A 132,197-nucleotide genomic window follows, 5' to 3' on the forward strand; every position below is an offset into this window, starting at 1 on the left:
GAGAGAGAGAGAGAGAGAGAGAGAGAGAGAGAGAGAGAGAGAGAGAGCAAAGAACTGAAAATGAAATCTGGGGAATGGCTAAGCAAACTGTGGTGCTTGAATGTGGTTGAATATTTGCTGCATAAGGGTGGGGGTGAATCAATCAATAAATCATAACCGCCCCCTTGAAATAACAAGATTCTTTGCCCAGATGCCTTGTTTAGGTGAGAACACATCTCAGTTAACCAGAGGTGTGAATAGGGTGTGGCATTTCCATTGAAACAATCAAGCAATCAAAACTATTTCCACTAGGTGGGACATTTGGGTCTGTTTGGGTTGGTTGAGGGAACCCAGTCTCACCCAGTGAGTTTTGTACAGAACCAGTGAGCTAGTTCACACTGGGGTATTTTGGGAGCATGTGGGCTTAGCATGGAAACATTCTAGCCGAGTTGAGGAAGAGAAGGTTGGGGAGAGGATGAGCTGAGGCCTCAGTCCCAGTCATCCCTCCTTTACCAGAGGAGGTCCTTGAGCACTTCAGAGGGTCAGAGGATTTGGAAATTCGCACTCAAATCTCCAGAAAAGCAGTAGCTCGAGGGGGCTTCTGCATTGGGAGCTAAGGACGAACTAAAACACTAAAAAAAGGAAACATTATAGGTCTACGAGGCATCCAGCAGAAAAGCTGTGCAGTGCCCAAGGTGAAGGATGTGAGGACCCCCGGGAGAAGGGGAGAGAGGGCGTCCAGGAACCAAGAGCTGTGTTATCCCTCTGCCCCAGGTACCCTCTCGCTTTCCCCCAGCCTCTAGGGATTGGTGGGAGAATGTACCACAGACTATTAGGAGACGTCTTGTATCAGCTGTTCTGCCTAGACCTCCCCGATACCCGGTATCAGGGATTAAAGACAAGCCTTGCCTCGCCCTGCAACAGCAGTTGATTCACGTTCTTAATCCTCCCCAAGTCTGAGAACTCCACAGGCTGGGATATCGGTGGGCTCCTCTGCGAAAGTTCTCTCCAAAGTGAACTTTCAATTCAATTCAAGCAATGCAGGCAGTTAGGAAGCATTTCTTACATGGCAGGCACTGTGCAGGGGGTCTGGGGAAAACAGAGACAAAACCACCATGGTCCCTGCCACGGGGAAACACACAGACGAGCCGGGAAGTCAGCGCAAAGTAAATGTCATTTCCAAAGGAAAAAACAGAAATAACTGAACGAGTTGAGTAGGAGGTGTGGCGGGAAGGAAGGGAAGGATCCTAAGAGGCCAAGGAAGGCAGGGGGCCCACCTGTGCACGTGAGGGACCACTCGAGCAGGGGGAAGCTCCCTGGAGGGCCTGAGGGGCTGGAGGAAAGCATCCAAGAGCTCGGGGCCTCAGGGTGACATGGCCAGGGCCGGGCATTGGGAATGTCCGACTGGCAGTGGTGAGTGTGTGTGTGTGCGGACAGGCTAGAGGAGCGGACTCAGGAGGGCATTGCCAACATTCCAGGGCCCAAGGGAAGGGTGCCCGACCTCAAGTGGTGGAGACAAGGGTGACGGACAATTCTCAGGCATGGATAAAGCCCATCCTAGGTCCCAAGCACAGTGCAAGGGGATGAGGCAGAAATAAAAATGAAACAGACTCCCGCCCTCCAAGAGCTGACATTTGACATGCAAGATGTGTTATGAGCCGGGTGTGGGCATGGGCCCACCGTGCTGGGCACTGGGGATACAAACCCCCGATTTAAAAAGCCCTGCCCTCTGGGAGCTTTCAATCTGTTGGGAGAGACAACAGGCACCCACGTAAGCATTCATGGAATAAGAAGCAATGGGGTTAAAGAAAGGCACCCCCCACCCCAGGAGGAGAGGCTAAACCTACTGAGGGGGAGGACGGAGCCGGCCCTCAGTCAGTCAGTCAACAAGCATTTTATAAAGCCTCCTTTGTGCCTGGCAGTGCATCAAGAGATTGGAATATAATGAAAGTCACGAGGCAGTTACTACGCAAAATCACGGAGCTGGGAAATGGAATTTTGTGTACAAGAGCCTCGAGCTGGATGGTTGAGGGGGAGTCAAGCGAAACCTTTTAGTCCAGAACATAAAATGTGTGTGTGCACACGAACATATATGTCTGCTTGTATACTTTACACTACACCTTTAAAAGCCCTGGCAGAATCGCGGGTGAGAACAAGCCCTCTCCTTGCCAGTCACTGCCCCACAGGCCGCGGCTGGGCACCGAGGGCGTGCCCCGGCCTGTGCCAGGTGTGTGGTAGAGCCTCTTGGAAAGGTGAGGGATGACTTCAGGTGCACAAACAGCCAGACCCGGAGCCCAGCACAATTAAATGCTAACCAGCTCGGCTACCTGGCAACTTCGAGTCTTCGGCTTTGCCTCGACTCGTCCCGACGCCTCTGAGGGAGCTGACGCTCAGCCCAGGAAGGGCTGCAGGCAGGAAGAAGGAAAGGCCGGGCCTGGCTTCTCCAAAGCCTGCGTCATCGGCCCTGGAATCATCTCAGAGCCATCCAAAGGGAGCTAGGCCACAGCCCTTTGGTGAAGGTCGAAGCCTTGCTCGATGCTGTAGACCCCGGCTGTGTTTATTTCCAGGCAAGAGTGGCTAAGGGTCCCCCAAGTGCTTGTGTTGAAAAGGAGGTAGTTGGGTGGCAGGGCGAGACCACCTTTCTCCTCTTCCTGAGGACCACACTTTCCACCGACTTGGGATAGTGCCAGGGAACGAGCCGGCTCTGGGCTGGAAATCCCACCCTGACGGTTACTCCCTGACTGACCTTGACCAAGGCATTTATCCTCCCTGGCCTCAACGTGTTCTTCTGTAAAATGAGGGGATCAAACTAGAAGACCTCTGAGCTCCTTTGCAGCTCCTAGGAGAGTTCCTTCCAAACTTCGAAAATGGCCTCCAGGTGTGCCCAGCACCTTTCCCAAGCTCTGTTTGCTTTCTGGTAATAAGACCTCTCTCTTTTCGCTATTAGATTCCAGTCGTGAAGCATTAATTAGGCTTTGTGTCCTGTTTAAATAAGAGTGGAGAGTGAGGGATCCTTCTGAGCCTGGCATTTTCCAGGCTATCAGCCAAGGGCTGCTTTGGGGAGCCTATAAATCTCTGTGATGGTCCACCCTCAAGAGCTCGGAGGCCCAGGGGCACTGAGGCAGAAAGGAAAATGGGGACAAACCTTGGAGGTGGAGGTGCAGGACTGACTCTGGGACCCTTAAGGGCTGTTGTGGTTGAGGTGATGACAATAAATGGGGGACCCTCCCCCACTGGTCCAGGATCACGGCAGCTGCAAGGGCTGGTGACATTCCCAATCACATCCTTTCCTTGCCCCATTTTGGAGGTGACCCCTGCTCCCACTCAGCCACAGCCTTTGCAAGTAGCCTTGCCTCACTGGCCCTCCCTGGTCATCCACACCTAGCCTTGAGTTGTGAGCCAAAGAAAAGCTGTTGTCAGCAGTGAATCAGGAAGCCTTCCATAAGGCCCACACAGAGTCTGAACACTATCCAGGCCTGGTCATTCCCTATGAAAAATGGAAGGGAATTTTTCTGGTTTGATAAATGGTAACTTAATGAGAATTTAGCAGGCAGCAAGCAGGCAGTCCAAGGGAAGCCTGCTCTCCAGTGCCAGACCCAAACTTGCTTCTGCAAAGCTCCTACTGTTTACTAAGAAGTGCCTAGCTGCCACAGATTAGAACTGCCGCTTCTACCAAGTGGAATGTTTGATGTCAGTGCCAGAGACGTCTTTCTCAAAAACGTGGTGAAATTCAAACCAGGGAACAATGATACTGCTCCCAAAACAACTCAAAGCTGTGTGTCACGACAGGGAGGAGCCCGGACTACAGCCCTTCATGGACGCTCATCTCTGGGCCGTTCACCTTCTCATTGATCTGGGGGAAGAGGGAGAGATCCTGACCCCGCACCTGGACTTCATAAAAGGCCCACCTCTCATTTGTGTTTTTCATTCTCTTTCATTTCCTCGAACAATAAAGGCCAAACGAAGAAGAAAAAGTCTGCATTCTGAAACGGATAAGTAGAGGACTTTCTGCTCCATCCCAGGCAGCCTCATCTCCCCCACTTCCTGCCTCTTATCTGCCTCTGAGCCTCCGGGGAAATCCAGGTCCCCAAGAACAGCCCCTCTGCATCCTATTGGGTGGAGGAGGGGCTCTAGCTATTGCCCCCATACTCCAGGAGACCCACATTCATGGGATCCACTCCTAGGTGTAGTAAGGGAAAAAGGGCTTTAACTCTTTCGCGGGTTTTAAATGAACAAGATCTCTGGTTCAAATCCTGCCTCTACTTATCCCCCCATCCCCAGTGGTGTGACTCCAAGCTCCAAATCCTCTGAAGATTATCACTGTAGGCCAATGTGTTGAAAACACCCCTGATAATTGGCCAAAAATGGCAATCTTGTTTTCCCAAACATGGCGATCATGGAATGGGACTGGCCCATGCTCAGAGTGCCGATGCTGTTTGTCCTGACCCCACTGCCAACCCCAGGTCCCACAGGGTAGGGGAGGGGGTGCTTCGACAGTGCCAGAACTAGGGACACCCTCCAAAGGCTTTTGTGATGAGGCTATTCACTGCTTCTCTTCAGCTGCTCTCTTGGGGAATCTCTGCTCTTGACTCCCTCCGTGACACGTCTGATGAGGGACGATGGTACCATTGGAGAGGCCTTGGGACTTCTCTCCTCTAAGGCTGACTTTTGGCTTCATTGAAGGGCCTCAGGCCTACTTCATCTCCTCATTTATTCTTTGTTTTAGGAGGAAATTAATCTGGAGGCTCTGACCTAACCTTTCAAAGGGCCTCTGGGAGGGAGCCCAGCAGCCCTCCAGTGTCTGAGATTCCAGGACTCTTGAGTCCACGATGGTTTTTTTTTTTTTTAAGTGAGGCAATTGGGGTTAAGTGACTTGCCAAGAGCCACAGCTAGTGAGTGTTACATGTCTGATGTCAGATTTGAACTCAGGTCCTCCTGATCTATCCACTGTGCCACCTAGCTGCCCCTCCATGATGGGTTTTGCAGCCAAACTAACATCAACATCCTGAGGAACAGGGAGTGACCTTTGGGTGGCTGAGACAGTGAATAGAGGCAGTCTTGGATGTGAACTGAGTGGGACCAGGGTAAAGTTCTCAACTTCTCTTCCCAGAGACTGAGGTGGGAAAGGGAAGGCTGTTATCTCTGGGATGTCAGGACAAAATGGTGGTACTCTTCATACTCTATCTTCAAAGTAATTACCTCTTTGCTATTTGGCTGATGGATGGCAAATATTTAAACAGCACCGGGCAGCTGGTCACCAGTGGTTGGCAGGGGGATAGAGGAGAGATCACCACAACTGCTCTAAATACCTCTAGGCAAACACTGAGGACGGGTACAGCCAGCCTTGTCCAGGAGAGGGAGGCCAGGGCACAGCTTGCAGCAGTAGAAAAGCTTGCCTCCCACCTCTCAAACACCACTTAATTGGATGGTTACAACCAAGTTCTCTCCCTTCCTTTCAACCACTTTACAACTACATACCGTCTTCCTTTATCTTTAATTCCAATCTCTTATTATTCCACCAGCTTGTTTTGCTTACCAATCTACCCTTACAAGTCATGTTGCTGACCTTCTCTCACTCACCTTTCCTTGCCCACTACATTCTCTTTTAGAATTTTTCTTCTTGTCCTTACTCTTCAATCCTGCCCCTCATCATGCAACTTTCATGGAAGTAGACTCTGGATCTGGAGATGATTCCCCCTCAAAATGTCAATTGCTTCCAAATTTCTCCAACCCAAACTCAATCTCTAGTCTCTTTCACAAATCCAACCTCCTCCAGACTACCTTCACAATTTCATTCTCCTTCTTCAGCCCAAGCCCTTCTCTTTTCTGCTCCTTCCCCTGCAGAAACTGGAAGTAACATAAAAGCCATGTGGTAGATGTTTTGAGATGACTAGGCCATTTTTGTTTCCCACTGAAACTCTAATGTTGTCAGTTCCAGTTTTCTTCCTAATGCTTACATTTCTGTTATGCTCTCAGAACTTCACACACATTATCCCACAAACAAAAAGTTTTGTTGGTGTACAAGGTATTATCATCCCCATTTAACAGATGAGGAAACTAAGGCTCAGAGAGACTTGTAAATTGTCCACACAGTTAGCATTCCAGGCAGGGTCTGAACCCATGTCTTCTGGATGTCAAACGAATCTTTTCCCCACCATATCATCCCGATTCCCAATAATTCCTTCTTTTACTTTATTAGGCATCATTGGGTCTCAAAAAAAGGACTATGCAAATATTAAAAAATAATAATGAAAAAGTTATCACTTGGGCATCCTCTTATCACACCTGTGCCCTGGATCACTTTTTAAAAAAATTCAGGCCTATATTTTTAAATAGCCAGGCTATATTCCTAGTAGTTTGTACTGATTACTGAAATCCACTTTCCTCTTAGTTCTCTGCTAATCTGGCTCCAATGCTGTTTTCAAGGTCATTTTTCATTGATCTCACTTTTATTTCCTAATATAATGCCAGACAAATGTATCTCCTATCCTAAATCTTCAGTTGTGCTTCAAAGGCCTCCATACATCCTCCCTCCAGTATAGACATGCTCTATTTCTTATTGTTTCACCTTTCAGTTTTTAGAATTTATCAAATGCCCACTGTCCCCTTTGTTACTCAATTATTGCTACTTCTGGATTGTAAACAGAGGGTTTCCCAAAGGACTCAGTTCAGTTTTGAGCTATTAAATCTTAACCTTTGAACACTTGACACTAGTTGTGTGACCCTGGGCAAGTCACTTAACCCCAATTGCCTAAAAAAGGGGGAAAAAAAAAGAAAAAAAATCTTAACCTTTGGGGGACCCTGTACCTTGGAGTTCATTGAACAATTTTGTCTAAGAATTCCATCTCATCTCTTCACTGAGATGGGCATTTCCTAAAATTATTAGATAGTCGGCTCAGAGCTGGGATGCCCTTGGGGGTTGTTCAGTCCAGGAGCGTCAGACTCAGATAGAAGTCAGACATAAGGATCCCTGAAGGCAGCATATTGACTTAGAAAGCCACACAAGCTTATATCCCTCTCTTTTTTAATATATTACAACACTAAAATCAGATGTGAACCACACTTTCATCTGGTTTGGACCAGTCGGGAGTGCTGCGGGCCTCCGGGCCCTCGAGTTTGACTCCTCTGGTCTAGATCCTCCTCCCCCCGCAGCCCCATTTGACATATGAAGCGAGGGAGGCCTAGAAGCCTAAGGTAGGGCTGGGATTCAAACCCAGGGCCTCTTACTCCAAAGCCTGAGCCCTTTTCACTGGGTGATCTGGCTTCCCTTGGAATTCTCTTCTTTCTTCTTAACTCTTCCAGACATGTGTCTCCCTGTGCCAATAGCCTTTTTAGCTCAGAGTATCACTGGTAAGGCAATGTAGTGACCACACATGTTGGTGTTGGCATGGACTGGTGAGAAGGCAAAGGGAAGAAGCTGATAGTACAATTCAAGTCTTCAAGGACGAGGACTTTGCCTTCTTGTCTCAAAATCCCCCAACATCCAGTAGTTTGTCAGGGAGCATTTCTTGAAGTGTTTGCTGTGTGTTGGGATCTGGGCTAAGCACAGGACTGTGTGCCAAGCTCGGTGCCAGCAATGCCAGCCTGGCATACGTGGATGCTTAATAAATGCAGCTGAAGTTTGGTGCCAAAGGAGGGATTATAAAGACATCCTCCCCTCCCCCCACTTCCTCCTTGGCCAAAGTGGAAGGTCCACAGGTGTGGAACACTGCAAAGAATGGCAGTTTAAAAAAATCATTGATCAGTTTTGTTGAAACTGATTTCTTCTTTTAATTTTTTTTTCTTTTGTTATAAGGGATGGCTTTTTAATGAGGGGGAAGGACTCGGGAAATTTTGGCGATAGAAAACAAAGGCCACTAATTAATTTTTTAAATTGCTTGTCCACTGATTGATGATTGAAAAGAAAGAAATCCAAAGTAGGGGTGGAGGTCAGTGAAAATAAAAGCTGAGAATGGAGAGGAGGCTGGGAGGTCTGGGGGAGGGGCAGGTACCAAGGTGCCTCAGATGCCACTCAGCATATATTTTTATTCCAACTTTCTCTGACTCACCAGAATTTGGCACGTTTCAAGTACAGCAAGGTGAATGTTGTATTACAGTACACGTGAACAGATCCCTTCTAGCTGCTGGAATTCCCTGCCCCTCGACACCACATTGTTTTCTCCTTAAGCCAAAGTAAGAAGTACATCTTATTAATCAACAAGGAAGCATTTATTAAGCCAGATGCTGGGCCAGGCGATGGGATTCAAGTACAAAGGGAATGCAATCGTGCCTGCCCCCAAGAAGCTTCCATTACAATGTTAGAATTCTTCATGTTTCTTCTCAAATTCATATAAATTTATTGCATGCCCACGGTCAGTAAGGCACTCTCCGCTCGGTTGCAGAATTGCTAATGATTACTAACGATTTTGTTCTAGGTTCACCAGAATTTTAGATTTCACCAAATGAATTTGCCTAATGATGTCAGAGTCGTGAAAGGTCCCCTTCCCCCTCGCACGAAACAAACTTACAAAGGACACAAGAGGACGTTCAAAACCACAGCCATAAAAATAAAGGGGTTTTATTTGGTTTCTCTGTGCCATTTTGGGGTCCTGGGACAGTTTCACGACCCCCCTTCTGGAGCAGGAGTCTTTCCCGCATCACTTTCCTGAGCTGCCCCACCCGAGCTGAAGCCACCACATTCAGTCATCCTCCGTGCTCTGCCCCCTTAAGGTGTCACTTTCTTGTAGGTGATGTGAAGATGTTGAGTCATTGGCTGGGTGGTGGTTGCCATGGAGACCGTCTGCTCCAGTCTCCCTTCAGCGTTCAGCCGGAACTTGCGCATGATCTGAACGGGAAAGAAAAATCCCATCACTTGGGTGTAAACAGCCTCAGCCTAATTTTTAAACCCTTTGAAGGGTTCATCACCTCTGTCAGAAACAGTCCGATTCTTTCCCTCCTGGCTTCCCTTCCCCATCACCTCAGCGGCCACTCTGAATGGCTGAAGCAGATGTCCCACGGGCTCCAACCTCAAACCCAGCCGCAGCCCTCCATGTCGGGCTGAGAATCTCCCAGCCACACTGAAGAGATAACATGTCTTCTCTTTTCTCAGGAAAATCCATCAGTATTTATTAATAGAAGATCTGGAAGCATGCCCAATGTTAAAAGAAGTTTCTCTTTCTCTCTCTCTCTCTTCTCCCCCCCCCCCGCCCCCCAGCTTCCCGCTTGTAGGACTCCTGAGCATCTACATAAACTCTGAGTCCTCCTAGGGTCTATCAACTATTTACACATTGCTTTGGTAATTCTGAAATATTTTATCCTGAATTTAATGACTGACATCCTCTTTACAATCTAAACCTCATAGTACCAAAACCAGCCAGTCTTTCCCATTTTTTAACTTTCTACAGAGACAGAGAAAGAGAAAAGAGATACAAATTTCTAAAATGTTAAAAGGGGCTACACAGCTATATCCTACCCAGTGGGCCAGTGGGGCGGGGGGGGGGGGGGGGGGGGCGGGGGAGGGTGTTGGCTACAGATCCCCAGGGGACAGACCTCCCCCAGCTGATGCACGGAGCCATGAGGTCAGCTGGCACAGCCTCCAAACATTCAGCCTTGGCCTTTAACTCGATTCAGAGCAGACTTCGTCCAGTCCCTGCACAGCTGGTTCTTGTTACCCAATCACCTTTGCCCTGACTCAGGGAAAGTCGGTGGGAGCAGGACACCCAGCGGGAGCCCCAAAGCCTCCCCACATCTCAATCTTTTGAGAGGGGGTGGGGCTCATCCTTAAAATGCCTGTGATCCCTGTGTGGAACATAGAAGACTTAAGGAATCTTAAAAAGTTTCTGAAATGGGGTCATGGTTTAGGGACCTTCCCTCATCTTGGTTTCTCCAAATCAGAAAGTGAGACAGTGTTAATGATACATTTCTGTGCCTCGTTTTACACATTCAAAGGTTTTCTACTCTTTTGAAAACAAACAGCTGAAAAAATATTTGTCCTTTCCTAACGGCTCTTACAGCGTTTACACGGCTGCCTTAACGGCACTTTGCTTCTTCGTGCTAGTCTTTCACATGATTAGAGCCACAGGCTGGCTGCACACACCACAGTCCCACTGAGGCCTCCTCCTGTCGTGGAGGTGAGCCCCGGCTCTAGAAGGTCCTGCCACACAACTCCAGCCCTGGCAGGTGGGGCCAGACTGGAAAGCCCTCAAGCCCAGGCCCGGTCCCGGGTGGTGCCTGCTGAGGACTGGTTCAGAGCGGGCCATGCCCCAAAGGTGGGATGTCACGGGATGATCTTTCTATAATGACCCTGCTCCCACACCAAGGCCACCACAGAGCTTTTGGAAGGAACTGAGTCCCCAGCCCACACGGAGACTTCTCTGATGCTATTCTTCTGCACGGTGGCCTTACTGGCTGTGTGGCCAATCCTTCACCCTCTGGGCCTTAGTTTCTTCCTCCGTAAAATGTGGGGTGTGGACTAGATGGCCTCTGAGGGCCTCCCCAGCTTTGATCCAATGGTTAATCGATCAGTTGTCCTCTAACAGGAAGCTTTCTGCTTCGTCTTTATTTTTAACGAAAACAGCAACCAGGCTCCAGCCAGGTCCTCTCAGGGGGCCGAGGGGCAGGGACCAAGGCGGTGGGACGGCTCCACCTTTACACTGGGACAGTATTTTCCAAATTCTGCTTTTTCCCCTTCCCTCTCTCAATTTTTTTCTTTAAATTTTTTTTTTTAAAATAACCCATAAAGCAAATCATCCGCAGCAGGGGAGCACATCCCTTGGAGAGCAGAGGCAGCACCCAGATGGCAGGACCAGTGTGCTAATGGGGAGGAACCTCCCCTTGATCAGAGGCCTGGGGGCTCAGTGACACCCCCACCTACCCCCATCACTACCAACAGCCACTCAGGCACTGCCATAGAGCCATGCCCAGTAGCTGGGTGTGCTAACGCCCCCTGGGGGGAGTGGAAGGCATCTAACCCCGCAAGAAAAGAGAGCCAAACCCTCAAAACAAGAGAAAGACAAAACTTTAGATGAACTTAGAAAAATTAAACTCAAAATAACCTGGCAAGATGCTAAAGTTTACGGCCAGACTTGACTCCCTCATACAGGCTGCTATTGGCAGAATACCTACACATCCTACAGAGTCAGGCTGGGTTTTGCACATTTACTTTTTTTCTTGGGGGAAAGGGGAAGGGGGGAGGAATATGGAGACAAAAAAAGAGGGCCTCTGTTCCATTGCCAGGACCACTGAAAACACTCCAACCTGACCCCCCAGCTCAGATGGTGAAGCTCCCTCTGCTGTAACAACTGGACTGCATTTCTCTCCAATGGGTCATTTAAAACCCCCCTGGAGTACACAATCCTTAGAGACAAGATGACCCCCACCCTAGAACAGAGAGCAAAGGGGGGAGAGAGGAGAGGGGAGAAGAGAAGCTTACATATGCTGTCTTTCTACACTGTGGACAGCTAGTATTCCAGAAATCCATGGTCCAACCGCAGTGGGGTTAGAGGGAGGGAGGCCAATGTGACGGGGTCAAGATTCACAGGGAACAAGTGAATGATGCTGATGGGTCTCATACAGCTCCCTCGTGGGTCATTCCCCAACCTCCCAAGACAAGATACAGTTCATAGCCAGCGTTCAGAAGGTCTAAATGAGCAAAGCCCAACAAAGCTGGGGTGTGTATTAGAATGGGTCTGAAGGGTTGCTCAGTGGAAAGGTCCCCATGGCTCTCCTTGGGTAACAGTTTTAGCTTCTTTCTTGGGTAAGGGCAAACACAGCTGGGGAGACAGAGAGGGGGAGCCTTAACTGGCTCCCTAACATAGAGGCAGAGAGGCTCGGCCTCACAGCCCAGGAGACAATTCAGACGTTCCTCTTATTTCACTATCATCCCATACCCGTCAGAAGATGGGTTCATTCCCCCTCGGACTTTCCAGTTCATGCGGCTTTCATTAGATATTCTTCTGGCTAACCGTCCAGGCTCTTCCTCCTCTCCAAAGGAGAATTATCTGGGAGAATTTCAAGTCGAGGCAGACTGTGGCCTTCCACCCCATCACAGAAAATAGGTGCATTTTGACCTTTTGAGGTGTGCCCACTGCCCCGAATCCCCTCGGGTCTTGGCTACTGTTTACAATGGTTGTTGTCCTTTGTTTTCAGAGAGGACCAAAATGACATCATACTAGAGTCAAGTTTCAGTGTATCCCACTAGGGCTGATCGGACCAGTACGAGCTCGGAACGCTCTACCACAGGTGGGGCACAAACAGTCCATGTGAACATTCAGGGTGGATTCTCAAAGTTCCCAAATCTTGCATTTCTCTTGCGCTGTTTCAATTCTGCTTTGCTCATAGAGCACAGCAGCTTCTCTGACGTGGGCACGCCATGCTGTCGGTCCTGTGCCAATGTGTCCCATGTCACACAATCAATTGCAAAGTTCTTTTTTAAGGTGTTATTTTCTTCAGTATCTTTTTGGGTCACCTTAGCAAGCTGTTGACTTGTTTTTCATGATTTTCTTGCATCACTCTCAGGTTCTCCTCTACTTCTCTTACTTGATTCTCAAAATCCTTTTTGAGCTCTTTCATGGCCTAGGACCAATTCATATTTTTCCTGCAGACTTTGGATGTAGGAGCTTTGACTGTGTTGTCTTCTTCTGGTTGTATGTTTTGATCTTTGTTACCAAAGAAAGATTCTATGGTCGGATTCTTTTTGTGCTGCTTGCTCATGATCCCAGCCAATTACTTGAGTTATAAACTCTTTGTTAAAGTAGGAGTCTGCTTCCAGTGTGGAGGATGTATTGTCCCAAGCTTTGGGGGTTTTGTGCAGCTGTTTTCAGAGATAGTTCTGGGACCTGAAAATTTCCAGTTCTTCTAAGGTGTTACGATCAAGGTGTTTACTCCTTTCCTGGCCTGTGCTCTGGTCTATAAGTGACCACAAGAACTCTTTTCCTTGGAACTGTGAGGAGGATTTCCTCTCCACAGCAACTACAAGCTCCACCATGCCAGCACTCCTCGTCGTCCTAGGGCCCCCACCTAGAACTGTGACCCAGATTCAAGCATGGGCAAAGCAAGAGAACCCTGCACCAGCAAAGAGATCCCTGCAATCCCCCTCTGATCGGCCACTCGATTCCCCCTCAGTCTGTGGGCCGGAAGCTCAGGAGGGAGCTGCTGCCCTGGGGTCGAGTTTGGGGAATGGGGCTAGGACCCCACGCTTCTCTTTCACTACAAACACAGACTTTTCCCACTGACCTTCTAAGTTGTCTTTAGTGTTCATGGGTTGAGAAGTCTGGAATCCGCCACAACTGCGATTCAGTCCTGTGAGGGTTGCTCCAGGTTTGCTGTGGCCTACGCGCCCACGCCAAACTGCGTTCCTCCCCCCTGCCCGGTGCGATATACCTTTCTGATCAACCACCCAGGTTGTCTTGGGTTGGAAATTTGTTTCACTCTGTCTTTTTGTGGGTTCTGCTGCTTTAGAATTTGTTTAGAGCCATTTTTTACAGGTATTTGGAGGGGTTTGGGGGAGAGCTCAAGCAAGTCACTGCTTTCCCTCTGCCATCTTGGCTCTGCCCCTCCATTCTCCAATTGCAAAGTTCTTAAGAGAGACCTTGAGAGTGTCCTTGTGTTGCTGCTTCTGATCACCATGTGAACACCTGCCCTGTATAAGTTCTACCTAAAATAGTCTTTTTAGCAAGCATACATTTTCCATTCAAACACCGTGGCCAGCCCATAGGAGCTGTGCTCTCTGAAGCAGAGTTTGAATGCTTGGCAGTTGGGCTCTAGAAAGGACCTCAGCGTCTGGTATCTCATCCTGCCAGGTGATCTTCAGACTCTTCCTAAGACAATCCAAATGGAAGCTATTTAGTTTCCTGGCATGGCGCTGGTAGATGGTCCAGGTTTCACAGGCATACATCAATGAGGTTGGCACAACGGCTCTGTAGACCTTCAGTTTGGCGGTCAGTCTAACACTTCTCTCCTACACTTTCCTTTGGAGCCTCCCAAACATTGAGTTAGCTCTGGCAACGTGTGCGTCAACCTCATTACCAATGTGTACATCTCTGGAAAGTACACTCCCAAGGTGAGTGAACAGTGAAGTGTTCAGGGAAGACTAGTACCTTTCCACCCTTGGTGTCTGCCTGTTCCACCCAACTCTCCCCAGTAGCTCCAAGAAGCTATGGCATGCACAGCAGCCACACCTGGTAAACCCTTTGGGCAGACAGGTTAAACCAGGTCAAGGGTAACCAAGTGTGCATACAAACACTGACCAAGTTAAGTAATCTATAGAACAAATGGGGCAAACACTCAGTTGACCTCAGAGATTCCTTCCTGCTTAGAAAAGTGAGCTGGTGAGGGGCTCCTGGAGGGAGGCGCCTTTCATCACTTAACTCAGAGCATTTGAGACATCCCCAAGAGTGGCCAAACCCATCGGGAGGCCATGAGGCACAGGATCAGCTGATCCCAGCCTGAAAATCAAGAGAGGGACCAGGCAAAGGGGGACAAGGGCAGACAATTCATGGCCTTCCCCTAAATGAGATGAATTCATTCTCCCTTACAAAAATAAGCAAGAGAGCCCTAAAGGGGAAGATGCCCCAGGGCCAGGGAGGTTTTCCATGTGAGTGTCCTCACCACACATTTTCTCTAGGTGTTGGGTTTTGTCTGGGGGAGTGGTCTGGGAAGAGAGGAAGAGGTAAAGCAGTAGCAGGCAGACTTTATTTTAAGGCTGCCCAGAAAGTCGGGACAGCGAAGGCTACAACTTAACAAGCTTGTGTGGAAGTTAGGCTTTTTCCAAAGCATGAGGCACACACAAAGGGAAGGGAGCAAAGAGCACTCCTTGGGGGGTGGGTCATAATCCAACTGGACAAAGAAGAGTCCCAAAGCTCCAGGGCAGCCAGCGTGGTGTGGCGGTGTATGCTGATACACATGGCAGCTGAGAGCAAGAAAAGAAAGGGAGAGAGCCCTGGGAGAGTCCTCCAGCTAGCCATGGAAGAAGCAGCTTGAACATGGCTTTGGGAGACATCTGCTCCTCACCACCACCTGCCCTCATCCTTTTCTTCCTTCACCCATCATCTCAGTTACCTCGAAAAAGCCTCTGCTCCTTCTGCTGCCCCAGGGGTCTTCCCTTCATATGTTCCTAGTCCCTCCCTTTGTATCGATCCATACACGCCTTCCATTTCCTCCCTTCTCCCAGGATGATAGACTGAGTCTTTTTTTAATGACTGTATCTGAGGCTGAACAGCTGCTCTGCACAGTGTGGGGGTGCAAATAAGGGGAGGGAAGGTAAAGAAATCAGCCTGGCAGGGTCTGAGAGGAGCCCGAGAAGAAGCCTAGGGGGCCAGCTGACTGTCAGGTTGGGGCCATCTGGACACCACCCCTTGACGGTGACGCACTGGCTGCATGCACTCTCACGTGCAGATGATATTGAGATATCTGTGAGGGCTTAGCACAGTGCCTGTGCCAAGCCAGAGAAGGAGCCCAGTGAAGGTTAATTCCCTCCACCCCTAGTATAGTGGGAAGAATGTGGGCCTTAATGTCAGAAGGCTTTGGGTTGAATCTTGCCCCAGACACAGACTAGCTAGGTGTCCCTCAACCTCATGATGCCTCAGTTTCCTTCCCTGTTGAAGAGGGATAGCATCGCCTTCCTCCCAGCATTGATGTGAGAAAAATGCACTGTACCCTGAAAACTCTACTGGAAAGTGAGTTACGACTGCGCTCATACCCAGGGCTGGGGAGCGCTGGGAAAATTCATTTCTTTTTCCTACATGGAATCTGGTTGCTCCCAAACCCTCCTCAAAGTCCTAGGGCAGCTTTCTTCTGTCTGCAGGGAGATTCCATGAGCTGGCACATAAGATGTCACAGCACAGCTTGGTACCGTGTAACTAAGCCACTTAGCTGTGATCGAGCCCTGAGGAGTGATGGTGACTAAGCCATCAGGCGTCCAAGAGAGGAAGCCAGTAGTGCACGCACGCCACACCACCTGGAACCAAAGAAGGTGGACGGAGAGGGCAGAGGCTTCTTAACTAGCTCTGCTTCTTGGCTGCAGATGCTTCAGGAAGATTACCCTTCTGGAAGGTTTGTTGGCAAGGTTTACAGGAATCTGTGGGCAAGCCATTCAGCTTACCTGCCAGCCTTCAATGAGGACTGTAATGACAGACACGTTATTGGAGCAGCTAGGTGGCTCAGTGGTTACAGTGCTGGGCTTGGGAGTCATTCTTCAGTCATGCCTGACTCTCCATGACCCCATAGGGGGTTTTCTTGGCAAAGATGCTGGAGGGGTTTGCCATTTCCTTCTCCAGCTCATTTGACAGATGAGGAAACTGAGGCAGACAGGGTGAAGTGACTTGTCTAAAATCACACAGCTAGTAAGTATCTGAGGCCTGATTTGAACTCAGCAAAGATGAGTCTTCCCAACTCCAGGCCCAGTGCTCTATCCACTCTGCCAACTGTGGCCCCTGGAGTCAGGAAGACCCAGAAAGCCTGAGGTGACACCCTGAGGCAGCCCACCAAGACTTGGTAATTAAAATTCAACCCCGGGGAAGCACAGGGACTCACCTCTGTTCTATGAGCCAGCAGGACCGACCTCCCAGCCTGCCTTTCCTGCCATGGATAAATGTCTCCAAAACGTATTTAAACGAAGATAGAGACAGCAACGTGCCCCTCTGGGGGAATCCATGTTCAAAATGTGTTTCCACTGCCTGAAGATGGGTTTGTTCTAAGAGTGCTTCCAACCTGCCACTAAGAGCTTCAAGCCAAGGAGCAAATTTCCATCTGGAAAGTGTGTGTTCTCAGCCTGGCATTTCATCATTCCATCCTCCCACTCACTAAGCCTGGTGCAGTCAGGGAGCTCCCGTCCTGCCCTCAGCACAGCCTAATGACGTCAGTCAGGCTCCTGGGTCAGCACGTCATCACGGAAGGTGTCTCAAAGACAGCTGCTCCAGGTATCTCTGAGCTGGAGCAGCCAGGGGCTGAGACCCGAGAGAAAGAGGAGGTAGCTTCAAAAAGAAAGACTGGGGCGAGGGGAGTAGTCGGGAGACACAAAGCCAGATTCTGATTGACCAGATGGGGCAGAGATGCTGAGTGAAAGACATGCAAGCCAGCTGGTTCCAAGCCATTACAAATGCGATTGCTGAAGCGGCCCTTGGCCCATCTGAAAGGATCCTAAGGGCACAGTGAGTAGCCACGCAGAGGCGAGATACTCCCTGGGAACAGGGGGGTGGGGGCTTCTCCAGAGTCAGGCTAGAATGCTGCCTATTTGAAAACAAACCAAGAGCCATCCTTAGGAATCTGGCTCTGCCAGGAAGCTTTTCTCCTGCACGACACGTGGACAAGGATGGAACAAACACCATGGGGCAGAGTCCACAAGCCCACCTCAACCCTCTGCCCAACACAGCCGACCAACCAAAGAACTCGGGGTCACGTGACTTCAAAAACACACGGACAACAGCTTTTGTCCACTGAGGGCAGAACAGTCACTTTCCCCTACTCGCTCACACGCCTTCGTGAAGATGTCAACCACTGTTCTGTTGTTTGGAGGTGTGCTTCATCAAGGGTCTGGTCTCTGTTTCTGACATGCGCATGGATAGGCAGGCTCAACGAGAGGGGCCCATGACTCTCTCTCAAACCATCCCAGGGAGGGGAACAGGGAAGAAATGAATTCCCCTGCTCCAAGTTTGCCACAAGCACACCTGATGCAAAACTGCTGTGCAGAATAAGGCAAAGGTGGCTTCAGGCAGCCTGTCAGGGAGAGACAGAGAACCCAGCTTCTCACAGCTCCCTCCTCTCTTCCTCTTCTGGGTGGGGGGGGCTGGGAAATCTAACAGTTTTTAATAGCTTCATAGGCCTAATGCTCATCTTAATCTTGTTAACAAACAGCATTCCCTCTAAGAAATCCCTCCCAGCAACAAAGAGAAGGCCTCCAATGATTCTGAGGCCTCCAATGCAACTCTCCCTTTGGCCAACTGTGCTACTGATCCCAACCTAAAGGAAAAAAGGGTGGATGGAACTAAGAGAAGCCAGGAGCCAGTTCCACTAAGGCCTCCCCCTCCAGGCAGCAGAAGCCAAAACAAGAACCAAGGAAACCTGCTAAGGAAAAGAAAAACCAATGGGTCCATCTGGGAGGCACCGATGCTGTGGCCTGGAGAGGGCCTGGCATGGTGGGGCTGATGCAGCCTGGAGGCAGAGGCCTGGAAGGGAGGAAGCCAGGGCTCAGCAATGAGCAGGGAGGGATAAGGGGGCGGCAGCCGCAGCAGCAGGAGGGAGCTTTGGGGTGAGCCTGGGAGCAAAGCAGGACAGGTTCATACCCTGGCAGCCCGCCTCCTGGGCGTGGGGCCCTTACCCCCATGGATAACTGCTCCTCGGGATACTGACCCCACTGCCCGCCAAATACCCAGAACCAAGTGCAAAGGGAAAACGTAAGAAAAAACCAAACCTGCAGGTAACAAATGACCTCAGGAGGCAAAAGGAAAATTTCTTTTGACCTATACATAACGAAATTCTACAATATAAGAAAACCAAAGGACAGAAGTACTGCAGAATTATAAGCTGAAATACCATCAGAAAAGATGTAAGCTGAACCTAAATAAAAGCAAGTGGAAAATCGAATGGATAGCTGTCACATTAAAGCAGCAATTCCTAACTTTTCTGTGTCCCGTCTTCTCAGGCAGTCAGGCTGGTGAGGCCCATGGTCCCCTTAGACAGTATGGCTGGTGAGGCCCATGGCCCTTTTGGGCAGTCAGGCTGGTGAGGTCCACAGACTGGCTGCCTGACCCTGGGGCAAGTCACTTAACTTCTGTTTGCCTCAGTTTCCTCAACTATAAAATGGGGATAATAATAAGATCTACCTCCCAGGGTTGTTGAGGGGATTAAATGAACAAAATTCTCAGAACAATGTTGTTAAATGGACAAAACGCGTAAGATTACAAAAGGAACCTGTTATATTGAGTTTGCAAAATATTAAAAACAATAAGTGCATGGTCCCCAGGTGAAGAGCACCGACATTAAAAGAATTAATGGAAAGTTGTGGCTCAGAAAAAATGAATCGAGAGCAGGAGCTGAAACAACTCACAGACACTGAGAAGCTGGGAGAAGGCTGCGTAAAGACTCCCAGCGAAGCAGCAGAGCCCAGAACCACGGCTGGGGGCCACGACTGGGGGCCACGACTCGGTACATCACAGGGTCCAGCCCCCTCCTTTCAGATAAGAAAGCTGGCCCAGCACCACACAGCACAAGGAGTGCCTGAGGCTGCACTGGAACCCAGGGCTCTCCACCCCCAATGCCTCCTGAAAATCAAACTAGCACAGAATGCAGGGAAGCCCAAGGCAGAAAGACAGCGGCAGGCAAGCAATGTACTTCACCCAGTGGGGCCCCTGGAGGATATTCTACCCGATTCGAAGAGATGAGAGAAATTTCCCCCAAGTGGTCAAGAACAGGCAATCTCTAGGTGAGAAAGGAATCCACAGCACGCCAGTATGGAGAGATCACCCAATGAAATCTGTAAAACACAGACTGACCCAGGCACAGGATGGGCCCGGGTCCCACACAAGGTTCCTTGTGCCTTCACGGTCCACGTTTCTGGGACCCTCAAATGTAAATTCCTGAGGACTGTGTCTCATTTAGTTTTTACCACTCCATGGGTAGATACTACCCACCTAGTGACCCATTTGTAGGATTAAATAACTGACAAAAACACAGAGAAGAAAAACTTCTCTATTCTTTTAAATCAGGCTGATCTGCTAATTTCCAGTTAGTTCAGGCACTACAAAATTTTATACAAAACCTCATTAATATTAAAAGAAATGTACTTTAAAATGTATTTGGGTGGTATAGAAGTTTATTTTACTTTAAAAATAACCAAAAGGTTCCCGTGTGGGAATGAAACCTCCTGTAAGTTTTAAGCTTTATCTAACATATGAGGAATAAGGGGAAAAAATTCCCCATGTCATTGACATAAATGCATTAAGGAGCACACGTTTTAATTAAACCGAATGAAGGCTTTACATAGACAGCTAGGTGGCACCACAGAGCACAGAGTGCTGAACTGGAGGCAGGAAGGCCGAAATTCAAATGTAGCCTCAGATCCTTGCTAGTTGTGTGACCCTGGGCAAGTCACTTAACCGCCTGCTTCAGTCTCCTCTACTGTAAAATGGAGGTAATAACAGCACCCTCCTCCCAGGGTTGTTGTGAAGATCAAAGGAGACTCGTACAGTGCTTAGCACGGTGCACACAAATGCCAGGTGTTATTGTCAGTCTCATCCAAATCTGAGCAAGGGGAACGTGGGCATGACTAGAGCAAGGTCATGTAAGCAGCCTCAAAAGCCAGAGGAAGGACTCTCAATGAAACCTATTCTGCCTTTGAATTCTGTCTCCAGGTGGTTCAAAAACAAGATTCGGTCTACACTACAAGGGTTTCAGAGAATAGGATGACCGATCATTTAGCACCTTCGAGACTGTGGGCTCTGAAAACGTCAGGTGAGGCAAGAACACCGACTGAGTTAAACACAAGAAGATGAAATCGTACAGTTAACTGAAAAGTTTAAGAATAAAATTAAAAGGGATTGGTCTAGAATAAAATAACAGTGATAAACGTAACGCCCGTACTCAAGTTCAATAGTTAACCTCAGTAACACAAGATTGGGGCATGATTAGGTGAGAGAGCACGAGCGCGAGCGAGCAAACACACTCAACGTGAGCCAGCAACACAACATGGTAGCCCAAGCAGGGGATGACCATGGCGGGCCGCGTCAGGAGAGTCGAAGGGTCAGGACTGGGAGGCAACAGCAAGCCTGGCCCATCCCCTGGGCTTCTGCCTCCCCGAGTGCCGTCGAGGCTCACGGCAGCTGGTGGCAGGCAGCAGGGAGCTCTGGGGACGCTCACGAGCCGGGCAGTGCCGAGATGCCCACGTTAAATCTTACATGGATTTAAAAAAACCAACTCCATGTGAAATCCATTTGCATACCCATTTCCTTGTTGCTTCTGTGCACACGGACATGTTCACATCTGCTGTTTGTCAAATTCATAAACATTAAAGAATTTTTAAAAAGACAGATTTGTCAGTGAACCGGTGAGCCTGCTGCTGGGCACCGCCCACCAGCTGGCCAGGGCCACAGAGCAAAGACAAAGAAAGGCCCCAGGGCAGCTCGGTGGCGCAGTGGATAGAGCACTGGCCCTGGAGTCAGGAGGACCTGAGTTCAAATCTGGCCTCAGACACTTAACACTTAGTAGCTGTGTGACCCTGGGTAAGTCACTTAACCCCAACTGCCTCAAAAAAAACCCCAAAAACCCAAAACCAAAGAAAGGCCCCAGGTGACGCAAAGTACTGGAGGTAAAAAACAAGCTAGATCCTAAGGACATGTCCCTGCCTAGGAAAATGACTGCTCATCACTGTGCATCAACAGCAGTGAACACGCAGGATGTGTCTGAACAGATGCTGAGCGAAAGAGAACCAGCACAAAGAGGCCACGGGCCGTGAGGCCAGTGGGCGCCTCCTCCTCTGGGGAAAGCAGGGGCCACACTGGCCTCCATCCTTCAGTGGGTCAGCTTTCCTTCACTGCTTTTGCTGTGCTGCCAAGCAGGGTCCCCAATGAGATGGGGAACAAAAGCCTACCCCCAAAATCAAAAATGGCCTCTGATTTACCAGGCCACTTTGGCTTTAAGTTCTTTGAAGAAAGTGCCCTGGAGAGGAAGAAGAAAGAGGATGAGGGGGAGTGGGGGCGGGGCTCAACACAGGATCTCTGCAGACCGGGAAAGAGGCAGGAGCTATTCAGGGAGCCCAGCCAGGTGTGGGCGACAGCCCCGGGGGCGCAGCCTCTCATAAAGCAACTGGGAAAACAGAAGTGGCACCCTCTCTCTGGACCTCAGGAACAGGATGAAGGGCTGGGTAGAGGCAGACAGACAGACAGACCTGACGCCCAATGCCTCAGGGAAGGACATCTTTTAGGGGGCGGGCAGGCGGACAAGTGAGCAGCCTGACCTGTCTCTCTTCTGGCCAGAGGGCAGGAAGGGACAAGCAATATCTTTTCTGGGTTACTAGAGACTGTCTATAGACCAACAGGCAAATCCACCTTGGTTCTCCACAAGTAAGACAAGGTAAAACAACAGTTCAGGGGCAGTGAATGACAAAGGGACCGTGTCATCAGTGGGACTCCCATTTCTGGAGTCAAGGGCAGGTTGTTAGGTACCAGGTGGGCTGGCTGAGCTAGCAAGGGGGAAGGCGGAATTGGGAATAGAAGTAGAACCAGGAAAGTACTTGGGTGTGGGGGGACCAAGTATAACCAGGGGCTTAGAACTCTCTGCCCAGGATGGGGCCATGTCCCTAGGCCCACAGGAAGGCTGAGGAGGGTGCAGGGTTGAAGGGAGTGGGGCCAGGTACGAGGGTGTCAGAGGCCTGTGGGCGTGGGCATGGAGCACATCAGCTGGGACAGTCCCACGCAGAGGAAGGAAACCTGGTGGAGCCAGGTCTGGGAAACAGTGTAATAGAGGTGGTAACCAAACCACTCACAAAGAGAAGAGAAAAGAATGTCCAGGGCGAGGCCTCTGGGGGCTGCCGAAGACGGGTGATGAGGAGTGGCTAGGGAGGAGGAAAGCCAAGGGAGACGGGTGCCGGGGCAGTAGAGAGAAGAAGAGAAGCAGGAAGGGGGAAAAAGCCATAGAGCAAGACTGGGGAGGAGAGTGATGAAGTCCATCCCACAGCTGGGAGCTCCTGGTCACTGCCATTTTGGTCCAGCGGTAGGACTGAACGGAGGACTGAGAAGGGGCTGCTGGTGAAAAAGAGAGACAGTCAATGGAAAAGTTCTTTCCAGGAAGTTGATAGCAATGAGACAGTATGGTCCTTGTGTGTTTGCAGGTAGCAGAGAAGGACCCAAAAGATGAGAGAATGAGGATGCCAGAAATCAAAAGCATGACCCATGGGGAGACAGAAGGCCTCGGGAGCAGGGTTCACCTTGGCAGGGAGAAGGACCACCACATTCCCCTGGAGGGAAGCCCAGGGAGGTTGGAGACGAGGCCACGGCAGCGCATATTGGGCATGTCACTTTTTCCTAGACACACCATTCATTTCATCTTTTAGAGCCTCAGTTTCCCATTAATAAAATGGAGATGCGAACATTTATCCACCTACATATGGTGAAATCAAAGGAGAGGACAAGAGACATCCTTTCTAACCACAAAGAAGCCAACCACGGGAGCTGTCTGGGCTGAGATCTTGGCTGCTTCTGTGTGACTGTCTGTGGAGACCCCTTGGGAACCTTCTAGGAGCCAAGCATGTAGCCTCAATAAGGAGGACGCCAGGCGTGCTCGGAAGGGCTCAAAGGAACGGAGAGGATGACCACTGACCGACTGAAAGGAAAAGGAAAGCCATTCGTGGCCAGTGGGTCGGGCAGCACAAACATGAAGCCCGGCTTAGGACTAAGGGGACAGCTGCTGAATCTTGGAGAGCTTCCGCAAAGACGCACCTCCTGGACACTGGTTCTTGTGCCAGGCACTGTGCTGAGAGCTGGGGATACACGGGCCAAAAGACAAAAACAAACCGGCCTCTGCCCTCAAGTCCCGCAAAGTTCAACCGGAGTCTGGAGGGCAGGGACGGCCAAGCGAGCTCTGCTGACCCGGCTCTACGACACTCCCTGGCTTTGTTGGGGGACTCCCACAGAGGAGAGCCTCATCCCAGAAGCAGCTGTGCCTCCCCACGGCTCCTCCTCAAAGAGCCCAGGAGAGAAGAATGCCCTTGTATGGGCTCAGTCACTGGGGCCTGCCCTGCCAGACACCCACAGAAATGCTCAGCTCAGCTGAGTCACAGGGAACAACGCCAGGCCCAGAACTCCCCTGCTGGGAATATCCCTCTTCTCACAGGGAGGTGGAGCTGTGTATTCTTTCTGCCACTTTGAGAATTCAGAATGATAACGCCCAAGTGGGTCCCGCAGGAGAGATCCCAGGGGGATCGCCCCCCATCTCTGCAGAGGTGGGGGACTCCGGCCAGAGGCGACATGCTGCTTAGCTTGGCTGACCTGCTGCTAGGAAGGATAGCTCATTCTAAGAAAGAAAGGGGAGGGATGCACAGGCCGATGCAGATGAAACACAAACAAAAAGCCATCAATAAAGATGCACTGTAGCAACCAAGATTAGAAGGAAAGCAGAAAATCGGGAAAGTCTCTCTGATAAGGGCCTCATTTCTAAAATACCTAGAGAATTAAGTCAAATTTACAAGAATGCAAGTCATTCCCCAACTGATAAACGGTCAAACGATACAAACAGGCAGTTCTCAGATAAAGAAATTTAAGCCATCTATAGTCATATGAAAAAATGCTCTAAATCACTATTGATTAGAGAAATGCAAATCAAAACAACTCTGAGTACCACATCACACCTGTCAGATTGGCCAACGTGACAAAACAGGAAAATGATAAATGCTGGAGAAGGTGTGGGAAAACTGGAACACTAATGCATTGTTGGTGGAGTTGTCAAATGATCCAACCATTTTGGAGAGCGATTTGTAACTATGCCCAAAGGGCTATCAAAATGTGCATACCCTTTGACCCAGCAATAGCACTTCTAGGGCTATATCCCAAGGAGATCATACAAACAGGAAAAGGAGCCACATATACAAAAATATTTATAGCAGCTCTTTGTGTGGTGGCAAAGAATTGGAAATTGAGAGGATGTCCATCTGCTGGGGAATGGCTGAACAAGTTGTGGTATATGATGTAATGGAATACTATTGTGCTATAAGAAATGACGAGCCGGCAGACTTCAGAAAAACCTGGAAAGACTTGCATGGTCTGATGCTGAGTGAAGTGAGCAGAACCAGGAGAAGGTTGTTCCCAGTAACAGCCACGTTGTGTGATGACTAATATTGATAAACTTGACCCTTCCGGCAATGCAAGGATCTAAGACATCTCCAAAAGTCTCATGATGGAAAATGCTCTCCACATCCAGAGAAAGAACTGTGGAGTTTGAATGCCGATCAAAGCACACCATTTGCTGTTTTTTTTCTTCTGTTTTGTTTTGTTTCCTCTTTCTGGTGGTTCCTCCTGTTGGTTCTAATTTTTCCTCATAACATGACTAATGTGAAAATATGTTTAATAGGAGTGTGTCTGTATAGCCTATATCAGATTGTGTGCTGTCTTGGGGAGGGAGGGGGAGAAAGATTTAAAACTCAAAAGCTTATGGAAGTGATTGTTGATAAATCAAAATAAACTAATAAAAAAAAACATGCATCGTAAAAGCACCGAAGCAAAGATGAAGGGGGACTCAGCAGAGTCTAAAGAGGACGCCTAACTCTCCCCTCTGAGCTTTGTAGGCACTTTCTTAAAAATCAAACCAGCGTCAGATTTCCAAAGTCAGCATCTTGTTTGCCGACGTCTCCATAAACTGCACTGATACGAGCAGGTCGCTGACTCGCACTCAGCCACGGCCTGGCTTTCGGAAGGCCTTCTGCACTCCCAGCACGGTGGAGAACTCCAGGCCTCCACGGCCTCCATCGTCCCCCGGAGCCTCTTGGGCGCACGCCGGTGACCCTGACTTCTGGACCATCTGCACCTGTTGCCTAAGCCGACAGGCCTCGAGGCCCGGCCCAGCAGCGATTCTATGCCGGCTGCCCCGTCTGGACCGGCTGCACCCTGAGTCGCTGGACAGAGAAGCTACGCTAATGACATCACTGCTCCTTGAAATGTGGAAGTCGTAAAGATGGCACCTGTTCCCCGGGGAATCAGGTGCACAACGAATTCTGCCCAGATGTCATTGGTCTGGTTTGTGAGAAAGTGACTAATGCTTACGAGGAGTTTCAAGGAGGATGACAGCTCTGGGGCAGGCTCTGAGCCGAGTGCTTACAAACACACCCTCCTGTGACCCAAGGCGGTGTCGTGGCGGGCATCTCCAGAGGGGTGCATCCCCAAAGGGGCAGACGGGCTCTCACCTGCTCCACGCGGGGCTCTGCAGCAAAGGAGATCCGGGCGATTGAGTGAGACGCTATACACAGCTCCTGCCCATTCACTTCGCCCTCCTCCACTTCGACAATACCTAAAAGAACAAGTTCCATCCTTTAGCAGGGGTGGTCCCCAAAGCCTGGCACTGGGGGCTCCTGGTGCAGCTGCTTTGCCTCGACTGTGGGGAATCCAAGCTGGGCCCTTGCCCGGCTTGCACCTGTGCACTGAATGTTGAGCTGAAACCGCCCATTTCCCTGAAATTTGTGCCTTAAGTCACCCAGAGTCCTGGTGAATTCTGATTCTATCACTCCACACCCAGGCCCTCACGGCTGGTCACAGGGGGTGCAGACGCTGCCAAGCTCCGTTACCCTGGACGAGTCACTTCACCTGCTCCTCCACTTCCTGGGCAGTTACTGAGCAGGGTGGGCTGGACAGCCTCCCCATTAGTGTCCCAGGGGCTACACCTCTCCCTTCAGTCCCACCTGGGGGCACTGGGCTAGGCAGGAACGTAAGAAGGTTCTAGACTCTGTCCAATTTGCTCTAGGATGGCACAGCGCTGAGTCAGGGCTCTACCCTCCTAAGTCTAAACTCCTGCCCTACCTCCAGGTGATGGATACACAGAAACATGGTCAAGTGGGTTCATGACTGACGTGGTTGGGAGGAGCGTCTCAGGGCCACCAAAAAGATAATCAAACCTGCCCCAGAAAGGAGCCTTCTCTCACTAGCAGACCTCGAAAGTGGTGACAGAGGCGTGACCCACTGCCCCTTTCCCTCCCTCGGGGCCCCGGAGCTGCGGCTGGCAGCCACGGACACCCAAAATCCCAGCAGGGAGCCAAACGCTCCTGTAGGCTGACCCCACCCCTCCCCCACATGCTGGAGGAGGGGGAGGGAGTCACCAAAAGCAGTCTCCCTGACCTTTCTTCTTCAAACATGGAGGTCACCCTGACCTCCATCTTCCCTTCCTCTTCTCCCTTCTCCAACAGCAGCCAAGACGGTGCTTGGGACCCTCTCCCTAATAGCCTTGCACGGAGCCCAGCATGGCAGCAGCCTGGCCCTCCTGGCACACTTCTACTCCGCCCTGAGCAGGAATGACCTGGGATCCTAAGGACCTGAGCCGAGGCTAGTACCTGTGTTTTGGGCGCTGACAAAGGCCACCTTGTTGGAATCAGGCTTGAGACGGATGAATCCACACTCTCTGTGCATTGGCTTCTTAGTGTCTGGATGGAAGGCATTGAACCTAGGCAGGGAAATCAGGAATCATCAAACTGTAAGGGCAGCCCGAGAGACTTCTGTGATACCCAAAACACTGCCAGGGGAATACAGACATTTTAAATGTGACAACAATAATAAGCCCATTTCGTTCCCACAGAAGGGGGAGACGTGCGCTCAGCTCAGGAGGAAAACTTTGGTCTCAGAAATTTCAGTTCAGTGATGGAAGTTTGACATTTCTGACATGATTATCTTAACCTTGGCCAAGCTCAGTGCCCCACACCAAGCCTCATGTTCAGGCAGCCCGGATTCCAGCCCATGCTCTGGTGATAGGTTTGAAGAAATGTGAGTGATTTGTGATTGTTCTTTCTCAGGCAAGTAAGCCCCAAGGCCATGAGCGCTGTTCCCTCTCGATATGGCATAGTGCCTGGAGCACAGTAGGCCCTCAATAAATGTTTAGTGACACAGGGCAACACAGCAAAGCTGTGCGATTGACCACACTGCAAGTCACTGCAGCCTTCTGAAGCCCAAATGCCTTTTCGCTAAAAATGGGTAGTCCTGCCTTACCATGAAGGGCGCTGCAAGGACCACGTGGGTGGACCCATGCAGGACTCCGTGAAGGTTTCTAAAGCCACTGACAAGGGTGACAGCAAAGCGCCACGTCCACGCTGGCTGCCACAATCAGCTATGGCCAGCTCGGTAAGACAAGAGACGGAACCACCCCACCCCCTTTGCTCAGGGTGTTCTCTCCATCAGCTCAGGGACAGGAAATGCTTGGAGAACACCACAAGGTTCACGCGGCACCTTCCTCCCAAAGACCTTGTGAGCGAGGCAGGACAAGTTACTACCACCCCCATTTTAAAGACAAGGAAACTGAGACTCCGAGGCCCCCAGGACAAAAATAAGCATTAGTTAAATTCCAGGACTTTGTACTGTCTGCCCAGAGTGACTCTGCCTTTCCCATCATGGTCCAGCTTAACAGAAAACCTATAATTGTAGCTCCCATTGGCTTAAAAAAGAGCAAACCTTATTGAACTCAAAAACAGTAGCTGGGTTGCAGGCCAAAGGAGAGAAAGCCCCCATGTCACTAGAGGAAGGAGAGCAGAAACCACCAGGGACAGACAATTCAATTTCCAAGACCAAAACCAAAATCAAAAGCTGACTTTCTTCCTCCCTTTCCTTTCCCTTCTTTCAATAATCCTTTCCCACCCACTAACTTACCTACTTGGAGGAAACAAAACATTTTCCCTATGCAACTGCTAATTCTTTCCAACCCCAGAAAACTTAATGGGAAGGTAGGTTTCTGAGAGGCCCCGTGGCCTTTCTGCGAGACATTTGCTCCAATCCAAGAATAATCCTGTTTGGTTAAATTAAAACTGCCCAGCATGGTCTCATGCCCTTTCATTTCACTATTCCAGTTCTATTAAATTAAATCTAGGAAGGAATCTAGGGGCAACTTCAAAGAGGGGAAGAATCATCCACTTAATTTGGCCATAAAAAGGACCCGGCCACCAACAAATGGCTAAAAACAGTGGGGACAAAGCCTGTTTAAATTCTGATCACCTTCCATCACTGCAAAGACCAGTGTTTAGTTCAGTGGCACAGAACTTGGTTCCGGCTCCTCTCTGCCACCTGCCAATAGTGTGACATCTGGGGGCACAGCTGTGCTCTCCCCCACAGGAGGATCCATCTTTTGAACCTGAGGCTTCTCCGAGACCACCCCTCAACAGCTTAGGGTCAGCACCAGGAGACGCAGTGGACTGGGGGCTTGTTGCTTTCTATCCCTCCTGGGGGCAGTCAGGCAGGGCTTCTTCCCCACCTTTCCCACTAAGACCAATGTGAAAAAGTGTCACGAAGTCACAAGAATACAGAGTCCCCAAGCAATCCCACATTCATTTTTCCATTTAATGATCCTGGGGCCAGAGACCCCAAAGGTGCCCTTCCACATCAGACATGATGCTGCCCTTGAGAAGGGTTGCTGGCTTTCGGCTCCAGCCTAGACGAAGGCTTTCTGGGCCTGGATGTTTACATGCAGAACCTTCCCAATGGGCGTGAGCAGGACTTTCTGGCTCAGTCTGTAGAGGTATCTTAGCTCTCTTGGGAGCACCGATCTTCCTTTAGCAAACTGAGGGCACTTGGTTTAAAAAAAAAAAAGAAGGGTCCCCGTGGGTCTCACACCTCGAGGTCACCTATAAACTGGCCTCTTATAAGCCACTCTACTGACTCCATCTCATATACCACCGTGTTAAGCCCATGGTCTCCTCTGTTTACTGATTACTTGGAATATCCCATTGCTTCAGCTAAGGTAGGAGGACCATGGGTATGGAACACGGTACATGTTTTTAGACTTTTCAATGCACTGACTGGTTTTGCTAGTTTTTTTCTTCTGTCCTTTTTGTCTTTTCTGTAAAAAAATATCATCTGTTACATGGGATTGCTCTCCAGGAGCAAGGGACAGAGATACTGGGAAAAATTCTGATTATATAAAAAACAAAGCTTTACTTTAAGTAATTCTGCTCAGGTGACCTCTTTTCATGTTCAAATAGTCAATAAGCATTTCTTAAGTTTGGGGCTGGGAACACGACACAGAGGTTGCAGTCTTGGCCCTGAAGGAGCTTCCCTTCTAGCCATGGGCCTCTGGCCTTCGTGAAGGGGGAAGGTTAGAGAACCAACTGGCCACCAGGCCCAGTGAGGCCTCACAGGCCTCGGATCTGAATGGGCCGCCCTGTTGGCCAATCAGCTTGCGTGTGGAGAACTTGGGGTTCAGATGCAGGGAAAGTGAACCACTGGCTCTCTGGGGGAAGAATAGATGCATGACACTCAGTTTAAGCTGCATTAACATTTCCTCCATCACTTTGTTAAGTCAAAACAATCAACAAACAATTGATCAAGCCCTGATTTACAGGCTTGCTGATTTCTGAGGTGCAAATGCTAATACTGAAAATTTAACCATCAGCTCTCTGGAGCTGGAGCGGGGCTCAAGCACACCCCTGCTTAGAGGCCTAATTAAGCTAAATATGCGTATGAAATATTGATTGAAGTAGGCCTTACAGCCCAAGCACAGCTACAGAGTTCTGTGCCTGTCAAAACAGTCAATAATTTTAACCAGAGGAAACTTCTATGCTGGCACTTGAAAGATGGACATGGACCCTTTCTGTGAACATGCAAGCCAGCTGCCTGACTGAGAAGGGCACGAAAGGGGCATTTCTCCCAAATGCCACTGTCCGGTTGGACTGCATTGTTCCCAAAAGGTGGTTTTTTTCATCAGGTCCATTCTTAATGAGACACAATCACGACCAAATTCATGATATGAAAAGACAAACTCTGACTACACCAATTCCAGTGGCTTCCAACTACCTCTAGGATAGAATCTAAACTCCTTTGTTTAGGTTTTAAACCCTACACTAACCTGATCATAACCTAGCTTTCCAGGCTCACTGGACATTACTCTCCCCTCCCACAACTGTGCTGTCTAAACTGGTTTTCTCCCTGTCCCTCACATATGACATTTCACCTCCCATCTCTACGGACCTTTGTTCTAGCCATCCGTCCCTGGAATGTCTTTCCTCCTTATTGTGACTCATAGAACTCCTCTATTCTTTTATAGTTCAGCTTAAGCACCATCTTCAGTATAAAGCCTTCTCTGACTCCCTCAAGCACTACAGCCCTACCTCTCCCAAATGACCATGTATTTAACTACTTTGTATATATCTGTATGCTGTATATGCATGTGACTTGTTGTTTTCTCCACTAAAATGTAAAATCATAAAAAAAGAAAAGACAAACTGAATTTTCAACTTACGAGAAGTTCAGCATTGGCTGGCCTACGTGAGTGATGTGCACCTCCTCCAGGTAATGGAAAGGCTGCAGGGTCGGGTAGATGCCGTCTCCCGGGGGTTCAGAGAGCCAGGTGCCCAGCAACCAGGAGAGAGGCTCAATGCTAGGGTTCATCTTAGGGGGCTCTGAAGACAACAAGGCAGGCAGGGTTAGAATGCGGCCATGTCACCGGCTCAAACCACAGCGTGAGGGACTAGTCCAACCCACTCATTTAATAGGAGGCAATGAAGGTGAAGCCAGGTGGTGGAGGGACTCCAGGCTCCAGGTCAGAAAGCTTGCTCTGGGCTCGAGACCCAGATCACATAAGCACCAGTTCAGCACTCCTGGACATTCATTTGCTTACTAGTTTTCTCTTGTCCGTTAGCATCTGAACACGTGTTGGTTCCCAACTACTTTGTGGTGGTCCACACTACTGAGAAGCTGGGACAGAATGGAACCGCCAGGCCACTAGCCACGGTCAGTTTCCTGGGATCCAGCTCCCACCCATGGTGGGGGTGGGGGGAGAACCCAGCTGACATAGCCCCTTCCTGCCAATAGCTTCTGGAGATGGCTACAGTAAGACCAGTGGGAGCCTTGAAGTCACTGCCAGCCTTGGCCAGAACTGGACGTTATGATGCTTCTGCTGCTAATTGACGGGGATGAAGGACTGACAGAACGGGAGAAGGGGACTGATAACAATAATGCATTTGGTGGGAGAGATTCAGGTCCAGACTCCTGAGGGACTTTCACTGGGGCTGCACAATACGCCTGATGGCGCCTACAAAGTAATAAGCCAAAGCTGTACGCGACGGCATGACTCTCAGAACATCTCCACTGAAAAGAGTGGGAGCCCCATGTACGGAGCTGCCCACCCTGGGAATGGTGACATGAGGAGAGAGAGAGAGAGGTGAGAATTATAGGCGAGGGAGGGGGAAAGGCTACTGTTCTAATGAGTCTAAAAGGTTCCCCAGGGACCTCCCCCATTAGAGTGCCCCCAAAAATCAATTCAGCACATGGAAAACGAATACTCCGATTTCCAGGTAAGCAAATTCAGCTGAAAATCTTGTGAGAAACCTTGCCTGAAAGACATTTAATATTATAAAACACAAGAAAGTTTCTGAATGTGAACAACGAAGTGCAAAGGTATAAATGATGAAAACATATCTCACTTAAAGGGGTGAAACAAACAGAAAATAAATCCATTTAAAAGGCTAGATCTAACAAAAAAAAAAAGACTAGATCTAGCTGGGGAGATGTTTTTTAATCAACTAAACCTAGATAGAATCAGTGAAAAGAAAGAGTCCCTGACACCAGCTGCTGCCAAGGGAATGGATCTCATGAAAGGAGTAATGAGTACACCTTTGATGGTGGGACACCATTTGTTTACCTAAGTTTATTGTGACAAGCACACGTGAGGAAAGTAAATGAATGCCTGGCACCATTTCAGAGCATTGTGAACTTTACAAAGTTTAGGCTGAAAATTAAAAGCGGACTCAGGAAAGGATAGTATCTATCACACAAGAATATATGGAACAGGATACAGTGAAATAGACGATGCCCAGTTAAGAGGAGATGTGAGCTATATACACATCCCACACCAAACAAGCTAACATTCAGAGGAACTCTATGGAGTATTTTTATAATGCTTGTAATTGAGGACACATATATAAGCAGAAATGGTGAGGCCCAAGAAAGCCCACGCATATTAGAGAAACACTAGTCAAGAGAGACAAACACACCAATAATCAGCAAGAATGGCCCAATGGAATGTCTAGACCAGTGCTTCTTAAATTTTAGTTGAGACTCCACATGGGGTTTAAATTTAAGATGTGCTGAAGGGGTCTCAAGTGGAAAAAGTTTAAGAAGCTCTGGTCTAGACCAATATTGGCTGCTCTCCAACCCCTACCCCCAAGAACTCTCAAACTCACAGAAAATCAAAACTGGAGGAAACTTTTCAGGTCACAATTCCTTTTTCCTCCAAATGAGGACCTTCAGGCACTAGGAGGATATTCACCCAAGATCAAGATGGCTGAATTTGAACTGGGATCATCTGACTCTGGGTCATTGCTAATAAGAACCACCAGTCTTTATATAGTGCTTTAAGGTTTACAAAGCACAAGGCTTTTCTCATTTTAGCCTCACAACTCTGAGGTGCTATTGTCTCCATTTTATAGATCAGGAAACTAAGGCAGACAGGATCCTTAGCTATCTCCACTGCGACACCTTTCTACTCTACATCAGCTGCCTCATACTTCAATATTTCAAGCATCTGGGATTTCACCGACATGTGTATACCCTTCACTGATAAAGATTACAACCCCTCTGTGCCTTGATATATGGATTTGAGGGTTCCTGTGGCCATCTGTAGCCAGTTTGATGATGAGGCCTCTCCAAACTCTGCTAGACCAGTCTTTTGACATCTCCAAAGCCTTTCTGAAAGAGCGTCGCCAGGTACTGTCTTTAAGAACTGAGGGGTACGTCCACTTCAGGATGAGGTATTATTAGAGTAAGCCTTTGTTGGAGGGGCTGCTCTCGTAGTGAGGGGAAAATGGTCCTTTTTCTAGCTAACAGGCATCTATGTCTTTTATTGCTTCCCTCTAAAATAGCCAATGAACAAAGAGCAAAGAGGAGTAATTTGAACTGAACTAAGAAAATTCCATAGAAAACACTAACAAAGTTCACCCAAATTCAAGCTGTTGTATTGCCGAAAATTCTCCTTAAAAATAATGCTGCAGAAAAAAAAATAATAATGCTGCAGGAACAGCTAGGTGGCACAGTGGATAGAGCACCGGCCTTGGAGTCAGGAGGACCCGAGTTCAAATCTGGCCTCAGACACTTGACACTTACTAGCTATGTGACCCTGAGCAAGTCACTTAACCCCAACTGCCTCACCAAAAAAAAAAAAAGAATAATAATAATGATAACGCTGCTCATTATCTTTCAGTCTACCCCACAGTCAGGCCGGGATCTAAAGGGCTGTTTGCATATGGCGCTCAGTTAGATCTCTGCCTGATGTAGGTAGAAAAGCTGTACAATTTGTATGTCACCCTCAAATTTTCAAATGGATACCAGCGAACTTATAGGGCTTGAATTTCTGGGCAAGTGTTTCATTAATGGAAGAGAAAAAGCAATTATTAAGTGCTTACTATGTACTCAATGCTGAGGATGCCAACAGATAACCAAGAGAGCCCCTGCTCTGCAGGGGCCAGCTCTAAATGGGGGCTCAGGGTCAGGTTCAGTCTTTGGATGATGGAAAGGCCAGGGAGTTCTCAGGCAGATGGCAAGTACCCCTGCCCCAGTCTTAGGGAGTGACGGCAGGAGAGAGGAGCATTTTTTCTTCAAATTCTGACACACAGTGAGAGTTTTCAGGCTATCTGCTACTATAAAAACATAGGAGAGGAAAAGGAACATGAAAGAATTGGTGCATGGGAGAAGTCTTTGTGGGAGTCTGCCCCAGGGCAGTCAGCTGCTGCTGATTCAGAAGAAATGAGTAAGAACCAGGCAGAACCAGATTGGGTGAGACACCGGCAGGGGCAACCCCGCGAGGAAGCCCACGCATTCCTGCCCCATGCAGAAGGCAGAACTCCGGACCCAGGAGTCTGGCAGGAGCCAAAGAGCAGGCAGGCTGGGAACGGGTGGCTATTACTTTTGTAAGGCTTCTGCTGCCCTTCTCAAGGGCTTCCTGATGAGGCTCCACAGTTTAGGGATCACTGGGTTGGGAGGGAAGAGAACCACAGCATTTCTTTAAGGGGGGTGGTCCCATTTGATTTCTTTCCAAACCTTCTACTCTTTGACATAAACAAATTAAAAAGTTACCAAAATGTTAATGTGGAAAACAGTCCCTCAGTGACCCTGGCAAATGGCTCTGCCCCTGGGGCCTTTCCAACTCTCCAGCCAGGATGCTGTGGTCCCAACACACACACAAACACACACACAAACACACACATACGCCTCTTCTCGGCTAGGAGACAGCTACAATGAGTTCAATGCCAAATGTCATGGAAAATCAGCCGCCTGGACCATGCTTGCCCCCTAGTGGACATGCGACGCAACAGTCAGACTGGTGCACGGGGCTCAGCCTCTCAGATCTTGTTTCTCACCCAGGGCATTTACAATGTACACGAAGAAATGACTGACTGTACCTCCGGGCACTGTTACCTGGTGAAATTGGTCCCTTCTTTCGAGGCCCAGCTCAGGTACCACCAGATCTTCCCTTAGCTCTCCCTGATTCCCCAAACTTCTCTCCTTCTTGAAACTCTCATGAAGAAGGCGCTCTGACAGTCACTTTTCATATTATTAAATCATCTGTGTTGGAGTTCCCTGGCTCAGGTTAAAGGGCTATGGGGGCCTTTCTGGGCCAGCCCTCCTGAAGGCTGGGACAGGTTCACTTGCCCGGGGCCCTCAGGAAATGTGGGGCAGAGCCCAGATGGGAGCCGCCTCCAGGCACCACCTCTGGACCCTGGACTGCCTGAAGGCCCAGTGATCTCAGGCATTTTCCCAAGCAGGCTCCCCCCTGCTTGTCTTCTGTGATGGGGGAGAGCACCTGCTCCCCCAACCCAACACAAAATCAACTCCCTGAGGGCAGGGGCAGGCTTGTTTCACCTCAGCATTGCTTAGCAATAAAACATTTTGCCAAATTGAATGTTCACCCCCAACCACCAACCACGTGAAAACTTTTGCGAAAATACATAAACTGTGAGGAGCGAGGTTTTGTCGAAGCTAAGCTCTTTCCAAGATGGACTCCAACGAAACTCTGGCCCCATCCGTCATGGCCTCCTGCGCATCCCGGCTCAGCCCAGGGATTGGCCAGAGGACTGTCCTTGGGGCCTTGGCCCAAACTGGTAGTGTGAGCCGGGAAGAGCCGGCCCCTCGGGGCTGCAGGGAGAGAAGGTGCCAACCTGCACAGGGGAAGCCCCTACACCAGTGTGGGTCCCTGCTGGCCGCTTTACCGACGGACAACCACAAATTAACATGATCTATGTTGGATTTTTATTGATTTTGTTCAAGCTTTCCCAATTATGTTTTCATCTGCCCTAGCTTCCTTGTGTTTTGTGGGCGTGCTACCCAAGTCGGACACCAGTGCCCTACAGTCAGGGTCCCAAGACCCTGCCCCTGTTCTGACTGCCAGTCTGAGGGCCTCCTCCTTCAGATCCTAGAGTCAAAAGGAAGTAGCAGCAGGCTGCGGCTTGGCCGGCAGACAGACACACGCCAGGGGAGGGAGCTGGGGCTTCCTGCTGGCACCCCCACTTCCACCCACACTCTGTGACCTATATTCGGCTCTCTTGGGCCATCTCCCCTCTCTTCTCCTCCAGGTGTCCCCGATGGTCGCTGTAACCAGATTTTGTTTATAAAACCATTGTGGGGGGATGACAAGCTGATCCCAATTCTCTCTGGGCCCTGAGCACTCTCAGGGAGACCCTGCTTGCCATACCTGATTAGTCCCGTTTTAACAGCATCAAGAGAGTGTATTTGTTCGATAAACTCCAGAGGTCCCCCACTTCCTCCTTGAGCCTGGCCATTTATCTCTTCCACAAGAACAGTATTTGATTCTTTGTCAAAAGCTTTGATATACTCTAGGGAAACCACACCTCCAGACAGGCAGCTCAGTGGCATGGTGCATAGAGCACTGGGCCTGAAGTCAGGAAGACTCATCTGCCTGAATTCAAATCCAGCCTCAGACACTTCCTAGCTGTGTGACCCTGGGCAAGTCACTTCACCCAATGTGCCTGAGTTTCCTCATCTGTAAAATGAGCTGGAGAAGGAAATGGCAAACCACTCCAGTATCTTTGCCAAGACAACCCCAAATGGGGTCACAAAGAGTCGAACACAACTGAATGACAACTGAACAGCGAAGCGCCTCCAGACAGCTAGAAGGCACAATGGACAGGGTGTTGGACCTCAAGACAGGAGGACTGAATTCAAATCCTGTCTCAGACACTTAGCTTTAGGAGTGACCCTGTGTGCCTCTGGGCACATTGGCTCTCCTCTGCCTCTTTGGGTTTCTTCAGCTGCCAGATGAGGAGAATAGGAGTAGCTCCCTCCCAGAGCTCTTCTGAGAATCAAATGAATCTCTGCTAACATGTAGGCGTCCCCTGGTCTAGCAATCCTTCCTCCAGAGTCCAAAGGGGTTAGTCTGGCACGACCTACTCTTGAGGAGGCCTCCCTGGCTCTGACTGCAATATTCCACCTTTCCCTGTGGAGCAAGAGCACTGGGCCAGGAGCGGAAGCCCACTTAGTCCTCACGAGAATCCACGAGCTTCCACTGGGAGACGAGATCCCCATGTTCCTTCCAGGCTTGGGCCCCGCTCCCGTTCTCCATTGCCTTTCAAAGATCAGTCGCAGTGACCCTACACACAGTCAGACCTACTAGGTCCTATGGTTGTCTGGACCCATTATCGAGGCTATCTTGGTGCTAACTACTGCCCTATTTATCTTGTGGAGAAAACGAACAGCCCGTATGACTGCAGGAAAACTTCTGACCCCTGCTTAGCTGAATGGTCTTTAGGTCCCTCTGGCTCTACATTCATAATCCTATGATCCTGAGGCTCCAATCACCCAGAGCCATAGGCCCAAGGGCATCCTAGGCCTGTCACTGACTCCAGTGTAGCTCTGGTATCGGCCCTCATGGTGGTACTGCCTCCCACACAGGCCTAACTGCAGATCTGAGGCCCTTCCAGCTCCCAACCGACGACCCTTTAATCCTTCTCACTCCCAGAGGGTCCGAGAGAAGAGCAGCCAGGGGCCCTAGGGAGACCGGTTAAAGCAAATGAGAATGAGCTAGGAGAAGGACCAGTTAGAGGAGAATACGGCAGCCGTGTTCTGCTCTGGGGGGGGTTTCATGCAAAGACGATGCAGACTCTGGGGCTGCTGGGCCCTAGGGAGCAGAACAAGGGGCTAGGGTAGAGGCTACAAAAAGTCCAACTGAGACTTAACCCAAGGACAAAAATCTCTGCTCAAACCCAGGAAGAGCGAAGCGGGTCACCCTCCTAGGAAGCCTTCAAGCCAGGATGGTTGACTGTCTAGGCAGGCGCCTCTGTCATCCCTCCCAGTCTGGGGTTCTGTCAAGTGATGTCCTTCACAGAAGGACTGGAGTCAGGTGAGTCCTGGATTCAAATCCTGGCCTTTAATTGCTAGTTGTGTGACCCCAGGTAGGTCCCTTACTGTCTCTGAGCCTATTAATGGAACCCCTAAAGTATTTACATCTCCCAAGGCTATGGGGAGGCTCATGAGAGGTGACAAGAAAGCATTTTGTAAACCTCCAAAGTGCCAGATAAGCGACTGTCAACTTATGTTCATTATCATTAACTATGATTATTAACTTAGATCAGTTTTAAATGATTTGGGGTTTTCTGGGCTCACATCAATGTTTCTTCTGAGGTCAACATGATAAGGACTGTGTTCACTGAAAATGGAATCTCAGATCCCAAAGTCCTCCCCGCTAGAAGATTTGTTCTCCATGACTGAACACTACCAACTGTTCATGAGAAAAACACAGAAAATCAGTTCAGCGTGTCTGCCTGTAAACTTGGGCCTGTCACTTACCAGCAGAGCCAGGGTCACGAAGATCAAACAGTTTATATAATAAACGCCATTTGTTTGAAGGGATTCAATGAAATAATAGAAATTTGACATGGAATATCAGGAAAGATTAGTAAAGAGAAGACCATGAACATTAAGTGACTAGAATGCACACGAGAAGAAGGGAGCTGGAAACCTAAATCCTGGTTCTGAAACCCATCCTTAGGAATAGTTCTATAGCTCTGTCTGTAACTTGAAATTAAATGTGAAATGACTAAGATGGGGTTAAGATTATCTACAAACTCGATCAAGCTGAGCTTCCAAAAATCAATTCAAACCCAACTTTTTGAAGATTTAATATTTCTATTTTAGACGTTGCCTGTCCCAGCAGCCTTTGATCTCAGGGATCAATCTGGCACGTGGACATCTATCACATTACTACAACAAAGTAAGTAAGTGGGAGGAAGAAGAACTTTCTGTGGTTGTGAAAAATATTTTACGTATGTACGTGTGTATATTCATATATATGTATATACACACATTATATTTATCTCTAAAATATTATCTATGTGTGAATGTGTGTATGTTCATATACATATATGTATATAAACGCACATATATGTGTTTAAAGGTGGAAGGCATAAGCATCTATACAGTGCCTGCCATGCGCCAGGCAATGGGCTAACCACTGTACAATTACTTCATTTGGTCCTCATGAGAACCTTGGGAGGTAGGTGCTATTATTATCCACATTTTACAGATAAGGAAACTGAGGCAAACAAATGTGAACTGACTTGCCTAGAGTCATGCAGTCAGTGTCTTAGGCCAGATCTGAACTCAGAATTTCCTGACTCCAAGTCTAGCACTCTATCCACTGTACCAGCAGCTGCCTTCTATCTATCTATCTAACTATCTATTAATAACATTTAACATATATCTTTAATTTTTAAGAATCAAAAGAAAAGAACTACAAGAAAAACTCTAAAATTCTATGCAAATATTGAAAACTATATTTTTGTGAAAGAGAAGAGTTCTTTTAGAGAAGAACTGAAAAAGAAGGGCCTGTATTTAATTATTCTGCCCTAAAACCCTTCTTGTCACGAAAGAACCTTTAACCTAAGTCTTCTTATGAAAGAAGAAAAGGGCCGATTTCAGAACGTTTTTAAGCCCTGGCTTTAGAGCCCACTTTTCAGCTGGGTCTTTTAGACATCAATTACCAGCACACACATTCCTTCAAATTAATCTCGTGGTTGCTCTGGCAAATGTTCCAGTGCTTTAGCCTGGCTACCTCTTCCACTCAGCACAGGGATTTGGGGTTTGCCTATAACCCTGCCCCTTGACCTCCCCATCTTCTCACACCTCTTCCCTTCCGCCATGTACTCTCAGAGCCAGGGCCACTGTCCCCCCCAGCTACTCTGTGCTAAGACCCGCCATCTCCTGACTCCAGATATTCCCTCAGGCTGTCCCCGGAGCCTGGGATGCTCTCCCTCCCCATCTCAGCTTCCTGGTTTCCCACGTCTTCTCCACGTCCCGCTAAGATCCACACTCTACAGGACCCTCTGCTGATCATTCCCTGGGTATCCTCCCCATAGCTTGTTTGGACATGGCTCATTTGCATGCTGTCCCCTCGATTAGACAGTGAGGTCCTAGAGGGCAAGGACTGCTTTTGTACTGCCAGGGCCTTGCACAATGCCTGGTGTGTATGCAGTAAGTGCTGAATAAATGCACTTTGATAATGAACACAGAAGAGGCTCCACACTGGTGACCCGATCCAGGAGGACCCATGCTGCTCTTTCCAGATTCACCAGGGATGACAGTCGCTAAGCCAGAAGGCCTAGGAGATGTCTTCAGCTTCTAGTCTACTTTTGCCCCTTCTAGCCCCCCCCCCCCGCCCACTTCTGGTTTCCTCTTCTAAGAAGAGGGAAGGGTTTCTTAGGCCCACTGCCAACACACCAGAGCCTGACATCTTCCATCACTACTTTCATTAAAGTATTGGGAGAAAGAAAAAGCAAGACTCTTTAACATCGTTCTTTTTAAAAATACAAAATCCATTGACATCAGATGAAACATGGAAGCCTGATCACTGTTGGCCTCTCTGAACAGATTAGGCAGGCCTGACAAGACACTTCTTTAGGCATGAAAAAGCACTTTTTTTCCATGACGTCCCTTCATGGAATCTCACCCCAAATGCTGGAGGTAGAAACAGGTCATTAAATAGAAATCTGAGCTCCTGGCAGAAACTTTATCTGTGCTGCTCTGGAAGATGGTGGAGCCATCCCAAGAAGGCCAAGGGAGGGAAAGGAGAAAGGGGGGAAAAAAACCAAAACCAAAACCAAACAAAACTTACAAGACGCTCCCTTGGCTGCTGCTGCTCCAGGGGCAGGGCAGCAGCCAGTGCCCAGGTCACTGCCACCTGCCTGGGGTGGGGAGCGCCGTTGGGAATGGGGAAAGGCTACCTCGCTGGACCACGTGCTTTTTGGGAGAGGATGCCAGGAAGAGGAGTGGCGGCCACGGCTGGAGAAATGTGGAAGAGGGCACCAGTGCCTCTGCTCATGCCCAGGAGCAGGGGCAGAAAGGAATGAAGAGAGAACCAGGAGCAGTCACCACTGGCATTGCCCACGGAACAGAAGTGAAGAAAGGGGCAAGCCACCACTGCCATTGTGCTCCCCCGAAATCAGACGGGATGGATGGACACAGGACCTGGGCAGCAGGGGGGAACCTGAGCCTCTGAATCTTCTCCAGCCATCCTCAATCCCATCACCTGGTCATCTCCCACACCCCACCTCTGGGGTAGAAAGAGGCAGAGACAAAAAGCAGGAGTGAAAACTGAGGCTGCCTCTCTAACAATGACACAATTGATATTTATACAGTACTTCACAGCTGTAAAGCACAGCATATGCATTTGAGCTTCACAGGAACCTTCAGATATAACAGATATTATCGGCTTTACTTTACAGATGAGGAAAGTGAAGCTTGGAAGTGCAATGACTGGCCTACGGCGACAAACCTGGTGCGAGGGGCAGGACATGGCCAGGCCCCGATTCCAGCCCAGCTCTTGGTTTGGAGCTCTACCAAGGACCGAAAACTAGCAGGAAGAAGCCATGTGGACAAGAAGGGGAACCTAAACATTCCTGCAAACAACAGCCCCTGGGGGCAGCAAGCAGCTACTCTGTCCTAAGCCTCAGATGGCTGGCAGTAACCTTCAGAGACAGCCAGATTTCTCTTTTTTCTTCCTCTCTCACTCTCTTGTTCTCGATCTTCTCTCTTTCCTGCCTCTCTTTCTCTCTCTCCTCTTTCTTCTCTTCTCCTCCTCTCCTCTCTTTCCCCTCTATTCTTTTTCCTCTCTCTATTTCTCTCTCCCCTCTTTCTCCTCTGTGTCTCTGTCTCTCACTTTCTCTCTCTCACTCTCCTCTCTTCTCTTTCCTCTCTCTGTCTCTCTCGAGCGCTCGCATACACACACACACAAAGAGGACAGTACAGGACAGGCCTCCTCTGTAGGAAGGGGAAGGAATCTTATCTTAACTCCAAGGTTATCTGCCTTTTAAGATATTAAAGAAAAAGAAAGAAAAATAATTTCTCTAGAAACAAGGGGGAGGGAATGTTCATCTGAGAGACAATGAATGACGCAAAGAAAAATACCATTTAAATCCTTCAGCATAAAAGAAACAACAGAAAGAATTCTACAAAATTGCATGCTGGTGCTGCACCAGACAGAAAAGAAGAAAATACTAAAAGATAAAAGAAATGCTTTAAAGATTAAAGAAAGGTTCCAATTCAGCAAAATTTTTGCAAAAAACCAAGATAAAGAAAGGCCGGCTCACTGGAATGTATGGCAACAGAGCAGGAGAATGAACAGCCATGCAGGACAGAAGCCAAAGAGGAGTAAGGAGGGGCAAAGATCATCGACTGATGGCAATAAAGAGGAGAGATGATCCCAGAACGGTGGAGAGCTTGGACAATACGGAGCCAGAGGCCCATGCTTGGGAGAGCCGCTGAGAAGGCCAGGCTGGATGGGCCTGGTTCCGAGCTCACCACGTATTCCCTCCACCAGCAGGTTCTCTGCCTCACTGGAGGAGCCTAAAAACACCCGCCATGTCACACTATGGGTTCACACAGAACTCTGGGCCCTCCACAGATTCCAAATCTTTCTCAGAAGGCCTGTAGCCGAGCCAGGCTTTCCTCATTTTGTACTTGGAGAGTTTTTTTTGAATGCAGTCCTGAGACTTCCTATAAACTCTTGCCTGATTCTGCCTAATGTTCTCATCTGTTAAGGTTTCAAATTCTGACTCCATCACCCACTTTGTCAGTGAATGCTTCTGCTTTGTATTATCTGTAAATGTGATTATGAAGCTGTCTATGCCTTTGTCCATGGCCCAGCAAGACTGCCTGGGCATCCAGTCACTGGAGAAGGGTCATTTCCCACAGCCATGCTGACCCTGAACCAGGAGTGAATATCTACTCTTGGGGGCTGGCTTCACCAGTCCTAAATCATTCTTTTTTTTGGGGGGGGGGATAGGCAATGGGGTTAAGTGACTTGCCCAGGGTCACACAGCTAGTAAGTGTCATGTGTCTCAGGCTGGATTTGAACTCAGGTCCTCCTGAATCCAGGGCCAGTGCTCTATCCACTGCGCCAACTAGCTGCCCCCCTAAATCATTCTTAAAGCACTGCTGGGAGGCTCAACTCTATGCGTAGCCTTGAGCGCCAGGGTGTTGACCTGGCCTCCTTGTCAGCCTATCTCTGGTCCGCTGCAGGCTTTCAGAGACCAGCCAGGCCATCTGACAGCTCCTTCAGTCCCCCAGGAGGGCTGGAGTGCACCTGGGTTAGGGGTCAGGCACTCACCAGGGGCAGCTGGACACCCTCTCAAAGCCTCCTTACTTGTCTTGAATACCAGCCCCCACTGGCCATCTTTGTCCTGTCTTTTCCAGGCCAAAGATCATTCTCCATAGCAAAAGAAAAAGAAAAAAAGATGAAAAATTAGCCTTGTGCAGCTCTGTATCTCTCACCAACCATCAGTGGCCCCTAGGGCTTCTGTGACGCTCCTCTGGGAGCCAGTACCACTGCAAAGCCCCAAACCCAATCTCTACCTTGGGGCCCTCAGATTCCTCCCGGCCTGATCTGATTCTACACTGGCAGGTCCCACTCCCCCATTCACCTGGGCCCTGAGCTGCCCTCCAGCTGCTCCTCAAGTCTTCTAACAATCCCTCCTCCCTGGGCCTCCCTCTTCTGATCTCTTATGCCATTGTTCCTAGTACTGACCGAATGACTCTTTGGATGCCCAGCTCTGGCCACGTGTGAGCCTTTGCTCAAACATCTTCACTAGCTCCTTCATGGCTCTCGCCAATCTGCAGTCACCTTGCCTCCCTCCACTCACTCACTCCACCCTCTTGCCACACCTGGATATACTCTGCCTCCAAAAGGCTCCCTTTTCCCATCTTTGCATCTTTGCTTATGCAGTTCCCTTGGCCAGGCAGATAAAAGTACAAGAAGACATGAATAAGGAGGAAATGCTGCTCCTCTATATCAACGTATACTGAAGACAGGGGGCAGCTCGGTGGCGCAGTGGATAGAGCACCGACCCTGGATTCAGGAGGACCTGAGTTTAAATCTGGCCTCAGACACATAACACTAACTAGCTGTGTGACCCTGGGCAAGTCACTTAACCCCCACTGCCCAACCAAAAAAACCCCAAAAACATATACTGAGGACTGACTCTTCAAAATCCATGGTTAGGTTGAAGAAAAATGGTAAAAATGACAAAATTTCTAAATTAATTAATTTTTAACATAATAAAACTTAATAAAATCATAATGAAATTTATATGGAAAAATAAACAGGCCAGGATCACTTTAGAAGAGTTAATTTGAAAACGAAAAAGCAGAAGGAAGATTTGATCACTTAGGCATCAGACACTGGAGAAAAAATGGAAAAATGAAATTCTGGAAAGGAATGTCTACCAACAAGCCCTCATTGAGCAGGTCCTGAATACAAAACTAAATATGTTAAAACAAACAAACAAACTAAATATGTTTAAAAAAAAAACAAAACAACCAACAACCAGGATTTGGTTAACCTATAAGCAATAAAAACAGGGGGGAATGATTCACTACCTAATACATTTTGTTGGGAAAACTAGTTGCAAACATGGCAAAAAACATTTTACATTTTTATATCATACCATACCCAATTTAAATTCTAGCTTGATCATAAAATTAAACTAATGGGAAAAAAACTATTAAAATAATTAGAAAAAAGGGAATAATATATTTATATCAATTTGTAGGGCAGATAAATTTTTAACTACTAGAAGAAATTACTAGGCAAAAAGTAGATACTTTTGATTATACAGGAATAAAGTTCTTTATAACAAAAACAATACAATCAAGATAAAAATCATAGACTGGGATAAGTATTTGTGACAAATAGCACAGATAAGAACTTAACATCTAGAATTTTAAAGAAATCAACACAAATATTCAACAACAGCATTTTTGAATAAAAAAATGCCACAATGCCCAAATGAATGGCAAATGGTCAAAGGCTAGTAACAAACAATTTGCAAAAGAAGATATACATATGACAAAGAATCTTACAGTTGGAAAAATGTTAGCTTCACTAATGAACACAGAAATACATATCAAAGCAACTTAAAGGTCCTATTTCACACCCATCAAATTGGCAAAAAGGACAAAATTCAGTCTTGGTAGGGTGAGAAAAAAGAGGTTAATGCATACATTGCTGGTGGAATTGCAAATTAGGAGAATAATTTTGGAAGTTAATTTGGTGGCATATATCAACATTAACAGAAGTTAATTATATCTTTGACTTTAGAATGCCATAAAATCATGATAAAAAGAGTATTATCATCAAGAAAACGGGAGATTTCTGTTAAATATTAGGGGTATATATGCCCACAAATATGTGGAGAGAAAATAAGAAAGAGGCATCTACACTGGCAAGGAATCAGAAACAATTTAAATGTCCCACACCTGGTGAATGATTCAAACGATGACTATATTACAATGCCATTAAAAATAATTGAGGAATAAAAGAAATTTTGCGTTAAATGAAATAATGAAAAGCCCAAAACAGCAACAAAAATCAGACCCTGAAGGACAGCATACATGCACCCCCACACACAACACGCCTCCCATGCTTCCACACACTGTACACACACACACACCACACGCGCACACAGAGCTCTCATGTACATACCACATACACAGACACTACATACACCCTCCTCACATACACACACACACAAACACAGTGACTACCTGCCAGGACACGTAGGCACAAACACACGACAGAAGAAGGCCATCACACAGCGGGAGTCACTGACGTGCTCCTGTGGGTATCTTGGATAGAAATCCATGCCATGCAGCAGTGTGAATAGCTGGACATGTTTGTTGTTTGTGCTATTTCAAGTTCAGTTCATAAAACACTTGGGTAAAGTGGGCTGTCCCTCTCCCTCTGGCTCTTCCTTTCTCTCTCCCCTTCTCTGTCCCTCCTAGGAAACGAGCACCTTCACCTGCCCTCGTGCTCCCCCCCCCCCGTGTTCCCCCCCCCCCCCCCCCCCCCTTGCCCCCGTGCTCCCTCCTGCCCCCATGCTCCCCTGTCCCTGTGCTCCCCCGCCCTCCTTGCCCCCCCCGCCCCCATGCTTCCATGTCCCTGTGCTCCCCTGTCCCTGTGCTCCCTCTGCCCTCCTGCCCCATGCTCCCCCCTGCCCCCCGCCATCTGTGCTCCCCCCACCCCTGTGCCTCCCCTGTACCTGTGCTCTCTGCGCTGCTCATCATTTCCCTCCCCGCCAAGGTTCTTCAAGGTTGTTTCCAAGCTTTTCCCTGAGACAAGCTCTGTACCTGACTGTTAAGGAGTTATACAGGAAGTGATTTCTAAGTCTGGAAAATGCATCCTGGGAACTGTAGTGCTTTCTTTAAAAAATTATTCCCAAGAAGGGACGACAGCCAAGGGAGCCTGGGGGTTGTGAAGAAAGGCCCTCCGTGGGCACCCTGGCATGAAACCACTCAAGTGGGGCACAAGCTAGCTGCCTTCTGCCCCACCACCAGCCTCTTCTCTCTCCTTCCCACAGTCCCTTCAGGGCTCCCAGAGTGGGCTGATGGCCCCAAAGCAAAGATGAGGAGAGAGCTCCCACCATTCCTGTGCAGAGGCTGGGGGAGGGTCCACAGAGGGAGTGCTGCACAGATTTTCTGAGTTTCTATATGCAGTGATCAGTTTGACCAATTTTTCTCTTCCTCTTTTTGTCCTTTTAAAAATTACTTATAAGGGGCAGCTAGGTGGTACAGTAGACAGAGCACAAGCCCTGAAATCAGGAGGACCTGAGTTCAAATCTGGCCTCAGACCAAACACTTGACACTTACTAGCTGTGTGACCCTGGGAAAGTCCCTTAACCCCAATTGCCTAAAAAAAAAATAAATAAAAAAAAAATAAAAATTACTTAAATGGTTACAGGCTAGTTAAACATTATATGATCAAATGAGTTAATATGTAAAGCACTCTGTAAATCTTAAAATGCTACATAAATATGCTGCTTCTTTTTCTATGGGATGGTTTTCTGGGAAGGGAGAAGGGGAGGAATGCATGGGAAAATGTAGGCCACTGACAAACAAAAGATATCAGTAAAAAAAAAAAAAAAAGCGTTATTTCCTGGTTGTTAATGATACCCTGAGTCTTAGCCACTAAATGACCAGCACCCATGCATGAAACTGCCCCTCCCCCAAAATGTCATCAAGCAGCACTTGAAGTCTTATCTTCCAGTCACTGATTTTATGGCAGAAAACACTGCACCTGGCTTCCCTCCGCATCCTGCTCCGTCACCTCTTTCTTCGGCCCTGTAGTTCCCAGGTGACATCGTGAGCTGAAACCGATCACGGACAGCTGAGGGACACACACTCCTGGTTCCCCAGATCACAGATTTTAAAGTGGAAGGGCCTCCAGGCAGCTGATCTCATTCCCTCAATTTACAGCTAAGGGCACTGGAGCCCTCCTGGCCAACCTCACCTCAGCCCCTCGGAACCCCAGATCCCTTTCAGTGTCACCTCCATTGATACTAGGGCTTGTGAATCCCCCTACAATGATTTAGCATGCCCTTTGGATAGATTATACTGCCTTAGCTGGCTCCAAGTTACCATCAGATTATAAGCTCCTTGAGGACAGGGCTTGCTTTTGACTTTCTTTAACCCTCCAGTGCCCAGCAGGAAGTGGGCACTTCATAAATGCTTGCTGCTTCCCTTTACAGAATGGAAGGTCTTTGGGGGCAGGGACTGCTCCATTTCTGTCTTCACATGCTCAGTGCCTGGCACACAGTAGGTGTGTTTCATAAATGTTTTCTAAATTATGCGCCAACACCTCTTGCAGAGAAATTCTACGGCAAACTTGCTCAGACCATACTTGTCAACTTTAACACAAAGGTAGGAAGGGGAAGAATGGCAAAAAAATGTTGAAAAACTTCATTGAGAATCAAGAGATGAAAAAGGTGAGCAGCCTGCAGCAGCCTGGGAAGAGAGCTCCTCTTTAGGGAGCAAATCTAGGCTTTCACAATTTGTGAGAAGAGCAAGGCCTCCCAGCCACTCAGGGCCTCTGACAGCAGGGCTGGCTCTCTTTCCTCTAGAGCCCATGGCCTCCATCAAGCTCTTGGTCTCACCAACTCACTGAACCTGCCCTCTCAAAAAGACCAGGATTTCCAAAGCCCAATCCACGGGCTTTTTTTATCTCTGTATTTTAACTGACTTTCAACAGGTAAAACTCTGAACTACCTCATTCTTCCTCAAATCTCCTCCTTGTTGTTCTATCACGGAAGCCAATTTGGAATTATGTGGGAAAAGAAACTAATCCGTTCATAACCTTTACCACCCCCTCACAGTGGGTCTGTACCCCAAGGAGGCGAAAGATCAGATCACAAGTTCCAATACATGCCAGAACACTTTTTAGCCTAACAAAGAACCAAAAACAAAGTGGGTGCCTGCCGAATGGGGAACGGCTGAACCAACTTAGGTATAGGGATGTAAGAGGCAGTGTGGTGCAATAGAGTCCTGGACTTGAAGTCTAGAAGACGTGGCTTTGAAGCCTGCTCCAGAACACAACCTGGCTGTGGGAATCTGGGCCAGTCATTTAAGACCTCTGGTCTCACATTTCCTGTAAAGTAAAGGGGCTGGACTCTTCCAGTGCTAAACAGATGATCCTGTCATCCTATGCAATAAAATCTGAGAACTCAAAGAAATATGAGAAGACTGATGTGAGCTGATGTAGAGAGAAGCAGGACTGGTTCCATATGCACAATGACGCAAAGAATCCTAACTTGTGGGAACACCCAATACTAGAACAACAATAAATTCTGAGTACTGATAAGGACCACAGTGGTTCAGGAGAACAGACAATGACCTATCCCCCGTCTTGCTGGCAGAGCTGGGCTGGGCTAGGGTGAGGACAGATCAATGCATTTGCTTAATAGTTTTTCTTTATTACAAGGGAAGGTTCAGTGCTGAGAGGGAAGAGGTGGGGAGGGGACAGGGCACTATATCTGGAAATGACAGTGCTGTAAATAACCTAAAAAAAAAGAACCACCCCCCCCACACAAAAACCAACCTGCTTCCTTGGCTTCCCATATACTAAATGATGCTGCTTCTCCTTCTGACTCTTCTTCTGTGTCACTGCCTTGTTTTCTCATCCTTCTAACCCTTAAAAGAGCTGTGCCCGGGGCAGCTAGGTGGCGCAGTGGATAGAGCACTGGCCCTGAAGTCAGGAGGACCTGAGTTTAAATCCGGCCTCAGACCAAACACTTGACACGCACTAGCTGTGTGACCCTGGGCAAGTCACTTAACCCCAACTGCCTCACCAAAAAAAACCAAAAAACAAAAAAAGAGCTGTGCCTTAACATTTAGTCCTTGGTCCCCTGGGCCCCTTAAACTCTTCTCCCTTGGGAATCTTAGCAAATTTCACGGCTTCAAACTGTTACCTCCCTGTGAATAATCCTCAAATCGACATTTTCAGCTCTCTCCTGGGCTTCAGACTCACAGCCCGTTACTTGTTGGATATTTCTACTTCAATGTCACCCCATCATGTCAAACACTAAAATGCTGATTTCTATCAGCACCCCACAAAACCAGTTCTTGCTCCTAATGACGGTCCAAAGGTCTCTCAGGAGCACCTGTATACTCTTCTGCCAATGAGGCCACCGTGCTCCCATACACCTAAGATCAAAACCTCTGAGTCATTTCTCATTCCCTTATCCTCACCCTCCGGATAGCCAGTCGGCCACACGTTAGGCTGGGTTTTCCTTCACCAACGTGTGGCAATGACTTTCTCTCTGTTTACACTGCCACAACCCTAATGGATATTCTTATCTCTTCATTCCTGACTTCAACAACTCAGTCCACACAAGCACCTATAACTGGGTGCAGAACACAATGCTAGGCTCACTCCACTTGTGAGATACATGATGAGATAAGAACTAGTTCCAACTCTCACCATCTTATCATATGAGAATGAACTATGACATAAATAATCATGGAACACAGTACTCCAAGACAAAGCCACACCAGAGGTATTTCTAGGCTCTCACTCCATCCCTCAGTGACCCTCAGTTGGAGGTTAACTCAGTCCCCATCTACCACCCAATCAAAATCCTGGTAGCTATTGTCAACTAACCTCCAGGACACTCCCTTTGCTTCCTTCCTGAGTTCAATCTCAGTCTTTCCTCCCCAACTCCTGCCTTCATAACAGGGGTCTTCAATATATATACTGATGCTCCCTCAAATACCCTGACCTACTAGTTCCTCAGCTTACTCATTTCCCATGCCCAATTTCTCTACCCACCTCAACTACCCCCAGAGATGGCCACACCCTTGGATCTTGCCAGCACCTACAAGTGTTCCACTTTCATGTTTGTGAACTCTGGAATTCCCTTAGCTGATCACAAATCACATCATCTCTCCTTCTGCCTAGCAGCCCCAAACCTTGTTCTTCCTCCTCAATGTGATTTCCAGTTCTCCACCCCTCAGGTCTCTCGCTGGCTATCGTGTCTGCATTGGTTATACTTCTCCTTTCCCATCTTGACCCCTTGGCAAACCAGTTCAATGCTACACTGTCCTCTTCTCTTGTGTACCTTGCCACCTTATCCTGTCACTGATCTTGCCCTGTCAAATGCCAAACTTGGGTTTCCCCCACCTTTTGTGCACTTACTTCTACTCACATAGTGATGAATGAAGCTGGGAAAAACCATGAAACTATGTTAACTGGATTCACTACAAATTTATGTATCTAATCTCATCTGGGTCCTCACCGCAGTAAGGTAGTCCTTTTATACCGCCTCATCCCATTCCCATGAGGCAGAGGGCACAGAAGAGGGATGACAATGTTCAGAAAAGGTGCCTTTCTTCTCCCCACTCTTAAAACTGAAAATCGTGCCTCTTATTTCACTGAAAAATTCACAGAAAGCGCCCTCTCGTCCCCTCCACCTCATTTCACATTATTCAGATGCTTTCCACAATCCCCTCCTTCTTCCCTGTCTCCCATAAAGAAGTGGCCCTTTTCATTGCCAAGAAAAAACATTCCACATGCAGAAGTGATCCCATGCCATTCCCCACAGGACTGCCCCCTCTGTTATCTATACTCTTGTTAAAATATTAAATCTGTCTATTAGTAGTTTCCATAATGCCTACAAACATGTCCACATCTCCCTCTTCTTCAAAAACCCTCACTTGCTCTATCCACCCCCACTGGCTGGGATGGCCTAGCTTTTTTTCCTTTTGTGGTTAAATTCCTTGAGAAGGCCATTTACGCTACCTCCACTTCCTCTCTCACTTTCTTCATAACTGTCTACAGTCTGGCTTCTGACCTCATCATTCAGTGCAAACTGCTCTCTCCCAAGTTACCAGTCATCTCTCTCTGCAGCCTCTAATGCTATCCATCACCATCTTCTCCTTGACACTTACCCTTTTAGGTTTTCATGACACTGCTCTTTCCTGGCTCTCTTCCAACCTGTCCGACCTTTCCTTGGTTTCCTTTGCTGGCGCTTCATCCAGCTAGCCACGGTTGTCCCAAAGGCTCTGTCCTCACGTTTTCTCCTTCCACATGATTTCACATGCTGACCTCATCTGTTCCCATGCCTTCAGTGATCATCCCAATGCAGATGATTTCCAGATTTACTTGCCCCAGCCCTAAACTCTCTCTTGACCTCCAGTCTCAAATATCCACCTGCCTACTGAACATCTCAAACTGAATGTCTCAGAGACATATTCAACTCAACATGTCAAAAATTGAGCTCATTCTCTTCCCCCCAAATACTCCCCCCTTCCTGATAACTGTAGAACTGTTGAGGCTCATAAGATAGATGCCATTCTCAAGTCCTCAGTCTCTCTCACTCCCTCCTCTGATATGGTGCCGTCCCATCAATCCTATTCTCGTAACATCTCCCATAACTGCCTCCTTCTCTCCTCAGACACGGTCATCATGCTACTACAGGCCTTCAACACCCCAAATCTGAACTACTGCAACAGGCCACTGGTGAGTCTCCCTGCCTCAAGGGTCTCACCATTCCAGTCCATTCAGCTGAAAAAGAGATCTTCCTAAAGTGCGGGTCTGACCAATAAACTCCAGCAGCTCCCATCCTGTCTAGCATTCCAATCCCTTCACAAGCAGGCCCCCTCCAGCCTTTCTGGTCTCCTGATGCCTCGCTCATCCTCATGGGTTCTGTGACACAGGCTTCCATGCTGCTCCTTCTGTCTCCAGGCACATTCACTGGCTGATGGCCAGGCCTGGAATGCTCTTCCTCCTCATCTCTGCCTCCTGGCTGCTTCCCTGGCCTCCTTCAAGTCCCAGCTCAAACCTCACCTTCTACAAGCAGCCTTTTCCAATCTCCCTTAATGCTAACACCTTTGATTAATACCCTGTCTGCACACTGTTGTTTGCATGTTCTTTCCCCCCTAAATTGTGAAAGTAAGGACCATTTTTTTGTCTTTCCTTGTATCCCCTAGTGCTTAACACAGCTCCTGGCACATAGCTGGAACCTAATCAATGCTCATTCCTTTCCTGGCTGAGCTCTGGACTTCCTCAACCATGCCCCCAGTCTGAAACCTTCCCTGGCTCCTCTTACACTTTGAACCCTTGCCCCCTACCCCCTTTGGCTTTCTTTTATATATTGTTTTCCCCCATTAGAATGTAAACTCCTAAAAAAAATAAAACCAATAAAAAAAGAACGTAAACTCCTTATGGGCAGGGCCTATCTTTTTTTCTACTTGTATTTGTATGCTTAGCATAGTACCTGGCACATAGTAAGTGTTTAATAAATGCCTGTTGACTGATTGACTTATTGACTCACTGACAAATGAAATCAGGGCCAAGAGAAAGGTCTTTGCTAGCTGTGGGGGCCAGGGAAAGCTTTACAGAAGAGGCAGCATATGAGTTGGGCTTTACAGAATAGATAAGAACTCCACAGGTTAATAGAGAGAGAGGAATAGTTGAGGCAGAGGAAAGAACATGAGCAGAAGTGTGTTCGTGTGAAGGTGAAGGGAATATACAAGGATGGGTCAATAGTGCGGTATGGCTGGGGCATGAAGTACATTGAGAGGAACAGAAGGGAAGAAAGCTAGAGAGGTCAGGTGGCCCGAGGTTGTAAAGGACTTGGAAGATCAAGCAAACAGAGTGACGCCACCAGATCCACACATGAAGGAATTCTGGCAGCAGTGTGAAAGATGGACTGGGAGGAGGGAGGGAAGCAGGAAGAGCTGCCAGGAAGCTCTGGAAATAGTTCACGTGGAGAGTAATGATGGGCTGCACTACAGAGGGGACAATGGAAATAGGAGGGGATGCATGCCAGATAGATCACAGAGGCAGAATCTTTAGGACTTTGTAAGTGACTGGCAGGCAAAAGGCTGAGTCAGAGAAAACATGGAGGTTTCAGGCATGGGAGATGACAGGAAGGAGGCATCCTTGACTTTAATGGTTCAGTTAGCAGGCAGATTCCCACAATAGTCTACTAGGAATGATCTCCTTGCCTTTGGGATCGCCCTCACTATTCATTCTATCCTACCCCCAACAACCAGAACAATCTTTTGAAAAAGAACAATTTCGGGGGGTGGGGTGGGGGGGTGAAGCCAAGATGGCAAAGTAAAAGCAGGGACTTGCTTGAGCTCTCCCCCAAACCCCTCCAAATACCTGTAAAAATGACTCTAAACAAATTCTAGAGCAGCAGAACCCAGAAAAAGACCGAGTGAAACAAATTTCCAGCCCAAGACAACTTTGATGGTCAATGGGAAAGATATGCTGTGCCAGGGTGGGAGAGGAGTGCAGTTCAGCGTGGGCTGCACAGGTAAAGATGGGGCCCCAGCAAACCTGGGGCAGGCCTCAGAGGACTGAATCATGGGCAGCTGTAGCTGTTTCCAGAGTTCTCAACCCACAAACACCAAAGACAACTTAGAAGGTCAGTGGGAAATGTCTGTCAGACCTGGGTGAGAGAGGAGCCCAGCCCAGCCCTGACCATAGCGCAGCCTCAGAGTGGGGCCACAGTAGCTGCGGCTGCTTCCAGAACTCTCAGTTCACAGATGGTAGGGGGATCGAACAACTGATCAGAAGGAGATTGCAGGAATTCTTTTGCTGGCACTGAGGCACAATTCTGTTGCTTTGCCCATACTTGGATCTGGGTCACAGTGATGGGGCGAGGAGGAGCACGGCATAGCAGAGCTCGTGGCAGCAGTGGAGAAGAAAGCCTCCTCACAGTTCCAGGGCAGAAAAGAGTGCTTGTGGTCACTCACAGACCACAGCACAGACCAGGAGAGGAATATGCATTTCTCCTCAGATCATACCACCTTGAACTGAAAACTTATAGGTCCCTAGAAGTTTCTCTGAAAACAGCTGCACAAAACCCTTGAAACTTGGGACAGTACACCCTCCACACTGGAAGCAAAGCATACCTTAACAAAGAGTTAAAAAGTCAAGTAACTGGCTGGAGAGACGAGCAAACAGTAAAAAAAAAACAAAACAAAACTCAGACCACAGAATCTCACTCTGGTGACATGGAAGATCAAAACATACACTCAGAAGTAGACAACAAAGTCAAAGCTTAGTAGCTTCAAAGCCTCCAAGAAAAATATGAATTGGTCTCAGGCCATGGAAGAGCTCAAAAAGGATTTTGAAAATCAAATAAGAGAAATAGAGTAAAAATTAGGAAGAGAAACGAGAGTAATGCAAGAAAATCATGAAAAGCAAGTCAACAGCTTGCTAAAAGAGACCCAAAAAAATACTGAAGAAAATAACACCTTAAAAAAATAGACTAGACCAAATGGCAAAAGAGGTCCAAAAAGCCAATGAGTACAAAATGCCTTAAAAAGCAAAATTGGCCAAATGGAAAAGGAGGTCCAAAAGCTCCCTGAAGGAAATAATTCCTTAAAAATGAGAATGGAGCAAATGGAAGCTAATGACTCTATGATGGATCATGAAATTATAAAACAAAACCAAAAGAAAGAAAAAATAGAAGACAATGTGAAATATCTCATTGGAAAAACAACTGACCTGGAAAATAGATCCAGGAGAGGTCATTTAAAAATTATTGGACTACCTGAAAGCCATGATCAAAAAAAGAGCCTAGACATCATCTTTCAAGAAATCATCAAGGAAAACTGACCTGATATTCTCAAACCAGAGCGTAAAATAGAAATGGAAAGAATCCACCAAACAACTCCTGGAAGAGATCCCCAAAGGAAAACTCCCAGGAATATTATAGCCAAATTCCACAGTTCCCAGGTCAAGGAGAAAATATTGCAAGCAGCCTGAAAAAAAAATTCATGTATTGTGGAAACACAATCAGGATAACACAAGATTTAGCAGCTTCTATATTAAGGGATCAGAGGGCTTAGAATATGATATTCCAGAGATCAAAGGAGCTAGGATTAAAACCAAGAATCACCTATCCAGCAAAACTAAGTGTAATCAATGAGGGGGGGAAATTGACATTCAATGAGGTAGAAGAATTAATGCATTCTTGAGAAGCCAGAGCTAAATAGAAAAATTGACTTTCAAATACAAGACTCAAGAGAAACATGAAAAGGTAAATAGGAAAGAGAAATCATAAGGGACTTATTAAAGTTGAACTGTTTACATTCCTACATGGAAAGATGATATTTGTAACTCATGAGACTTTCTCAGTATTAGGGTAGTTGGAGGGAATATATATATATATATATAGACAGAGGGCACAGGGTGAGTTGAAAGTGAAAGGATGATATCTAAAAAATAAAATTAAGGGGTGATAGTGGATTGTACTGAGAGAAGGAGAAAGGGAGAAGCAGAATGGGGTAAATTATCTCACATAAAAGAGGCAAGAAAAAGCTTTTACAGTGGAGGGGAAGAGGGGGAGGTGAGAAGGAATGAGTGAATCTTACTCTCATCGGATTTGGCTTAAGGAAAGAATAACATACATACTCAACTGGGTATGGAAATCTATCTTACCCTACAAGAAAGTAGGGGGAAGGGGCTAAGAGAGGGAAGGGTGATAGAAAGGAGGACAGATTAGGGGAGGGGGTAATCAGAATGCACATCATCACAGGGTAGGAGGAGGGAAGGGATACGGAGAAAATTTGGAACTCAAAATCTTGTAGAAGTGAATGTTGAAAACTAAAAAAATAAATAAATTGGAAAAGAAAAAAAGAAAAAGAACAATTTTCCCCGGGTTCGAAAACTGCGAAGTCTACCCATCTCTGACAAGATCAAGTCCACACCTAGCATTTCCGGTCCTGTACAGTCTGTCTCAGTGTACCTTTCTAGCCTTATTCTGCCACTGTTACTCTGTTCCAGTCACATCAGTCTGCTCTGAATCTTTCTTTTAAATGTCTTCTTCTCTTGGCCTGTCTGAATCCTACGAGTTTCCCAACGTGGACGATCCTTCTACTCATGTAAATAGTAACCCTTCCATATTTGGCTTCCTCAGCCTCCAAAACCAACACCCACACACCCATCACCTAGTGACCACCCTTTTAGATTAAGTCTGTGTTTAGCCAAACTCATGGTCTTTAGACGACTGTCCATTTGAGGGACTATAACCGAAAGCTTCCCAGTTTGACAGGCCCTGCTAGAACTTGGATGCGGGTAGCACAGCCTTTAGCAACACAGGGAAAAGTAAAAGCTGACCAATGTTTACTCTAGAGCAAACCAGTGACTTTGGAGTTACAAATTGGGGCACGATATTGCAGAATAAATATTGTGAAATAGCTAAGAAAAAGTAGAGAGTTAAAATATGTTCAAATGCATAAACATGACGCAATAAAGAATGAAGATGTGCTCACATCTTCCTGAATACACGTGATTCTAGAAACAAAGCCCAAATTAGAAAATGTAATTCAGCCAGCATCCTTGTCTATTAGAGGGCTTTCAAGAAAAACGATGCCGTAATGCCATAATTAGTAAAGCTTTTGGTAATGATGATGTTGTGTGATAAAGTTAACAAAGAAAAAGTTAGTGTGTACAAAAAAAAACACACTGAAAAATCATTCAAAGAAGCAGTAGCAAAAATCATGCAACTCAATGAGGAAAGTCCACGGAACAAAAATCTATCTCCATCCAGAGTAAACGGGGAAGGGATAATAACACCGCGGGCTCACAGTACGTGGGTGTAGGTGGGTTTGTGTAAGCGTGTGAATGCAGGCTTGCCTTAAATCAGCCCTTTACCTTCTAATATAGTCTTCTGAGGGAGTCACAGATGTAGGGGGTGGGAAAAGAGTGTCCTCTGAAAGGCTGGTCCTTACGAGCTCTGCCCCAGGCAGACGTCAGAGGCTGGCCTGCCTTGGGTTTCTGAAGGTCCAAGACGTTCTTTTTTCCCCCAGATCTGCCCTCTTCCTCCACCTTTCCTAAGGATCAGCAAGATTCCTGTCCTCCCCTCCCTACTTTCAGTGGCTCCTCCAGGACCAAGACTCCTAAATGCCTATTTTATTTCCCACCATTCCTGATATTCTTTTAGTTACTATTTAGCAATGGATATTGTATTGGCATCCACGGTACACTGCCTCCCTCATTCCTGCTTTTGACTTCTAGTAACAGTTTCTAACTAAGCATAAAGATGAAACACATTCTCTTTACTATATGTAGAGTTGTATTTCTCACTGAGTTTTTAGGCTTGCACTTAAAAAAAAAATATTTATTCAGCAGCCCTGAAACAGTATCAGTAAAATGGTAATATAGTATACAATAACCTTTAAGAATGCTGGTAACATTTTATAAATGTTATTTACCTTTTTCTTAGGACATTTCCTAATTTTGTTTTGTATTATGTTCACTTTTAAATGCAGTTGTTAAACTATCCTCCCCCTCCCACTGTAGACATTTGTCAGAGCCTGCTGGGGCATTGGTTAGTTTTGCTGAATTCTTTTTCCATTTCTTTTCTGTTCTTTACTATAAGGGATGACTTGCTAGGTGGGACAGGAGCATATTGGGAAATGAAGCTTGAGTGAAAGCAAAAGATACCAATAAAAACTTAAGTATAGTTCCCCTTCAATGAGTATTCCTGGCATGACCACTGGAAACTTCCAAACCACAGATCATTCATTATAGCAAAAGCACTTTCCTCACAGTCCCAACTTTCATTCAGGTGAACATCAAGCTCAGCCCTGGCATCCACATTTTGACCAACCCCTCAAATTCATGAAAAATAACAAGAGAAAAATAGATAGCAAATACATTGGTAAACAGACATCTAGCAGCTAGATACAACATGGGAAAAGGAGTGTGGAGTGATCTGGAATCAAGGCAGCCCTTTTTTACTTGGGTGTTTTTGTTTTTGTTTTTCTTAGGGTTATATGACTTCTAGGGAAAAAAGAAGAAAAATGTCAAAATGCCCCACAAAAAAACCAAAAAACATTAAAAACAGAAAATAGGTAAAGCAAAGGGGATTGCTGATATAATAGAGCAAACAAATCACCAAAAGTGACGGAAACGCTAACAATGGAAAGCGATCTAATCCAACAGAGGTTATTTAGCACCTGCCATGTGGATGGCAATGAGTTAGGTGCTGGGGTTAGTTTAAAGTCCCTGCTCTCAACAGGCATCTAACCTAACCTCAAAAAGCATATAACCTAAGGGATAAAACACATACCCACATAAACTAATACAAAGTAATCGAAAAATGACAGCAAGATCAATGGGGGTAGGGGGGAGATCAAGAAAGGTTGTGAATACAGGGGAACTCTCTGCTGAGCCTTGAAGAAAGCTTGGAATTCTAAGAGGCAGAGATGAGAAAGAGAGTGGATTCCTACCAAAGGGACAGCCTTTTCAAAGGTGGAGTGGTGGGAAATGGATTGCTGAATTCAGGCCACAGCAAATAGGTCAACTGGGTTGGAATGTAGAGGGTGTGATGGGTAGTAATATGATGTTAGTCTTCAAAGGTACGTAGGAGTCAGATTATGGAGAGTTTGCAGGTCAGCCTGAAGAATTTGTGTTTCATCCCACGGGCAAAAGAGAGCCTTGAGCAAGAGTGACATGTCCAGACCAGCGCCTCTGAGGTACTGGTTAGTTTTGTTATACTGCCGGAACATCACTTTGGCAGCTGTATGGAAAATGGATTGGAGAGGGAAGAAACTGGAGACAGAGAAAACAACTAGGAGGCCACAGCTATAGCTCAAAAGAGGGGAGCAGGGTCTGAACTAGGATGATGGTCATGGGAGTGGGAAGGAGATGGATGGGAGAGAGAGTATGACAGCAGAACCTACAGGGCTTGAGAGATCATTAGGCAGGGAGTTGGAGGAGAAGGAACAACCAAGAATGACTTGCATGATGGCAGACTCGGGGGACTCTAAGGATGGTGGCATCCTTAACAGAAAGAGGGGATTTTGGAGGAAAGCTGAGTTTAGGGAAGAAAATAATGTTACATTTTTGACCTGTTGCACTTAAGATTCCAATTAAGACACCCAAGATGGAGAAGGCTATCATGCCCTGACCCTAATCCCAGCTCTAAACCTAATGAGACTGGAGTTCACAAGAGATGAGGCCTAAAGAGAGAGATCTGGAAGTCACTGATACAGAGGTGATAACTGAATCCATAGAAGCAGATATGGGGGCAGGGGGAAGGAGGAAGAAGGTGGGGGGAGAGAGAGAAAGAGAGAGAGAGAGAGAGAGAGAGAGAGAGAGAAGAGGAGAGGACAGAGGAGAGGAGAGAGAGGGAGAGAAAGAGAAAGAGAAAGAGAAAGAGAAAGAGAGAGAGAGAGAGAGAGAGAGAAGAGGAGAGGACAGAGGGGAGAGAGGGAGAGAAAGAGAGGAGAGGACAGAGGAGAGGAGAGAGAGGGAGAGAAAGAGAGAGAGAGAAGAGGAGAGGACAGAGGAGAGAGGGAGAAAAAGAGAAGAGGAGAGGACAGAGGAGAGAGAGGGAGAGAAAGAGAGAGAGAGAAGAGGAGAGGACAGAGGAGAGAGGGAGAAAAAGAGAAGAGGAGAGGACAGAGGAGAGAGAGGGAGAGAAAGAGAGAGAGAGAGAAGAGGAGAGGACAGAGGAGAGGGAGAGAAAGAGAGAAGAGGAGAGGACAGAGGAGAGGAGAGAGAGAGAGGAGAGGACAGAGGACAGAGAGGGAGAGAAAGAGAGAAGAGGAGAGGACAGAGGAGAGGAGGAGAGGGAGAGAAAGAGAGAGAGAGAAGAGGAGAGGACAGAGGAGAGGAGAGGAGAGAGAGGGAGAGAAAGGAGAGGACAGAGGAGAGGAGAGAGAGGGAGAGAAAGAGAGAGAGAGAGGGAGAGAAAGAGAGAGAGAGAGAGAGACAGAGATAGAGAGACAGAGACAGAGAGAGAATGAGAGAGAAGCCCATTAGGGGAAAAGTATTTGGAAGTCAGAGAGAAACAAGAAACAAGGCAATATTTGCCTAGTGACATCTTCAAATGAATAAATGACACATTCATAGAAATTAGGCAAAAAAATTAATAATGACAAGAAAATCATAAGGCCAAACAAGAGTTTGAAGAAAGTAAGAAATCATGGGAGAATTAAGCTAGAATTAAAATATGCAAAGAGCAAATGTTGAAAAAAGTGACCAACACGAAGAATAGAATAGAAAACATGGATCAATAGACTCAATTCACAAGAGTCAGTCCAGAGGAAGATGGACTTCTAGCCAATACTAAACAAATAGAAGAAAAAGAAGTGCCCAAAGCTTGAAATTATCCCAAGAACTGAAAACAAGCAAACTCAGAGGTTGTAGCTGGAAGAGTCTAGATGTCACAATCTGAGGACTGCTGACATCTCAGAAAATCTACTCTTTTAAAATGTGAACTTGGGGCAGCTGGGTGGTGCAGTGGATAGAGCTCCGGCCTTGGAGTCAGGAGGACCTGAGTTCAAATCCGACCTCAGACACTTGACACTAGCTGTGTGACCCTGGGCAAGTCACTTAACCCCAACTGCCTCACCAAATAGTAAACAAACAAGCAAACAAGCAATAAAAAATAAAACAAACAGAAAAAAAAAGGATTTTGCAGAGCAAAGAATCAGCTCCTCTAGGATTAAAAGAAACACATGATCCCCAGTGAAACAATAGTCAAACAACAAAAAAAAGATACACTTTCAAGAGAGAAAATCCAAGCCTAATAGTCAGAAAAATGCAAATTAAGGTGTACGCAAGATAGCACTTTATGCTGACTGGGATGGCAAAAGTAGTAAAAAAAAAAATGATCAAAAGTGAAGTTGGTGGGGCTTCAGGGCAGGTAGTAGGTACAGTGACACATTACTGGTGGGACTGTAGAAAGGGGTCAATCTGGCAATTTATTTACAACAAATGTAACAAAACTCATTCTTTTCATACGAATTCATTCATTCATAGCCTTTTGACTGAATGATTGAATTACTAGGACTTTAACCTAAAGATATTATGAAAATTTAAAAAGGCTCTAGCCCTACATAAACATTTGAAGTTATATAAAAATACTCATTTGTTATACTGATCTATATAAACATATGTAAACAACGTATGTGTCAGATGATTAGCAAATGACTGAGTAAATTAAGGTAAATTATTTTACCAACTTATGATGCTATTAATCAACAGAATGCTTCTAAAGACACATGGTGAGATCTAAACAGTCATCCAAAGCAAGCCCAGCAGAACAGGAACAGATACACGCTGCTCATAAGGCAATCCGAACGAAGCAGAGGAAGGCAAAGGGAGCTCAGACTTGGCCTGACTTGCAAAGGGACACAGAGCAAACCACTTCTTGTTTGCTGTCCATTTGTTTGACTCTACTCTGTTAAATTCTAGTGGTTTTATATCCTTATTTTGGATGTTTGTTAGATTTATCACTTAAAAAGCCCCAGATTTTCCAAGCGGGAAGGGACCTCTGTAGCAATCTCACACAAACCATTCCTGAAAAGGAATTCCTGATAACACACACCCAATGAGAGAGAGAAGGGAAGACCAAATGCCTCCCCAGCTACTCTAGTCCACTTGTAGGTAGCTCTAATTGTTAGGAAGTGTTTTCTAACATGTTTAAATTTATCTTTTTTGCAACTTTACCCAACCAATGCTATGAGCTCTTCTCTTTGGGGACAAGTGGATTATTCAGCTTTCTTGTTGCTTATTAAGTTCATAATTTAAAAAACTGTACACATTAAAAAATTTTTAAATAGAAAAAAACCCTAATCATTATTGACTGAAAAAAGAATTGCCCAAGGAGAAAGCTAGCATTAGGTTGAATGACTGAAAAGAGCTGAAAATTTAGGAGACTCCATAAGTATACTAAGGAGGCTAGATTTTTTTAAATCTTGGCTTAACTGAGTTCCTCCTTAAATTTGTTAAAAACACCTAAGCAGAACTATTAAAGAATATCAAGATAAAGGCAGCTGGGAGTTGAGTTTTGTTTTTGTTTTTCTAAAGCAAACTGAATAGGGCTGCACTGCACTAATTAATCTGTGTAGATCTCTCAGGAAATTGTGCTTACAAAAGTCTGGCTGTTGGGGCAGTTTCCTTTACTTTTCAGTCAAGCATCCATGGAAAAGACGGTTTTCTTCATGGAGAATCTCTTGGTTAAAAAGGCAACAGCAAAGTCCATGAAAACCAACTATTACATGGTCCTAAAGTTGTTGTCCCTCAACTTTTTCATCTGCGTTCTCTAAACATTCCAGACAAAGCAAAGACATATTAAGACATAAGCATGAAGACAAGCCTTCTCAAATCTGATCTATAATCCTTAGGAGAAAAAAACCACATCTTGTGCTTTTTTTGTAACTCAGGCATCTAACATAATATCTTAAATATAGAATGAACTTAATGTTTATTGATGACAATGACTAATAATTTCCTCATCTGTTTTCATTAGTGATCAAGAATACATATTCATTTTGAATGCTGGTAAGCATTAACTGGAAAACTTGTGAAAATCTCATTCTTGTCACATTCTAAGAATTTATGAAGTACAAGAAATTTTCCTCAAAAGTTGGGTAGCCATCTTCCTGCGTTAATATCCTAGGATTGCAAATCGATCTGACTGGTTCTTCAGCATCTGTACTTGGAACATTCTACTACAGTGACCAAAACCAGTCAATCTAGCAGCATTTACTTATCAATCTAGAAAACCAAGTGTAAGTAAAATGGATAGTCTCCAGACACCGGCAGCTGGTTCAGTTTGTCCATCAAGACCCGTCAAGCTCTTGGACACAACCTGTAATTTGGCCGGGCTAAGACACATCTAATGTATGTGTGTGCGTATGCAAATATACCACACACATGTGTACACACATAGATACACACACATACATACATGGATACCCAGCAATGAATGGACAGATGGATGGATGGATGGATGGATGGATGATTGGAGGGAGAGAGGAGAGAGAGCTAGGTAGATAGACTGTCGGTCAATTTGGACAATGAGCTGGATCCAGAAATGACTGTCAGGAGATCAGGATATAGTGTTTGGGAAACTACAGCATATGCAACCACCTCAAACTGCTCACAGCTACAGAAATTCAACTTTAAAACCAATATTGTCCCAATAATTGTGGTGCATGTAATGTCATAATCTCATAGGGGGCCATAGAATATACTGTCTCATAAGAACCAAATCACAAGTAACCACAAAACAATGCAGAACGGGAATAGGCACTTAAAGAAATCCAAGCCTGTGATCTCATCAGAGTAGAGAGTCAATCCTCAACCTGCAGATAGGTCCCTTGTCTACCACTTCTAGTCTTGGAAAGCTGCTCTGATGACTAACAAATACCTGGGATTGTAAGTGGCATAAAAGGCCTATATATATATATATATATATATATATATATATACACACATTTATATCTCATCTACGACATATGGTGTCTGAGAAGGAAGTGGGCCCTTCACTGGTACATCACCCCTACCCTCACCCCGGGACACTGAAAGAAGCTGAAGGCAGCCCTTGGTTCAAAAGGCTTCTCTTTGACTTCAACCTTCTGTTCCCAGGTCTGTCCGAGCAGAATGAGGGCATCCCCTTCCACTTGTGGCCTTTCATGTCCCTCCCATCCCACCATATCTTCTCTAAGCAAAGATCTCCAGGTCCTTCACACGGCACGATGTCCATATTGGTCACCCTGCTGCTTGTCTGTATGGTTCCCAAAATGCAGCATTAAGAGCCAAACACAATCCCTTCAATGCAGCAAAGACCAAGCCAATTCTTAGCTGCCTCTTTCTAGATCCAGACCCTATGCCATGTTTAATGATGCAGTAGCTTATCAGGCTACCATGTCATACTCACACTGAACCTACAGGCCACCAACCCCCAGATCATTCTCAAAGTCACTCACCTCCCCCATTCTGTACCTGTGAGATTAATTTTTTGAACCCAAAGGTAGAACTTTACATTTATCTCCATAACATTTCATCCAATCAGGTTTAGCCCATTAAGATGTTTTTGGATACTGTCATCCCATATCCCATCTATTCGTTCTGGCTTTATCTGATCTGCAAACTTGACAAGGACATCTTCATTCAGATCATGAATAAAAACATTAGCCAGCAGAGGGCCAATGACAGATTCCTGGGATGCTCTAATAGAAACTTCCTGCCAAGTGGACATCATCCTATTAACAGCTGCTTTTGGGGTCCAGTCTTTCTACCTGTTCTGAACATAGCTAACTGTACTAGGACCCACGGCACCTCGGTCCATCTTGTCCACACGGGAAGCGCAAGAGGATAGGTCAAATCCTTTGCTGAATCTTAAATATGCTGTATCTACAACATTCTTCTCCCCCCCTAAACTTAACTCCACCATCCTCTTAAAACAAAGACCCTGGCTTCACTGAAACCGTATCATGGTGGCTCCATCAGCCTTCTGCCCGCCCCTCCCCCCTTACACCATTCGTCAAAAGAGCATCATCAGTCACTAGCCAGCGCCGCCCGCCTCTGCCTTCTGCCTTCTGCCTTCTGCTCATAGGGAAGGAAGGTGAACAGTGCCACTCCCCCAGGGGTAAATCCCTCAGCCTGAATCCTGGATCCCATCGCCTCTCCTTCATTCTCCAGCAATCGCGCTACTGCCCACGCTCCTCTCCACCGGTTCTGCCCCATCCACCCACAAAAACACAAAACTCAAACCCCCCAAATCCCTTAACCCCTTCTGCTCCATGCAGCTGGTCTCGTCGCTCTCTCACTTCCTGTCACTGTGGAGTTTCTCAGGAGTTGTTTAGACCAGGGCTTCTTACACTTTTCCCACTTCTGACCCCTTTTCACCTAAGCAGAATTCCTCAGGCATTGTGTGGCCTGAGGGCATGCACGGTGCAGAGGGCACATGCTTTGTGTTCAGAACTAGGGCTGCGGTGAAGTCAGGAGGCAGCATGGGCAAGCGCTGCCAGAAACACCTTGGATTTGTTACATGTTTGATTTTTAATTAATTTTTGGTTGTTGCAGGTTCAGAAACCTTTAATTTGTTGCCAAATTTTTCACAACCTCATATGGGGTCGCGACCCACAGTTCAAGAAGCGCCGGTCTGGATGGATGCCTCTCCTTCCTCACTCTCAGGCTTCCTCTGCCTTCTCTGTTCTCCTGAAGCCACTATAAACTCACCTATTAGTTCCTTATTACGAATTCCAGAGGCTTCCTTCAGTCTCCAGCCCTCTGACCTTTCCAAGCCCGAGCAAGGGGAGACTGTGGCCCCTGGCTCTGGAGTCAGAGGGACCAGGGACCAGAGGGACCTTCCTTCCTTATGAGTCCTGCCTGATGCTCACTCCCTATGTGACCTGGCGCATGTGTCTCCTCTGCCAACTGAGGAACCGGATGAGAAGATCTCCTCGGTCTTGGCCAGCTCTGCGTCTAGGACCCACGGATCTCACCAGCCTCCACACGGCTGCTACCGCCCTCGTGCAGACCCTCAGTGCCACCGAGCTGCCTCATTCCACTAAGCTCACACAAGTTCCTCCTGCTTCCACTCTGCACTCCCTCCATTCTGCCCTTCAGCCTGCTGCCAGAATCATTACGCTCCCGCACAGAGCCAGGTCATGTCACCCCAGTGCCTAAAAGGCTTCCGTGGCTCTTTATGGCCCTCCAAGTAAAGTTCACACTCCTCCTGGCAAAGCCCTCCTGATTTCTTCAGCCTCATATCTTATTCTCACCCACTATGATTCAGCAAAAAGGATCTCCTTTCTGCCCCTGCATCATGGCTCACACTATCCCAGGCCTACGATGCCATCTTGGCTTCTTTACCCACTGATCCATCTCCATCTTTTCAAGCCCAATTCACGTGCCACTTCCTCCTGGAAGCCTTGCCTGATTCGCAGGTACAGTCTCCTCAGACTCCATAGATGTATGTGGTGCAAATACAGGCTTTATCATATCAGGTGATCCATCAGAATTAGCTGTTTTGGACTTTGTCTTATGCCCACACTCCTAAATGTGAAGTTCCATAAGGGCAGGCATTCTACCTTGTCTAAGTCTGGGGGCTTCTGCGGTGCCTTGCACGCAGCACATGCCAGAGCTGAAGGAATGTTGGGGCAGGCTGGGCTGGCCTGGACTCCTGAGATCCCTTACAGTGCTCACATGAACATGAATGTCAGCAGCAAAGGGGATTTTCCTTTCCCTACTCAGAACTTGGGGGTTTTTTATTTTAGGCTTTCACTTGTTATATTAAGAAGCTAATGCTTACACTAGATTCTCAACTTCCCCTCTATCCATACCCACCGTGATTGTATAGTGAGCACAGATGACTTGCGAGATCAGAAAATGGAAAGTATTTAGAAGCCTTAGTATAAAAGTGACTGACAGTGATTTTGTTCAATTAAACAAAGAACCCAATGATTTACTGGCCAGTCAATGAAAAGAGCATCTGCAACCCAACTGCAGCCTCTTCCCCAGACGTACAAACCCAATGGTCTTTTGTCCAAGAACAAAACGGAGTCATTGTCTCACACTGGAGAACTGACTGTCCTCATGCAACGAAATAGCCTTCCCTTTAAAAGAAGGGAAAGGAATTCCCTCCAAATGATAGCTACAAAGCCACATTAGGCCCTGCCCTGCTCCTGATCCTCTGCTGTAGCATTTCTGTGAAGGGCACCCAGAAATGAATCAACCTGACAGACAGAGATGCAATCTATTTCCCCCAAAAGGTTCTCATGCTGAAAGCCAACGCTGTTCCTGATTCAACAGAACAGCAGCTTACTGGGGAATTACGTCAGCAGTTCCCACTTTTTTGGTCAAGTACGTCCCCATTAGCAGAACCCAAGATGTCCTGGTAGAATTTTAGCTTAAACGAATCATAAATTCATCGTTTAAATGAATTTTTAATTCACTTGCATGGCTTTCTGCATGGTTTTTTTTTGGGGGGGGGGGGGCACTAGGCAAAGAGGTTAAGTGACTTGCCCAGGGTCACATGGCTAGTAAGTATCAAGTGTCAAAGACCAGATTTGAACTCAGGTCCTCCTGACTCCAAGGCTGGAGCTCTATCCAGTGCACCACCTAGCTGCCCCTGCTTTGTGCATGTAATAAGCATACTTTTAAAATGGTGATCTTGGGGCAGCCAGGTAGCACAGTAGACAGAGCACCAGTCCTGGAGTCAAGAGGACCTGAGTTCAGATCCAACCTCAGACACTTGACGCTTACTAGCGGTGTGACCCTGGGCAAGTCACTTAACTGTATTGCCTAGCAAAAACAAAATGAAATAAAAATGGTGATCTTGAAATGGTTTAAGTTTGGAAATGCCTTTTAGATACAACCACATTAATTTCTGACAGTCACCAGGCCTTGAAACCACTTAAAACTCCAGATCTGAGAATACGGAAGAAACCCTCCTCTGACAAGGACAAGCCCTCCAAAGAAAGAACCTTAGGCAACGCCCACTTCCAAAGCTCCGAGGGACGGCGGAATACTGACCACAGTCCGGGGCCAAAAGGCCATTCAAGTAGGGGAGCGTGAGTCTCCTGACCTCCTCCAGCTTCTCCCGCAGCTTCTTCACTTGGTTGTCCGAGCGGCTAATCCTCTGCCTCAGCAGCTTCAACTCGCCGTTCTTCTTCTCCACCTGTTCCCGCAGGCAGCACACCTGGCTCTTGCTGGGCCGAGAGGAGAAGCAGTAGGAATGGAGGGAGTCGATGAGCTTGCACGCCCCCGACGCCGACATGATGACCTCGTTAATGGACATGGGGTTGGCGTCCGTGTCTCCCTTCTGACCGAGCACGGCTTCCGTGGCGGGCTTCGGAGTGACGTCCGGCGGAGGCGCCGATGAGCTCTGGGAAGGCTTCTGAGGCGTAGCGGTCAACGAGGAAGTCGGGGCGCTCTCCGCCAAGCACGTGCCGGGCACCACGCTGCTGCGGCTGCAGCCCGGCTCCACGTCTCTCTTGAGTCTTTTCCTGTCCAGCTGCTCTTTTGGAAGGGAGGGCCTCTCTCGAGTGTGCCGAGAGGAGAAGCTGTACGAGTGGAGGGAGCCAATAAATTTGCACGCCCCTGATCCCAGAGGAGTAAAGTCATCAATGGAGATGCCGCTCTTGTCTGTATTCCAAGCCCCAGCTTGGGCACTGGGTTCAGCGCAGCCCCCCAGAGCAGGTCTCTCCGGCTTTCTCGGGGCACTGGGCTCAATGGCCAAACTGTCAGCAGAAGTCCTCCCCGGAGCCCCTTCCATCGGGGTGGGCCTCTCCACCCCCTGCTCAGACGGGCTTGCTGCTCGTTCCATGTTTCCAACCTCTTCTTTTACCATCGGCTCTTCATCCGCAGACAGTGAACGTTCGATAACTTCACACGCCGCCTCCTCCTGGGGTTCCCTCACATCCCCGGGAGGCTGGCCAGCCTCCTTCCTCCTACTTCGGACATGACCTCGAGCACTTTTTTTCTTCTCTGCCAAGTGAAAGATGGATGGCACAGCTGTGGGTTTGAGAAGTCGGTGCTGGTCCTCCAGCCTCTTCGAGAAGCTATCTTTGGTGAAATGCTCACTGCAGAGGAAGGAATACTTGGTGGGGGTCCAGTTATCCCTCTGAACTGCTTTCAGCCACTGGATCAGGCGTTTTGAATCCTTAAGGGGGAACCTGTAAGACAATTAAAGTAATAAGTAAAAACTTCTTGCAGTCATTGAAGAAACAAAAAATTCGATGATTAAAAACGAAAGGATGGTTTTTCATAAGCTCTAAGTCTTTACTAAGCTGAAACAACATTTTCTTCCAGTTTCCAGGTCGACTGATGCTAACAATGACAAGCTGTATCTCTTCCTTTGGCGTTACGGGGTAGCGTGGCTTTGACATCCTAGCAATCACCTCAACAATTCAACAAATATTGTTTGTCTGTTGTTGGATAATCCTGGTACCATCAAGCCTGGCATGTAACAGACTGAGGCTCATCAGAGTTGTTGATTACCATCCTGGAAGATAGATATCCTGCAAAGAGAAGAGGGTTTCCCTCTAGATTGGATTAAGAGAGCTTTCCAGGGCACCTCATTTACAGGTAATAGTGTTCTAACTGCATCAAGCACCAAAACGTTATAGAACCCTTCAAACAGGACCCCTGATTATTCAAATCAGCCTAATAATCTGGAACGGAAAAATTAAATTGATGAGAGTTCCCCTTTGTCCAAGCCAGGGCTGGGGGAACCTGGGTCCTCGAGGCCACATGTGGCCCTCTAGGTCCTCAAGTGTGGCCCTTTGACTGAGTCCAAGTTTGACAGCACAAATCCTTTTATTAAGAGGATTTGTTCTGTGAAGTTTGGACTCAGTCAAAGGGCCACACTTGAGGACCTAAGGGGCCATTATGTGGCCTCGAGGCCACAGGCTCCCCACCCCTGGTTCAGACTATGATATGCAACTGGAAAGCCAGTCCTTTGAATTGGTCTAGGAATATACAAAGCTGGGACGTGAGATGGACAAGGTGGGGTCAAATAGGAATGGGAGGAGGACAGCACACTGGACGGCACAGTGTTTTAGCTCCCAAGCCAATTTTTTACGTGAATGTTTTCTTGGTGGTAATCACACCTGTAAATCTTAGAAGACCAGAATTTCCCAAAAATCAGAACACTTTTGATATAAAGAGTAATGAAGAAATACATAGTGAGTACTAAGCAGGCTAGAGCATATTTCTGAGGATGACCTAAATCATGCCACAAAACATGATGTAAAGAATTTAATTCAGATTAGTGCTCTGAAAAGGAAGTAGGCTGATCATGTAAGTAAATCAAATGAATGGGCATTTATTAAACACTTACTAAGAGCCAAGCATTGTGCTAAGCACTAGAGATGCAAAGAAAGGCAAAAAACAGACCCTGCCCTCAAGGGGCTCATAGTCTAACAAGGGAGATGACATACAAACAATTCCATACAAACAAGATAGGACGGGACCAAGAGGAGATGCAGCTATGTTCGATTAGTACGAATAATGAATCAACGTGAAAATGAATCCGGTGAAGTGGTTACATTTACTTGAATTTGAACTAATTAATGCAATAATTACGAAAAATAAGGTCATTGGTTCCAGCTCTATAGAAAAATGCAATGCAGATTCAAATAATGTGACCAATTCTCAGGATCTGTTATTCGAGCTAGTTGTAATGTCAGAGAGAAAGCATTAACATTAGGGAGTTTGGGAAAGGCTTCTCCTAGAAGGTTAGACTTTAGGGGAGACAGAATGAAACCAGGGAAGCCAGAAGCAAAGATACGGACAGAGGACATTCCAGGCATGGGGAATAGCCATTGAAAATGCTTCCAACTGGGAGATAGGACAAGGAACAGCAAAGCAGATGGCAGACTTTGTGGAAGGGAGAAAGGTGCAAGATGATTGGAAAAGTTGGAAGGGGCCAGGTTAGGAAGGGATTTAAAAGCCAAATAGGACTTTATATTTGCTCCGAGAGGCAAGTGAAAACCACTGGAGTTTATTAAATTAGAGGGGAGGTAGGGAGGGTCACGTGACTCAGACCTGTGGACGATCGCTTCGATAGCCAGTAGGGAATGGACCAGAGTGGGGAGACACCTGAGGGAATGGGACCTGCCCCAAGGTGGTGGCGACTGTCCAAGGAGAGAAGGGGCCATCACAGACAGACAGAATGAAGAAGGCAACGGTGCCCATGAAATGGCAAAAGATCTAGAGGAAGAACCCCAATATACTGGGCAGATTCCTCCAGGGGAAAAATGTGGACCAGGACCACAGAGGATGGAAAAGCACGGACAGACTGCATTCTACAAGGAGAAAAGGAAGATCCACATCCTTAGGGGTATAAACTTCCTGAAACAGGTGAAGGTGCTGAACTATGTCCTAGGGATACCACCATGTTCTCAAGGAGTTTACAAGCTACTAGGGTTTAAAGGGAACGCATTGGTTAAACGAGGGTCAAACATAAAGTCAACAAATAACCAAGCATTTATTAAGTGCTTACTATTGCCAGGCACTACGCCTGGCATCATGCAAAAAGTGGTGAGAGACATCAGCCAAAATTAGAAATGCCATCCAACCCATTGAAAGCTTTTATGGCTGAAGATGAATGTGCACTGGGATTATATTTTAGAATGACAAGGAAATAAATATTTTATGTGTTTCCTGGGTCACATGAAGAAGCATAAACTCTATCAATGCTGGCTATGGCTGGGAAAGGAGCTGGGCCAGTCCTAGAGTAAGTGAGGCATACCAGGCAGCCCACCCACTGCACTGGTACACATGAAACAGAACAGAAAGAGAAAGAAGGCCTCTAACATGGTGCTCCAGCACCTCTCCTAGTGTCTAGCACACAGCAGGTGCTCAATAAATGCTTGCTGATTCATTCAGTGGCTATTGTTCAATTGTGTCTCCGTGACCCCGTTTGGGGTTTTCATGGCACAGATTCTGGAGCAGTTTGCCATTTCTTTCTCCAGCTCATTTTACAGATGGGGAAACTGAGGTAAACAGGGTTAAGAAACTTGTCCAGGGCCACACAGCTAGTAAGTATCTGAGTCCAGATTTTCCTGACTCCAGGCACAGATTTTTATCCACTGAGCCACCTACTGCCCCTAGTTGACTGAGTTATATTCAACTAAAATTTAAACTCTGTGAAGGCAAGAAAAGTTATTTTTAGTCTTCGACTCCCTAGCACCTAACTTTTTGTCTGGCCCATAAACACATAACAAACACATAATGAACGGAATTAGGTAGATCATCTAGAGAGGATTTATGGAAGGATATGAGTAGAAATCAAATAGGATGATCAGGGGCGGAGAGTGTAGGATGGTCTCCATTGGTGGAGGGATTAACTGAATTGTGGAAGTCAAGGATCCATCAGGTATCAAAGTAAGAAGCAATTCAGTGCCAAGAAAGTAAAATGTTCGTTGGGTCTCAGGCTCCCACGTGGGCTTCAGGGATGACTTCTGAGGTCTTTTCTAGCCCCACAGTTTTCGGGGTCTAATACAGTTATGAATTTTTCAAAATCCATTTGCAGGGTCCTGACCTCTTTTTCAGAAAAAAAGTGAACTGATATCATTGGCCTGAAAAATGTGTTTGTGAAGCTCAGTAATTCGTTTTCTCATTGAAAACCATTCAAACAGGGTTAAAGAATTGCAATATCAAAAATGAACCAGACTGTACATTTTCTAAGGATGTTCCAAAGGAAACGCAGCAGAAGTAACAAGTTCTAGTGGAATGTGTGCCACTACCAGGCTACAAGACCTTGAAAAAGAAACATACTAAATCATGATGAATTTTCACTAGATACTGCAGAGTGCTAACAAGCCCCTGGCATCGGATAGCCCGGCAGCTTAAAATTTAAGATAAACATTGTTGTACAACATAAGATAATAGCTAAATATAACATATATATTACATACACATACATACATATATGTGCATGTATATACACATATGGTTGTTATATGTCAGCCCAGTATCGTGGGAAAAGCTTTGGATTTGGAGTCACAGACTCCACAGTTCAAAACTCCGGCTCTGCTTTTTATAACTCGTGTGACCTTGGGTAAATCACAATTTCTCCTGCCCTCCGTTTCTTTATCTATAAAATGAGGTGGTTGGTGTGGCTCTCTTTTAGGCTCTAAAATCTTATAACCCTAGGCCCCAAGAGTTCTTCGTGGTCGTGCCCTTAGGGCGCTTCCCAGCAGGAGAAGATCAGGAGAGCTCAGGAAATGTAACTGGGAAGACTGGAAACAAATTGCTCCTAAGATAGGTTAAAATGAACATTCTAAATGAAAATCAATTATAATGCTCCTGAAATTCACATTAAAAGGGTGCTGAGACCCTCTGACTTTCAGTGGTCCGTCCCCTAAGGAGAACTACAGACTAGCTGGATCACTTGGCACGAGATGCTGTCAAAATGGCAGCTTCATTGCAGGGTTTAATGCTTCTCCTTATGGATTTCAGGCACTTCAGAAGTTGATTTACTCACCTTCATAACTAGATGCCCGGGCTGCCTACCTTTAGCATCACACTAAAGGTTTCTTTAAAGCCACTCTATTAAAATCACCTCAGTGAGGAGGGTGTGTGAATTCAGGAAGTGCTGCTTATACACTCTCCGTTTCCCTCATCACAGAAACCAAGATGTGATCTTGGAGGAATCAAACGCGCACAGGGAAAGGAGCACAGAGAACACAAAGGAACAACCTGATTGAGAGGGGGGAAATGGGGAGGGGGAGAAGCAGAAGACGACTCAAAAAAATGCATTTTGCCGCAAAAGTTTGTTGTTGCTGTTGTTTTTTTCTAAAGGACTGCAAGGCAGTAGTGGGGCTTCTTTCACTGAGCTGCTGCGGGCTGGGGGGACACCATGACTTGGTTGTATTAGCAGAAGTTATCACTGGCTTTCAGGAGGTTTTAACAGCCACCCAGGAGGGACCTCAGCACCCAAAGAAGCTCAAAAGAAAGCCCAACAGCCTCGGAATTCTTTGTCTCGGAGGGGGTCCAAGGGGGAGCCCCTGCTGAAACTGGCAAGATGAAAGACACAAGTACTAGGGAGGGGGGACCCGGGCCAGGATGGGGAGAGGGGTGAGAATGGGGGTGAGGACACGGCTGGGGATGGGGACCCGGGCCAGGATGGGGATGGGGGTGAGGACGAGGCTGGGGACCAGGGAAGGACGGGGCCACGCTTGGGATGGGGATGTGAATGGGCGTGAGGACACGGCTGGGGATGGGGATGGGGGGTGAGGACACGGCTGGGGACGGGGACCAGGACCCGAAGAGGGGTGAGGACGGGGCTCGGAGCCCCTCCTGCAGCAGGTCCCCCTCCCCCCGCTCTTCCTCCTCCTCCTCCTCCTCCTCCTGGTCCGCGGCCTCTCCGGGCCAAATTTGGAGGTGTGGCCGGCGGGTCGGGGCTGCGGCCGGAGGAGCCGGGTCCGGGGCGTGACGCAGGGCGGCCCCCCGCCCCCGCCCGCCGGGGCCTCAGTTTCCCGGGCTGTCGGCCGGCCCGGGCGGCCCGGGGTTACCTGTGGAAGCTCACGGCCCGCTTCTCGCCCTTGCCCTGCCGGTTGGAGCAGTTCACCGCCGCGCAGCAGATCACCATCTCCGGGCGCCCCGGCCCGGCCCCGGCCTCCCCTGCCCCGCCCCGCCCCGCCCCGGCGGGCTGGCCGACGGACGGACTGACGGACCTACCACCGGAGCCGACCCCGGCGGCGAGCGAGCGAGCGAGCGGCCAGGCAGCCAGCGAGCGAGCGAGCGAGCGCGCGCGCGCCCGCGCCGGCCCGAAGCTGAGGCGCGCGCGGGACGTGAGAGCCAGCCCCGCCCCCGCCGCTTCCTCCCGCCTCCGCCGTACGGAGACATGGCGGCGCCCGCTCCCGCGCCAACATGGCCGCCGCCGCTCGCGCTCCTCCGCCTCGGGGCCCCGGAACCCGCGCGGGGCCCCGCAGCCCAGCTTCCCTTCTCAGAGGCTTCGGGGGCCGGCGAAGCCGCCTCCGTTGTTGTCACCGCCCGCCGGGGCGGGCCCGGCCCCTACGGGCTCCCCTGTCCTCCGCTGTGCCGTACGACAAGATGGCTGCCGCCTCTACGGAAACCCGCCCCGCCCCGCCCCGCCCCGAACAATTAACCCCTGCGGCTGGAAGGCTCTGCGCTACAACAGGCATCGATGAAGCACCTACTAGATGCCAGGCGTCGTGCTGGACTCTGAAGATGCTGAGGCACAAACGAACCAGTCCTGGCCAGCTTCTCTACAGCAGGAGGGAACAGGGGCATTGATCAATCAATCAACAAGCAGCATCGAGGAAGGACCTACTACGTGCCAGGTTCTGGGGATGCAAAGATAAAAGCGAAAGGACATCTAATCCAACCCTTGCACCCGAGAAATCTGAGGCCTAGCCTGAGCCAGTACCCTCAGAATTTGAGACTCCCTGATGGGGAATAGCATGAATGCATAACAAATACAATGTAATTTTCTTTTAAATGCACTGTGTGGATACCTTTGGATCCTCACTATACTCATTTCATTTCTGCACGTGCACCCAACCCCATGCTGAACTCTCCTTTGTCTCCAAGAAAAATAAACAGCTCCATGACACAGAGAACCCATCTGAGGATGCCTAGCGGTCCCTGCCTCTTAGACAAGAGGGACGTATGCTTCATCATTCATTTTGGGGAGCCATTGTTGGTGCTCAGGGTTCAGCTTTTCATGGACACTGCAGTTGGCTGAATTGGTAGGAGAATAAGAGAAAGCTCCTCCCCTCCCCTCCCCCCCCAACACATTGGGTAGAGCCCTGAGGTGAACGTAAGGGAAGGCATGGAGGAGAGTCACACGGGATGAACAGGCGCAGGTGGCTAGGGACCTGCATCATCCAGGGGATGGTACGAAGCTACGAGATCACAGATCTCTCTGGGGATGAGGTTCTGTATGTTGTGGTGCTGTGCAAGAATGATTTTCCTTTTTGTCTCAGTCTTTGTGGTTCCCAAGCCCGGTGCCTGGTGCTGAGTCAGCACTTAATGAATCGCCACGAATGAAATTGTTGACATGTTTTACAACAGATCTCACCCTCACCAGTATGCTTCTAGCAGTCATTGTACTGGAGGGTAGAGAGCACTGATTTACAGTCAAAAATCACTATCTAAAGCTGTAAGGTACCCAGGTGGCCTATCGTACCATCACAGCACCACATAAGCGTCAGAAGGAATCTCAGTGGTCATCTTGTCCAACCTATCCACCCACTCATTCATTAAACATTTATTAAGCACCTAGTAGGTGCCAGGCTCTGGGCTAAGTGCTGAGGACACGAAAAGAGGCAAAAGACTGCCCCTGCCCTTAAGGAGCTTATAATCTAAGGAGGTGGGGGGAAGGCAACAAATCTATAAAAAGCAGGCTATCACATACCTGATAAGTGCTCTTTCGGGCTCTGGTTAAAGACCGGCCTTGGCATTTTGCACAAGAGGATTGGTTCCAGGATATGAAGTGACTTGCTCCAGTATACACAAGTTGTCTAATCCCAAATGCAGCATTCTTTCAATGGACCATGCTACAAGGGGCAATCTAGGTGAGCCTCAACTACATTGAACAAATATCTATTAAGGATCTATTACCAACCCCAGACCGTGAGATGTACTCAGGATACAAAGACAAACAGGTGATGTCCCTCATCTCCAGGAGACTTCATCATCCTGGGCATGCACGGTATAATAGAGAGAAATAAATAGTATGTACAAGAGAATACAAAATCATTTCAAGAGGGATTGAGACTTTACCATTTGGGGGCTGGGGTAGGAGATGTCATGAGAGCACTTAAGCTCTGTTTCCTCATCTTCAAATGAAGACATTGGGATTTGTTGGTCCCTCTAGCTTTTAAGAACTTGTGGGCTAACTCCATTTCCCTGGTTAGGGAACCAAGGCATAGTCAATTAGCCAATAAGCATTTATTAAGCATTTACCAAGTGCCAGGTGTTAGGGATACAGAGAACAAGCCAAAACCATCCCTGCCCACAAGGAGGTCACATTCTCACGGGGGGGGGGGGGGGGCACACAATGTGTGCACAATGGGAGCTGCTGGATGGCACGACCTCCTCCCCTCAGCCCCATGCCCGTGGGTACCTTCACTGCAGCTTGCAATCTCAGACAGCTGCCTAGAGCTCTTAGTGGTCGAGTTACCGTGAACCAGGACCGACACAGCCAGTTTGTGCTACAGGCAGCTCAAAGTCCGAGTCTTCCCAGCTCAGAGGCCAGCCCTCAAGCCAAGGCTAAGCGGTGCCCCTCTCCTCATGTGCATATGTAGGTACAAGGCACATGCAAAGTAAATACCACGGAACCGTAGACAGGAAGACACTAGCAGCTGGAGGAATGAGGAAAGCCCTCTGGAGAAGGGAGTCTGGGGTGGTGGTTAGGAGGTAATGCATTCCCGGTGTGGGGGCGCCGGCCAGGGCAAAGGCATGAAGGCAGGACACGGGTAGTTCTGTGAGAGGAACATTAAGTGGTCCAGTCTAAGTAGCTTCGACCTTATCCAGCATCGATTAAGCGCCTACAACAACGAGGGAGGGATTGTTCTAAATAATGGAAATGAAAAAAAGAGAGAGCCGTCCATCCCTCAAGGTGCCAACTTTCTAATCCAACATGCACTAGACTGTTAACTCCTTGAGGGCCGGTGCTGTTTTTGCCTTTTCTTGTAGCACCAGGTCAGACGCATAGTAGGCACTTTAAAACGCTGGCCTATTTGACAGTATGTATTTATTAAGCACCAGCTAAGAGCTAGGTGCAGGAGATACAGAGATAAAAGCAAGAACGGTCCTCGCTCTCACAAAGTTTATATTCTCTCGGGGAGATGCCAGAAACCCGAGCGAGAAAAAGAACTGAGGTGCCCGCATTCCCCAGCGTGGTCCAGAAGCCCTCGCTTTCCTTCCACCTGCTGCGATCTGTCTACGTAAAGACCACGCCTCTCCACCCGCGCACTCTACCCCCCCCCCCCCGGCCGTAGTTCCGTACGCCAAGATGGCGGCCCCCAGTAGTGCCTCCACTCGCTCCATGCTCTCCACTTCCTCGTCAGGCTCCCTTCCCGACCCCGCCCCTTCCCTTCGCCGACCCCGCCCCTTCCCCTCGCCCTTCCTGCTCACGTGCCTCCGGGCACGAGGCAGCATCCTGATTGGCCCCGTCCCCGCGTGACGTCACGCCGCGTCGCGTCGCGGTGCCTGTGGTAGCGACGCCGCCGGTTAGTCGGTGGGTGAAGAGGGAAGATGGATGCAGGTGAGGAGGCGTCGTTCCCCCGCTTGCGGCTCCGGTCCGGGGGGCGGGAAGGAGAGGCCGGGGGGGCGGGGGCGGGGGCGAGGCCGGGGTCGGCCGGGGCTGGGGCCTGCACGGACGGGCGTGCCGGGTGGGGGCGGGGGAAAGGCCCCGAGGAGTCTCCGCCTCGGCCCGGGCCTCCCTCCCGCCCCCTTCGGGTCGTGCCTCGGACCACACGCCCGGACCGGGGGTGGGGGGGTTGTGGGGGCGGGGGCGGGTCGGCCTTGAAGGCCGAGAAAGGGCCCCGCCCCGCCCCCAGCTCCGTGCGCCTCCGCCGCGTCCCCCTGGCCCCGCGTCCGCGTCCCCGAGGTCAGGCCGCCCGGCGCCTGGGCCCGAGGCCCGAACGGAGGGGCCCCGAGCCTCAGTTTCCCGCTCTGTCCGTTCGAGTCCGCGCCGGGGCCTGGCGGGGTCGCGGGGTCTCCCGCTCGGGGACCGCCCTCGCGCCGGCCCAAGGTTACCTTGTGTCCGTGTCCGCTGTGGTCAGGGAGGCCACGACGAGGCCTGGGGGGTGGGTCGGGGGTCCGCCCCGGTCCGTGCACCTGCTCTCGGGGCAGTCACACAGGTTGGTGGCGCCCGGCCCTGGGGCTGAGCTTCAACCTTGTGATGCTCCCTGGGTTCCAGACTGGAGCCGAATGGTCCGAAAAGAGGCGATGCCCCGAGGCTGCAGGAAACGTCGGGGTCGGCGCTGGCCCGAGCCAATTTGGGCTGTTTGTGAGAGCGGGAGGAGAACCTTCCGCTTATCAACACCGTTAGGCGGAGAGAATAAAGCATCCGAGAGAGCAGATTCACACCTGATGAAAGGGGGGCAGCGAGCTGTCCAGGGCCGCCCGGCCACAGGTGGAACTCAAGTTTTCCGGCCCTCAAAGCCTGGTGTTCTTTTCACTCTCCTTCCGTTCCTAAGCCATGAAAAGGTACCATTGGTTCTTACTGGGGTTAGAGGCCATGAGTTTTCAAAAGATTTGTAGTGAGACCCAAATGTGCCCAATCATCCTGAGAATGAAGCGGGAAGGATGGGGTGGCACAGTGCAAACAGGATCTGGGTTTAAATCCTCGCTCTCTCTGCTTGCTCCCCATTTCACTTGTGTGAATTTGGGCAAGTCGCTTAAACACTGGGGGTCTGGTTTTCCTGGGGAATTGAAGGAGATCTCTAGGGCTCCTTCCTGTTCTAAATGTGTGATCCTCTTTCAGCAGATGAAGAGATCGCTAAACAACGCAAAGCCTCCCCTTTTTCCAGGCATTCCTAAAGTCGTCTTGTGCCCAGGAGGACTAAGCCCTCGAATCGTTGTTTTCACTGGGTTATCTTCACCATCACTGCTAAACTCCTTACTGTAATAGCTTCTTAACATTGCTTTCCCCTGTACAAAGAAAGTAAAGTAAGAAAGAAGACCTTCCCCCACTATCCACAGTCAAAAGATTCTGTCATTTTTGCTGAGGAAATATTTTGAAATTTTAACTTTTTGTACCTAACTAGTCATTCCTCTTGTGGCCCAGGGGATAGAGGGCCAGGCCTGGAGTTCAGATGTGGCCCCAGACACTCATTAGCTGTGTGACCCTGGGCAAGTCACTTAACCCTGTTTTCTCAATTTTCCTCATGTCAAATGAGCTGGAGAAGGAAATGGCAAACCACTCCAGTATCTTTGCCAAGAAAACCCCAAATGGGGTCACAGAGAGTCAGAGACCAAAATGACTGAACAACAACAACAAAAAAATTCCCCATTCTTCTTCCCTTGTTTCCATATCTCCTGAGACAGTTGCGATGTTATTTATGTTTTCCCAGTTCCACTTGTGGCTTTCCCCTACATAGCATAGTTAGTTTATCTTTACCCTTGTTCTTGTGTTTTGGCCTCCATACAATAAATGACCTTATCTGCAAAATAGGTTTATCTTGGGTGCAATTTTACCAGCCCTATTCAGTTTTGCTTTAAAAAAACAAAAACAAAACTCAACTCCCAGCTGCCTTTATCTTGATATTCTTTAATAGTTCTGCTTAGGTGTTTTTTAGTAAATTTAAGGAGGATACTCAGTTAAGCCAAGATTTAAAACAAAAATATTTTAAAAATTCTAAATAAGCACACTGAACAAATTCAGTTGTAAATTTAGGAGTTTTTATTGATTTTTTTTTTTAAGTCACCGTCACTTCCCAATAACCCTTCCTTCCCCCAAAACTAAACAGTTTCTTGTAACAAAATATAGTTTAGCAGAACAAATCAGCGCATGTCCTATTCTGTGTTTATAATCCATTACCTCTCTGCCAGTTGTAGTGAAATATACTTCACTGTCCTCTGGAGTCACAATTGTCCATTGCATCGATCAGAGTTTTGATGTTTTTCAGTGTTTTCCTAAACATTATCGTCATTCTGCAGATTATTTTCTTGGTCCTGCTTCTCTGAGTTGGGTTCGTGTAAGTCTTCCTAAATTTCCCTGAATTTCTTACCTGTATTACTCCTTATGAGTCAGTAATATTCTGTTTCATGTTATTTCAGTAGCTATTTCAGCTATTCCCCAATTGTTGAGCATTCCACTTTGTCAAGAGTGCTGCAAGAAATATTTTCTCTTTTGTTTTTTACTTCCTTGGGTATGTGATTCCTTTTGTGGGTGAGTCGGACTGAGACCCCTTCCAACTCTTAAATTGTGATTGTGACCAGTAGGTCACTGGGGCAAAGAGAAAATACCATTTAGTGATTTCTCTCTTGGAGTTTGAAATTATTATAATTAGGTTTAAGAACATCAGTATCTGTTGTAGTGTTTTCAGGGAAGAAAATATTGTTTACCGTGACAATCATTTTCATTGTTGTTTATAGACTTCTATAATAGGTTTTTTTTATTTTTAAAAGCGGTCCCTAAGTTTGGCTGCGCTAAGGACAGTCACGAGAAGGTGGTGTGACCATGTGCCGAGAGGGCTGGCCTTGGAGTTCGGTCTGAGCTGAAGTCCTGTCCCTGGCGCATGCGGGCTCTGTGACAAGGGGCAAGTATCTTAGGTTACAGAGGAGTTGTCCAATCAACAGTGGTTGGATCAGGGACTGGAGGGTTTCTCCCACCCTGGTGAAATCATGGGTACAGACCCTCCAGCTTCTCTCCCCAAAAAAAGGACTTTCGTAGAAGAAATGTGACAAAGGAAGAAATTAGGTGGAAAAACGTATTTTCTTGGGGGAGAAAGAATGGTGGCTGGCGTTGCACTACTTCCTTGATAGAGTGCTGAGCTTAGTCTAAGATGTTAGACAGCTAGAAAGTCTATTTCTACCTATTGTTTTACATCTTAGGAACAAAGTTTTATTATAGAACATTTGGACTTAGAAAGGGATCGTTTACTTCTTACAAGGTTGTGTGCTAGAACTTAAACCAAATGTGCTGAACCCTGGACATCGAAGGACATTTTAAACAGCCACCTATTACAATCCAAGGGGAATGCTACTTATGTAGGGCTCCTTTTGAGGCCATGGGTTTGTTGAAGCAGGATAGTATTTTAGCGTTTCTTGCTAAAATTATGTAATTGTTTAGGAAGTACTAATATAGCCTTCTCCGGGTTTCCCTAGCTCAAGTCCTGGATTCCATTAGCATTGGTACATGATTACAGAGTTCAATGTTACATAGTTATTTTTGCATGTGCTACTTGTAAATTTCAGGTCAGATCTCAGATTCTTTTGATCTCTTCCTGTTAGTTCCATTCAAAAAACATGTGACCTAGGATGGTCCTGGAAATGTCATAGATATTTAATAAAATATTTAGTGACTTAGTGATAGACTTCTTTATTGTTGTCTGGACTCCTAGAATTTCATTTTTTGCATTTTGTACATAACATTAATCTAGTATGTTGATACAGCATATAGATAAATGAAATAAAAAGGGCAATCAAACTGTATAGTAACATGGATTAGAGAGATGTCATTGAAAAAGCTCTGTATAGTTTCTCAGTTGCTTATTAAGCAGTCTGTCTTTATGTCTGGAATACACTCAGAACTAACTCCCCACCATTAATGTAAATTATTTTGGGGTTGGGGCAGCTTAGTGGCACAGTGATTAGAGCACTGGCCCTGGGGTCAGGAGGACCTGAGTTCAAATCTGGCCTCAGACACATAACACTCCCTAGCTGTGTGACTCTGGGCAAGTCACTTAACCCAATTGCCTCATCAAAGAAAAAACAAAAACAAATAAAAACCCAACAAATGATTTTGGGGTTCATTAAAGGAAATCAGTTTCACACCCAATATTTTGAACATGTTAAGACCAGTAAACTTAGAAAATTTTGTAAATTTCAAGTTGCAATTTCATTTGTACTGTGTAAGCTTTCTCAGAAGGTTTTTGTAGACACCTATGGTGAAAATGCTTTTGAAGTGAAAATGTGTTGTAGTTTATAAGTACCATCGGTGTACATTCTTTTTGTGTAGTTTTAAGATTGGGACTGAAGAGAAAAATCAGAGTTAAATTCTTTGTTGCTTTCCCACAAAGTCAAGCAGTTTTAGAGATAGAAAGATCCTGACAAATCATCTAATACAAGCCTTAGTTTTTACAGATGAGGAATCTGAGGCCCAGAGAAGTGAGATGATTTTTCCAAGGTCACACAGGTAGTTCGTTGCAGAGCTCAATGAGAAACCAGGTCTTCTCAGTCAGTGTTTTCTCGGTAGCATTCTCATTTTAAGAAAGGGGCAAAAGTTGGTTCTTCGAACCTGACATTGAAACCCAGAAAAGGTTTAGACTGGATTAATAAACAGATGATTTGTGAGAAATCAGAAATGGTAATCTCCCGGAACCGGCGTTGGTTCACCTAAGTTAGTCCTAACTAATCTCATTGCCATCTGTGAAAATTTTTAAAAATTTAAGTTCAAACAGACTGATTCTTCATGTGTTTCTAAAGGGGGACTACTGCAACAGAGAGAAGCTGTACTCTACAAATTTGTTGTCTCTGTTTTCTGCTTTTATTTTTAGCTTTTTAGTTGGCGATATTAGCTCAGCTACAGGATCGTGACATGCTGACTATAGCTAGAGTGTAGTTGGAAAATTGAAACTTGATAGTATTTCTCATGTTCTCCTTCAGTTTCTTACTGTATTCTACTGTAGTGTTTTTCTGTATTTGTCATCCTTCAAGCTAGAAAATAATTGCATAAGAACTCAGGCTTCTGTTCTTTTTCTTCCTTCCTTCCTAATTTGGCCATATGTCTAAATGCAGAGATTATGAACACCACTTCATATAAAGGTCATGAAATTATAGTAGAAGACTGAATCATGATTGAAGAGATTATCTAGTCTCATTTTCACTGATAGACCTATGTTGAATTGTTTCTTGAGACATATGTTGAATTGTTTCTTACATTTTTTGGAGGGGGGTGGTGAGGCAGTTGGGGTTAAGTGACTTGCCCAGAGTTGCACAACTAGTGAGTATTATGTGTCTGAGGCCGGATTTGAACTCAGGTCCCCCTGACTCCAGGGCCAGTGTTCTATCTACTGCACCACCTAGCTGCCCCTTGAATTTTCTTATTGTTCATCATGCCTGTCTTTAAAATCTAAGCTCAGTATTGTCGCTTATCTTGGAAAGCAGTGAGTTTCCACTACAGCTACAAGTCTGGACTTTCCTAAGCTTTATTCAGATTTTCCTTTTTATACCTTGTCTCACTCCAAGTATTTGTAATTTCCCAGATATTATTAACATGATTTTATACTACTACGTAACCTATCTGGGAGATCATGGCAGTGGTTTTCACAAAACATACTTTTGTGAGCTTTAAATTATGGACATTTTAAGAATTTTCTGTTTGAGTTTTTATTTTCTATTCCAATTTAGAGAGAAAGGACTGTTTAGTGTTGCTGTGAGGACAGAATACAGATTGGTCACAAGAATACAAAGAGAAGTTGGTCTTTGCAATGTCTAGACTGCTAGTGCTGCATATGGACGGTGGGATGGAAAGTTGATTTGACTCTGAAATCAAGAGGGGGGAAAGTCTAGAGCCATTTGGGTTTGGGAAATGGCGAGCTCATTCTCCTGGCACTTTGCCAGCTGCCATCGGTCTTCTGTTTACCTTACCATCATTATAGATCATTGAGATGCCTTGGACTGTGGCCTTTGCCAAGAGCTCGGGAGAGATTCTGCCTGGTACTAGGGGAGAGGAGAAGGAGACAGCTAGTGCCTAACGTAGTTAAACCTTTCTGTTAAGTAAAATCAAGCAAGTTGGGAATAATTCGATTTCATTTGTTGTTTACAGTTTGTTTTCGTTAGTTGTCACATTCTGGCCTTGGCTTACAGAGTGAATGCTTTAGGCTACGAATTTGTCCTATATCTTCAGTTTCCTTAGTAACTCTGATTTTAATGATTCACCAACATATTAGGTTTGTCATTTTAACACTATGATAAGCTCATGAGAGTTGGGCCTTCACATTTTTAATTGGCTTGCTTTCGTACCTTTTCTCACATCTAGGTTGTCTTCATCTCTTTGGAGTCTCTTATACTCATCTACTTAAGTAGCTAAATAGGTTTCAGTAACTCATAAATTTCCTAGTTACAGCAGAAGACAGGGTGCGATGTATTTGAACTTATTTAATAAGGCCGACTAACCTGTACTGTATTGGCTATAACGATGGTTTCCTGACCTATAAACCTTGATAATAAATATAAGAAACATGTCTGCTCTGCATTTCTCTATTCCATTAATTTAAGTGATTTCACATCAAAATAATCTTGAAAGAATAACACAGTTGAGACTTGGTTTAAAAATTAAACTTTTTGATCTGATGGTCATATGCATTATGCTTTTCTCTTTGATGTTTTTCTTAAATGGAAAGTGATGCCATTTTCTTAATGATTTACACTTTGTCATCATTTCATGGTAATTAATAAGCCCAAGGGAAATGTTTTTGTTCACACAAAACCTGTGGTTGTCCAGACCAATGGTTGTAGCGTTGACTAGGCTGCCTAATAACTTCTCTGGTGAGTCCCTGATCATTTTGCATAAAGTATTTCTGTAGGAAATGAGGCCAACTGATAGGAGAGTCTTATTGATAATGGGGTGAAATATCCAAAGGCCAGAAATTATTATACTATAATATTCTGTAACTAAGGTTTAGCTCAACAACAAGCTTTCAGCAACAAACTTTGAATTCTGGGTCAGTATATTGAATAAAGAGAAAATGACGTGCAACTTAATCACTTCCCAAACTTACAAATTGTTTTCATGGTGGCATGAAATGGCAGGTACTATTGCTGTAGGCAGACAAGGCTTATAATTGAAATGATTTGTTCCTGGGCCACATGGCAACTTGGTGGAGCTAAAAGAAAGCATTTAATTGTGATGATTCTTTGATCTTTTCCTTCCAGAATCATCTTCAGGAAATATAGAATTTCAAAGCTGGAAGGGACCTTAGAAATCACCTGGTTCAACCCTGTCATTTCGGAGAGCAGTAAAGTGGCTCTCCCCAAGTCATGCAGCTAGTTAATAGCAGGGCCTGGACTGGAACTGTGGTGCAAGGGTTCAAGAAAGGAAGAAGTGTTTATTAAACACCTGCCATGTTCCAGGCACCGTTAAGTGCTTTTACAAATATTATCTAATGGGATTCTCACAACCACCTTGGCAGGGAAGCACTATTATTCCCCCATTTTATGGTTGAGGAAACTAAAGCAGAAAGAGATGAAGTGACTTGTCCAGGGTCACACAGCTAGTGTCTGAGGCTGGATTTGAACTCAGGTCTTCCTGACTCCAGGCCCAGTGCTTTATCTAAACACTGTGTTACCAGCTGCCTCTAAAGGCCTGTTTATGAACAGGCTCCCTGTGCTGAGCCGTATTGAGGAACAACTCGCATGTTCAGCTAGGACATGTGATGTGTAAATAACCATAGAAAACAATTGAGGTGTTGACCCAAAAATACTTGCTTAGAGAAATTTCAGGGCTGAGACCTTACTGGTCTGTTCACTGAAAAGGACTTCAGGCATTCAGTTCATTACACACGTATTAAGCACACACAGGGCTTGTGCTGTACTGGCCAGAGTGAAAACCTGCATGTCGCTTAATTGTGTTCTGAGATTAATGTGAAGCAGAGAGACAAGGACATAGTGTCATTAGGTGTCATTGAAGGTTTTCTGAGAAAGGAAGCCAGTCCAGCTTTTGTATGTCTTAAGGTTTTGTAGAAAGGCAGATGGAGAGCTTAGGTACCTCTTGGAAAGAATTAGATTCACTTTCTGATCTTGTAAAGGTAGCCTACCCTGCTTCCTTCTTCTAAAGGGACTTTTTTTGCTGAATGTTGCTGGGTTTAGTTTTTGTTTCTGTTTTTGGCCAAATGGATGCTGTGTAAAGCGTGTCAAGAAGCTGCCACAGCCGCTTTTGTTTTTCTGTCTTCTGATAGATGGTCTCCCTTTAATCCAAGGGAAGTAGAGCTGTTGACATGTGAGCCGGTTGCACTGAGGGTCTTAGTCATGTATACTTCCCTGAAAGTGGCAATCCTAACCTTCCCCTGCAGTCTTTGTGCTTTTTCCTGAAGCCTCGTTCCCTTTGGGCACTGCTTGAACATCACAGAGAGTGGTGTCTTAGCCAGGGGAGGGAATGTCTCATTCACAGGCTTTCTCACCTTCTATAAACTTCATCCTCCTAAGACAAGCCCTCATGCCACTGTTTGACAGAAGTGAGTCAGGACTAGTCATGGTTTTGGAGAACAGCATGGCCTCTTCTGGTGCCAGTGGAACTCTGTTCTTCCCAGATGAGAAGCACGTCCTCCCGGTGCTCCTTTGATGTTAATGTAGGTTGTTGGCACCAGTACTTCTCCTCCTGGTACTCATGAGTCTAGATGAGTCTCCCTTGTGGGATGTGGAAGAGGAGATTGAGGCTTCCTTCTTTTCTGTGGCGCCTCAGTGGACTCTCAAGGCTGAGAGCCTGGCAGATGGACTCTTTGCTTAGATGACACATAATGCGAAAAGGTGGAATGTGTGCCTTGAAGGATGAAAAGGGGGTAGGGGCACAGCCCTGCTGGACTCTGCATAACAAGTTAGGACAGCTTGGAGAGGAGAAGGCATCAGGCCATCTTTGAGTGCCCTGGCTCCATTGTTGTACAGCAGAAAAAGAGGGAGAAGAACCGTTCCAAGTGGTAGACGGACTTCCCTACTCTCTAAGGACATTGGGTGCCCCTGCCTCAGCACTCTTCTCTTTTAGGAGCTCTGCGTTGTGGGTCTCCAGTTCTATGCATCGCTGCTCCTTGGAATGTATCATAGTGGAAGGAAAACCAGCTTTCGAGTTTCCTGTCCTGCTCTGGCACATGCTGGTTTTGACCCAGACAGGTCCCTCCACCTGCCTGTTGGTGCTCTTGGCACCTCCTGGGCTGCATTGGGAGTTTCCTAATCCAGGCATTCCCAACACTTAGCACAGAGTCTGGCGCCTAGGAGGCGCTTAATAATTGCTGATTGACTGACCACATCAGTGGATTCTTAAGTCCGATGCTGGTGCCCTAGCTATTATTACTTTTACTCAGCTCAGTAGTGAGATTTCTCTTTGTACAAAAATGGGTAAAGTTACCACCCAGGATTATTACATCATTTCCTATAATGCAAGTTACTGTGGTAACGCCGGAATTAGGAACCAGAGGAACCCTATTTTGGCAGCTTCAGCCTGAGGGGAAAAGCCCTGGACTGGGAGATTGAGGTCCTGCTGTCCTCCTAGGTCTCTGTGACCTACCCCTCTCTGGGCTTCAGTGTCCTCTGGCTTGGAGAAAATGGCCTTTGTGGTCCCTTCTGTCTCTAATTCTATGAGCCTTTGGATTTCAAGCTGGTACTTCTAGGATGAGGATTTAGATGAAAATTTTCTTCAAGGCATGTCTGTTTCTTAAACCTTTTATTGTATCAATAGTAAGATGTGATTAAGCTTTTTAAACATGAAGTTCTTGAGTAGATGTCTTCAGGTAAATTAAAGGAATTGACCACATCACAGTTTTTTCTGTGTTTATGTTATTGAAGCCCAGAGGCTAATATTGGGTGGGAGCAGGGTGCAGAGAGATAATGCCTTTTAAATTGAAAAGTCAGCTGAGTATAGCAGCATAAAATGTACCTTTTTGAGATAAGACATTCTCTTCTTTTAAAAAATATTACCCCCCCCACACACATTGCATGTTCAGACAGTTTTTAGCATTCATTTTTTTAATAAGATTTTGAGTTCCAAATTTTTCTCCCTTTGTTTCTACCCTTCCCTCTTCCTAAAATGGTAGGCAATTTGATATAGGTTATACATGTGCTATCATGTAAAATATTTCCATATTAGTCACAGTTGTGAAAGAAGAAACATCAAAAGGGGAAAAAAACTATGAAAAAGAATAAAGTTAGTGAAGAAAATATGTTTTGATCCGCATTCAGAATCCATCAGTTCTTTATCTGGATGTGGAAAGCATTTTCCTTTGTGAATCCTTTGTATTTATCTTGGATTATTGTGGTGTTGAGAAGAGCTAAGTCATTCCTAGTTGATCATCACACAGTGTTGCTGATACTGTGTATAGTGTTTTCCTGGTTCTGCTCATTTCACTTTGCATCAGTTTGTACAAGTCTTTCCAGGTTTTTCTGAAATCTGCTCATCATTTCTTATTGCACAGTAGTATTCCATTAAATTTATATACCACTTGTTCAGCCATTACTCAATTGATAACTATCCCCTCGATTTCCAATGTTTTGCCACTTCGAAAAGGGCTGCTATAAATACCTTTGTACATGTGGGTCTTTTTCCCTTTTTTATGATCTCTCTGGGGATACAGACCTAGTAGTGGTATTGCTGGATCAAAAGGTATGCATAGTTTGGTTGCCCTTTGGGCATAATTCCAAATTGTTCTCCAGAATGGTTGGGTCGGTTCACAACTCAACCAGCAGTGCATTGATGTTCCCATTTTCCCACATCCTCTTCAACATTTATCATTTTCCTTTTTTGTCACATCAGCCAATGTGATAGGTGTGAGATGGTGCCTCAGAGTTGTTTTAATTTGCATTACTCTAATTGCTGCTGCTTACTGTTTGTTCTTCATTCTCAAAGAGGACCATGCCATCAAGGGAGGTGATGCCATGACTTGCAAGTGAATTGAATTTAAGCAAAGGAGGGCTATGCGGAGTCACCAGCCTCACTTTCACCTCCAGAGTCATCTGGGTCCAGTGGCCAGATACAGATCAGGACAACTGGAAATGGTCCAGGATTCGGTGGGAGACCTTGGCCCAGGGGTGGGGCCTTCTTGATCCTCAGGTGCGGCCTTTTGACTGAGTCCAAGTTTTACCAAACAAATCCTTTTATTAAAGGGATTTGTTCTGTGAAGTTTGGATTCAGTCAAAGGGCCGAAGTTGAGGACCTAGAGGGTCATGTGTGGCCTGCGGTTCCCCACTCCTGCCGTGGCCTTTTCAAAGGCCAATTGAGGAATGAGGCCTTTATCAGAGATGTTTGCTGTAAATACTCTTTCCCAGCTTTCTACTTTCTTTCTAATCTTGGTTGCATTGGTTTTATTTGTGCAAAAGTTTTTAAATTTAATATAGTCAAAATTATCTATTTTACATTTTGTAATGCTATCTCTTGTTTGGTCATGAACTCACTTAACTTCGCCTTGAAGACTTTGGCTGCTATACCACTTGGTGCATATATGTTTAGTATTGATATTACTTCATTGTCTATGGTACCTTTTAGCAAGATGTAGTTTACTTTCTTAACTCTTTTACTTAGGTCTATTTTATTTTTGCTTTTTTTTTTTTTTGAGTGAGGCACTTGGGGTTCAGTGATTTGCCCAGGGTCACATAGCTAGTAAGTGTCGTGTGTGAGGCTGGATTTGAACTCAGGTCCTCCTGACTCCAAGGCCAGAGCTCTATCTACTATGCCATCTAGCTGCCCTACTTTTGCTTTTTCTGAGATCAGGATTGCTATTACTGCTTTCTTACTTCAGCTGAAGCATAATGGATTCTGCTCCAACCTTTACTTGGTGTGTGTCTCTCTGCTTCAAGTGTGTTTCTTGTAAACAACATATTGTAGGATTCTGGCTTTTGACCCACTCTGCTATCCACTTCTGTTTTATGGGAGAGTTTGTGCCATTCACATTCACAGTTACTAAATGTGTATATCTCTCCATCTTATTTTTCCTCCTGTTTGTCTTCTTTCATCCTTTCCCTCCTCCATGTGTTTTGCTTCTGTCTATCAGTCTGCTTTCTCTTCTGTCAGTCTCTTCCCCCCTCTTGTTCTCCTACTTTCCTGTCAGTAAGACAGATTTCTCTATTCAACTGATTGTGTATATTATTCCCACTTGGAGCCAATTCTGGTGAGAGTAAGGTTCAAGTGATGCCGATCGACCACCCTCCCATCTTTCCCTCCACTGTAATAGGTTTTTCTCACCTCATGTGAAATAATTTGCCCCATTCTATATCTCCCTTCCTTCTGCAGCCAGTGTACTCGTCTTTCTCATCCCTTAATTATTTTTTATGTCATTCCCTTCAATTCACATTATACCCATACCCTCTGTCTATGTTTATTCTTTCTAGCTGTACTATTAGTGGTACATTTTTAAGAATTACAAGTATCATCTTCCCATATTAATAGTTCAATTCCATTGATTCCCTGATGTTTTCTTTTCCGTTTTTACCTTTTTAGGGTTTTCTTGAGTCTTGGTATTGAGATCTTTTTTTTTTTTTTTGGTTCAATTCTGGTCTTCTCCTTATGAAAGCTTAAAATTCATCTATTTCATTGAATGACCGTTTTTCCCCTTAAAGTAGTGTGCTTAATTTTGCTGGGTAAGTGATTCTTGGTTGTTCTCTGATCCTTTAATGTTACACCTGCTAAGTCCTGTGTAATCCTGATGGTGGCTTCCCAATGTTTGAATTGTTTCTTTCTGGCCACTTGCAGTATTTTCCTTGACCTGCTAGTTCTATAATCTGAGTGTAATGTTCCTTGGAGTTTTTATTTGGGGATCTCTTTCCTGAGGTGATCAGTGGATTCTTTCATTGCCTGTTTTGCCCTCTGGTTGCAGGATGTCAGGGTAGTTTTTCTTGATAATTTCTTGAAATATGCTGTCCAGGACTTCCTTTTGATTATGGCTTTCAAGTAGTCCAGTGATTCTGACATTATCTCTCCTGGATCTATTTTCCAGGTCATTTGTGTTTCCAGTGAGGTAGTTTACATTTTCTTATTTTTTTTATTCTTTTGAATTTGTTTGATTTGATTGATTCTTGATGTCTTGTAGTCATTAGCTTCCACTTGCCCAATTCTAACTTTTAAGGCGATCTTTTCCCCAGTTAACTTTTGTACTTCCTTCTCCATTTGGTCGATTGAACTTTTTAAGGAATTGTTTTCTTCAGTGGATTTTTGCACCTACTTTTCTTTTTGGCCAATTCTACTTTTTAAGCAGTTGTTTTCCTTTTCTAAGCCGATGACTCTTTTCATACTTCTCCTGCATCACTCATTTCTTTTCCTAATTTTCCTTCTACCTCTGTTATATGATTTGTTTTTAAGCTCCTTTTGAGTTCTTCCATGAATTCTTTCTGGGATTGAGATCACTTCCCATTTTTCTTTGGGGTTTTGCCTAAAAGGTATTTTGACTTTGTTTTCCTCTTCCGAGTTTGTGTCTTGATCTTCCCTGTCACCATAATAACTTTCTTCAGTCAGTTACTTTTTTTTTTTATTTTTGCTTTTTGGTGAGAAAATTGGGGTTGAGTGACTTACCCAGGGTTACACAGCTAGTAAGTGTCAAGTGTCTGGGGTCGGATTTGAACTCGGGTCCTCCTGACTCCAAGGCGGGAGCTCTATCCACTGCACCACCTAGCTGCCTCTGGTCAGTTTCTTTTTTTTGTTGTTTTTTGCTCACCTTTTCCCTTTCTTTTAAATTTGAGTTCTGCTCTGGGGGTGGAAGGGGCTTCCTGTGTCAGAGACTGCAGGCCCTGGCTGTTTACCTGGTGCTGCACTGAGGTTGCCTTGAGGCCCATGGGGGACCTTCCTGGCTGGCGCTGCTGGCAGCTTACCTGGTGCTTAGCTGGAGTCCTAGTGCTGGTGTCTGGTGTGTGGCTGAGGCCAGTGGGGTGTTTCTGAGTTTCGCCAGGGCTATGCTGAAGCATGGGGAGGTCTGGCTTCTGGAGGCTGCCTATTTGCCCAGGGCTTTGTGGAAGCTTGTGGCAGTGGTGGCTATCTATTTGCTTGGGGGGCCCCCCAGGGTTGGTGGCTCACATTTACCTGGAGCTGTGCTGAAGCACTTGGTGGCTCTTGGAACTGGCCTCTGCCCAGTCCTCTGGCTATGCTGAAGCACAAGGGCGGGGCAGGGTATGTGTGTGTGTGTGTGTGTGTGTGCGTGTGCGTGTGCGTGTGCGTTGGTGTTGGTTTTTGTCTGCTCCACCACACTGGGGCGTAGGATCTCGTGCTGGGTTGCTGGGATGCTTCCTGTTCTGGAATGCATTCCCCCTTTACCTGTGTGAGATAGACTTTTCTTGCCAATCTACCAAGTTTCTTAGGCTAAAAGATTGTTTCACCCCATTTTTTTCCTGGTTCTGCTGTTCCAGAATTTGTTTTGGAACACTATTTTATGGTTGTTTGGAGGTGAATATGGGAGAGTTACGGCAATTTACTGCTTACTTCGCCATCTTGGGTCTGGGAAGTTCCAAGTGAGCTGGCATAGTGCTTGTAAAGTGATATTAGTGGGGTTTGTGGTCGACCAGATGGATGTTTCTTCCAGTTTTTCTTAAATATACATTTGTTGCCCTGTTTATCATGTCATGGAAGTTGACATATAAGCTGAGTATATTGTTTACTTTGTGTACTTCAAAACAAAGATTTTTAAAATCAGTGTATTGTGTAATTGATGTCTTTTATTTCAACAGCAACTCTTACCTACGATACTCTCAGGTTTGCTGAATTTGAAGATTTCCCTGAGACTACAGAGCCTGTCTGGATATTGGGTAGAAAATACACCATCTTCACAGGTAATAACTGTTCTAGAGGCTTGTCTGCCTGTGGTAATGTTATATTTTGTAGAATAGTTTCCAGCTAATCAGTTTTTGAATATCATTATATCATTTAAAAAGTAAAATTTTTCACAAGCTAGATCGTTAATTACGGAAACTCTGTATATAACGTAGTTGTAATTCAGTGGATGCATTCAAGGTGATTTGAGTTCAGAATAAAACTTATTACTTATGAAGCTTTGTGAGGGACTTTGTTTTGTGGTTATTTTGTTTTTTATTAAGAAGTTATAAAATTCTTTCAGAAAAAGAAGAGATCCTTTCAGATGTGACTTCTCGGCTTTGGTTCACATACAGGAAAAATTTTCCAGCCATTGGTAAGCAAAGTAGTTTTAATATACGTACAATCGTAGTGTTCATGCAGCCTCTCTCTGAGTGGGTGCTCTAGGTCCCTCCTCTGACATGCATGAGCCAGTGAACCTTGCCAAGCCACTCTCAGGGGCTCAGGGCTGTTGCTTCTGGGGGTTCCTTCATTGTAGGTTCCAAAAAAAGAGAGAAGATGCATATTCCTGGGTTAGTCTTGCTATTTTATTTCTTTCCCCATGCATACATTTTAAAATACATGTAAAATGTAAGAATGTGATAGTTTAAAAAGTATTAATCTTATGTTTTTGAGAACAAGCACTTGTGTGTGTCGTCTTCAAAAAACATAATTATTTTCTCCCTCTAGTATACAAAGTACAGCGCCAAGTCCTGGGTGGGATGTTAAGTCCAACTGGTAGCCAGGCTAGGAATGTATTTCATGGCTCCTCCGGAACTGTAGAGTTTCCCATCTCTGAGACAGTTAAATCATAGAACTTCAGTCTTCTTCTAGAATTGAGCTCCATATTTCAGAATTGGAAGGTGCCTGAAAGGTAATCTGGTCCAACTGTCTCCATTTTAACAGATGAAGACCAGAGACACTGGTCATATCCAAGGCCACACAGGGGCCAGATAGATTTCTTTCTAAAATCTTGTAGATTGTTAATGGTCACATTAGATTCTTTTGTTAAGTTCTTGATTCTGATGAAGTATAAAGACTTCTCTTTGTTACAGCCAAGAAAGAGGTGGAAAAGTGTTGGATCTGAGCAGGAGCAATTTGTATCTCACTGCTGCGCTGACCTTTAGGGAGAGGCATTTGGGGCGGCAGTATAAACATAGCCATGAACCTTGGTGGACATCTTACACCCTTCTCCTCTCTCCGTCCCCCCCCCCCATCTCTGTGATCCAGTGACACTGGCCCCCTCGTTGTCCCCACACAAGACACTGACTCTGTGCATCTTCATGCCTGTTCATCCTTATCTTCACCGCCGAGCTTCCCTGGCTTCCTTCTGGGCTCAGCTAAAGGCCCGCCTTAGTGCTAGGGCCTTCCCTCTGTGGATCAGCAGCATTTCATCCGAGTGTTATCTTGTCCATGCTCAGTTAGGAGCATGTTGTCTCCCCCACGCGAATGGGAGCTCCCAGAGAGCAAGGCTTGGCATTTGCCTTCCTGCCTGTCCCAGAGCTTAATCCAGTGCCTGCATACAGTTGGCACTTAATGAATTAGCTGACTGACAGACTAGTTACTAGTCTGGGTGAGTGACTGCAGATATACAGAGAGAGAGAAAATGCGGGCAAGCTTCGTTTTACACAGTGACCCTTTTACACAGGAGTGTGGATTAGAGCTGGAAAGGGGCCTTATAGGCCCTTTAGTCCAGCCCCTGATTTTGTGTGTAAGAGACTCGCCTGCTTTGTGTAGGCCTGCCCTGAGGGAGCTTTGCATTGTCAGTTTTGCTGAGGGATTTGCATTTTTGAGGGCTGAAGGTCAGCACAAGGTACTTGGCTCTCCTGGCTAACTTCCTGGATTGTGACCTTAATAGTTGCTATTCTCCTTATCACCAAAACAGAGAATAATAGCTAGCATCTGTATCCTGCCTTAAGGGTTGTGCTTTCCAAATGTTATCTCATTTGATCCTCACCCAGCCCTAGGAAATAGGTGCTGTTGTTATCCCTGTTTTACAAAAGACAGAATTGAGGGAGACTTAGGTTAAGTCACTTCCCCAGGGTCACATAGCTAGTGTCTGAGGCCAGATTTGAACTCAGGTCTTTTTGACTCTAGGTCCAGCACTGTGCTGCTTAACTGGAAATACTTTGCAGCTTATCAGCACGCTTCCTAAAACATATTAGAATTGATCACAGAGGAGCAGCTAGGTGACTCAGCGAATAGAGCACAGGACCTGAGTTCAAATCCGGCCCCAGACACATAATACTTGCTAGCTGTGTCACCCTGGGCAAGTCACTTAACCCCATTGCCTAGCCCAAAAAAAGGGGGGGGGGAATTGATCACAGCACTCCAGATGTCATATAACCAAGACTGAATAAAAGAGAACTATCACCTCCCTAGTCCTGGACACTTTGGTAAACCTAAGGGTTTAAAAAAAAATGAAGGGATAACTTGAGGAGTCTTCATTTAATAAAGGCCATATGGAGAGGAGAGCCTTTCTACTTGACTAGAAATCTCAATGTCAGAAAGGATAGGCTTGAGGTGGCCCCTGGAAAGGCTCTGGGCTGGGTAGATTATGACTCTACCAGATCCTAAACATTCAGAGAAGGGTTGTTCCTTTCCAAATTGTTCCTGTGATGGTCCGATTGGCTTTCAAAACAGGCATTTAAAAAAAGCCCATCTGGCTACAGTATAGCCATATCTCTTTAAAGGTTTTTGTTGTTGTTGTTGTTTTCTTGTTTTTGGCCAAGATCCATATTGTTGACTCTGAGGGGTTCAATATCAAATCCATTCTCAAAGGATCAAGATTTGCCAGTGTTGATTCTCTTGTGTTACAGATTCTGAAGTTACAATGATTCTAGAATTACAGCACCATTATAAGTTAAAGCCTTCTAAAGAGGACTGTGCTGTTTGAAGGAGGTGCTGCTTGTTTCATCTGCATTTAAGTTCTGTTGTGTTTTTTAAATTAGTCTCTTTAATTTACAGTCCCATCTTTACAGCCAGTACACTTAGGTTGGCACAGAAATCCGAGACAGGACTTGAAGAGGAGGTGAGTTCAGTTGCTTGAAGGCCTTGAGGGCGCTGATGAAGACTGGATTATTTATCTCTGTCACACCCCAACAGCTGAAACACTCTTGCTGTTTTATTTTCGTTTCCTCCTTTTTTTTTAATCTCACTGGAACACGTTTTAATGTGAAAAGAACGTTTCTTGATAATGGGAGTGACTTATTAATGCTTAAAGACAGATAACACAGATAACGGTGACACAAGGATGGCCTTCATGGGAGAAATAACGGGAAGACTGTTCAAGTAGAGGGCCAGCCTGCCTAGAAAGGGGTGCCTTGGTAGAAGGAAAAAGTTCCTAACCACTTTAGCTCTCCCAAAGTGTCCCAACGTGGCCCAGGTACAGCAGCCACTTAGATTGGAATTGGAGGGGGTCAGGAGTTTCTTTACCCAGATTGAGGGCTTTTGAGTGCAGAGATGAGGAGGCCTCAGGTGGAACTCTATGGGATACTTGTTATCTGTAGTAGCATGCAAGCTGATTCAGCTGGCCAATTTGGAATCTTTGACATACATAGCAGGCACTTAACCAGTGTTGAAATTCAGTGTAGTTTTATGCTTGAAGAGGAAGTGGCTTTGAGTTTAATCTTATTGCCCTTAATTCCCAGGAAGTTACTCAGTGTTCTTGATCCCCATCCATAAGGTTACACATAGCTCCTGGCAGCTCTTGCCACTGGATGCAGAATCCATGTTGTATTTTTGTTTTGATTGGCATTTGTAAACAAAACTTTAATCTTCCTTAAGCATATTTTTAGTTAGTATTGAAGTTGTTATCCTTATTTCGACAGCTGATACTACTCTGACCAATTCTAGTAAGCTCTCTGGAATCAGTGAGCACGCTTGCCTAGAACCTGGGACTTGTGAAGCACAGGTTAGTAGTGCAGTCCTCACGACCTGACTGTGCTTTCTTCCGTCGCTGCAGACTTGGTCTTCATTCTGGCCAAACATCTTAAAAATCTACGCTGTTGGGTGGAGGGAATGGCCCTTTGGACCGATTCACAACTGTTACTTAAAAAATGTAAACCATATGCCCCATGGTTAGTCTTATCTCTTAAATGGATTGATATATTTTCATAAATATTATGTATTTTGGTCCTTGGAGCCTCTTTCTCCCAATTCCTGTAGGCCAAAAGTAGTCATCATCAATATGTTAGCATATGTTATATGTACGTGTATGTGTGTATTGACGTCACAGTTCCCAAACTTTTTGGTCTCAGGACCCCTTCACACTGTTACAAATTATTGAGGACCCTCCAAAGAGTTTTTGTTTGTGTGGGTTATAGATATCAGTATTTACTATATTAGGAATTAAAGTTCTTTAGTGACATTATTAAAATGGTTTAACCTTGCAGCCCTCCTGGGAGGATCTCCTGGGAGGATCCCCTAGGGGTCTCCCACGCCACATCGCCACAGCATTGTACTTCGAGAAGCACCATTCACCTGGACAGAATGCGCAAAAAGAGCGAAGACTCAGTTGCCCATGTAATAGACTGGCTTCCATCATCCTGCTTCTTGGATGAACCTTAAACACTGTTTCTCTTCATGATTTCAGGGGGGACGGGCCCAACCTCAGACACTGGCTGGGGCTGCATGTTGCGCTGTGGGCAGATGATCTTTGCTCAGGCCCTAGTCTGCAGGCACCTAGGCAGAGGTGAGCTACAGAACTTGGTGTGTGTGTCTGTGGTTTGGGAGGGGCCTGGTGGGCTGGTGTTTGTATTTTGTTGGGTTTTTTTTTTTTTTTTTTTCCAGTTTTCATCTTTGGAAGGAGTTACAGTTTTGTATACTAGAGTGCTGAAAAAGAACTATTTGCAAATATAACAAATATAACAAATTTGTTTTTCTTGATAAGAAGTATAGCACATGGTTAAGAGAAGGGCTTAGTAGCGCATAAAATTCATCGCAGATCTTTCCGGGATTTAAAATTAAATTGATAAGTATACATTTGTTTTTAAGAAATTCTAAACCAGTAAAGTTATGCACTTTTGGCTTCAGATTTGTTCTTGTCTGGTAGTATAAGTTTTGAAATGTTTTCATGTATATCTTTGAGGCATTTAATACTTTTTTATCAGAAATCAAATATATCAGTTTTCTCACTTTTTTTTTCATATCTGCTTTTCACTTTAATGAATACAAAACCCATTCTCCATAAATTCTCTGTTGAAAGGAAAGCTTTTTTATGTATCAGACATCAACTGGCACATTTTATGAGGTCATTGAAATAAGGGTAGGGTGTATGTGTATGAGTGAGAAAGAGAGAGAGAGAGCTCCGAGTCAGAGCCAGAGCCTGAAGAGTTGGCCCTTAACTTCAGAAAAAGGCTTAAGTGACTCTGTTTTGTGCCAAACGGAAAACTACAACATGATGGTACAGTGACATTTGATCAGCTCTTTTAGTTCCTTTCTCAGAGACCATCAGTTGCATCTCTAGCATGGTCCTAAAAGCAGTTCAGGTATTTGTCTTTTTGCACTCTGGGCGCTCAACAAATTTCAGACAATAGATGTGTTTGCTCTTTGTAACCGTGAATCAAGTGTGAGTCACTCTTATGATTCGTGGAAGCCATGTGATTGTTTAGCGTGCGTGATCTGCCTGCTTGTCTCTCTACCATTGAGCAGCTGACGATTTTTACAAACATGGATATAGAAAGATGGAAAAGAAGTGAAAAAGTGATGTAACATTTGTTTTTACTTAGCCCAGCTCTCTTTTCTCAGGAAAAGTGCTTGCTTTGTAGCCAGGCAGGCTTTTTTCCCCGTAGGCCTCTTCCTCTCCGTAAGCTGAATTTAAATTCTGGGCTGGGCCCCATTTGTCACCCTGTAGAAATGTTCTGATTGTCCCTCTCCTTTGGGCACCTGAACACTATGGGAGTGACTTGGGCATTGATTAAACTCATAGGAATGGAGTCATCCCTGTTAGTGGCATGCGTATACTGTGTCTTAAGGGGCTCTGCCTCGCACTAAGTCGCCTCATCGCTGTTTGTGGCCGGATTGTCCAGTTTGCTGCCCCTCTCACCTCTTTCTCCTGCTGCTTCTCTGGTTGTGGGTGAATCAGCTTGAGATAAAATGTTCTCTTTTACGTTACATTCACTCTGTGTTGCCAAGGCTGTTTCTCATTGGTTAGTATCACAAAATCTCAGTGAAGATTTTCAGCGACCCTGACCTCGGTGTGTGTTTCTAATAGACTGGAGATGGAAGCGGGGGAGGAGGCAGATGGACAGCTACTTCCGTGTTCTCAACGCCTTCACTGACAAGAAGGACAGCTGGTACTCCATCCACCAGATAGGTAGGAAAGGCATCTGGGGGGTCGGCAGCTCCTTGGGGAGAGCCGGCGGGTTTTTCCTTTCTCGTCTAGGAACATCTTTAACTTTCTGGGCTGGTGTGATTAGAGGCACGTGGGATTTGGAGTCAGAAAACTAGGATTCAGGTGCCAGCTCTGACTGGTATTGACTTTGCGACCTTGTGCAGGACCCAGCATGCCTCTGTGTCTCAGTTTCCTCTTCTGTAATAGGAGAGTGCCTGTGCTCCCATCTCATAAAGGAAGGGGCTTCTGTTCTAGGAGCTCTCTGTGAACAGCCCCTCAGAGGGCGGAGCCTTCTGCAGGGCTGATGTCGGCAGCACATTTAACTAATAAAGAGGGACTTGCCCTGACAAGAATGGTGGCATGTTGCTGTTTGAGAAGAAGCCACGTGTAAAAAGTATTGCCTTTGGGGTGAGGATGTTACTTGGCTTTGTTTTCTGTGGGGAGCTAGCGCTTTCTGCCTATACAGATATTATCCTCCCTCACAGCCGTGAGAGGTCAGCGCTGTTATTGTGACCCCCATCTCATCCCCTTTCCATAGCTTTGCCACAATCTCTGCCTCCTGACAAGACCGCCCTTCTCTTTGAGTGGAAATAGAGCAGCTCTTTCCTGTCCCTTTCCTTTGCCTAGTAGTTTTTGTGAATGTTTGTTACACAGGTTTCTAAAACACCTCATTCCAAGTAAGACTCAGCTATGTTCCTAAGGGATGTTAGAAAAAAGAAGGATATAAACGTGACTAACTTGATTCTTTTTGATGCAGCTCAAATGGGAGTCGGAGAGGGCAAATCTATAGGCCAGTGGTACGGACCAAACACAGTCGCACAAGTACTCAAGTATGTACTGAACTTTTATTTTGTTTTTTCATATCTTTTAGGAAAAGCAGTAATGGAACTCGATTTTGAAAAACTCTTTCAAGCTTTTCACTAGGCCATAAGAGCATCAGAAAACATGCTCAACTGTTAGTATTGTTTTAAAGTAATTAAAAAAAAAAACATTGTTACCCTTAACATTTGTTGAAGGGGCCCTTTCCGTGCTTTTCCAAGTGATTAATCAATCATTCCTAGAGTGTTTTCCAGCTTAAAATGAGAACAAAATTGACTGAAATCCTATAGTATTTTGTCTTACGAGTAGGCTCTCAGTACTGTGATTTCAGGGGATGTAGGAAGACCTTAGTTCTCTTCTTCTTTCACCATAGATTTCCCCATCTGCTGGCTAATGCCTAAAATTTCACTCTTATAGCTGTGTCCCAACAACATAAAACAGTATTTTTGAAGCTAATTTGGTCATGAAGCACTTGGGCTCGAATTATATTGAAACAACCCACAAATACAGGTGGTCTGAGGGTGGGGACTATAGGTGTCATTGTCAGACTGGTCCATATGTGTTCAGTGAACTTGATAAATGATCTTTATATTTGTGGCATTTGGGACAGAATGACTTGAAAGGCAGAGAAGAACCCTTTTGACGTAGCCTATGCTCAGAGCGTGGCTGCCAGTGAGAGCCTGCTTGGTGTCTGTGGGAAGGGGGCCTTCTGTGGGAACTGACCTGTGACCGTTTGTGGGGAATGAGGATGTAAGAGAGGTTAGGTTGGACTCCTTCCCTTTCTCCGGAATTGAATGACAGGTAAGAAGAAGAAGGAAAGAGGATGTTGGACTCACAGACTCACTCCTAAGGAAGCCCAGGAATTCTCAGATGAAGTCAGGAAGGCTGTCAACTCCCCTCACCCAGCCTGGGCTATTCAGCCTGGCCTGGCCCGGCTCTGCCTCACTCGTTCTGTCTGCAGGTGCCATCTTGGGCTTCTCAAGCTTTCTGTCTCTTCTGTTTTCTCCCACTGAAATTAAAAAAAAAAAACCTTAAACTTTTAGAAAGCTCCGTGTTACTAGTATTGAAATTTTCTCATGGATCCACAACTCTGATCATGGAATGTCTGAGAGCTCAGTTCAAGCAGCATGGGCTTCGATGCTGTTGAGGTACGTGATCCCCCAGGGGCTAGGAAGGTGTTTTTTTTTTTTTAAATCAATTTTATTTTATCTTCAGGTCTTCATTATCTCTTTCTCAGCTTCTCATCTCCCTCCCTTACATTGAGAAAGCAAGAAAAACAAAACTTGTTAAAAACATGTGTAGTCAAGCAAAACAAATGACTACGTTGGCCATGTCCCAAACAAATGTCTCAGACTGCCTCTGCATCCATCCCCCTCTGTCCACAGGTGGGCAGCAGATTTCATCATGAGTTCTGGAATTATGTCTGGGCATTGTGTTGATCAGAGTTCCCATGTCTTTCAAGGTTACTTATTTGTCTTTATAATATTGTTATTCTGGTTCTGCTCACCTCACTTTGCCTCAGTTGATACAAGTCTTCCTGGGATTCCCTGAAACCATCCCCTTCTTATCTTACAGCACACTAGTATTCTATCACATGCATATACTGTAACTTGTTCATCCATTCTCCACTTGATGGGCACGCCCTTAGTTTGCTGTTCTTCCCCATCTCGAAAAGAGCTGGTATCAATATTTTTATATGTTTGGGTCTTTTTCTGCTTCTTTTTGATCTCTGAATTATGGACTTAGTAGCTGTCTCACTGGACCAAAGGGGATGCACAGCATTTTGGGTGGTGTTTCAGAGTGCTTTCCAGAATGGCTGTGTCGATGTCCGGTTCCACCAAGAGTGTAATAGTGTGCCTGTCTCCCCACCACCTCCAAACTGGTCACATGTGGTGGTGCTGGCCAAAGAAGTGAATGACTATTCACAGATGAGCAGAAAAGAGCAAGCCCTGGGCAGAATCAGGGAGGGGAGGAAGGCTCAGGGCCTTTCCGCCTTTCTTTTTCCCTTGAGTGGCATCATTTCCGTCAAGCTAATAAGCCACTTTGAGGGTTCTGATATTATTATTTAAGTACGCCTAGACTAAAACTTACATTAACGTGTTATTCCTCTCCTGGTTGTTTTTGGTTTGGGGGTTTTTGTTAGTGAGGCATTTCGGGTTAAGTGACTTGCCCGGAGTCTCCCAGCTGGGAAGTATTATGTGTCTGAGGTCAGATTTGAACTCAGGTCCTCCTGACTCTAGGGCCAGTGCTCTATCCGCTGCGCCACCTAGCTGCACCTGTTTTTGTTTTCAAAGTCTCTTCTTTCTTATTGTGGGATGAAAGGCTTTGTCTTCTGTTAAAAAAATCTTTCTTTCACAACGTGCCTGAAGCCCTAAGGCAAACCAGCCTTCGAGGTTAACTGTATCCTCTTACCAATGCTTTCATCATAGGACCTGGATAACCTGAGTCCAAAGAGTCTTGTGCTCTGCTTTGTTCCCCTAGGCTATAGCTACTGAGGGCTTATTTCTTAGTAGTTTCTAGATCTATCCTCTTGTCATTGCATTCTTGCTGCTTCGGAATGGAAATCTCGAGCCTCCCACACCTGAGCACAGATCCCTACTTTGTGTCTAACCCTTCGTCTTCCTTCTTCATCGGACACTTCCTTTAACCCTAAATGCTCCCCTCCCATTCTTTCGCTTCATCCCTTCTGGATGGCAGGGCTCTTGGGTTGTATTGTCCCTATCCTTGTTCCTGGATGTCTTCTTCTCTTCTCTTAACTCCCTTTCAGATGTTGGGGATGGGGGGAAAGGAGAATCAGGGAAGGGAGCCCCTGTTGTAGCGGAGTTGGATAGAGGACAGTTGTCTCTTATGGGTATGGGAGTGCCAGTTTTTTACATGTTAAAGAAACTGAACACTGATATTTAGAGACCCTGGAGGAATAATTACCAGGAGAAAGTAAATTTAAAAATTTTTTGGCTTTTAAAAAAATATTAATTTCAGTTCTGTATGTGAAAACTGCTGATCATTTATGCCTGGTTACCATGCAGTAGTACAGTAATGATTTTGCATGTCATTGATCTATGTCCAGTTAAAACAATGAGCCTGATTTGGGTGGGTGGCTTAGGGGCTCAGTCTCATTCCTCAGGAGCCAACCCTGTCTGTTCATTCTGCACAGTTTTGCTCTTGTGGCATGGTCACCTACTCCTGACTTGAACAGTTAGAGGCTGCTCGTCACTCCTAGAGCAGTAATAGGAAAAGAGGCGGCCAGAGCCCAAAGACGGCAGGGGCTTGAGAAGGCCAAGAGACAGGGTCCCTAGCCGGACAGGTCGGGGCTGCCGCCCCTCCTGAAATGTAGCTTGTGGCTCTCCGGTGGGAGTTATGTCTTGATGGTGGTTTTGTCCTGTCCACTCAGTGGCTGTGCTGCTTGTCTTCTGCTGCACTGGGTCACTGTAGCTTTTCACCTCAAGAATCAAAGGGAAGAGAAACAAGTGTAATGGGGTCTGTTCAAGAGCCCGCTGGCCTGCTTATTTCTCTCCCACCCTTGTTTATTTTCAGGAAACTTGCTGTTTTTGATACATGGAGTTCATTGGCCGTCCACATAGCAATGGACAACACTGTGGTGATGGAGGAGATAAGTAAGTCATTGAAGTGTTGAGAGATGCAGTAGAGGCAAAATTAACTGGAGGAAGCCTCAGATTAATCAGAACAAAATCCAGGTGGTTGACAAACCTTAACTGTAAACTTGGGACCAGACGGATTGTAGAGCATGGAGGGAAAACTACTCTTAGCATCACAGGGCGGGTACTTTGAGGAGGAAGGGAGAGTGGAAAATTATCTTAAAGTAAAATAGGTCCTCAGGAAACCTCAAACCAAAGCAAGGTTGAGGGTGGCAGCCTGTGTCCCACAGTGCTGGTGTGAAGGAGGGGCCAGATTTCTGCATTTGTATTAGCGCTGGGGCAGCCGTGCTTTGGAGGTGGCTAGTGTCCTGAACTCTGACAAACAGAAGTGCCCAACGTGAAAGTGAAATGTAGTTCCTGCTAATACTTCTAGTCTCAGCAAAATAAAAGAAAATCAGTTGGAAACCCAGAGGACTCCTGTGAGAGCATTGGAGAGCTGGGCGGGAGGGAGGGCCTGTACATGGCCTATACACGGACCTTTCTTAAAAATGATCTTTGCAGGTTGAGGGAGAGAGTGAAGGAAGGAAGGACGATTCAGAGTGGCCTGCGTTTTGCTGTGTATTGATACAGCTGGATACAAATGTAACCCACTTAGAGATTCTCAGACACTTGTTAGGTCACATTTCATCCGTGAAATGTTGGCGTATCAGGTACTCAGTACTTCTCTTACCCAAGCGGCTCGTCCTTCAGGAATATGATGGCCATGGACATCCAGCTGAGACTCACCATCAGACCGTTGTTATCCAAATACTCCTCTCAGGGCAGATTTCATAAAAAAGAATTTGAAAATATAGGTACCACCTTTGCAAGAATTTAAATCTTTAAAAGGGCTGAAATGAATGCTTTTAAGAGTTGCCTGAATACTAGAATTTATGTATTAGTACTTTAGAATCCAGAGTCTTACAAAATCATAGAATGTGAGCTGGAGAAGACTTCAGAGGCAGTCTTGTGCAGTTGGTACCTTAACAAGAATTCACAGCCCAACAGGTCAACATCTGACCTTTGCTCAAATACTTCAAGTAAAGAGAAACCCAGTACTTGTCAAAACAGCCCATTTTCCTTTTTTTTTTTTTTTTTGGCAGTTGGGGTTAAGTGACTTGCTCAGGGTCACACAGCTAGTAAGTGTCAAGTGTTTGGTCTGAGGCTGGATTTGAACTCAGGTCCTCCTGACTTCAGGGCTGGTGCTCTATCCACTGCGCCACCTAGCTGCCCCTCCATTTCCCTTTTGAATAACTCTTAAATTGTTACTCATTTCTTACATCAGTCCAATTTTATGTGATTGTAAGAAAGAATGTTGACCTTTGCTTTAGGAAGATTATTTTGGCAAGTGAGAAGAGGACTGCTTGGTGACAGGGGAGACTGGAGGCAGGCAGAGCAGTTTAGAAGTCGTCATCTCAGCCAGGGCTGTGGGAAGAGGGGAGAGCCACCGAGCGTGTCCTGGAGTAACTGGGCCTTGGAGACTGATTGGTTGGAGGGGGTCGAAGGAGAAGGAAGCTGAGGTGCCCCTGGGGCGACAGACACACAAAGAGGGAAGCTCAGAGGAGGAGGCCAGGTCAGGAGGGTGAATGATGATGTCTGTTGGAGACATGTTGCATTTGAGGTCCTGGGAGGCTAGCCAGTGGGGGGAAGGGAATGTGTCCAGCAGGCAGTTTGGAGTTGTAGGAGGAGCTCAGGAAAAAATGGTGATTGAATCTATAGACTTGGGAGACACTGGTCACCAAGAACTTACCCCAAGCCAGGCCCTGTGCTGAGTGCTAGGGTTACAGATCCAAAAAAAGGAAACGATCTCTCATCTGAGGGAGCAGACGTAAGCTATGGGGGTGACGGTGCTCACCAAGGGGGGCACCCCGCCACAGGGAGCAGGAAGAGGACGATGGACCAATGAAAGAGGCTGGGCATGAGCTTTTTAAAGTAGGTCAGAAGGCACTTTGAGGAGTGGGCAGGGCCAAGGAGAAGTCCTCTGTTTGCCCTCTGATGATGAGACAGTCAGACTCAGTAGGAAGTGTGAACTTTGTGTTTCTTGTGCGTTAAATGCGTCCTGGAGTTCCTAAATGTTCGTTTTGAGCTTATAGCCTTCGTGCTCCTCATATATTGTTTTTTCCCTTTTTTAGGGAGGTTGTGCAAGGCCAATTCTGCACGCCCAGATGCTGCTGCATTTCCTCCAGACTCAGAACTGCTCTCTAATGGGTACCCCACGGGAGCTGAGGTCACTGACCAGCTGTCACAGTGGAAACCTCTAGTGCTGCTGATCCCTCTCCGCCTTGGGCTCACCGATATCAATGAAGCTTACACGGAAACCCTAAAGGTAGGGTTTGGGGAGTAGGAGTCTGCTCTGGCCTGAAGCACGGCTGCGTTGAGGAACATTGAGGCAGCATCAGATAGTTGGTTGCACGCTTTCCTTCTGCCTCTAAACCGGTACTTGAAATAGCAGTTATTTGGTCCTAGGACGCATGGCCATGCTGAATACCCAAACCACTCGGTTGGACGGTCGTTTTTGTGCTGCCACAGGAGCTGGGTGGAGAGTGTGTGAGCTGGCAGGGCTGGTTTGGACACGGCACTTCATCCAGCTCGGCTTATTTACTTTGATGACTTCACATTATGGTTAAACATAAGGCATAAGTGTTAGGGGTGAAAGAGGCTGGAGAACCCATCTCTTCCCACTCCTTCATTTTACAGGCGAGGAAATAGTAGGGAGGTGACACTGAGTCACACTTTGAATCGCTAACAGGCCGCACAATTAACTGATGAACTTGGCCCGGAGCCCAGGGTCTTTGGGTCCGAGGGTCACCAGAGTGGCCTAAAGTCATTTATAAAGTCTCGCAGCGCTTGGAGCTGTGATACTTGACGGAGAAGTTGGAGCATTGAACAGATGAGATGTTTCCCCTAGCTTGACCACGTGCGTAGGGCCAGTCAGAACTCGCTGACTTTACAGATTCATGGAGCTCTTTTGCCTCTGCGATCGGGTTTGGGATATTAAGGACTTCTCTTTGGGGAGTTGTAAATTACATCCCACTTTCAGGATCTTCTCTCTCCTCTGTCTATTTGTCACCACCCTTCTCATTCCAAACATGAAGTCCATCTTGACCTCAGTTTCTCTAAAGGATGCCGCTCTTCTTGTCCCCCCCCCGCCCACCCTGTTTGAAGCTGATGGCATTCGGGCCTGATCTCTGTAGGAGCTGCCCAATAAGTCATAGAGACTGAAGGGGACCCCAGGAGCCTCTAGTTGAGCCCCCTCATTTTACAGATCAGCAAGCAGAGGCCCACTGAGGGTGCTTGCCTTGCCTGCGGTCTCTGTGGTTCGAATTTCTTCCAGTTCCAAGCCAGCTTACACATCACCGCCAGATGGGGGTTCCTCAGATGCTACTTTTATCTTGTTATTGTTGTGCTTTGGCACATACCTCCCCAGAGCCTGTCAGAAGCCTGTGCTTCTTGCCCTAGCATTCAAGGCTTTCCGTCAGCTGGCTCATTGGGCTCAAATCCCTCGGCTCCCCTGCGTAATCTCGGGGGCTTGAGTTAGGCCAGGCTCTTGGCTGTCCGTGTACTGTGGTGATTTTGCCTCTAGCCCTTTGTCATGCTGTTTCCCTTCCCACAATGTCTTCCCCTCCATTTCTGTATCCTGTAACGTCTCTAGGGCCTGCCTTCTCTATGAAGCCTTCCCCAAGCTTACCCTTCTGAATCTCTGTGTCACTGGTAGGCTGTCCTTTACCCTGTAGCCCTGGGCCATAACCTCCTTGTGATGGTCTCCGGGTGTCGTGCGTGCGTGCGTGTGTGAGCGCATGCGCACGCCCCCGGCAGCCCCATCCCCACCAGTCCCGACAGTGCCATCCTGGTTTTCTCGGTGTTGTGTTTCTCCTCCCCGGCCCTCATCGACGTATTGTGTCTCAGTGGTTCTCTTTCTCTTTCTCGCCCCTGTCTCTTCTGCAGCACTGTTTTATGATGCCCCAGTCCCTGGGAGTAATTGGAGGGAAGCCTAACAGTGCTCACTACTTCATTGGATATGTAGGTGAGTCACCCACAGCACTGGATTACTGTGGTATCCAGATTGCCTTGAAATTTAAAAAAGGAGAAAAAGAAAAGTGCTCAGTGTACCCCTGTGCCTTTGAGCTCATGCCATGGAGCAATGCTGCAGTCGTTCACTCTCCTCCTACCCACACGTCCACTCCACGCTCCTCTCTGTTTTGTTTCCTTCAGAACACCAGCCCTCGACATTGCCGGCTTCCTTACGAGGGCGGAAGCGTGGCTGGGTCCAGTGTCAGGTAGACGGAGCTGATGCGTCACCCTTTTCTAAGGGATTATTGCTCGCTCGCTCTACGTTAACTCCCAAGAGGAGACCCTTCTGGGTGTCTCTTCGCTCCAGTTGGGTCTCACTGCCCTGAGCCCCGCTTTGTTAGACGAGCCTCTTTTTTCCATCCAGAAGCTGCTTGCCCACCTGTCAGACAGTCTGTAGTTTTAGTGACTCTTCCTTTCTTAGCCCCATTCAGTGTTTACTTTCTTTACTCTCTCCCCTTTTTCCCTCGGTTGCTTTTAATGTGGTGAGGAGAGCCGCACCCCTGCCTGCTCCCTTCCCTCCGTGTGCAGGAGGTCTGCTTGCTCTTTCTCATTTTCTCCTCTCTGCTTGCCCAGGGGAGGAGCTGATTTACCTGGACCCACATACGACTCAGCCCGCCGTGGAGCTGGCCGAAGGTGGCGCTTTCCCCGACGAGACCTTCCACTGCCAGCACCCTCCGTGCCGGATGAACATCGGGGAGCTGGACCCCTCCATCGCCGTGGTGCGTACCCAGCACCCCATGCCGTGTTCTCTAGGTGGTCGCTCTTTATGTGTCACGCTCGTTACTACGCACTCTCACCCCCTTTCCAGCTGAAGAAAAGCTCGCTGTGCTACAATCTTGTCGGGCTGTGTACCTCGTGTTGTCCCTGCCGTGAAGTGGGAAGGGTGTTTGCTTGGGAGGCCGTTTTGTTTGGGGGTCCCATTTCTGTTGTGGGAGTCCTTCTCGCTGCATCATTCCATGTGAATCTTCCCACACGTCACTGAATTCCTCCTGGTCATCATTTCCTTGTACACAAGATTCCAGTCTCAGTTATCCTCCACTCAGTGGGCACTGATTTTTTCTGAGTGCTGCACACTTGGCCTTTCTTTCTATCCTTGACCTCCTTGGGGTATGGGCCTGGAAGGGGGGGCGTGTTTACTGCCTCGCCTCTTTTAAATGTGGCTGTAGGCTGGAGGGTGGTTCTTCCCCCTCATGTATACTTTTATTTCTGGGACCGTCTTGTTTATCTGGATGATCCTCAAAACCCCTGTGGGCCAGGACATCTTAAAAGTAAAAGGGAACCCTTGGAATTGAAATGAACCTGCCCAACTGAGAAGGAACATCTTCCCATTTTGTCTCTTCGTTCTCTGAAGTCTGACCCTAATGCCTTATGGTGTGGAGGTGACCCTGGGTTCATACGGGCTTTGCCTTTTGGCTGAGAAGTCCTGGTCAGCCTTACTCAGCCAGGGGTTGCCTGCGCACCTCTTGTCTGGAGACCGGTGCAAGCTCCCAAAGCCTGTTCTCCAGGCTCGCCACAGAACAGTGACTACTTTTCAGCCTTAGTACCTCCCAGAGGTCGTCTTGTAAATACTGAAGACTTTCATCTGTGTTAGCAGGGAGGGGTCTGCATTCCCAAAACCACAGACCGAAGTTTGGTTTGCCTTTTAGAAATGTCTGCGAGACTTGACTGCCCGGCTCGGAGCCTCCCAGAACCCATTCCCTGGTCGCTCTCTTCTGCCCCAGAATTTGCTTCTGCCTTGCATTTTGGGGCCAAGCAAAATGAGGCCAATCCCTCTTCATCCTGATAGTCTTGCAGACCCTGGACATCTTTCATGCTCCTCTGGAGTCTGCTTTTCTCCCGTGCAAATGTCACCTGCGTCTTTTCATGTAGCTTGAGGATGGATGTTGGGGGGGGGGGCGGGGAGTGTTGCTGCTGTCATCTCACTGTTAACTGGCTTTGAACTTTAGAGTTCACAAGAATCCCTCACTCTTTTTTCAGTCAAGTTCCTATCCAGAGGTGCCTCCCTGATCTTATGCTTGGAGAAGCTGATTTTCTAAATTTCAAAATTCAGCCCTCATTTCGTTAGGAGGACCTTTTTTCCTCACCTCTTTTAAAATCTAAGTTGGTCATTGAATACCTTGTGTGTCCATAGAGACAATTCTCCCTTTTCCTTCGCAGGATTGTTCATCTTTATGTCTTCAGAATTTCATTCTTAGGGGCAGCTCGGTGGTGCAGTGGATCGAGCACCAGCCCTGGATTCAGGAGGACCTGAGTTCAAATCCGGCCTCAGACACATAACACTTACTAGCTGTGAGACCCTGGACAAGTCACTTAACCCTATTGCCTAGAAAAAAAAAAACCCAAAATTTCATTCTTGAGAGCTTTTTATCCTTCCTTCTTTAGGCCACAGAATTGTCCTTATCTTTTAAACCTGTAGGAATCTAAGGACATTTATCGCTTTTCCCCTACTCTTCTCCCCTCTGTCACTTATTCTCGAGTTGAATGATCCCTATTTTTTCACATACGCGTTTATCAAGCACCTGCTATGTGTGAAACGTGTCAAAGAGCCAAGATTACAAAAGCCAAAAGTTCCTGCCCTTTTAGAAGCTTCCATTTTACTTCAGGGGATGCCCCCCAGTTTGTCCAGAAATGAGTGATCGAGGGATGGGGATCCCCAAGTGATGTGCTTCTATGTGCTCCTGATTTGGAATGAAGAAATGTGAGGTCAAGGTTGGATGTTGAAAGGGCCTTGTGCTCTGAGCTAATAATTAAGTCTTGGGACTGAAGCAGATGCTCAGAGAGGGGCCCAAGGTCAGGCTCCTGGGGCTGGGGTGGAGGGGGACTCCCTGCCTGAAGGAGTTTGAGGAGACCGAGAAAGAGGGGAGAGAAACAGAGAGATGGAGGAGAGGGGAGACCAAGGAGGGGAGTGTCCTGAGAGGGGATGTGATCCAGCAGGGCTTGGCACGTGGGACAAAGAGAGGATTCTCATGTCCCTGGAACTGCACCACTGCAGGACAGATGTTCCCCCCGTTGGCTTCCACACCTTCTGAATGATGGAATTGTCATTAAAGCAAGGCACGGCACTTCTGGCTGCTGTGCATTTGGCAGAGAAAGCACTCCATGAGATGTCTAGATAATTGAAGGTTTCCCCCATCCTCCGTCAAGCCTCAGTGGCAAGTTTGTGATCTGTTTGTTATTTAAGGTGTTAAGATTAAGGACTGTTGACTTTGCTGAAAGTTGAGGATTATTTTTAACATTCATCTTAGAGTTCCAAATTTTTTCCCCTCTTCCCTGAGATGGTAAGCAGTTTGATAATAGTTATACATGTGTAATCATCAGTGTCTATTTATTAAACATTTACTGTGTGCCAGGCGCTTATGCTAAGCACTGAGTTTAGTTGTCTTTTTTAGTTTTCTCTTTTGGCACTGTTTCAGCTGTATATGTTAACTAAAATACTTGTAGGGTTTAAGATTTGATTTTATTGTTAGTAGAATTGAAAAAGCTAACCTTCCGCATTCATAGGCAGCACTCACTGTCTTACTTAGGCTTTTGTATTTTAGTGACCTTTTCCTTAAAGCATTTCAACGTACACAGTTGCTGGAACCCAGATCTTGTGGCTTCATTAACATGTGTAATCACAATAGAATTGGGAAGGGGGAGAAGTCTGAGGCTGTGAAAAGGGAGTACTGGGGGGCCAGCCTGTCTCCACTGCTCCTTTTGCTGAACTGGCTGGTGGGAGCCATTCTAGTGCCTGGGCTAGATGTTTGCCAGTGTTCATCTTGGTTTGTGTTTCCACATCTCCACTTAAACTAGATGTCTGTTCTAGGGATTTTTCTGCAAGACTGAGGAAGACTTCAGTGATTGGTGCCAACAAGTCAAAAAGGTTTGTCTTTCTTCTCTTCAGTTCTGCATGAACAAGTCTCTGTAAAATCAGAATCTTTATTTCTTAAGAAACGGGTAAAACTGGGAACAACTATCCTGAGTTATGTATTAAAAGGAGTTTAAAGGTGTAGAGATGATAGCGGCAGTAATGCTGATAATGAAATTTGCTCTGAATTTGAGTCATTTTTACATTAAATCTTTGCCTCACGTTTGTGGCACAGTTACGTAAGTTATAAATAACTGAAGAGATTTGACGAAAGATTATCCTTGTGGAAAATAATACAGAATTTTCCAGTGGGGCACGCCTCATTGGCACCTTTTGCTCCAGATGCCAGATCTTGGGCATACCTTTGGCTCTGGAGCCTTGTGGACGGGACCAGGTTTATTCTGAAGCTTCTTTCCGTGGCTTTCCTCACAGTTATCTCGAATCCCAGGAGCCCTGCCGATGTTTGAGCTGGTCGAGCGGCAGCCTTCACACTTCTCGTGCCCAGACGTTCTCAACCTCTCACTAGGTAACTTCCATGTTGTCCCAGTAGCAGACGATGTGGGAGCCTGTGGCATTTGCAGTGGCTCTTTTTCTACACCCTTTTGCTTTTGGCTATTAACTGCTCACGCTTGAACTTTCATTTGAATGACACAGCCAGGGAGAAATAAGACCCTGAAAAATTTCAAAGCTTAGGCCCACATTCTAGTCTGAATTTTTCCCTGCACATTTTTTTAAATATACATCTGTGGTTTTGGCCCAGAGAAATAAGCAGCTATTTTTTCTTTACTTTTGTCTTTACTTATTTGAATATTGAAGAAAGTTGTAGATAGATCTCTACTGAATTTTTGTGGGATTTTGTGTTTTGTTTTGTTTTATTTTAAATCCTCCTATGGACTCATTACTTTGTAGTCTGTGTTGCGGTCTGTGATTTCCTGTTATCGTTTCCATTTTTCACTTACCCAGACGCTTGGGTTAATTGACTAATTTGTATGGAGATTTTACATGTGTTTGGATAAGTGGTCATTAATCCTAAGCCTCCATTGATATTTTGACATAAAGCAGTAATGTCTAAGAGTGTGTGGCACATTGTCCTTTAATTCAGCCATAGGTCTAGTAGACATTATCCATGATGTTATGAACTCATTACATACCATTTTCCTCTTTTTGGTTAGTGGCAAGGTTTACATCAAGCATCGTATTTAGGGTAGTTATATTTTTTGAGCATTGGGTCAGTAAATTCCAGTTTACTTTTTACTTCTCAATAAAAAAAAAAGATATTTTGCTGCTTCTGATTTTTATCTGTTTCCCACCATCCTGTTTTCTCCATTTCCTGACTGTTCTCCCCACTCATAGCATTTCATCCCTCTGATCCCCCTCAAATAGAAGCAGCATGGCCTGGTAGACAATGGTCTTGACTTGCAATTGGAGGAACACTCTGGGCTTCACGTCCTGGCTCTGCTTCAGCAGCTTATTGAGAAGCCTCCCCTAGAAAATGAGGGGTTGGAGGAGCCGGCCTCTGAGGGCCTCCTCGTTTTCTGAGTATGCCTCGTGGCGTGGGTTCCCACCGGGCCCATACTGTCTCCTTTGAAGTTCTAGCTCAGCCCATATGCCTTTCCTGACCTCACTATTTGGAAACCCTTCCCTACGAAATTCTCTTTATTGTTTCATTCAGTTAGAATATATGCATCGATAGTGATCTTTTCACGTACATGTATGTCTTCTCTCCTCAGTTACAATATAAACTCCCTGAAAGCGGGGACCTGATCTTAAGCTTTATAAACCCCCATGGCCCCTTAGGATAGCGCTCTGCCCACAATAAGTACTCAAGGAGTGACTGTTGGTTTTACTAGGACTCTTCATGTCCCTCTCTCTTCTACCCCATCCCCACCCAACCCAAACACTCCATTGACCTGACACGTTTGTTTTCTCTCCCCTAGACTCTTCCGACGTAGAGAGACTGGAAAGGTTTTTTGATTCGGAAGATGAAGACTTTGAAATTTTGTCCCTTTGAAAAGGCTGGGAAACTGACTTGCCTGATCTGTGTTGCGTGGGGGGTGGGGGGTGGGGAGGGAAGCCCCTCTGAGAGCCCGGCTCGGCAGTTTTCACCGGCGCTTGATGACATCCCAGTGTCCCATCCATCCCGGTGTGCGTGCAGCCTTGGAGCAGAGGGGGCGTTGTCTGCATTCTGTCCTTGGATCAAGAATATGTTTTCATGGAAGCCTTAATGCTTGGAGTCAGGATCCTCAGCACAGGAGATGGAGACCACGGTGACGCCTCGATGTGTGAGAGGAGCAGAGCCAAGGCCGTGAAGTGCGTCGGGCCTGGGCGGGGTCTCCTCTCTCCCCGGCTGCGCTCGCGTTCCCCCTCCTAATGCTCTGAGCTTTGGTTTGCTTTGGATGTCAGTTCCTCATTTTAGCTACGCAGCAGGAGCGCAGTGGATTGGACGTCCCTCACGCGGACTCACGCGTCTGAAGCCGCGCAGAGCGTGTCATGCCTGGAGTTCACCTGCTGTTCCACAGCGTGATGCTGCTCTTGCTTTATGTGCAGTGCTTTCTTGCAGACACAGAATTGTCTTTCTCAGTCTTCTTTAAGCTCTGTCCTACTCCTTCATTATTTTTAAGGGCTATCCTCGGGGGTGGGAATTGGACTGACTGAATTTTATTATACCAAGGTTTCTCATTTAAAAAAAAAAAGTCAGAATTGGCTATTTAAGACCACTAAACACACACACACACACACACACATGCGCGCGCGCGCGCACATGCACACTCCAAAACAAAACCTTGATAGTTGTGGACAGTATTTAAAAAAAGAGAAAACAAGAGTGGTTTCTGTCCCTCGCAAGCTGAGCGTGACCTTGAGGTCATAGATACAGAAGGGGTAAATTTTCTGAGTGGTTGATGCTGTCCTCGAAAGAACTCCAGGTGTGTCCGTGTCTTCAGTAATACTGCATCACCATCAAAGAGCTAGGGCAGCGCAGCAGGCTGTGTTTCTGTCAGGGGGATGAGATTAAGAAAGAAACCTGTTTCTCCCATGGCACCAAGAGTCAAACTCTGGCCTCTGACAGGCAAGAACATTAGCAGAAAGTCTTTGAGAAGATGTGTCCTACCAGGGCAGGTTTCCGACATCGGGAGTGTGGAAAGGCTTGAAGGAGAAAGAGGCAGGCTAAGTTGTGTGATTTGCCCACTCCTCATAAGTCATGGCCAACAAACAGGAATTCCTCTGTGGTTTCTGAGCTCTGTGAGATATTACTCATGGTGGTCTTGGCTTGATGCTGTTTTCAACTGAACAGTTTGGAGCTTAGGAGTCTGGTGCAGTGATAATCTTAGAAACCAATGGCAAGTCCCTGTCGTAGTTACCCAGGCCAGCCTGGGACGTTCTCTAGGCCCTGCTCAGAAACGGCCTGTTTGGTTTTTTCCTGTCGTTCTCATCTGCACCGCATACAAATTCAAACCATTTTAGTCCTTAACTGACTGCCTCTACAGCCTCGCTTCGGTATAAAGCTGCCGTTTGTCAAATGTTGTCAATTCTTTAGGAAATGTTTAAAGAAGGGGAGGGATCTTTGTGGGCCATGTGTTAATCATGCATATAGAGAATATGGGGGAAGTGGGTCTTCTATGAGGAAAAATCACTTTTACTATACTGTGTTCCTTAGGAAAGAGAAATCAGTATTTGCAAAAGTGCTAAGTGCCCACGTTTGTCACTTTTTGACTCCTGCTTCTGTCCTGGGCAAGTAAAGGGGAGAAGATTGTTAGGAAACACCTGAATGTTCAGTTCCACGATGGCAAGGGAAATGGATTCAGAGTGCCATCCTGAAGAGACTCCACGGCACCCTGCCGACGTCTAGAAGAAACAAACTACTCCGTTTCCCTCTTTTCCTTTTCTTAATCCATTCCTTGTCTTTCACGTATATTTGGGGGTGGGGAAGGAGAGTGGGGACAATTCTCCATTTAGTGCTTTATGTTTTTATCTGAATAAATAACTGACAAGCTTCTTAAAAGCCCTTTGGTTTCTGAAACATCACTGAATTCCAAGTGAGATTGATTTGTCTGCCTAAAGTCGATGGCGTGGCTCCATAATGGTTCATTTGAGGTCAGAACCTTAGCAGGAGGATTCTTTTGGTTGTGCTTTATCTCGGTGGAACTTTCCCCTTTAACTTATGAAGTGATATCCTGAAATAATGAACTTTTTAAGATTTTAAAAACGAAATAGGCCTTGTCTCCACCCTGTATTCCTCTGTGGATTTTTCTGTGGAATGCAGCAGCAGCACACCATGAAGTAATAACTGGGGTCTGGGGTGCTCTTGGGCCATAATCCTATCCATTGGTGGGAATGTTCCTCCAGCTACCAAAATCTGATGCACTCAACAGATTGAGAAAGTTTGTTGGAGCAAGATCCAGGGGTCCAGGGTGACAGTGCCCATGCATGGGAATCTTTCCCTTCCTATGTTCTTCACATTCTCTTGTCTATTATAGACTGCTATGTCTGTTACTGTGGGAGGAACAGCCAGCTCTTCTTAGTGCATTCACTGAGTTAACCACCTCTATCTGGGATATTTCCTCTCCCCATCATCAGATAGTAGTTTTAAGACATGTACCAACCCAAGGTTAGGCATTGATCTTATGCACAACCTTTGTAGTGCTGAGGTTGGCCTACAGTGCCAGTTACTGGCACAAATATGTTATATCTCACACTTGCTGGTACGATGTTGAGGTATTGGAAATGCCTCCTACAAATTTATGGAATATGTCAACACGTGTTTTGTATATGGATGCCACTACAAGTGCAGAGAGAATTCTTACTGCTTCTTGTTCCATGCAGGATGTGGGTTGGTTTGTAGTTCAATCTGTTCCCTAATTTTGTGTCCACAGTGCTGCTCATCATTGAGACACCAACTCCCTGGAATACCTCCTGGAGGTTGTCAGAGGTTGATATGATGAATCCATTAATCCAGGGCTGTCCAAAGGGAAAAGTTCTCTCCATTCCAAGTCCACGAAAGCTTTTGTACCTTTCAGTGAGTTCTCAGGTTTTCCAGTCTCCAGTTTCTATGTCATCATCTGGAACCTGAAGGGTCCAAAATGACAACCCAGGTAGTGCAAAAATGCGTGTAACATCTTGGGTGGAACTTTTAAAAATGGAGAAGTCTAATTAGGAGGTAGTTGAAATATGCATACTTTTGAGTTCGCTGTGCCTGAACCCTTGTCTGGTAGAATAACAGATCGAACAAAATTGTTTGGTCTTTTACCTGTCACTATTCAGGTGTGATTTTTTTTTTAAGTTTTCAAGTGAAAGATTAGCTAATAGCATGAAAGAATAGTCATCAAACAAAGTCATTTATCCTGATCCTATGTAGGCTCATATTCTGTCTCAGGTTTGGGGGCACATTTCTGTAGTTCATCTTGTTTTACACTGCCTTCCATGTACTTAATGAAAATTTTAGCCTAGAAAACAAGAAAAACTGTTTTAGGAAAAGGGATCAATATGTTAATTTCCCACAATAACAAAATAAAAATTTCATCTGCATTAAGAGCTTAGAGGTTGCTAGGTAAAGCCTCCCAGCAGTGTGAGTGTGCCTTTACACTGAGGACACTTTCCATTTCTGTGAGCTGTGTGCATGCCGTCATTGAATTTGTGAAGTGTTGATAGATGTAAGACAGCTAATGGGGTGAGTCGATCTGAGCCTGCCATTGGGTCTGGAAGTAAGAGAATTAGTCTCATGGAGCATCCACATACTGCCTGTTGATTACCCTCTAAGACTATGTCATAGTACAAGAATGATTAACCAGAGTTCATAGCAGCCAAGGCATTGAACGAAGTGAGCTTAGCAAAATTAACGTAATCTCCAGTCAGTTTTGCCACTAAAGTGGGGCCTTGTTCTTTCTTCTGCTTTGTCAGTGAATTTGGCATCGGGTGAATTTGTCTTGAACTCCATCTGGTATGTGGGAACGAAAAATACAGCCTCCTTAAAGCTTTCATGCACAGTGTAGACACTGAGAAGAGAGTTACAGTGAGGCTTTGATGTACCTGTACTGTTCAACATTTACCCACTGGCCCTCTTGCCATTTATGGGCTGATTTGTTTTATTGTTAGCTCCGCTCCTTTTGTGAGAGCTGCATGTCAAGATCAAAGAGCCAAAGGGGGCAAAGGAAGTCATAGAAGGTCTATGTTGTTCAAAGGTCAGATGGTTTTCGCCCCCAAGCTGCCAGTGGTTTCTCAAAAGTGTGGAAGAAACTTCATGAAAAGACAAAGAAATTGTTTGCTAGCAAAAGAATATGCCGTTCTTTTGTGCAAAGTGTGTTTACTGTGTTAACCTCCATGTTTGGAGATGGTGTCAGTGTTGTTAGAACGACTGCCACAGGCCTTGGTTTCTGTATGTGTTTTATTTGTCCCATCCTTGCACACCAACAGCATTTCACTGACTGGAACATCTTGGGTAGCAGTGAAGTCTGAGATTGTGCTTCGAGGTGCAGTGCGCTGCTATGGCTGCGATAGCTGTTTGGTTTCCTCTGGCCGCTCTTCCTAACCCAGTTGTGCCGAGTGTTACGAGTGGCAGGTTTCAGGACTTTACTGGTTTAGTCCTTATGTCATCTGCATGACTCATTGATAAAGCTGGGTCCTGAAGCTTGTATACAGCAGGGCTGTCTCCTATAAAGGCGCACGCATTCTGTGCAGCAAGGGATGCGGACTGGTCTCTACTGGATCGAGCCCTTGGCTTGGTCATTGTTGCCTAAGACCAGGGAATAATGATGTCATTGCTTATGTGTCGACATGCAGTGTAGAGCCTCTGAAATGGAGAACACTGTGGTACGAGTGGAAAGAACACTCGTTCTGGAGTCGGGTTCTGGGTTCAAATCCCACTTCTGATCCGTTGCCTGTGTCACTCATTAACCTCGCAGGGCCTCAGTTTCCTCATCTGTAAGATGATTCTGACTGGTCTCTTCTAGCTCTGAGTCTGTTGTGATCCTATGACTATTTTCAAAATAAAGCTTGAAGACCTGTGAACAGTTTATCAAGTAATAAACATTTTAAAAGGTGGTGCTAACATTTCAACAGCCCACTCTAAAAGGTTTGTGATTTTGACTAATGCACCATTCTCTCCATATCTTGCCCTCTGTGGTTCTTGTCCGTATTTTCTCCTCTATCTTCCATACTGAGTTTACCTAACACGGTAGTCTCTATTACTTTGGGGACGTTCATGAATGTGCCCTGCGTGACCAGGCTGCCTTTCCCAGCTAGTTGTCGGTGCCTTCGTTCTTGTGCCACTTGGCAATGGGCATGTTGGTGAAGTGGTTTTGCCTGCTCTGCGTCCTTGTGTCACTCTTGAATTGTTTATCATTTTTGTTCTGAGAGCTCGGTCCCAGAACTTCCCTGGAGGAAGATTCATGAAAGATGTCCTTTACATCAGAATGCAATTTGGGCACAGTTGAAAACACTGCTCAGTTTCCCAGCTTCGGTCTAGATTCTTTCTCCTCCTGGTGGAGCAGTGGCCCTTAAGAGGTGGGTGTGGAAAAGGTCCCCCACCGAGCTTTAGGTAACAGCCTTTATCTTGGTCTGGGCTGTTGGATGCTATACCCAAACTGACCTTATTGAATGAGTTCTCTTGTTCTGGGTTTGTGGGTGTGCTCTTGGACAGTGAACTACTGAGGCAGCTGTGAAAGAATTGTTTGTTCATAGGGTTTATCTGCTCAGGTCAGCATGATTAGGCTGACTAATTGTATTGATTGAGAAAAGTAGTCTGTAGTTTATTGAATGTCTTCTGTCTGTGCTCCTGACACTGAGCAAACTGCTCACAGCCCTTCTAAGGAGCTTTTTGGGAGCACAAAACTTGTCTCGGAGGAAATCCTAGAGCCCTGGGTTCCTTTTATTACATATGAAGGGATTGCTCTTTAATAAAGTTCTAGCCACGAGATTTGCCTTCTGTGATTCAGTTAGCAGTTGCAGGGAAGCAGATGGGCCGTTGGCCCCCTCAGCAGGGAATTATTTCCAAATGACCAAAGCTGTTACGTGCCTCTAATTCATCTGATGCTACCAAAGGCCTTACTTAGGCTGAGAGGAGGGCGTAGAACGTTCTCGTCTCCTTTCCAGCGCTTAGCTCTTGTACCTGGCAAACACAGTTGAACATAAATGTTTCGTGACTGACTGATTTTTGCCTCTGGCAAATACCACATCGAAGCAAAACCCAAGTTTCTTCCAGCAGCTTTTTGCTTTGGGCATTTCTCCTCATTTTGAAAGGAAGACATCTAGTCTTTTAGTTATTTCTCACTTCCCTTCTTAAGTGTCTCATTCATTTCATCCAATAGAAATCTTGTTTTCTCTTCGCTCCTGACTGTCTTGAGCCATGAAATTTTAAGAGATGTAAACGACCGACCAACGAGGGAATTTAGCGCAATGGGCTCCTTTGGCAGAAGTGGACGCAGAAGTAAAGGGACTCTTTCCAGGTGACCCAGGGAAAGAGTAGTAGGACCGGGGTTTGGACCTTGGGCGATCCTGGATGTGCTAAGATTGCTCATGGTGTTGTGTGCAGGAAGACCTTTCTTCTGCAGTGCTGTTGTGATTGTGGGGAGAACTTGGAAGGGGCTACCTTCAGCCCTCCTCAGCAGTCTTACATGAGCTGTGTGGGGGTAATGCATCTAGCTGATCTCGAGCTTGTTGGGAGGGTCAGAGAAGTCCACAAATGTCAGTCTCTTGCCCACTTCAAAGTGCTGTATATGTCAAATCACTATTGCCATCCTTGCAATGTTGCAGCCTCAAAGAGGTGAGACTAGTCATTCAAGTCTAAGCAGTTTTGTTTGTGGATTTGGCTTCTAAACGACTATTTCTTGAGCATTACTTTTTTTTTTTTTTTTTTATGGTGTTGCTCTCCTAAGGCAGGCAAAATCAGGGACATTGTATTTCTGCCAAGAGAGGGTAGGCCGAATGGCTAGTCCATTTAGCTTTCTCTCTATAATTATAGTCTGGGACCGTGGGAGTTGGGAGAGCAGTAACAGTTTGCTTGCATTTATATTGTAAGCCAAGTGGCAAATATTTTAATTTGATCCACAATACTCATGAAGTAGGTGGCAAAGTATAACTTCCTTGTACAGACGGGGGGGAAATGGCCTTAGAGAAAGTGATGTGCATCAGATCAGCCAGTGCTAACTAGTAGCAGAGCCAGAATTGGACCCTGACTGAATCCCAATCTAACTACCTCCGTTAAGGCACTTTGTGTTGGCCTTTCTGCAGATTTACCCAGAGACACTTGATACCTTTTACAAATTCTTTTTGAAAAGAGGTGGTCAGCACTCAACTTTTGTAGAATACTTGGGTTTTTATTGGAAAGGACAGATGATTATGATTTTCTTAACTGAATTATGCTAATGCAAGGAAGGCTTCATTAAGGAGAAAGGTCTGTGTATGTTAATATTCGTGGAAATGAAAGAAAATGGTATTTTCTAACAATACCTTGTGTCCAGAATCCAGTTGGAGTTGGTATGAATTAAAGCAGGGCCTTTTAAGAGTAGGACATGATGTTTCTTTCCAGGACTTCCTTTGAGGCATTTTCAGCGTTAATTAGCTTGTGGTGACGCGCTTTCCCATAGAGAGAACTTGACCGGTGGCTTCTCTACTCTTCCAAGGGAAGCTGAGCCCCCACTTAGGAGAGTTGACAAGGCCCCCCACCCCCACCGTCCAACACTGACCTTGTTTTCAGTCCTACATAGCCGTGATATTGAACAGAGCTTCACCTTAGGTTCTTCATAGAGGTAGAATAGGATGTGGGGAGGAAACGAGAAGGGGAAAGATACAAATACGTGTGATGGCCTGGATGTCCAACGTGAAAGGGACGCTTTCACACTAGGCCATGGATTTCAGTTTTCAGATGAGGAAGGTTTGGATTGGAATGACCTGTAACTCCTGTAACCAAGGGCAGAGTTTGGAGGTGGCTGAAGGTGGGTTAAGGACAGTCTGTGGGTCAGCCTTTTTTTTGCCTGTTATGAGCTGATTTGTTTAGTAATCAAAACCGTAGCGGTGTCTTTCGTGTCAGAATCTGACTGAACCAGCTGACCTGTTGATAAGGTTCATAACCTATTCATAGGAGTCAGGGTGAGGTTCTGGGGCTTATGTACCTAGAACACTCGGGGAAGGGGGGAGCTTCCCAGGATTATGAACTAATGTCATGGGACAAGAGAAAGAGTGATGTCACAGTCATCTGTACTGATTTGGTCCCTGATGTCACCATTTCCTTCCCCAAACGCTGTTGCTTTTGTATGAACAAGAAACGGCCAGAGTGGGAGCCCAAATATCCCTTCCCTCACATGATAGATTGATTCACGGTTGTCAAATCACAAGGAAACTTCAAAGGCATCTGGTCAAGGACTAGATGTTCCGTGGACTGTTGAGTAGGTCTGGTGAAACATCTAGGCTCTCAGAATGTTTTTAAATGCATAAAATGAAATATATAGGATTACAAAGGAAGCTATAAAACCTAAAATTCACAGACCCCTTGATCTAGCCTAGCACCTTATTTTACAAATGATACCTCCTGTTTGTGTATCACTTAAAAGTCTGATTAACTTCTTTTCTTGTTAACATCCTTGGTACACTCTTAGGTTTGTAGTAGAGGGAAAACTATCTTATCCATTTATATCATTTTACCTTCACTTTCAGACCATCTCCACCCCATGGTGCCTGCACTCTGGCCACCATCATCCCAGAACCTTGGACAACTCTGAAGGTTTACTACCATACTAGAGCCTTATCTGGCTTAGAACTGGCCTCCAGGCCACTTCTTGGCCATCTCTACACTCTCTGTTAGAATGTAAGCCCCTCAAGGGCAGAGACTTGCTTAGCACAGTGTCTAAAACATAGTAAACACTTAATAAATGCTTTATCTAAATCTTCAGCTCTCAGCCCAATTCCTTGAATAAAGTAGGCCTTTTATTAATGTTTGTTGAGATTGTCAGTCCACAGATTATCCCCATTTTATGTGGGTCTCATAGTGTGACAACCTGTATTTGAGCTTGCTCTGTTCTGTTGAGTCTTAACTTGGGCCCAGAGAGAGATTGGGTCATTTTAAGAGCTAGTCAAGCTAAAGTTTTTCATAGTAATCCCATTAGAACAATTAAGTCAAGAAACTAGGTCTGTGTTCTTATCAACAAAATTATTCTGCTTGGGCATATGCTGGGAACAAACTCATTGTAGAAACGGAAATCTGCTTTTTCTTCCTGCCTGCACACAGTGAGTTTTCAGTGAGATATCATAGAAGAGGGGAGAGAATGGAAATCAGAATGGCCCCTGCTGTTCGCTCATCTGCTCACTAGCTGTGTGAGCAAGGGCTGACTCCTCTCACTGAATCTGCTTTCTGCTCTGTAAAATGATGGGGTTCCTGTGTCACCTTCTTACCCAGGACCCTTCAGTGGCTGGCTGCTGCCAGTAAGATAAAATGGAAATTCCTTAGCCAAATATTTGAGGCATGAGCATGACTTCTCTGAGATGTATTAGGTATCTGATGATGGGCCAGTCAACTTCAATGAGCCTCCATTTTCTCACCATCAGGGACCATAATTATTACACATGGTGGCTGTAGGGAATATATTTTGTGAACCATATGATATTTCTAAGGTCCCAATTATAAAATAACTTATGATTTATGCTTATGGGCATTAACATCCAGACTTCCAAGACTGCTCAGGTGATGGTTTGCCTGAGCATGTTTTTAAAATAAATGTATTGAGAGCCCTTGATCTTTTGTGGGCCAACAACAATCCCAAATGCATTTTGGACTTTGGGTGGTTTTTTACTTCAGGAAAAAAGGTTGTTTTGGTTCATTCAGTGAAATAGATATCATGTGATGGTGTAGGGCAGGATAAAAATCCCTATTATTTGCTCAAGAGGCAACACATGGCAAGATTAGAGAAGTTTGTGTAATAGGTTTATTTCTAGTCTAGGGAAATGTTAAAGCAGGTGAGTGAAATGATTTGGTTTGCCTTTTATGCTTACTCTTTGGATGGAGGATTTTCTTTGCTGGCCTTTCCACAAAAAGTTGTTGGGTTAAAATGAGTAAATATGATTGGAAAGGGCAGGACAGAGCTCAAACAAGACCCTTGTATTTCCCCTGATTATTCATTCCAATGTTGCTTTTGCCTAAGGGCAGAGGCAGAGAAAAGTGAACCAAATCCGTGGTTTGCTCCAGGCCTGTAGCTCCAGAGGACAGTTGGTTTGGTTTCTAGGCTTCCTCTACCCAACCAAATTAAGAGTTGGTAGGGGCTTCGTCTGCCTGGTGCTCAGGCAGCCATGGTTTTCCCAGAAACCAAGACTGTTGGGGAGTACGTAAGCTACATGTGATAAAGGTAGGTCACGTGTAAGGACCACTGTGGCTTGTCTCCCAGGTGTTCCTTCTAGAGTGGTGAAGGACCAGGAGATGAGGCCTCTGTTTCCATGTCTATATATATCTGTGTGTGGTGTAGACCCTCAGAACTGGAAAAGCCTGGTTTTCAAAAGTTGCTTTTTCTTGTTAAGCTAGCATTTGATCGTTCTGTGTTTACTTGGTGGAATTTCCTCTGTAAGAGACCAAAATGTGATTACTAGTAGACGGCTAAGACTGTCCTTACTTAGTGTTTTATGGAATATGAGCCCCCCCCCAGGTCTTTCTGTGATCACTCTGATGTTTCAAGTTCAGTTTCGTAGTGGGAGCCGGAAATCTTTACTTCAGCTACTTAAGGCCTGTCAAGTCTGAAAGAACATCTGAGGCAGCTGGGTGGCTCAGTGGATAGAGGTGCTGGACTGGGAATCAGGAAGACCCACAGTACTAGTGTGAATGTTAAATGTTAAAATGTTGCCCACAGTACTAGTTGTGCGAATCTGGATGAATCACTAAGCCTCTTTCGGTCTCAGTTCTGTTATCTGTAAAGTGGGGATAATAATAGCCCCTGCCATGTGGTGGTAATTGTGGTGATCGTTATTATCCCAGCTCCACAAAACGGCTTAGGCTCCAATCTGTTTCTGTCTGCCCCAGCCAACCAACTGCAAACAGTGCTGCTCACCTTTCTGACCACTGGGCTGATGTGCCCCTGCCCCCTATTTCCGGTCAGTTCTCTTACCCCAACCAAAGGGTCCTTCTCATTCTAGCCTTGGCTCCATTGTTGCTGTTCAGTCATTTCCCACTTTGGGGTTTTCTTGGCAGAGATACTGGAGTGGTTTGCCATTTACTTCTCCAACTCACTTTATAGATAAGGAAACTGAGGCAAACAGGGTAAATGACTTGCTCAGCGTCACAGCTAGTAAGTGTCTGAGGTCAGATTTGAACTCCGGAAAATGAGTCTTCCTGACTCCAGGCCTGGTGCTCTGTGCGTTATGGCGCCACCTAGCTGCCCCTTGGCTCCATGAGACTTCACCAAAAAAGGTTCAAGAATGACTCAACTATTTCCACTACCAACACCAAAAAGCCTCAACTCCAGCCTAGGAAGCTAACCCTTTAAGAACGGGTTCCACTTTTGTGGGTAAAGCTTGCCTCAGTGTTAGAGCTTGACTACAATGGAAGTTTTACTGAGTCTTGAGCTGAAAGCTGCTTTGGTTACTCTGAGAGGCAGAAGGAGCCAGGATGACTCAGGCGTGGCCTTTATTGAGAAAAAGCCCACAGTCATGAGGATCCTTGAGGGATGGTCCGGACGTCCAAACGAGGGCTATCTGCAGACCTGAAGAGGAAAGCCCAATATTGAATGCCATTTTCTGGAGAGATAAGTATATTGGACTTAGGTGGTAAACCCTGGGAAGACAAGAGGGCTGAGAGATGCCTGGAATTAAACTGAACTGTACCAGACATCAGTTAGAGCACACGTGAATCAAACAGTGGTCGAGACTCAAGTGCGTCGACACTAGAACCAACCACGGACAATGTTATCTTGCGTTGACAAAGCGTCGATCTTCTCCCTGGTGGCTCAGGGTCATTGACAGCATCAGAAATTACATTTTCAAAGCACAGGAAGGCAGGTGAATAGAAATTTTCAGGTGACAAACTCTTAGCCAGCGTTCTGTGTCCAACAAGCTCATTTTACACATGCTTATATAAACATGAATAACATGTCATGGTGACATTACAAGGCACTATAAAATCTTTTGATGTAGTTAACATGAGTTAGTTCATGTAGATAAAGCATTTGTTAAGCATTTACTGGGTGCGAGGCATTGTGCTAAGCAAACAATACTCTGATTCTTGGAGAAGTCTGGTTATTCCTGACATTCTCAGATCTGATCTTCACATTTTAATAAAGGTGTTAGGAAGTAGGGTTCTTTGCATAAAGTTTTCTTAACTGAGTTTAACTGAAGTTCCCAGGAGCATCAATCTCCTGTAACATTCCAAATTAGCCCTTGTCCCACCCCCCAAAAAAAGGCTATATTTTACATTTTATTTGAATCATGGATATACAAATTCATCTTATTTTTAAAGACATCCTAATTCATGGAACTCATTGATCTTTCAGATGATGGTGTTATTCACTGGCAAAGCCTTTTTTTTTTTTTTTTAGGCAAGTGGTAGTCATCTTGAATGGGTATTCTTGAGACATATGTTTTCTAAGAGAGAAGCCCTAGAAAGGTCTGTGACATGGAGGCACTACCAACTTGGGCACTTTCAGTGCCAGTGGGCAACCCATCTCAGGGACTTGGAAGAGTGTTTCCTTTCCAGCAAGGACCACACATGCATTGCTGGGCATAGCACCATGGGAGAATGGGGAGAATCGATTAAAGAAGGAAGCAGAACAAGGCTTACTGGAAATGGGCTAACAGAAATGGCCCCAAAGCAACTACTTCTCCCCTCTGGTTGTGGATCCAGTCACCAGAACCAAGAACTCTGCTGAGCAAGTGAAGCAAAGACAAATGTTAGAGTCTGTTTCTGAGTGGGTGATGAGTAAAGGCCAAGGGTTCAGTGGTTGATCCACTTGTGCCCACTTCCTTAGAAACCATATTCTTGTTCATCTCCTCAGGGCCTTTTCCCCAAAAAACTACTCCCATAACTGAGCTAACACATAGGCACAGACATTAGAAGTGGCTGCATTGATGTCCAGGTTGAATTCCCTTGAAGAAGTCCATGGATGGAGACCAGCTTTCCTTCAGTTTCAGCAACGAGTGAGTCCTGGCTGGGGTCGTTAGGAAGGCCTCACCTCTCACTCTGTCACTTTAAGAGGTTATTAATGATTGAAACAAACACTGATTAGTGTAACCCTGGTATGACTTGGACATCTGTGTCTTTCAGACATTTGTCTTAAAGGAAGACTTTCTGTTCTCTGTTCATCCTGACATGGGAAAAGAGAATTGCCGTTCAACCATCAGACAGCTAATTGGATGATTTCAAAGACCCCACCCCACCTACTCCAGTATGTCTGCCTTACTGACCATGCTAATTAGACAGGTTTTTGTGGGCCATGACTCTTTGCTCGCACCCACCCCACTTTCCCCAGGCCTGGGCTTCATCAGTGCTTTTATTTCAATAACCCTATGAGGAGTTCTTAACCCAATTACCGTAGACTGAAGCCAAAGCTCTACATGTACTAGCAACTTCCTGCACAAAATAAAACTTTCGCGCTCTCCCTTTCTGAAAAGAGCGTCAATTCACTCTTCAGAGTGTTTGGAATTAAGCTACTTGGTACTTAATTTGTAATAAGAATACAAATAAAAACAACTGATCTCATTTTATAACGGTGTGAGGGGCTATGCTTCTGTTTCATTGTCTTGCCCTGTTAGAGATCAGGGCCTCTAGTATGCCTCTAACAGATATTAGAGGCATCTGTGAACATCGCAGTCTCCAGCTGGTGCCAGCCAATTTCCTGGTGGTGGCCACCAAGATGCTCCCTCTTTGTTATTACTGTCTAGGCCTATGCTTTCAATGTGAATTCAATAGAAAGCTTAACCCATAACCTGGAAGCAGGTAAGGTCATGGTTTCTTTGGGCACAGCCCCATCCAAAGGTGTGTCTTAGGAAGCTTGCCTCCTATTCTCTCTGTTTTTTGTTTCATTGTAATTTTTATTTATTTTTTTGTTTTCAACATTTACTTCCACATGATTTTGAGTTCCAAATTTTCACCCCATCTCGCCCCTCCCCCCACCCCAAGATGGCATGCATTCTGAATACCCCTTCCCCTAGTCTGCCTTCCCTTCTATCTCTCCCCTGCTTCTCTTATCACCTTCCCCTTCCATTTTCCTGTAGGGCAGGATGGATTTCTGTACCCCCCCCTTTTTAAAATGATTTTATTTATTTGGGCAATTGGGGTTAAGTGACTTGCCCAGGGTCACACAGCTAGTAAGTGTCAAGTGTTTGGTCTGAGGCTGGATCTGAACTCAGGTCCTCCAGACTTCAGGGCCGGTGCTCTGTCCACTGCACCACCTAGCTGCCCCACTTGCCTCCTATTCTCAAAGCAAGATGGTGGTTCCTCCCTTTCTTTAGCAGGACTGTGCAGTGGTCAGAGCTCAAGCGCAAGTCCTACAGCTGTTTCAGGACCTGGGAGTGCATTCACTTGCTTTGGTCATAGGCTGAAGCCAGCTTTGGAGCTTTTTAATAAATGACCTATAAACACTCATGGCATGGGGGGTGGGGTGGGGTAGAAAGGGTTGGTCTAGAAGGGAATCCCAAAGGAAAATTCTTGTATTTCAGGTTTATAATTGGTGATTAAGACAGCAGAGGAGGCAAAGTCCAAATACTGGACAAAGGAAACACGAGTGATTACCTGGGAAGGTTTCCTGGCTTCAAACCAAACAAGGACCAAAGCTGGTAGAGAGGGATGCCTGAGGGGTCAGAACAATGGCACTTATGAAAATAAAGGCAACAATGACTACAGCAATGATACACTAGCACTTGGGGACCAGAAAGAACAAGAAAGGAAAACTTATCTAAAAGGGTGGGAAGGATCTGTTGTCAAACTTCGAAACCACTCTAGTTTCTTTTTTCTTTAAAAACATGAGGGAGGGGGCAGCTCGGTGGCGCAGTGGATAGAGCACGGCCCTGGAGTCAGAAGGACCTGAGTTCAAATCCGTCCTCAGACCAAACACTTCACACTTACTAGCTGTGTGACCCTGGGCAAGTCACTTAACCCCAACTGCCTAAAAAAACAAAACAAAACAAAACATGAGGAAGAAAAAAGGTAAAAGGCTATGGAATTTATTTCATCCTTGAAACCGTATCTCCCGAATGTAGCTGCAGCATAATGGATGGTTCAGATCTGTGAGCCGAAAGATAGTGGGATTAACCTCCTTCTCACCCTCACGTAAGCCTTCCATGGGCACTGGGCACTTTACCTGTCCTGGCAGGTCCGGCAGGTGCCAAAGATGAAGCGCAGCATCAGAATGGAGATGTGCACCTGCTAGAAGAGGGGACCGAGTCAGCCCTGGCTCACCCCCTGGAACTGGTTCTCCTAGCTTCCAGGATTCCTTCCACGTTCCCTTTAAATTTAACAAATACATGAGGTTTGCACCCAAGAGTGGGAGAATTTTCATTTGAAGATGCTTGGGATCTCAGATTCTGGTTACCAGTCCTACGTGGCCCAGGATTGGCATAATTGTCCCAGGGACATCAATTTAGAGGTTCTTTCTGGGGGTGGTAGTGGCCCGCGTTAGCAGGCCAACTCCTAAAATCTAAAAATATGCTCATTCCTGAGACCATTAGCTAAAAGATCAAGCTTCAGATTCCCCCATCCCCACCCCCCTCAGATAGCAGAGTGACTTAGTAGGCTAACCGCTCCCGTGTCAAGCAGGTGTGGTGAATGCAACGTCCAATTCTGCCATGGGTGTTTTCATCTCTACCAAAGTAGGGAGATCTCCACAATTACATAGTGTGCACGTCATAAACTGCAACAAGCAGATGGTTGAAAAAGGGATCCCTTGTCAGCCATAAAGAAAAAGAGCCACTTTATCCTTCCCCCTGGGACTTAGTTTCCTCATCCGCAAACTGAGGCTCAGAGCAGGCGGCTCTGGGCTTACTCCCTGCGCTGATCATGTATCCACTGACTCCAGCCAATTCCTTCCTCGCTTTCCCGTAGCTTTCCTAGGGGTCTTCTACCCAGAGCTAATGAGAGGGTCTTTCATACTCGGGCAGAATAAGCAGATGCCAGCCTTAGTTTAGGGTAGATGTAAATAACAATCAGGAGGTTCAGGGGTGGAGGAGGGGAGTACCAACCCTCCTCACCAAAAGCTGCCAGATGAACAGTTCTCCCAAAGTTGCCACATGGAACCATGTGCCCCTGTGATGCCAGCTTACAGGTCAACCACTGAAGTCTATGGCCACAGCATGGGGGGGGGGGGGTGGCCTTTCTGCTGAATGCTAGTCACAGCATCTCTTAAAAAAAAAAAGGCAACAGGAAATGACTCAGATTGAGCATCTACTGCCTGCCCACCTCTGATTTCTCTTCTCCCTAACCCTGCAGAAACATCCAGACATAATCTTTGATCTCGACCAAATACCAAACGGAGCCTTTATTTCATGGTGATGTTTTCAACCTGGCAAACTTAGGAGTTACACCATTTCCATCCCCAATAATTAACAAGCATTTGTAACAGAAACCGACATTTCTGGAGTCCTCTAAGTTATGAGGACTGCCCCGAGCCATGTACCACAGCTTCATCCTCATTCCGAAGCCAAGGTAGACAGAGGTGACCTGCTGTTACTTACAGCCCAAGGTCAGAGGTGGGATTGGAACCCAGGTCCCCCACTCTTCCCAACAGGTCCTGTTGGCTGCCTTCCCCGCCTTGTGGAGAAGGTACTTTCCAAGTCACTAGAGTTTATGTTTATTCAGGCTGCTCAAGAAACTGGACCCAGCTGGTGTATTACTGATGGCAAAACTGGGTAAGAACTGACTTCTGGGAGATGAGGGACCATGACCAATACCATCTAATAGCAGCATTCAAGTGTTTCTCATTCTAATCCAAATTCAGGGTTTAAGATTCCACATTTTGAATCCAAAGAAAAGACGTAGGAAACCTCAAGCTTCCCACAGCTATTTTCCCAACTGAACATACGTTTCTATTGGAGAGCAGGATGTTTTCATCCATCCCCAAAGGATGGAGAGTATTTTAAAGAAGGGCAGAGGGACAGAATGTTAAGACAAGTTGAACTTTTCAAAAAGAGTACCATCACGTAGGTCAGGTTAACATTGGGGCTGAAGTCAGCCTAGATGATCCAGGATTATTCAAATTTAGTGTCAATCCTAAAATAGAGGAAACCAGATCAAACAATTCATTTATTTTGATAATACTTCGATGATTCCACTTGAAACAAGGCCGAGAAGGGAAACTGAAAGGGCTAAAAAGGAAGGAGAATGCGTTTTCTCTAATCCCAGAATTGGGAAGAAATCTTAAATCACTCTTCTGGCTCAGCAGAAACATGTTTCCTGTCCACTGCCCTGAAAAGCGGTTCTGGTCCATTATCTTCACACCTTATTCAGGAGGGCTGCGACCTCAGCCCAGATTAAGAATGTCCAGGTCAGGTCTCCTGATGTAACCCACAGCCATCCAATGGTCCTTTTTAAGTTCTCAGACATCAGCATTTTCTTCCGGTGGGCTGAGCCGAGGCACTCCCTGCCATCCTGCTGAGCACAGAGAGCTGGCCAGCCTGGCCCTATTTCCACAACTCTCCAATGGGAGTATCTCGAGCCATTTGAATGGTCTCTTCAGAAAGGGAGTAAATCTCCTTGTGCAAGTCTTCTATGCTTTGAGATGCATCGATGGTCTGTTCCACCAGGAGGACATGAGAGAGGAAAGAAAAAAGGGATTAGATTTTTCAAGAAAAGAATGGATACAGAGCTGGAGGTTTGGGATGGGAATGCCAACTGGCAAAGTAACTTCCCTCTCTCTCTCTCCAAGCTAGACCTATTGATACTTAGGCAGAAGAAATACTCCCTGGACTGAAGGAGGCTAAAACTGAAAACCACACACCACATCTCTAGCACCCAGCACACTCTCTGGTGCAAATTCCCCACAGGCTTTTTCTAACCCTGCCTGTGGGTAAAAGGAGATCCAAGCGTCTAAACCCCAGTTCTGCCACCCAGGCTCACAATATCACCGGGTGCTATGCAGAGCAAGGAAGTCCTGGCACAGAAGAAACGATCACAGGCTAGAAAATGTTAGCCCCATGTCTCGTGCACAAAAGGAACCTCGTCCTGGGAATAAAATGCTACTCAATTATGTTTTTCTCATACACTAATATAAGAGGGGGTCTATAGGTTCCATATTCACACAATAATAGCCACATTTATACAATGCTTTAAGGTGTGGGGCTGGAATCTAGGAGAGATGTAAGGGCTTGATATTAAGATCTGGGGGTCATATGCATGGAGGTAACTGAACCCAGAGGAACTGAGGAGATCACCTAGAGAAAGGCTATGAAGCGGTCCCAGGACTGACCCTCGGGGAAGCGCCCACCCAAGACAGGGTGATGATGTTCCAGCTAAGGGACTAAGTAGGATGGTCAGACAGATGGAGAGGAGGCGTGGACCACACCGTCAAATGCTGCAAAGAGAAGGCCTGAGAAAAGGCATAGGACTCAACAACGAACAGCCCAGTGGTCATCTGGAAACAAGCCCTTTCACCTGAGTCGTGAGGCTGGCAGCCAGATGGAAGGTGAGGGAAGGTGAGGGAAGGTGAGGGAAGGTGAGGGAAGGTGAGGGAAGGTGAGGGAAGGTGAGGGAAGGTGAGG

General features: G+C 46.4%; 3 protein-coding genes across 6 annotated transcripts in view; 1 reads left to right on the top strand and 2 right to left on the bottom strand.

Moving 5' to 3' along the window:
* Nucleotides 1-8,500: 8,500 nt before the first annotated feature.
* Nucleotides 8,501-74,393, bottom strand: THAP4 (THAP domain containing 4). 3 transcript variants are annotated; one of them, XM_027876040.1, is made up of 6 exons: nt 74,343-74,393; nt 67,693-68,834; nt 30,862-31,021; nt 26,978-27,087; nt 25,841-25,944; nt 8,501-8,803 (listed from the first exon to the last, which is right to left on the bottom strand). In XM_027876040.1, exons 2-6 carry the CDS (start codon nt 68,507-68,509, stop codon nt 8,684-8,686), a joined length of 1,311 nt encoding a protein of 436 aa, XP_027731841.1. In that variant the 5' UTR covers nt 68,510-68,834; nt 74,343-74,393; the 3' UTR covers nt 8,501-8,683. The 3 variants fall into 3 exon arrangements, with proteins under 3 accessions (XP_027731841.1, XP_027731840.1, XP_027731842.1); XM_027876039.1 differs by lacking the exon at nt 74,343-74,393 and adding an exon at nt 74,181-74,268; XM_027876041.1 differs by lacking the exons at nt 67,693-68,834; nt 74,343-74,393 and adding an exon at nt 46,163-46,259.
* Nucleotides 74,394-77,812: 3,419 nt separating this feature from the next.
* On the top strand, nt 77,813-115,548 carry ATG4B (autophagy related 4B cysteine peptidase). 2 transcript variants are annotated; one of them, XM_027875761.1, is made up of 14 exons: nt 77,813-77,902; nt 92,719-92,820; nt 93,105-93,176; nt 97,434-97,532; nt 99,054-99,155; nt 99,931-100,003; nt 101,036-101,140; nt 103,527-103,606; nt 105,760-105,953; nt 107,573-107,651; nt 108,272-108,417; nt 111,504-111,560; nt 111,978-112,071; nt 113,483-115,548. In XM_027875761.1, the coding sequence occupies exons 1-14, from the start codon at nt 77,893-77,895 to the stop codon at nt 113,554-113,556; spliced, it is 1,287 nt and encodes a 428-aa protein (XP_027731562.1). In that variant the 5' UTR covers nt 77,813-77,892; the 3' UTR covers nt 113,557-115,548. The 2 variants fall into 2 exon arrangements, with proteins under 2 accessions (XP_027731562.1, XP_027731563.1); XM_027875762.1 differs by lacking the exon at nt 101,036-101,140.
* Nucleotides 115,549-129,948: 14,400 nt separating this feature from the next.
* The window catches only part of DTYMK (deoxythymidylate kinase), an 8,581-nt gene continuing 6,332 nt past the window's right edge, over nt 129,949-132,197 (bottom strand). The window contains exon 5 of the mRNA XM_027875926.1: nt 129,949-131,231. Coding sequence (XP_027731727.1) covers nt 131,121-131,231 — 111 coding nt within the window. The 3' untranslated portion in view covers nt 129,949-131,120. The remainder of the gene's footprint in view (nt 131,232-132,197) is intronic.

The sequence above is a fragment of the Vombatus ursinus genome, unplaced genomic scaffold, assembly GCF_900497805.2.
Source record: "Vombatus ursinus unplaced genomic scaffold, bare-nosed wombat genome assembly UNPS02014810.1, whole genome shotgun sequence".
NCBI classification, from domain to species: Eukaryota; Metazoa; Chordata; class Mammalia; order Diprotodontia; family Vombatidae; genus Vombatus; species Vombatus ursinus.

Bases quoted from the DNA above. Each gene is read 5' to 3' on its own strand.
- THAP4 (XM_027876039.1), bottom strand. From the start codon at position 74,257: ATGGTGATCTGCTGCGCGGCGGTGAACTGCTCCAACCGGCAGGGCAAG. The intron at 25,945-26,977 runs GTACTAGCCTCG...TTGTTCTTTTAG, and splicing joins TGTCAGCGCCCAAAACACAG to GTATTGTCGAAGTGGAGGAG. The intron at 8,804-25,840 runs GTGAGAGCCCGT...TTTCCCGTTCAG, and splicing joins CAGAGCCCCGCGTGGAGCAG to ATCATGCGCAAGTTCCGGCT.
- ATG4B (XM_027875761.1), top strand. The intron at 103,607-105,759 runs GTAAGTCATTGA...TCCCTTTTTTAG, and splicing joins TGTGGTGATGGAGGAGATAA to GGAGGTTGTGCAAGGCCAAT. The intron at 111,561-111,977 runs GTTTGTCTTTCT...CTTTCCTCACAG, and splicing joins GGTGCCAACAAGTCAAAAAG to TTATCTCGAATCCCAGGAGC.